Source organism: Macaca mulatta, chromosome 1, assembly GCF_049350105.2.
Source record: "Macaca mulatta isolate MMU2019108-1 chromosome 1, T2T-MMU8v2.0, whole genome shotgun sequence".
NCBI lineage: Eukaryota > Metazoa > Chordata > Mammalia > Primates > Cercopithecidae > Macaca > Macaca mulatta.
Genome location: NC_133406.1, coordinates 124180754 through 124324932, shown reverse-complemented (window position 1 = coordinate 124324932; position 144179 = coordinate 124180754). Strand labels below are relative to the sequence as shown.

Below are 144179 nucleotides of genomic sequence, written 5' to 3'. Positions count from 1 at the left end.
TCCCAACTAGCTAGTAAAGCCAGATTTCCAGAATCCCATCCCAGTTCAAGACTATTTCTTCATGCAGAGACTGAGCTGTCCCGATCTCATGTTGACAGGTGTTGCTGCTATCTTGGGAGGCATTTGGGTTTTGCTAGAGCAGTTGAAGTATAGTTTCATCACCTGTTCCCATGTGCTGTTTTTCAGGCCAAGGCCACATTCTGGAACTTGGAGGATATCTTTTTGAAGGGCTCAGAGGGCATCTGTGATGCTAACTAGGGGAATAAAAATCATTTTATCTCATTTTTATTACATGGGTTACCCTCCAACTTCCACCCCTTAACAGAAAGGGGTGTTCTCTTCTCTTAAGGGGTGGAACTTCCTGTTTCAACTTCCTGTTTCCCAATGAGGAAAATAAAAATATCTAAAAAGAAACCTAATAAGCAAAAAATACAACAAAACCAGAAAGTATATACAGGAGTAAAAGAGTTTATTTATGATGGCAGAATAACTAATGACCAAATATAATTTTATTAATCAACCATAAAGGCTGTAACTGCACTGTCTGATATGGTAGCCACTACCCACTTGGGACTACTGCACACACGAAAGATGGGTGGTCCAAATTGATATGTCATAGAAGCATACAATGCACACCAGAATTACGACTTAATATGAAAAAATAAAATAATATAAACGCTCTCAATAATTATTCTTTTTTGTTTGTTTGAGATGGAATCTTGCTCTTGTTGCCCAGGCTTGAGTACAATGGCACCATCTCGGCTCTCTGCAACCTCTGCCTCCTGAGTTCAAGTGATTCTTCTGCCTCAGTCTCCTGAGTAGCTGGGATTACAGGAACCTGCCACCACGCCTGGCTAATTTTTTGTATTTTTAGTAGAGATGGGGTTTCACCATGTTGGCTAGGCTGGTCTTGAACTCCTAACCTCAGGTGATCCACCCGCCTCAGCCTCCCAAAGTGCTGGGATTATAGGTGTGAGCCACTGCGCCCACCCTCAATAATTATTCATTTTATTGATTCATGTTGAAATGACAGTATTTTGAACATACAGAATTAAACAAGCCATATTACTAAAATTAATTTCACTTGCTTTTTTGTTTTTACTAGAAAAATTTCAATTACATGCTTAAATATAATGCTTATATTATATTTCTGTTGGACAGCACTGGTCTGAGAGTAACTAATATATGTCCATAACAACTGAGCTGAGAAGGCCGGGGCTCATTACAGAAACAGCTTCCTACCTGCCTGGCCACAGACTAAGGTCTCCTTCAAAGAGCAGCTCCAGGCTCCGCACTCAGGCTTTCAATGAAGGCCAGACACTTATGTACCTTCAGGGAGTGGTCATTACAGTTATTTCCTTAAGCGTAACTTGACTTTTACCTGGGGTTATGCAGTTTGGCTGGTTTTCAGGGTTATTAAATAACAGCTTAATGAGAAAACACCATTCAAATTGATTTTCAAGTTCCAGTTCTGTGGAGTGGAAGTAGAAAAACACAACACTCCCTGCAGTGAATTTCTACTGCCTCTAGACAAACAGAACTAGATCTTATAAGACCCAAAACAAATTAAAGGGTGTTGCTCAGAACTTTGCCAAATAGAAATCTCTGGAAGTTTTATTTTCTGACATCTCTAAAACAGATTTTTAATCAGGTAAAGACTTAATTTATGTTTAGTTTCACTGGAGACCCCTTTCGAAAGAGATGCTGCTATGGTTTGTTCTGTGTCCCCACCCAAGTCTCATGTCGAATTGTGATCTCTACATGTTGAAGGTGGGGCGTGGGAGGTGACTGGATCATGGGGATGGTTTTTAACAGTTCAGTACCATCCCCCTAGTGCTGTCTCATGATAGAATTCTCATGAGATCTGGTGGCATTTAACAGTGTGTGGACCCTCCCCATTTGCTCCTTCTCTCTCTCCTGCTCCACCATGGGAAAATGTGCCTCATTCCCCTCTGTCTTCCTGATTGTTTGTTTCCTGAGGCCTCCCAGTTATATTTCCTGTTAAGCCTGCAGAACTGTGAGTCAATTAAACCTGTTTTCTTTATAAATTACCCAGTCTCAGGTAGTTCTTTACAGGTGCCTGAGAGGAAACAAAGTTGAAGTTGGCTTACGATATACTTTCTCTCCCTTCTAAAAATCAAGTTTTGGATCTAGGAGAAATATGAGGCATTATACCGACAGTTGAAGTTTGATTAGCATTGAAAATTGCTAGAGCTCTGAAGGCAAAAAAAAAAAAAAAAAAAAGTAGTTATTAGAATTCTAAAAAACAAACAAAGCCAATACCCCAAACAAACAAACACATGTTGGTTTGAGGAGGCAGTGAGATAGAAATTCACATTTGAAATAGACCAGCAGTAGGCTCAGTAATGGGCCTCGAAGCCATACATAACTTAATCCCTGGAACCTGTGAGTACACAGCCACACAAGGGGCCTTGCGGATGTGTTAAATTAAGGATCCTGATAGCAGGAGATGAGCATGGCTTATTCAGGTGGGCCCTAAATGTAATTGCATAATCAAAAGGAAGCAGAAAGAGATTTGACCACACAAGTGGAGAAAGCACACACAGAGAAGGTAATGGGACCGCAGAAGCAGAGAGCGGAGTGAAGTAACATAAGCCAAGAAATGCTGGCAGCCCCAGAAGCTGGAAGAGGCAGGGAAGAATTCTCCCCTGGAGCTTCCAGGAGGAATCATTCCTGCAGACCCCTTGATTTTTGCCCTGTAAGACTCATTTCAAACCTCTGACTTCTAGAACTGTAAGAAGAGTAAACGTCTGTTGTTTTTAGCCACAACATTTGTGGCGACTTGTTACATATAGCAGCAATAGGAAATGAATACAGGAGCCCAATGACTTACTTGGCAAAATTAATCTACAGGCTGAATACTTTTTTCCTTCACGTTAATTTGTATAGACTTAAAGCATAGAAAAAAGAAATCTCTAAGACAAAGTTCTTGGGAGAACACGTCAGAGAAAATGTTCCAATCTGCATTTGCTCCTTTACTTTTGCTTATTTTTTATCCCATTCTCTAGCTTTCCCATTCCTTTCTTTCCTCTTTCCTTCCCTTTCCCTCCACCTTCAGCTAAGTAATCTTTCAGATGCAACTTTAGATTTACTTTTATGTCTGGCTTGCCAAACCTCCGTAATGTTAACACAAACATTCCAGTTTCCCTTTAAGATACATATGGTGTGACAGTCAATAAATTTATCAGCTCTGCTTTATTGTAAATATTCATTTATTCAATAAATAGGATTTACCAACTATGTCCTAGGCCCTGTGCTAGATTCTGGGCAAACAATAGTGAACAAAGTAGATGTTGTCCCTGCCTTTATTTACAGATTAGTAAAGGAGATAGACTACAGTAAGTAAATAAATAAATGCATGAAATTACCAACTGTGGTTAAATGCTCTGACAGGCACAAAGAGAGTGCAACAACAGGGAATAACAGAGCTGGCCTCTCTTGGGCAGTGGCATTTGTGTTGTAAAGATGCTCTCCTTGTAAAGAGCAAGATGGGGGTGGAGAGAGCATCCCACATGGAGGGACCAGAGACCGGCAGGGAAAGAACTTACCAGTCAAGGAACTGCAACAAATCCCATCTGGGCAGAGCACAGGAGACGGGAGGAGCTGTGGGACAAGATGAAGTGAGAGAGGCAGGCAGGGGACAGATGACACAGGGATTTAAGGAATATCTCTGTTCCCTTCTCTCTTGGTGAACAGACTGAAATGTCAGGAACTAGGAAGCCTCTAGCAAGAAATATGCTAATAATTGAATCTTTGCCGGTAGAGGTGCACTCCTTAAAGTTTGCAAAGTTTACCTCGATATCCTCTACCCTTTAAGAAGTCCTTTAAACCACTATCAATTAACATTTTGGTGAGAATTAGTTTTCTGGACTCTTTTTATGTATTCAACATTCATTGCATGCCCTCTTTGTGCCAGACAACCGTTTGGGGTGCTATATGTGTTCTGGGTGTTGAGGATTGGCACGCCCCATCTCTCCTCTCATGGAGCCCAGGTATGGTAAAGTGCTATGAGGTAAAATGACAGGGAGCCAATAAAAGTGTGTCACAGGTTCTGGCCTGACCTGAGCAAAGGAAGAAGGCTTCAAGGCAGAAGTAGCACTTACGCAGGGAAGTGAATGATGCCAGGCTGGTTAACAGGTTGGTGTGGGTATAGAGGGAGAAGGAAGAGGGGTATTCCAGGAAGAAAGGGTCCTATAGGTTCAGCATACTAGAGAAGCTTCAAGAAGTCCAATGCACTACCCCTGGAGTGGGGAGAGTGAAGGAGAGAATGGAGGAAAGGGAACCTGAGGGGTAACTGCAGTGGAGTGCAGGATTTTGGAGGTGCTGGTAAATGCATTTGGACTCTAGGAACAGAGAAAGTGTTAACAGGTTATAAGCAGATGAGTGATAGGATCAAGTCTGCATTAAAAAAAACAAAAACAAAAAAACAAAAAAACAATCACAGGCCGGGCGCAGTGGCTCACACCTGTAATCCTAGCACTTTGGGAGGCCAGGGTGGGTGGATCATGTGATCAGGTGATCAAGACCATCCTGGCTAACATGGTGAAACGCGATCTCTACTAAAAATACAAAAAATTACCCAGACGTGGCACGTGCCTGTAGTCCCAGCAACTTGGGAGGCTGAAACAGGAGAACTGCTTGAACCTGGGAGGTGGAGGTTGCAGTGAGCTGAGACCATGCCACTGCACTCCAGACTGGGCGACAGAGTGAGTCTCCGTCTCAAAAAAAAAATCATTACATATTGGTGTGGAGAAGGGGACTGGAGGTAAAGAAGAATGAACTCGAGAGAACATTCAGGAGATGATTACTGACATCTAGGCAAGAGACGATGGTGGCTTAGAAGAGAATGATGGCAGTGGAGATTCCTAATTGCAGAACCTACTTGATCTTTGCATCTATGCTTATTCACAATTCAGGTTAAATATAAAGTATTTAGCAATGGTATTTGGTATTATTCACATATTGGGTATGATTTTCATTCCTTTTCAAGAAGCAGAATTTTATTTTTTATATAAGTGAAGCTAATTTCAACTTCAAGCCCCCATTCTTCTGGAAGCTGAACATTTGCTTTTAGTCAATTTGAGGTCTCTCCATTCCTTCCTCAGTATTACAGCTTAATTAGAAGAGGGAAGTCTGTTTGGATCTTGTACAAGGTGGGTGTGGGTGGATACTCTGGTCTCCTTGCTCGTGCATCTACTCTGGAATCCACTGACACACCCTTGGTCCCATGGAGCCTATGATTTACTCAGACTTCTGCTGTACCCTTTTTGTACCATCTTGATACTTTTTCAGGTCCACTGATCCCTACACCGTGTCTCGACTATTCTCTAAATGCTTAGAAAATGTCCTAATTCTTCTAAAACAATCTGGCTGTGGGTAACATCTGAGGCTGTCTCAGCCCTGCTACATCAACATGCCAAGTATACCTGTTCTTCTCTAGAACCCGGCTGGTGTGCAGGACCAATAGTTTCTTACTGGATCTTGGGAACAGATTCAAGAGATATTTAGAAGGAAAAAAAGGATTATCTTTGATGATTCATATATATCAGAGGTGAAGTTTCAGGAATGAGTCCCCCCCCCCCCGCCTTTTTTTTGTATGGGGAACAGGATGCTATCTTTTAATGAGACAGGAACCTTGGAAGAGGAGCAGGTGTAGTGCATGGGCTGGAGTCATAAGGTCACTTTTGAACACAATATGTGTGAGATATCCAAAAAGAGAGACTGAGGAAGTAGTTGGCATTGAGGACAGGGATCTGAAGCTTGGACGAGAGGTCTGGGGTTGAGAATACACAGGTTTTTTTTTGGTTTGTTTGTTTGTTTTGTTTTGTTTTGTGTTGTTTTCAGTGTAAAATCGGGGGTAATGGAAGCCATGGGACAGACATCATGGGATTCCCTGGAGAAAGAGAATATAGAACAAAATGAGAAAAGGGATTGAGGAAATATCTCTGAGTAATATTTAAGGATTGGCTAGGAGATGGAAAACCTGCAAAATAATCATGGAGGTAAGAGGAAAACAAGGAGAATGTCATGAAACAAAAGCTACAGAAGTGAGTGCTTCCAGAGCGTAGGGGTAGTTAACAGTGTTAAATGCCACCGCCAAGAAGTCAAGTAAGATGAAAACTGAAAAGTATCCTTTGGATTTAGAAGTTACTGGTTATCTCAGAAAAAGCAGTTCCAAGGTATGAAAGAGGCAAAAGCCAAGTCGAAGAGTCTACTTTGAACATGTGGGGCATTCACAGAAACTTCAGAAATCATGCCTTTCTAGGAGAAGTAAACTGGCCCTGTAGTAAAGGTTACTCTAAATTCACTCCAACAAAGCTTAAGAACAAGTTTCCAAAGACTCAAGCTAATGCACAAGTAAATTAGTTGCCTGCTAGAAAAAACTCTACCACCCCTTAAGACAACAAATTCCAATGCTCAATAAAAAAATTTCAGTATCCAATAAGAAACTTACAGTATCCAATAAGAAATTACTATATATGAGAAGAAGTAGGAAATTGAGACCTATAACCAGGAGAAAAATTAGTCAATAGAAACAAATCCAGAAATGAAGAGATGATAGAACAGCAGATGAGGGGACAAGGACTTAAAGTTAGTTATTGTAAATATGTTCATGTATTTAAAGGAAAATGAATATAATGAGCAGTGGAAGCTATTAAAAAAATACTACAAGCAATCATATCAAAGTTCTTTTTTCATAAGACTCCCCCTCCAACCAATGCTATAACCAGCCCTCTCGCCTCTTTTCTGTAAAGTATTTTGTTTCATGTAACTTTGTACTTTTGGTTCTCTGTATGCAAGTATTTTAAAATTTTCTTGGGGAACATATCATATATATTCCTAAAGAAAGAATATATATTCTCTTGAAAGGTGCCAGAGAAGTAGGGAGGTGGGTATGATTGTGATTGAACTCCAGATGCCCCTCTGTCCTAAACAGCCACTGTTTGTAGGAAGTTTGAGACTTCCTGGTCTCCTACAGAGCAGCTGGCTGGGGCTCAAGGGACACACCTTGGTGTTTCAGGTCCATCTGTCTGATTGGCCCATCTGACCCTGAGGTGTAATAATCCTGAGCCTCACTGAAGCAGGTTGTCATAACTCCTTTTTTCCTCTTTTAAACCCTTCCTTGGGAGCTTTAAGGGCACCTTTTAAGGTACCCTTAAAATTAAAAGAGAAATATATATATATATATTTTAAAAGAGAAATATTAATGAAAAGGAAAACATTAAACTTCAAGAACTCATATGAAATATTTGTGAAAATCTTTATCACAGCTAAGTTGGGCTTAAGTCAAATCAAACAATTTAGGATTAAAGGAGAAGGGCTGAGTCTTCTCTCCTTGCTGTGTATCTGCATCAAGGAGGTATAAGTTTTTCCTAAAGATATTCATCCCATTAACATCGATCTCAAAGATGAATTTGCAAATTTGAAATCTCTCATATTGTCAGCTTTTCTAAATATGTTCATATGGTGGAGAACTCATGAGGCTTATATTACTTTAGTCCATGGATCACTTTATAAACACTACTAAGCTTAAACTTTAAAATTATAAATTATTGGACACATTTTTACTTAGAATTGTTAACTGGAAATTCATTTATTTCTGCCCTGTTCCATGCCAGTAGGGGAATTAGAGATCATGTTTTTAGCTACTCCCTGGATGAAGGAAAATAGAAACGTGGGTCTCAGTTGAGTGCACCAAGCTGTCATGCTCATATTTGGTGCCAGCTGGTCACCTGTTGGCAGTGCCAGTAGAGAGCCCTGGGACTAAATTCATCCTGCCTTCTACATCCAACATCAATAGACCAGCTCTGTCAGAACGTCTATTCCCCGTGCAAACCACTTCATTAAATAGAAAACCTCTCTTTTTAAGTGATGTCTAGTTATCAGCTTGCATTTTAATATCTAACAAATTAAAAACTACGTTAACTTTGAGGCAATATTTTTCCATTCTATGCTGTTTTAAGAGACACCCATCTTCTTGCCACAGAGCACAATTTTGTCTCACAAACACACAGCTGAAAAGGGCAGTGACAAAAATAAGAATACAAAAATGAAACAAGTCACTTCAAATATCTTTATTAGTTATTACTTCTATTAGTGCATTTTATGTCATAGATATTTTGTTCCTAAAATCTCATCTTCTTTATTTTTCCTTCACCTACCTTAGTTCTTATTTTATCCTCGATGGGCATGTCTCCACCATGGAAGGAAGATGAAGAAATAGAAAACTGGTCACCAGGACACTGTAAAAAGCAAATGACACATCATTAGAAACACAGTCATTTAACAGATCAGGCTGAGGATATATCATTAACAACCCAGACAGAAGATCATCATCTTCCATCATCATTTGAAATTAAAAAGTACCTCCAAAGGAATTGTTTACTGCTTCGCCTGCAAAAAGTGCTACAAACAGTAAACCAAAGAGACAAAACAGCCTTTAGTGGATTGTTAGAGCACTTAAGGAGGTGTAAATTGTAATTAGCCATATGCTAGACTTTCACAGTCCAATAAGAAATATGCCTGATGGTACAGCATCTCCCTGGCCCAGTTTTTCAGGTCAAAAGCAGAATGGCTGTTCAGTAAGGAATAAGCCACAAAGGAGAGCTACAAAACTATTCCATTCTCTGGCATCCAACACAACAGGTCAGAACTCTTTCTGCACATGTTTGTGATGGCAGTCATGTTGCTGAGTTGCTCTGGATGCCCACCCAGAGTTTCTGCGTTCGAAGGTGGGAGGGAAGGCCCTGTTCAGCTCAAGTGGCAACCCTAAAATCATTGTGGGTCACAGGACACATTAACCCTGTTCACAAAGGAATCAGAGTGCAAATGTGTTACAAAGATAATGCTGTTCTATGTTAATATTGACAAAGTGGTTCAGAGCTGGGGACCTATATATCTGAGAGTGGTCTCAGGTACTGGCAGAACAAAACACAAACTTTTGAGAACTTGGTTTCATGTACTTCTCTGTTGACTGTGTGACTTTCAGTATGTCTCTTAACCATCTTTAGCATATTTTTTAACTTCCCATAGCCTTAATTTATCATTTTTATCATATGGGGGTTGGACTTGGTGATTTTTTTAAAAAGTGGCATTCAAAATATATTTGTGTATGAGTGCACATTTTCCTGTACCCTCATATTTCTGAGAAATCCCATCACTTTCATTGGCTTTGCAAAAGGTTCAGGGACTAAGAAAAGATGAAGGAATAATCTTGGCTCTGGCAGATTAACTGTAGGAGTAGAAAATGAAACAGAATATTCAAAGTCTTGTGCTGGAACAAATAACTTTCAGGATTTGATTTGCATTGTTTGGCTGAGAATAAGATGCTTCTTATGCAAATGAAGACTGATAAAGGATGAGTTTATATTGTTTAAAATGCAATATGATCTTTTGGCTCAAAGAGCTGTATGCCAGTAAATTAGGGATTAATTTGGTTCTGAAAATCATGCAAATTCTCTTTGTGAATTTGTGCATTAATGTAACTTTCTACTAAGTGATTTTCACTAGAGGGAGATAAGATTTGGCTACATTCTTAAGGCAGCTAAACACAGGGACAAGAGCCATGAGAATGAAGAAGACTTAATGGATATCATCCTTATAAAAATCTATTTGGTTCACATTGCTATCAGTTTTTTTGGTTTATTATTTTATTATTAATTTTGAGACAGAGTCTTGCTTTGTGACTCAGGCTGGAGTGCAGTGGTATGGTCAGGGCTCACTGCAATGTTGACCTCCCTGGCTCAAGAGATCCTCCCACCTCAGCTTTCCAAGTAGCTGGGATTACAGGTGCATGCCACCATGCCCGGCTAATTTTTAAAAATATTTTGTACAGATGAGGTCTCATTATGTTGCCCAGGCTAGTCTTGAATGCCTGGACTCAAATGATCCTTCCACCTTAGCCTCCAAAGGGTTGAGATTACAGGCATGAGTCATAAGGCCTGGATATCACATTGCTTATGTTTTTATTTCATGATCAGATAATAGAGCAAGTGTGCAATTTCCACAATCTACAACTTCATTCTCTTTCTCCTTGCCATCACCCCACCCATCCCACCTAGAACTGCTGCCAAGAAGGAAAAGTCTTCACTGGAATGCAAGCTCCACAAGCGAGAATTTTTGTCAGGTTTAACACTGTATTATCTCTAGAACAGTGCTCAGTACAGAGTAGGTCCTCAGCAACCATGTGTTGAATGCATTCCAATACTGATGATTTTCAGAATGGTTTAGGATTTGTGACCTCTCCTTTCTGAGCCTGAGTAGATTAAGTGTATCAAACTTGATTCTCTGTAATCTACTTAGGTTTCCTATTTTCTAAAAGCAATGGAGAGGGAGAGAGATCATTATGGCAGACGGGAGGCAGAACTAGATTATTCAGATGGACAGAGCAGTGTGCGGAGGCTTGCATTGTGAATTTCAGCTCCAGATCGACTGCTAGCACAAGCCAGCAATCCCGAAAGGACCCACAGACCCTCTGAAGGAAGCTGACTGCTCCTGCAGGACCCAGGAGATACCCCAAATACTCAGCCACAGCAAGACCCCCACAAGGAGAGTCTGAACTCAGACAGGCCTAGCCCTGACTCCACCTGATGGTCCTTCCCTACCCACCCTGGTAGCTGAAGACAAAGGTCATATAATCTTGGGAGTTCTAGGGCCCCACCCACCATCCATTCCTCTCCATACTACCATAGCTGATGCTCTCTGGAGGAGGCCAACCAGCACAAAAATAGAGCATTAAACCACCAAAGTTAAGAACCTTCATGGAGTTCATTGCACCCTCACTGGAACAGGCTCTGGTATCCACGGCTAAGAGACCCAGAGACAGTTTACATCACAGGACTCTGTGCAGACAACCCCCAGTACCAGCCCGGAGCCAGGTCTCCCTGGGTGGCTAGACACAGAAGAGAGACAACTATCACTGCAGTTTGGCTCACAGGAAGCTACATCCATAGGAAAAGGGGGAGAGTACTACATCAAGGGAACACATCGTGGGACAAAAGAATCTGAACAACAGCCTTCAGCCCTAGACATTCCCTCTGACAGAGCCTACCCAAATGAGAAGGAACCAGAAAATCAACTCTAGTTACAAGGCTCTTTCACACCCCCCAGAAATCACACCAGTTCACCAGCAATGAATCCAAACCAAGAAGAAATCCTTGATTTACCTGAAAAAGAATTCAGAAGGTTAATTATTAACCTAATTAGGGAGGCAACAGGGAAAGACAAAGCCCAATGCAAGGAAATCCAAAAAATGATACAAGAATTGAAGGGAAAAATATTCAAGGAAAATAGCTTAAAGAAAAAAACAATAAAAAATTCAGGGAACACTGGAGACACTCATAGAAATGCAAAATGCTCTAGGAAGTCTCAGCAACAGAATTGAACAAGTAGAAGAAGGAAATTCAGAGTTCGAAGACCAGGTCTTCGAATTAACCCAATCCAACAAAGGCAAATAAAAAAGAATAAGAAAATATGAACAAAGCCTCCAAAAAAAGTCTGGGATTATGTTAAGTAACCAAACCTAAGAATAATTGGTGTTCCTGAGGAAGAAGAGAATTCTAGAAGCTTGGAAAACATTTTGGGGGAATAATCGAGGAAAACTTCCCCCACCTTGCTAGAGACCTAGACAACCAAATGCAAGAAGCACAAAGAACACCAGGGAAATTCGTCACAAAAAGCTCATTGCCTAGGCACATTGTCATCAGGTTATCTAAAGTTAAGACGAAGAAAAGAATCTTAAGAGCGGTGAAAGAAGCACCAGGTAACTTACAAAGGAAAATCTATCAGATTAACAGCAGATTTCTCAGCAGAAACCCTATAAGCTAGAAGGGATTGGGGCCCTATCTTCAGCCTCCTCAAACAAAACAATTATCAGCCAAGAATTTTGTATCCAGTGAAACTAAGCATCATATATGAAGGAAAGATACGGTCTTTTTCAGACAAACAATCAGTGAGAGAATTTGATACTACCAAGCCACCACTACAAGAACTGCTAAAAGAAGCTCAAAATCTTTAAACAAATCCTGGAAACACATCAAAACGGAAACTCTTTAAAGCATAAATCACACAGGACCTATAAAACAAAAAAACAAGTTAAAAGGCAAAAACATCAAAAAATCCAAGGTACACAGGCAAAAAATAGCACAATGAATGCAATAGTAGCTCACATCTCAATACTAACATTGAATGTAAATGGCCTAAATGCTCCATGTAAAAGATACAGAACCTCAGAATGGATAAGAACTCACCAGCCAACTACCTGCTGCCTTCGGGAGACTAAACTAACACATAAGGACTCATATTAACTTAAAGTAAAGAGCAGGGGGAAAGGCATTTCATGCAAATAGACACCAAATGTGAGTGGGGTAGCTATTCTTATATCTAACAAAACAAACTTTAAAGCAACAGCAGTTAAAAGAGACAAAGAGGGACATTATATAACAGTAAAAGGCCTTGTCCAAGAGGAAATTATCACAATCCTAAACATATATGTGCCTAACACTGGAGCTACCAAATTTATAAAACAATTACTAATAGGCTTAAGAAATGAGATAGACAGCAACATAATAATAGTGTGGGACTTCAGTACTCCACTGACAGCACTTGACAGGTCATCAAGAAAGAAAATCAACAAAGAAACAATGGATTTAAATGACACCTTGGAACGAATGGACTTAATAGATATATACAGAACATTTCATCCAACAACCACAGAATACACATTCTATTCAACAACTCATGGAACTTTCTCCAGGATAGACCATACGATAGGCCATAAGAGTCTCAAAACATTTAAGAAAATTGAAATTATATCAAGCACTCTCTCAGACCACAGTGGAATAAAAAGGGAAATCAACTCCAAAAGGAACCTTCAAAACCATGCAAATACATAGAAATTAAATAACCTGCTTCTGAATGAGCATTGGGTCAAAAACAAAATCAACGTGGAAATTAAAAAAATTCTTCAAACTGAATGACAGTAATGACACAACCTATCAAAATCTCTGGGATACAGCAAAGGCGGTGCTAAGAGGAAAGTTCGTAACACCAAATGCCTATATCAAAAAGACTGAAAGAGCACTAACTGACATTCTAAGCTCACACCTCAAGGAACTAAAGAAACAAGAACAAACCAAACCCAAACCCAACAGCAGAAAAAAAAAAAAACAAAAAAAAAACATGATCAGACCAGAACTAAATGAAACTGAAACACACAAAAAAATACAAAAGGTAAATGAAACGAAAAGCTGGTTCTTTGAAAAGATAAATAAAATTGATAGACCGTTAGCAAGATTAACCAAGAAAAGAAGAAAATCCAAATAACCTCATTAAGAAATGATGCAGGAGATATTATAATGGACACCACTGAAATACAAAAGATCATTCAAGGATACTATAAACACCTTCACACACATAAACTAGAAAACCTAGAAGAGATGGATAAATTCCTGGAAAAATATAACCCTCCTAGCTTAAATTAGGAAAAATTAGATACTCTGAACAGACCAATAACAAGCAGTGAGACTGATATGGTAATTAAAAAATTACTGTTTGTGACCAGCCTGACCAATATGGTGAAACCCCATCTCTACTAAAAATGCAAATTCAGCTGGGTGTGGTGGTGCATGCCTGTAATCCCAGCTACTTGGGAGGCTGAGGCAGGAGAATCGCTTGAACCCGGGAGATGGAGGTTGCAGTGAGCTGAGTTCGCACCATTGCACTCCAGCCTGGGCAACAAGAGCGAAACTGTCTCAAAAAAAAAAAAAAAAAAAGGTTACCAACAAAAAGTGTCTGGGACCAGACGGATTCACAGCAGAATTCTAGCAGATATTCAAGGAAGAATCGGTACCAATCCTTTTGACACTATTCCACAAGACAGAGAAAGAACGAACCCTCCCTAATTCATTCTATGAAGCTTGCATTACCCTAATACCAAAACCAGAAAGGACAAAACCAAAAAAGAAAACTACAGACCAATATCCTTGATGAACATAGATGCTAAAATCCTTAACAAAATATCCATCCTGGCTAAGACGGTGAAACCCCGTCTCTACTAAAAATACAAAAAATTAGCTGGGCGTGGTGGCGGGCGCCTGTAGACCCAGCTACTCTGGAGCCTGAGACTGGGAATGGCATGAACCCAGGAGGTGGAGCTTGCAATGAGCTGAGAGGGTGCCACTGCACTCCTGGCCTGGGCGACAGAGCAAGACTCCAAAAAACAAAACAAAACAAAACAAAACAAAAAACAAAAAACTAGCTAAGCAAATCCAACAACATATCAAAAAGATAATCCACCACAATCAAGTGGGTCTCATACCAGGGATGCGGTGATGGTTTAACATATGCAAGTCAATAAATGTGATACACAACATAAACAGAATTAAAAACAAAAATCACACTATCATCTCAATAGATGCAGAAAAAGCATTTAACAAAATCCAGCATCCCTTTATGATTAAAGCTCTTGGCAAAATTGGCATATGAGGGACATAATCTCAATGTAATAAAAGCCACCTACAACAAACCCACAGCCAACATAATACCGAATGGGGAAAAGTTGAAAGCATTCTCTCTGAGAACCGGAACAAGGTAAGAATGCCCACTTTCACCACTCCTCTTCAACATAGTACTGGAAGTCCTAGCCAGAGCAGTCAGACAAGAGAAGGAAATAAAGGACATCCAAATCAGTAAAGAGGAAGTCAAACTGTCAGTGTTTGTTGACCATGTGATCATTTACCTCGAAAACCCTAAAGACTCCTCCAGAAAGCTCCTAGAAATGATAAAAGAATTCAGCAAAGTTTCTGGATACAAGATTAATGTACACAAATCAGCAGCTTTTCGATACAACAACAGCGACCAAGCAGAGAATCAAATCAAGAACTCAGCCCCTTTTCCAATAGCTGCCAAAAAATTAAAATATTTAGGAATATACCTAACGAAGGAGTCAAAAAATCTCTACAAGGAAAACTACAAAACACTGCTGAAAGAGATCATAGACGATACAACTGGAAACACATCCCATGCTCATGGATAAGTAGAATCAATATTGTGAAAATGACCATACTGCCAAAAGCAATCTACACATTCAGTGCAATCCCCATCAAAATACCACCATCATTCTTCACAAAATTAGAAAAAACAATTCTAAAATTCATATGGAACCAAAAAAGAGCCCGCATACCCAAAGCAAGTCTAAGCAAAAAGAATAAATCTGGAGGCATCACACCACCTGATTACAAACTATACTATAGGGCCATAGTCAACAAGACAGCATGGTACTGGTATAAAAATAGGTACATAGACCAATGGAACAGAATAGAGAACCCAGAAATAAACCCAAATACTTACAGCAAACTGATCTCCAAGAAAGCAAACAAAAACATAAAGTGGGGAAAGGACACCCTTTTCAACAAATGGGGCTGGGATAATTGGCTAGCCACCTGTAGGGGAATGAAACTGGATCCTCATCTCTCACCTTACACAAAAATCAACTCAAGATGGATTAAGGACTTAAATCTAATACCTGAAACTATAAAAATTCTAGAAGACAATACTGGAAAAACCCTTCTAGACAGTAGCTTAGGCAAGGATTTCATGACCAAGAATCCAAAAGCAAATGCAATAAAAACAAAGATAAATAGTTGAAACTTAATTAAACTAAGGATCTTTTGCACAGCAAAAGGAACAGTCAGCAGAGTAAACAGACAATCCACAAAGTGGGAGAAAATCTTCACAATCTGTACATCTGACAAAGGACTAATATCCAGAGTCTACAATGAACTCAAATGAATCAGTAGGAAAAAGCAAACAATCCCATCAAAAAGTGGGCTAAGGACATGAATAGACAATTCTCAAAAGAAGATATACAAATGGCCAACAAACATGAAAAAATGCTCCCCAGCACTTTGGGAGGCTGAGGCGGGTGGATCATGAGGTCAGGAGATCGAGACCATCCTGGCTAACATGGTGAAACCCCATTTCTACTAAAAACACAAAAAAATTAGCTGGGTGTGTTGGTGGGCACCTGTAGTCCCAGTTACTAGGGAGGCTGAGGCAGGAGAATGGGGTGAACCCGGGAGGCAGAGCTTGCAGTGAGCTGAGATTACGCCACCGCACTCCAGTCTGGGCAACAGAGCAACAGAGCAAGACTCCGTCTCCAAAAAAAAAAAAAGAAAAAAAGAAAAAAAAAATGTTCAACATCACTAATGATCAGGGAAATGCAAATCAAGACCGCAATGTGATACCACCTTACTCCTGCAAGAATGGCCATAATCAAAAAATCAAAAAACAGTAGATGTTGGCGTGGGTGCAGCGATCAGCGAACACTTCTACATTGCTGGTGGGGATGTAAACTAGTACATCCCCACCTACATATGGAAAACAGTGTGGAGACTCCTTAAAGAACTAAAAGTAGAACTACCATTTGATCCAGCAATACCACTACTGGGTATCTACCCAGTGGAAAAGGAGTCATTACATGAAAAAGATATTTGCACCCTCAGGTTTATAGCAGCACAATTGCAAAATCATGGAACCAGCGCAAATGCCCATCAATCAATGAGTGAATAAAGAAACTGTGGTGTATATATATATATGATGTAATACTACTGAGCCATAAAAAGAAATGAATTAACTGCATTTGCAGCAACCTGGATGAGATTGGAGACTATTATTCTAAGTGAAGTAACTCAGGAATGGAAAACCAAACATCGTATGTTCTCACTGATATGTGGGAGCTAAGCTATGAGGACGCAAAGGCATAAAAATGATACAATGGACTTTGGGGACTTGGGGTAAAAGAGTGGGAGGGGGTCGAGGGATAGAAGACTACAAATGGGGTGCAATGTATACTGCTTGGGTGATGGGTGCACCAAAATCTCACAAATTACGACTAAAGAACTTATGTAACCAAATATCACCTGTACCCCAATAACTTATGGGAAAAAAACCCAGAAATAAGAATAAATAAAAATGGAAAAAAATAAAAGCAATGCAAATTGCTGGTTTTAATTTAAAAAGCCCAGTTGGCTTTGAGATTTTTGATATAGGTCATTGTCATCCTTGTGTAATACTCAACCAATAGAAGTGGTTCTGGAAGTTCCAATAAGCATCTATATTTTAATCCTGGGAAACTGTGAGGCATTTGTCCCTGCATAGGCCAAGTTTTTCATCCATTCTACTGAATCACTCTATTTATTGACTCCATGAATATAGCAAATTCATCATGTCATTCAGTATTCCCTAGTTATATAACTCTTCCCGTGTAAGAAATAGCATCGGTAACAGCAACAAAAACAGTAACAACACTGACGTTTTCATTACATATGGGCACTCAGAAACGAATCTGCTGAATTAAATGAATGGACTATTATCTAAGCTTAGTGCCTCTTGGAAAACATGTAAAATTGGACTCTTAGCAAGCAGTATCTAAATTCAAATATAATTAATGGTTAATTTTCCTTATATTTCATATCTCTCTACCTTAACCTCCTGAATTTTATACCTAACTCTATTTATACTCTTTTGTTTTATTGCTAAGGTTTGAGACATGGAAATGGCCAATTTCTCCATATTAAATGTAGATCTATTTTAATATGTTTTTTACCCACTTAACAATCTTTTTGAATGACCATTGTGGGTTTGGAAGACCAGATGACGTTCACCTCACTGCTAACTCCATTTTCTTTTTGCTTCTCTTCCCTTTGTCTTTTGCTCCTTCTCCCCAGGCATCTACCCACAAAATCTCCTGACTCCCTAGTGATTTGTTTCTTCTCATCATATTTGCTATGTTTATATCAACTTAGTGTTGACAGAGGTATATGTACTTTAGCTATCTTTATTAAGGTATGGTGCTGTGACATTCTAACTGTAAAGTGTTATCTTAGCATGAAAGAAGGCTTATGAAGAGGGAGGAATGTTCTTCAGGTTTTTTTTTTTTAAAAAAAGGCAGTGCATTTAGGCTGGGATAGAACACTGATTTCCAAGGATTTCTCACAATATGTGACATCTAGAAAGTCTATTATCTTACACATGAAATTTCAGTAGCCATCTGGGACACCAAATTACCAATGAAACAACAGACATGACACAGTAGTAAGGTGCACAGGTTTTGTAATTAAAAAAAAGAACATGATCATGATTGATTATATTTGCTCCCAAGATTTATGTAACTGATCAAATTAAGTTAGTCTTTTTTTCTCTCATGGATCAAACAGTATCTTTGATAGATGCTATATTGCAAACATTATTTTAATTTATTATTATTAAAAAAAAAAACCCAGATGTTAATTATTCTTCAGTGATACAAAAAAAAAAAAAAGATACAGATACTATAAAGTTGTGGAAGAAAAAGATTTAAAAAGAAAAATGAGAAAAAATGGCTAGCTGGAGAAAATATGCTCTCAAAAATGGAACTCTTTGCTAAGAGGCACAGATGCAATACCTTGAACCTCAGGAGAGCTTTAATTAGTCCAGCTCTTCCTTGGGCGCATGCTCAGAAGCTTTGGTGCTGTCTGTAAATTAGGGCAAGGAAATCCAGCAGGGGCCTGGGTGGGTTAAGGGGGAAGGGCAGAATCTTAAAGGGGCAATGACCATTTAAAGGAGCAATGCCTGTCAGTCTCACTGTTCTTATTGTAGGCTCCTGAACCTGTCACCACAAACTAATCCACCTTCTGTGTTCCCTGTCTCAGTTAATAGCACCTCCACTCTCCAAGTATGGCTACAATGACTAAACATGGGAGTTGTTCATGATTTCTCCCTTTTTTTGCACCTGCAAAATGTCAATTTTGCTGATTTTTACCTTAAATTTGACTTCACTTTTCCATTCCTGTTATCATTGTTCTGTTTTAAGCCCTCATTGGGTCCTGTTTGGGCCATTACAATAATGTCTTAACTGGTGTTATATGCATTTTCCACTGCTGTCAAATCATCTTTTAAAACTCACATCACTCCAACTTAAAACACTTCAGTGGTTCCCATCACCTGTAGGAAAAAGTTCCAGCCCCTTCCTGGTCTCTGTCAATGCATCCGACATCATTTCAGACACTCCCCAGATTGTACTTTCTGTTCTCACAATCATCAATTACTTCTGGCATGTAGATCCCAATACAAGGTAAATAAACACTGAATATATAGAAGAGTTTTTGATGCACTTAAAATATATACTTTTAGGGAGTAAGATGAACTAATCTAACATCTAATTAATAATTTATTAATTGTATGTCATATAAAATATTAATTTATATATATTTTTCACTCAAACACATCATGGTGTCAAAAAAAAAAAACCCCTCAAAAGTTAAAAACATGACTCTCTTACCAATATAGAATGAATCTATGTCAAAGCTTTTATTCCATTCAATAATTGATGAGGGAACCAGCAGGATAAGCTGGTTCTAAGAGCATTTGAAGAAATTATTATTTACACACAAAAAAGAATGCTAGAGTAGGATTGCTAGATTAGATACAAAACCCGTTAATGTCCTACAGGGTGATGAAATCATAGATTATCCTTCTTATTGAACATAATCACATCTCTACCACATACTAAAAAAATCTATAAGTTGACAACTCACTGCACAGTGCCTGAGCTCTTATTAATATAGTAAATAGTAAAGTCAAATGCAGGAACATTCTCCTATAGAATTAAATAATCCTGGGGCCAACTGGTTAAACAATGCTCCAGTACTACATTAAAAAACACACCCACGGCTGGGCGCAGTGGCTCATGCCTGTAATCCCAGCACTTTGGGAGGCCGAGGCAGGTAGATCACCTGAGGTCAGGAGTTCGAGACCAGCCTGGTCAACACGGTCTCTACTAAAAATAAAAAATTAGCCAGGCATGGTGGTGGGTGCCTGTAATCCCAGCTACTTGGGAGGTTGAGGCATGAGAATCGCTTGAACCTGGGAGGCGGAGGTTGCAGTGAGCTGAGATCGCACCACTGCACTCCAGCCTGGGTGACAGAGTGAGGCTCCATCTCAAGAAAACAAACAAACAAACAAACAAACAAAAAACCCACACCCACCTCTTCTTGCTTTCTTATTATTTCCAAGTTTAGGATAATTTTTCTTAACAATGAAAGTAAAACTTCACATGAATCTTCTACGTCAGTGTTTTTGGCTTCCTGATCGTCTCTTCTTGGGTCAACAAAGTTTTCCAGAACACAACATCTTTAGGTCCTTCTAAGTTTTCTCAGATACAGTAGTACCCTTGGAATCTTATGTAGGTTTTTATCCAGTTTGAAAAGGAGAGAGATATATTAGATAATTACAAACACTGGAAAAGTGCATAGTTCTGTGGATGTTAAAAATGTAGGAATAACTATCAAAATAATAATAATCTGTAGCTCTTAAAAAGAGCAAAAGAGAGAGAGGCAGTATAAAAATAACTTTAACAATCTAACAGATGGCCAGAAAGGAAAAAGAAGATGATAAACAGAAAACAAAATAAGTTGGTAGAAAGAATTTCTGATATAACGCTCCCAATAAATATAAATGGATTTAATTCATCTATTAAAAGACAGAGATGGCCGGGTGCAGTGGCTCGTACTTGTAATCCCAGTGCTTTGGGAGGCCAAGGCAGGTGGATCATAAGGTCAGGAGATCAAGACCATCCTGGCCAACATGGTGAAACCCCGTCTTTATTAAAAACACAAAAATTAGCTGAGCGTGGTGGCATGTGCCTGTAATCCCAGCTACTCAGGAGGTTGAGGCAGGAGAATTGCTTGAACCAGGGAGTCGGAGGTTGCAGTAAGCCGAGATCATGCCACTGCACTTCAGCCTGGTAACAGAGTGAGACTCCGTCTCAAAACAATAAATAAATAAAAAATAAAAATAAAAATAAAATAAAAGACAGACACTATCAAATTGGATGGAAAAAAGAAGTCCTCCTTTCATAAACATGCTGCTATGGTCTGAACGTTAGTGTCTGTCTTAGTCTGTTTGTGCTACTCTGACCGAGTATCACTGACTTGGTAATTTACAAAGAAAATAAATTTATTTATCACAGTTCTAGAGGCTGGGAAGCCTAAGACTAAGGTGCTAGCAGGTTTTTTGTCTGGTGGGGGCTGCACTGTCCAAAGAGGAGGAATATTATATCCTCACATGGCAGAAGGTGGAAGGGCAAACGCGACAAATTCCCTTGTCATGCCATTTTATACAGGCACCTAATCCCATTTATGAGGGCAGAACCCTCATGAGTAATTTACTTCCCAAAGGCCACACTTCCCAATACTGTTGCATTGGAAACATCTGAATTCTGGAGAGGAACATATTCAAACGATAGCATTCTACCCCTGCCCCCCTCACCCAAATGTATGTCACATAAAAATATTTCATGTCAATAGCGCCCAAAATCTGAACTCATTCCAGCACCAACTTTATAAAGTATAAAGTTAAGAGATATGGGAACCAATGCATGGTTCATCCTGAGACAAATTCCTCCCCAGCTGTAAACCTATGAAATCAAACAAGTTATGTGCTTCCAAAACACAATAGTGTACAGGCATAGGATAGACACTGCTATTCCAAAAGGGAGAAATAGGAAAGAAGAAAGGGGTAACAGGTCCTCAGTAAGTCTAAAACCCAACAGGACAACCCTGCCTGGTTGCTTTGCTAGGAGCAGTCCCCACTTCAATTCTCACTGGCGAGGGTCACTACACACCTCCCAATACTCGTGCATTGAGAGCATCTGAATTTTGGCGGGGAAACATTCAAATGACAGCAGTGTCCCCCTAAATTACTGTTGGAACCTAATATCAAATGTGATAGTATTAAGAGGTAGGGCCCTTGAGAAGTGATTAAATCATGAGGGCTCCATCCTCATGAATGGGATTAGTGCCCTCATAAAAGACTCCGGAGAGCTCTCTTGTCCTCCTGCTGTAAGGATGTGACAAGAAGGTGACATCTTTGAAGCAGAGAGCAGTCCTTCATTAGATACCAAATCTACTGGTGCCTTGATTTTAGACTGCCCAGCCCCCAGAAATGTGAGCAATCAATTTATACTGTTTATGAATTACCCAATCTAAGGTATTTTGTTATAGGAGCCAAAATAGGCTAAGACACATGCCTTAAGCAGAGAGAAACTTAAAGGATGAACGTAAAAAGACGATATAAGAATAAAAAGATTACAAGGAAAACACAAACAACAGAAAAGGTGATGCAACAATATTGATATGAGACAAAATTAAAAAGGCCAAAAGCACTAAAAAGAGCTATTTCATCATGATAAAAAAAGATTCAATTAGTACCTTTATGAGCACACAGAGACAGAAAACTTGATACACTCAAAAATGATATTAATTTTGGAAAATTTTGATATATTTATTAAAAATTGATATATTCAGCAGAGAAAAATTAAGTAATAATATAACTACTTGAATAAAATTAGATCAACAAGTTTGATTAATAGAGAACCTTGCACACAACAAGTGGAGAATATATGTTATTTTCAATATGCGTGGAACATTTAAAAAAAAAAAAAAAAAGGCCAGGGCTTGGCATGGTGACTTACACCTGTAATCCCAGCACCCTAAGAGGCTGAGGCAGGTGGATCACTTGAGGTCAGGAGTTTGAGATCAACTTGGACAATATGGCAAAAACCCATCTCTACAAAAAGTAAAAATTAGCCTTGGTGGTGTGTGCCTATAGTTCTGTCTACCTGGGAGGCTGAGGTGGAAGGATCATCTGAGCAGGGGAGGTTAAGGCTGCAGTGAGATGTAATCAAGTCACTGCACTCCAGCCTGGGCGACAGAGAAAGACACTGCAAAAAAAAAAAAAAAAAAGAAAAAACATATACTAGGTCACACGAAAATTACAACAATTTCCAAGATTTAATATAATCTCTATCTACAAAGCATATAAATTACAAACAACACTAAAAAGATGGTAAAAAAAAAAATAGCAACTTTAATTGGAAACAAAAAATGCACTAAAAATAGCTCATTGGTTAAAGAGGAAATTACAATGTCATTAAATATTTTAAAGTAAAGACAACAAAAGTACCACATGACAAAACTTGTCAGATGGAGCAAAGTCCTATAGAAAGGTAAGTACAGCCTTAAATATAATTACTTTATTTATTTATTTATTTTTGAGATGGAGTCTTGCTCTGTTGCCCAGGCTGGAGTGCAATGGCACAATCTCGGCTCACTGCAACCTCTGCCTCCCAGGTTCAAGCGATTCTCCTGCCTCAGTCTCCTGAGTACCTGGGACTATAGGCCTGTGCCACCATGTCCCACTAATTTTTGTATTTGTAGTAGAGACAGAGTTTCACCATGTTTGCCAGGCTGGACTTGAACTCCTAACCTCAGGTGATCCGCCTGCCTTGGCCTCCCAAAGTGGTAGGATTACAGGCGTGAGCCACTGCGCCCAGCCCCATATAATTATTCTTAAAAAAAAAGAAACATTAGAAGCAAAGAAGCTAAACTTTCAAGTCATGTGGCTAGTGAAAGAATTACAGAGTAACAAAAGTAAAAAAAAAAAAAGGAAAGAATTCATATAATCTATGAAACAAAAAAGAAATAAAATAATTCACAAAACTAATTCTTTAAAAAAATAATAAAGTAGACAAACCTCTGGCAAGACTGATAAGATTGGAACAATAAAGATGAACACTATTCAGAATGAAAAATGGGACCTAAACACAGTTAGACCCTTATTTTTAAAAACCCCAAGAGAACAATGTGAACAAGTTTATTCCAAAAACAATTTCTAAACTAGATAAAAAAGAATAATTTCTAGAAAAAAAGGTTCAAGAAGCAACACAAAGCCATAAAAATATATCTAGTTATACACATCTATCTTGACCCATATGTATACATCTGTAATAAACAGGCTCCCCCTGCAAAACAAGCTAAGTCTAGATGGTTGCTGGAGAGTTTTACCAAACACTCACACTCATGTTATGAAAGCGCTATAAAATCTTACTGCCAAATCCAGACATGAGCATCAGGAAGAAAAGAAAATTATAGGCCTAGTTCGCTAGTCACAGATGTAAAGTCCCTAGACAAAATACTAGCAAATTAAATTTGGCAATAAATAGCAATATCATGAGCAAGTATTAATAGGATTTATTCCAGTAAAGTTCAATATCAAAAAAACTATTACCATAATGTACCCATTATCAGATTCAAGAAGAAAAACAATAGGATCATGTCAATAAATGCAAAAAGCACTTGTCAAACTTCAGCATTTGTTAACAATGAGGATTCGTAGGAAACAGCCAAAGAAGGAAACTTTTTAACTATTAGTAGTACCTACACAGAAAACGTTTCCTTAAGAGAGGAAAAAATCTTTGAGTTTATAGTTTACAGTTTCCAACCCACTGATAAATTCAGTTACAGTGAGCATTCATTTAATTGCTAAAATAAGAAAGCAGTTGACCAGTAAAGCCTAGCTACCAATACGCTGCAACAGACATCACAATTAACGGAAATTTTTGGAAGCATAAGAAGGATGCCGGCAGGTCAAGGACATTAGTTGGTCGCCATTTCTATTCAATGTTAAACTAGGAGTCATGGTCTAGACAATGGAATACTATGCAGCTGTTAAAAAAGACAACACATAATAAACAAAAAAGAAAATGAGGTTAGGGAGTGTGGGCATGAGGGGACTAACGCGTCCCCCATGAGGGGACACCAGCGTCCCTTGGCCCTGCCACCCTTTTTTTTTTTTTAACTTCCACCTGACAAACTGCCATTTATCCTTTAAATACCTTGGCAGGCATCACCTGCTGCCCCACAGATTAATCTTTCGTCTTTTGCACTTCCTTTGTGCCTCGTGCGTACTTCTATAAGCAAATGTATCCGGCGGTTTTACAAGAATTTGCTTACCTACCAGTGTACTTAACCCATGGCTAGCACAGAGTAGGACTGGAAAGAAATGCTGCACAGACAGCACTTTTCCCTGAAGGCTCTAGGGCTCCCCGAGCCCCTGCATTAAACTGGTTTGGGCAAAAGGACAGGCATCGCTGAGGGCCGCAAGGCCGCCGGCCAGCTGCGGGGTCCCCTGTAGGCAGAGCCCTGAGTCACACGAGGACGCGGTCCGGGCGTTTCTTCTCAGGCCCTCAGCCCGGCCCACTTCCTCTTTCCTCACTTTAGAGGGAATACAGCGATCCCTCTCAAAACAAAACACACACCAAAACACCATTTTTTTTTTTTAAACAGGAAGTCCAGAGGCCCGGGTCCAGGGCATCCAGTCCCGGATCTCGAACGCCCTCCTCGCCCCTCGCCCCGCGTCGCCCGGCTCCGCTCCCGGCTCCGCTCCCCACCCCGCGTCCACCGCTGGAGCCTGACAGCCCCGCCATCCGCGCAGGCGCCCCGCCCCGGCCCGCCCCGGCCCCGCCGCCCGCGCTCCCGTCCCCGCCCCGGCGGGTCAGAGCCGGTGCCGGGCGCCCAGGGGTTGCCGCGCCGGGCGGGAGGGCCGCGCCTGAGCGGGCGGCGGGGTGGCGGGGTTCCTGCGCGCGGCCCGCCATGGAGGTGGAGGAGGCGTTCCAGGCGGTGGGGGAGATGGGCATCTACCAGATGTACTTGTGCTTCCTGCTGGCCGTGCTGCTGCAGGTAAGTCCCCGCGGCCCCGCAGCCGCACTTCCCTCTTCAGGGCCGCCCGGCCCAGGGCTAGGCGTCCGCTCCCGGACCGCCGGGGCCGAAGCCGAGGCTCTGCAAACACCGAGGTGTGGCGAGCGTCGGGGTGGGGCAGGGGCGAGGCGCCGCGCGGTGGCCTGGGCCCGGCCCGCAGCGTCAAGGTCGCCGGCCGGCCTCAGAGTCTCTTGGGTTCAGCCGGGCCCTCCACCCCGCCGCCTTGAGTGCTGGAAGGAGCGTGTTGGGGGAGGTTCCTCAGCTGCTATGCTGGTTAAAGAGGGATGCAAAATTGTGTTACCTGCCCTACGCTGTTGCCTGTAACATGCTGCAAATATGAAGGGAATTGTTACCCTACCTGTGGCACTGTCACCTTGGAATCTAAGACACAGTCTTGATAACCTGCGGACAAAAGGTTGTGTCTAGGATCGCCTCCCTCTGCGCTGGGTATCCTCTTCCTCTTTTCCTGGGCTTGAGGGGACTTACTCTTCCAGGGGCTTTCAAAGCCTAGAATTTATTTCCCTCTGATTTAAGTTCTGCTGGCTCGTTCGGCCCTGCGCCAGCCTTGGGCTGAGACTCCTGTAAGCCGAATAGTGCCATCTACCATGTGTGGTTATCAAATGGAATCACTTCTTCATTATAAAGAATTCTGAGAACCTGCTGTACACCCCAGCCTGAAAATATCGATTCCATATGCGAAAGGTCACTACAGATTAACTGCGCCAGGCAAGGGTTAGTCCTTCACCAACTTAAATGGCTCATTTGACATTAGTCCGCTTCTCTCAATATGCCAAAGGCATTTCATTCACAAATCCTTTCTTAGTATTTGCTGTGAGCCAGCCATTTTACTCTTTCCTTCAGTCAACACGTTTAATACGGGCTAGGATGTGCTGAACATAGGGATGCCATGGTGGACAAATCATTCACTGCCTTCCGGAGCTTGCATTCCAGTGGCTGCGGGTAGGGCAGGCAGACAGTTAAGTAATTTAGTTAACATGTGATGATAGTTATTCTGCAGGAAGTGCAGAGTGGTCATGGAGATAGCCACCAGTCCACAAGTTGCTTAAAGCTTGCATATGGCAGTGGTTCAACAGGAAGATGGGGGAAGGAAGGGGTTGACTTCTTGATTAAAATGTTTGGAAGTTCAGTTGATTTCATCATCAGCCAGAAACGAACGGTTCAAATGATGGAGTCAGTTCTTTGTCTAGCAGAACAGTTCCCAGCTGACGAATATGCAGTATTCTGAACTTCTTTTAAGCTCGTTGTTCTAGCTTTAAACAAGCTTTCCCCAGGGAGAAAAAACGTTCAAGCTAGATAAGAGTATTTAATACAGAGAAAGTAGAATTGCAACCATGATGCCTGATCTTTATTTATAACTTTCTTTGAGAAAACCCATTTTCTGTTCCGGCCATGAATTCCAGGAACCTAATTCCTTTCTTGAACAATCCCAGTTCCCCAATTCTCTATCCCTACCCTTCACTTCCTGTTATCATTTTCTTATTTGCCTAGCCAAGTATCCACTAACTTGGAGTAAGTTTGTCTTCAGTGGAGTGAGGTTCTAAAAAGGCCAGTGTTCTGGGTTTAGGACATGTTAAGTTTCTCTGACTTATTTATGGTTGACCCAGTTACAGTTTGCTATCAAAAAGTTCCAAACCCATGTCCATGACTGTTCACTAGACCTTGGCTGATTTATGGTCAGTATTTGCTGTACAAGGACCAGGTCTCAGAGTGTTGGGGATGAGTGACTGGTTGTTTGTCTCGTAGCTGTGGGTGGGGAGATGCCCTGTAGCTGTGCCTATACCGGTGGAGGAGATGCCAGCCTAGGCAAAAGTGAATCCTTCACATGCTACATGTTTTTAAGGACTCAGTTACCCCGTTGAGATACACGATCCAGGTGGTTGTAGAGCCACGCAGGGCTATCCTGGGTATGAGAGTGGATATCCCTAAAGACCTCTCTACCAGGTCTGTTGTTGGAGATGTTTTGGGTTAGGGCAGCTGGTCTGTGGGGTAGGAGTACTGTGGAGTCCCATTGCTCAGTTGTATCACAGGTGATTTCATCATTCTTGGGGGTGAGGTTTTGCTTCCCCCAGCAGAGTAAGAAGCCCTTTTTACACAGTTACCTTAAATGAAAGGGGGTTTGTCTGCTTTTAAAATCAAAGGAGTTTTTGTACCATTGCCCAAGCAAGGGGCAGACCAACAACACAGCAAGAAGACCAGAGAGAGGGAGCCTCTGCTCCAGTGGGAGCCTTCTCCCTATCTGCTATTTGGTAATGATTAACGCCAGTTGAGAGGCACAAAACCAGAAGGACAGAGGTGGAAACTTTACAGGCCTTTTAACATTTTCCTTCTTCTGGGACCATTATTATTATTTTTAAAAATGATTTTCCGTTTACTCCAAACACATCCATGTTCAAACTAGGAGGACAAAACCACATGGCAATGCCAATTCTAAAGGGTTTTTGGTTAACTGTTTTCTTGAATTATTGGTACCATCATGTACATCATTAAAAGTTACCTCACTATCCAGTTTCCTTTGACTAGGAGACTTGCCTTCATACTCCTCGCAAACATAATTTTTGGAATCTCAATAGCGTTCAACTAGGAGATAACTAAAGAACAGATGCAGATTTTGCAGATTTTTCCTCAGCATAAGATGCAAATGCCCTGAAAATGGTGATATGTGGTATTAATGTACGTAAACAAAAAGTGAAGGGAAAAAGATTGCCTATGTAAAAATGGTTGATTTATGAATAAGCAATAAGCTTTACAGTTAGAAACATTCTTACTATCAAAATGTACTTGCTGTTCCTAGGATCAGAGCTAGCCGTGATATTTAAATAGGAATAATTCTATTTAGTGTATTACTGTTTCTCTTCTGATGGTCATTCCGAGTTGCTGCCATCATCACTATTTTGTGTTTGTGTATGTGTTTGCTTGTTGTCTAGGCTCTCTGGAGGAGGAAGGTTGAAATACAATTCATTGTTTCTTGATTTCTTTAGACGTGAAATGAAAATGGACCTTACTTCTTTGTTCTAAGCCAGAGGCTCCTGCTTTGTCATTTTCCTCAAAATCATGAATCATACATTGTAGTATAATTTGTGCAGAATTTAAAACCCCCATTTACTATCAGGAACATGTAATCTATAACAAGCATTCGCCAGCAAAATTGTGATGCTGTGCTATGAATCTCATCTTAGATTCTGGTGTTCAAGAATGCATTATTTTTATATAAACTCTTAATAACCTTATTTTTTAGATCCTGGAATGACCAGTACATTAACATTATCCATGCAATAAATAGCTTTTCACGGCATTTTAGAAAGTGGAATGATTGCAGAAGAGGAAACTGTAATGGTTAACACATGAAAAGATGTTTTAAGTTCAGTGGTCATCTGGGCCAGGCATATTAAAATGGCTATGAAATACCATTTCACACTTACCATATTAGCAAACATTAAACAATCTAACAGTACGAGTGTGATGAAATGAGAAACAGAAACTCTACCCCATTTAGAGAACAAGTTGGCACCATCTAGTAGAATTAAAACCTAGCATTGAACTCGTAGGTACATATACTACATCGTCCCTTGAGCATGTGCATAGGGAGATATGTGTAAGATGTTTACTGCAACACTGTCTATTATAACAAAAGTTAGAACCACCTGACTTTCAAAACAGGACTGGATAAGATGTGGTATAAATCTAATAGAATACAACATCTGAAATAAATGAACTAGATCTGTATACGACTGTATGGAGGAATTTCTAAAACACAATGTTAAGTGAAAAAAAGCAGAACAGTACATACCATGTGACACATATTCTTAATACAAATTTTAAAAACACACAAACCAATACTATATTTGTTTCATAAATATATATAAACAGTGTAGAAATATAAGAACATGGAGTAGAAAGATCCACACCCAATTCATGAGATTGGTTGCCTCTTGGGAAGGAAGGGAAGGGGTGGGCTTAGGGGAGGGTACAAAGGAGATTGCATCTGTTATCATTTGTTGATTGTGATAGTAGTTTCACGAATCTTGGTTTTTGCTTTTCCATATTAAATATTTTTAAGTGAAAAGATGGTAAAGGGAAGAAGATATGCATATCTAGGAGAGAATACTATAGTTTGCTGTATGAGAATAACGGTTCATTCTTTTTTTAAAATCAATATTCCTTTGATCAATTATGGCTGTGAATTGTGGTCCTTTAAGCACAGGAGGGTGGGGTAGAGTGAGTTTTATTCAGCCTGTTTTGTTAAACTTCATGTAGAATGCTATCACAACTTACCTCCCCTGTCTGCTTATACGTGGCACCATGTCCCTCCCTCCACGAGAAATTCTTAGGTTTGGTGAGATATGACTGAGATCATAGCTGGTTCTTCTAACCTCCCTGGCATAAGCAAGTGATGAAGTTCACACCGTAAGCATTAGTGAAGCCCTTGTTCAGTTATAAAGACCAGCTGTCATCCCCAGGGTGTTCTCACCATCACTGAGGTTTCAGCCATGGTGAGAACCTATGGTCTTAGTAAGACCCTCTCATGACTCCAAAACATGTGGCCATTTACCAGGGCTCTCTGCCAGTTTGAGCAAGTTTTATGCTGCTCCTACTGTCAAATTTTATTTCTATCAGCCCTCACACAGTGGCCTGGAGGTTGGGTCTCCTGAGGGTTTATGGTGATCTGGGAACTTTTGCCTTTCACCAGTTTAGGTGGGTGGGGCAAAGAGACAAACAGTAGTTTGATCAAAGAAACCAAAGCCACACTGGCCCCCACACCCTCAGGAAAACTGTTGTTGTCCATAGACAGACACTGCCCCCTAGTGTAAAGCAGATAAAGTTGCTGATCTGTCAGACAGATTTTCATCCAGGGAGGTTGTAGAGATACAGGGGCCTCCAGAAGGGTTAAGGAGCTCCTTTGGGCCTGGATGTCTCAAGAATTAGGACATTCCATGGGAAGCAACTAGCCTGATGCCTCTGCAGCACCCAACCCCCCCGCCGAATGCCTTCCAAGGCCATCCATGGCTGTTTGACTTGTGCCTTGACAGTGAAGGTATTATTTCCCAAGATAGCACAAAAAAAGTCATTAAAGTCACGAAGACGGGCAATGTGAATATGGCAGAAAGAACACTAGGCTTGAATGCTGTGCTACTCTGCTGCAAGATGGCATTATTAGGCAATTGTTATTAGACAAATGACCCCTCAGTCTCTACTGTGCGCTTGGAAATGACTGGATCACGAAAGTTTAATTTGTTTTGCAAGTTTAGGATTTCTCAGAGTTTCCCAATGCCCGGCAATTAATTGGCCTTGTGGCAGTGTTGACCCTAGGTTTCAGAATACTGGCTTAGTTCATCACCACAGGTAGAAGTTGCCTTAGAAGAAAAAGACTCTCAAATCCAAAGATGCTCACAGCTCAGGACTCTCCTCTCTGACTTCTTTGACCAAACACTCATATGAACTGATATCTGCCTTCATCGGACATGATACAGTACTCAACAAATGGCATATGGTGATTGTAGAAAAAAGAGAAAATATAGAAATTAATACAAAGCACTAGTGATTCTAACACCCTAAAGTAAAGCATGCTCACATTTTGGTGTATAGCCTTCCTGACTCTTTATTATATAAATACTGTATATCCATCTTTTTTGCAGAAATGTGTATTGTAAGTGGATTTTTGTCTCTCAGCAATGTTGTGAATGCCTTGTTATGCACATAAAGGAATAGCTATGTATTTTTTAGTGGCTGTAACATGGTATTTCAATATATGGCCATACTGTAATTTGCTATTCCGTTCTCTTGTGTTGCATATGTTATGCTTCCTCTTTTTCAAGTTCACAAACCCACACAGCCCATGGTATTGGTTCTTTCTTCTGTTCTGACCTTTACTTCTCGCCAGATGATTGTTTATCACTCTTCTCAAGACCAGACTTCTCCTGACTCCATTCGTCTAGTTCTACCTAGATGCTTTTTGTCCCAACTTCATGGATAAAATAGAGGTTAGTTGGTGTAAATTTTCTAAACATCGTTTCCTTTTACTTCAAAAATTGTTTTCATCCTCACCTATCTTAAATACCTTCTCTGTTAGGGAACATGTCCAAGAGGAAGACATGTTTCTGCCCTCTTTCTAGGGATATCTTTTCACTTTTATTTTTGATTCTGTGTAATCCATCAGTTATTTCTCATCCTCTCTTTCTGCATTCTCTGCAGAATACCCTGCATGGTAGATATATGGAAATTGTATTAAATACCATTAACTATTAATAAAGTGAGAGAGTTATGCCCTTCTCAAGCCTTCTTTAGTCCTGTTTATCTAAGGAGAAAGTCTCATTTGCTGTTAGCACTTCTAAAAACATTTCCATATATTTCTGTTTTAACAAAGGGAATGAGCTAGAATGAAAGAATTAGAGGAGCTTCAAACATTATCTAGTTGGAACTTAACATTATTCTGTTTTATTGTATTTATTCATTTTCTTTTAAAACTTCTTTTAAAATTATGAGACATTTCTGATGGAAAAATACAGAGTAATAGCACAAACACACATGTACTTACTTCCAGATTTAATAAATGCAGATATTTTGCCATATTTGTTTAATGTTGTGTCAGTCATAGTTCTACTGGAGAAGCAGGATCCCTAGGATGGAGATGTGTGTGTGTGTGCATGTGTGTGTATGTGTGTTTATGTAGGGTTATATATGTATAATCGATGCATCATTCATTATGGAGATTTGACTGTATACTGTTGCGGGAGCTGGTACAGCAGTCTCTGTAAGGCTGTTGTCTTTGTGTGTGATGTTGGAGCTTGAAGTCTGCAGGGCAGGCGGTCAAGAAAGGAAGATATGATCTGGAGCCCATCAGAAGTGACTGGAATCTGTGTCATTCTCCCTGCCTCCAACCTTGATGAAGTGGCTGCCTTTCCTCATAGAATTAAACATGTACCTGGGCAAGGAGTCAGAGCAGCTGAAGGAGGATCCACGGGAAGGTGGAGCGGTTGCAGCTTCGTGACTGTGCCACGCCAATGAGGTGGACGAGCACATAAGTGGTAAGCTGTGTGAGGCACGAAGGCACCTGCCCCAGCCTGGGCATAAAATGCAAAAACAGCTGCTCCTTCACTTTCACCCCTCTCCTAAATCTAGCCTGAAAATATCTCTTGTGGCCCACCTTAAATAAAAACATACTAGCTAACACTTGACGTTCTAACATTGTGCATATTTTTGTAGTTCCACCTGCCAAGTGATGTCTGTATTGATATAAAATTCTATTTTATGTTAATTTACTGAAATTAAAACATTTGAATTGATTTTAAAGAAGACTATTGAGTAAATAGTAGCAGACAGAAAATGGGCATGTGAAAACTTGCAAGGGGTACTCAGATGACTGAAGTTAGGGAAAAGCTGAGCTAGCCATATAATTCTTCCCAGTTATGTAAAGATATATTCTTTACTTTCCTGACTCTGATCAGGCTATTGCTTTTACCAAATAATTTCTTTTCCTGAGTTCTGTTTTCATTAACTCCTTAGCAGCCTTTACTACCTGCTCAAGTATCACATTAACAACCTTTTCCTGATTCTCCTAGGTGGAATTCACATCTCCATTCTTTGTGCTCTCATGAACTTCATTTCCACTATGGCTAATACAGCATTCCTCACAGTCCTCCTTGCATTCATAGCTTTGGATATACAGTCATGCACCACATAACGATGTTTCTGTCAATGACAGCGTATGCAACACTGGGCCCATAAAAGCATAATGGAGCTGAAAAATTCCTATCGCCTAGTATTTCCTATGCTATGTTTTTAATTGTTATTTTAGAGTGTACTCCTCCTACCTATTTAAAAAAAAAAAAAGTTAACTGTAAACCAGCGTCAGGCAGATTCTTCGGGAGACAGTCCAGAAGAAGGCATGGTGTGATAGGCGATGAGGGTTCCATGTCTTCAGATGTTGTTTTCCTGAAGACCTTCCATTGGGACAAGATGTGGAGGTAGAGACAGTGGTATTGATCTTGACTCTGCGTAGGTCTAGGCTAATGTGTGTGTGTCTTAGGTTTTAACAAATAAGTTCAAAAAATTTAAAAAAAATAGAAATAAGCTTATAGAATAAGGATATAAAGAAAAAATATTTTTGTACAGCTATATAATGTGTTTGTGTTTTTAGCTGTGTTACTACAAGAGTCAAAAGTTAAAAAAATTTTAAGTTTAAAATGTAGAAAAGCTACAGTAAGTTTAATTATTATTGAAGAAATAATTTAAAAAATGAATGTAGCCTAATTGTACATTGTTTATAAAGTCTACAGTAGTGTCCTAGGCCTTCACATCCATTCACTCCTCATTCACTGATTCACACAGGGCAACTTCCAGTCCTGCAGGCTCCATTCATGGTAAGTGTCCCATACAGGTGTACCATTTTGAAAATCTTTAATTGTGTATTTTCTATGTTAGGTATGTTTAGAAATACAAATATTCACCACTGTGTTGTAGTTGCCAACAATATTCAGTACAGTAACATGCCTTACAGATTTGTAGCCTAGGAGGAATAGGCTATGCCATATAGCCTAGGTGTGTGGGAGGTTATAGATAGGTTTGGGTAAGTGCACTCTGATGTTTGCACAATGATGGACTTGCCTAACGACACATTTCTCAGAACGTATCCCAGTTGTTGAGTGATGTATTGACACATGACTGTTTGTTGTCCTCACTTGAATGTATGTGCCTTGAAGGAAAGGACTACTTTTTATCCATTTTATCATCTGAGGTGTATAACATACTGTGTTGCAAAGTTCTGGTGCTTGTTACAAGTTTGTTTTTTAAAAATTAAACCATTGAAGAAGAAGGGATGGTTAGCTGGTAGTGTTACCATTTTACTTGAAAAAGAGAGAGAAGGCTGGGCGATGGCTCGCGCCTGTAATCCCAGCACTTTGGGAGGCTGAGGCAGGTGGATCACGAGGTCAGGAGTTCAAGACTAGTCTGGCCAAGATGGTGAAACCCTGTCTCTACTAAAAATACAAAAATTAGCTGGCTGTGGTGATGGGCGTCTGTAATCCCAACTGCTTGGGAGGCTGAGGCAGAGAATTGCTTGAACTTGGGAGGCAGAGGTTGTAGTGAGCCAAGATTGCACCACTGTACTCCAGTCTGGGTGACAGAGTGAGACTCCATCTGAAAAAAAAAAAAATAAAAAAAAAAAAAGAGAGCGAGAGAGAAACAGATGCAGATTAAATAATTTGTCCAGAATTTTTTTTTTAATTTATTTTTAAATCGAGGTGGAGTCTTACTATGTTGCCCAGGGTGGTCTTGAACTCCTGGACTCAAGTGATCCTCCTGCCTTGGCTCTCTAAAGTGCTGGGATTATAGGCATGAGCCACTGCACCTGGCCTAGTCTTAATTAGTGATTGGAACAAAAATTAGGTAACAGAGTTACTAGTTGTTTTTCATCTTTTTTTTTTTTTTGGTTATACCATTATGCAAGGAGTTAGTTAAAAAAATGTATTTGATAGACTATATATGTTATATATATGAGATAGACTTTTATGTATATAGCAGTGTGTTGGGTTCTTTAGAGGGAAATAGCAGTATAAGTTAGAGTTTCTTTCCTTCAGGAGATGACACATCATTGAAAGTTAGAGTTGAACTATATCTACACATTATATAATGATACAAAGCAGTATTTCCCCAGTAAATAGTACAGCCAACTAATGCTTTAGGAATTAAGAGAGGAGATGGTGTAGTCTAGAGTGATTTGTTGAAGCCGTCAGAGAGATATCTGAACTTGAGCTGAACTTTGAAGCTTGGATTTAGGGAGAAATGGGAAGGTCATTTCAGGTAGAAAAACATAAAATTGGAATAAGTGTGGAAGAGGGAATAACTTATGCCCTTGCTACACAGAGTGTGGTTGTTGGTTGTTGCAGCTTGTTGGAAATGCAGACTCTTAGCCCCACCCAGACTTAGGGAGTCACATTAAATTTAGGAAGCACTATTGTATACTATTTGTACAGTGCTGTGCCATTCACTGTTGACTATGGAAGAATCGCACTTGACACTGAAGATAGGTTAATTCGATATTAATTACTTGGATAAAGATGTACCATTAGTGTCTGGTCTTAACTGGAAGAAAACGAAACTTAGAGAGGTTTGGATTTGCTCAAGGTTTAATTAGAGCTGGGATTCAGACTCGGGATAACAGATTCTACTGCCTTCACACCACACAATGAATAAGTCATGTTGGGGGAATTGAATAGGCTGGTAGAGGAAGCTTGAATGCAGATTAGTTAGCACCTGGACCATGTGGTGGAGGATCTGGAATGCTAGAAAACTTATTATTTATCCATTAATATGTTTTGACTGGAAGAGTTTCAGGAGGAGTTTCAGGGAGATTGATCTGGTGTCATAATGTAGACAGATTAAAATGGGGAAAAAACAGTATTTAGAGGCACCAGTTACTCCGGGTGTGTTAGTGTGTCTCAAATTTTACACACAAAAAATAGCTAGTATTAGTAAGTCAGCCAACAAATATTGATTGAATACCCACTCTGTGCTGGACAATGGGCATATAATCCTGTCTTCATGATTAAGGTCTGGCTTATGTAATGCTTTGGATTGAGTTGGTTAGGTAACTGAGTACTAAATGCATTAAAAAAAACTAAAGGTGGCCGGGCGCGGTGGCTCAAGCCTGTAATCCCAGCACTTTGGGAGGCCGAGATGGGCGGATCACGAGGTCAGGAGATCGAGACCATCCTGGCTAACACGGTGAAACCCCGTCTCTACTAAAAAAATACAAAAAAAAAAAAAAAATAGCCGGGCGAGGTGGCGGGCGCCTGTAGTCCCAGCTACTCGGGAGGCTGAGGCAGGAGAATGGCGTAAACCTGGTAGGCGGAGATCCGGCCACTGCACTCCAGCCTCAGCGACAGAGTGAGACTCTGTCTCAAAAAAAAAAAAAAAAAAAAAGGTAATGGCAACAATAAAATAATCTTTGATTTCCCTCCTCCCTCTATTTTCTCCGAAAAAAGCTCTTGCCCCAAAGTTAAGTGGTTCTTGTTCTCATCCTGCTTTTGCAATTAGTGTTATATATAAATTGAACAGTTTACTTAATCGTTCTGTGTCTCATTTTTCCTACTTAAAAAATAAACATCATACTGAACCATGACTTCATAGCACAAGGTATTGTGATGAGACAATTTATAGGAGACTTTTTTGGTTTCCTGAGAAGTATTGTAAGAGCTCATAATGGTGTTAATATAAAATTACTTTTAAAACCTTCACTTCTTGAAACTTTAAAAATTTCAATACCCTAGTGCATTTTAGTCATTTTTCTAATTATAATTACATTGAAAGGGGGGAAAAAATCCAGCCATCTGTGGCACTTGTTCTCCTTCCCTAGAGGTAGAGCTAGAGAAGATAATGATTTATTTGAGATGTTGTTATTCTCACTCTGGTAGACAATGGATGGTGGTTGCTCTTTGTGGCTTTAAGGCCCATCTGCTGATGGGTGCAATTTTATTAGGCAAAACTATGTGGGTGAATGTGTCCATGGTAGTTGTAGATAATAGTAGAGAGAAGAATGAGAGAATATTTTTGTTTTTTTAGGGGAAAGGAATAGGATGTGAGCTGTGTGAATTTGTTATAGCCAAAGATAGCAAACCAAAGAGAACCACCCCCATATTCTGTGTGTAGGTGATGCATCCCCATGGCTAGTTAATGCTAAGCCATCTTTGACTTTCTATGACCGTATGACCCTGTAAGTGACTGTAGAATAGAGGACCTAGTTGTTTTTTGTTTGTTTGTTTGTTTTTTGTGGGGGGGCTCGCTCTGTCACCCAGGCTGGAGTGCACTGGTGCAATCTCAGCTCACTGCAACCTCCACCTCCCGGGTTCAAGCAGTTCTTCTGCCTTAGCCTCCCAAGTAGCTGGGACTACAGGCATGTGCCACCATGCCCAGCTACTTTTTTTTTTTTTTTTTTTTGTATTTTTGGTAGAGACAGGGTTTCATCATGTTGGTTAGGCTGGTCTCAAACTCCTGACCTCAAATGATCCACCCACCTTGACCTCCAACAGTCCTGGGATTACAGGTATGAGTCACCGCACCTGGCCGAGGACCAGTATTAATCTGAATGCAGTGTTTAAGCATTGCCTCTCTGACATAATTTCTCACAGTACCCCTTTCATAGCATTTATGAAACAGTATCATTACTGCCTGCTTCTTCTGTCTCCCTTATGGTTAGCAAAAGTAAGCATGACCATGGGTACTGGAGGAGACAAAAAGGCTAACACCGTTTTATTGAGGCTGGCACTGCATAGAAGAGTTGCAAGTTTCTGACTCTTCTGGTGGCATAAAGCTGTGGACATGTGTGTTCTGTGAGGGCCTTGGATGTATGTGTGTGTGTGTGTGTTTGTGTGGGTGTGTGTGCATGCATAGGAGGTGGATGAGGAAGACATTGTGAAGAGTGGGAGGAGAACAGAGAAGATGAGAGAAGTGGAAAGTGCTTATTCTGCCTGCAGGTTGCTAGAAAGAAAACTGGTTAATACTGATGAATACAGATAATACTGCTTAGGTAGATTTCACTATTCCCTATATTATGAATAAGGGTATATAGCAACATCACTTTGTTTTTGAGTTGTTTTCTCCAAACTGGCTTTATTGAGAATGGTATCCTTCATAATGGACGATGCCTCAGATTAGAGGACCCTTTGGAGCATTTCTTCTTCTACCTAGAAGATTGCTTATCCTAGAACAATCCAGATAAAAATATATGTTGGCCAGGCATGGTGGCTCACGCCTGTAATCCCAGCACTTTGGTAGGCTGAGGCGGGTGGATCACTGGAGGTCAGGAGTTCAAGAACAACCTGGCCAACATGGTGAAACCCCATCTCTACTAAAAATACAAAAATTAGCTGGGCGTGTTGGCAGGTACCTGTAATCCCAGCTACTCAGGAGGCTGAGGCAGGAGAATCGCTTGAATCTGGGAGGCAGAGATTGCAGTGAGCCAAGATCGCACCATTACACTCTAGCCTGGGTGACAAGAGCGAAACTCAGTCTCAAAAAAAAAAAAAAAATGATATGTTAACATATATTCAAAAGAAACTTTGAATAGTGCCTGGCACATAATTAGCATTATAAAGGCATGTGCTGTTATTGGTATTCCATCCTGGTCATTTATTCATTCACCTGTTGAGTGTGTAGGCCCTGGGTTATTTGCTTTGGAAGACCAAAGGTGAATCAGACATAGATCCTGCCTTTAAGGAGAGTATATTTCAATCAGACAAAATAAGACAAGCAAATACATAAATATAATACAGTGAAGGAAATGGTTCATGCTCTCAAAAGTCTAGATGGAGCTTTAGGAGTGAGCAGCAAGAAACAGGAGAGGACTTCTGGAGGGGTTGGAGATACAAGCAAGACAGTAAGGAAGGCTTCATGGAGGAGGTGATATCTGTGTTGCATCTTGGAGGATGGGGAAAGTTCAAACATTTGCAGCAGGAGAAAGTGCCTTCCAGGTGAAGCGAATGGTGTGAACAAAGGTAGGAAAGAGTACATTTAGAAAACATAACTAGTTTGCTTTCCTAATTGAAGGCTGTACATTCACTAGAATGTGTGTTTTGAGTCCTCTCCTCCCGAGTTCCCTTGCCCCATGTTTTTCATTGCTTTATACCCATCAATTAAATTTCAGCAGATTATAATAATCAGGGGCAGTTCCTAAATGGGTGTAAGTGGCTTTGTAATTATAGCTGCTGCTAAATGTGTAATCTGTCTGTTCATATAATTATTAAGGTTTTTATATTTATAAGCTGATTACCTCCTATTTGAAAACTTCTGTAATAGTATGCAAATAGGAGCCGGTCTAGGAACTTACTTTCCCTTGCAGTGTATAAGAAATCACCCAGCATCCTGACCCATGGCAGCTTTGTACCTCTCCAGAGAGTGCCATCGTCGATGGACTCAAAGTAGATTGAGAATGCCTTAGATCCTCTCAGCCTTACCCAGAATGGAAACATCACATCTGTTTTTTTGTTTTTTGTTTTTTGTCTCACTCTGTCACCCAGACTGGAGTGCAGTGGTGTGATCTCAGCTCACTGCAACTTCCACCTCCTGGGTTCAAGCGATTCTCCTGCCTGAGCCTCCCGAGTAGCTGGAATTACAGGTGCCCGCCACCACACCTGGAAAATTTATGTATTTTTAGTAGAGATGGGGTTTCACCATGTTGGCCAGGCTGGTCTCTAACTCCTGACCTCAAGTGATCCACCTGCCTCAGCCTCCCAAAATGCTGGGACTGCAGCAGTGATGATTAAAGGTATCTTAAGACATCAAGTTCTAAGTTAATAGGGATAGTTTCTTTAGATTGTCTTGCTCTGGAGCAGACTGATTATGTGTTTTCTTAATAAATGTTAAACTTGAAATAATCATCCAACAATGGGAGTTAATACTGAAAATCCATAGCACAAAAAGGTTGCAATAGGGCTTGACATAAACCCAATTGCAAGTAGCTGTAAAGCCCAGAACAATTAGTGACAATGGCATATGTGTTTAATAAATATTTCTTGAATGAACGTGTGAAGTATATTTCTTGAATGAATGCGTGAAATATATTTTCTTTGCAGGAGGACAACTATGGCTAGATCAAACCAAGACTAAGTACAACTCAACATTACAAAATGAGTATCTATAGCTGGGACTTTGAATTTCTTAAAATCTTATTATGAGCTGTATATCATATTTTAAAATAGTGCCTACTCTAGTGCATACTATGCTTACCTGCTTTAGTAAAACAATATAATATATATTGTTTTCTGAGACAATTATACTACAGAAAGTCTCTTGTTTAGATCATGAATCCAAGGCCAAGATACTCCTAGCCCCCTAGTGAATGCTTATCTGATCTGAAGATATGGTGTTGAAGAGATAATAGCTGGAATGTTACTCTTTTAAATCAGAGCAAATAATGTTTTCCCTGCCCTTCTGCTTTTGAACCATATAAGCATATAAACAGTGTCTTTAGCATCAGAAATATCTCAAAAGAAAGAAAACCCTCTGAAAAAGTATAAAGCATTTTACAAGTGGGATTGCCAATGATTCTGTTTGTGGTAGATCATAAAGGTTCTTTTTTATGTTTTTCTCCTTTGTTTCTGATGTGGCTTATATCTGTAGCTCATAAAAATACAAAAGCAAGAAACTGATCTTTCAAGGTTTGCAAGCCTGCTAAGTGTCTTCAACATTGATGGCAAATGTCTGCAGTGTTTGGTTCTGTGTGTTTGCTCTTTCAGCTCTACGTTGCCACGGAGGCCATCCTCATTGCACTGGTTGGGGCCACGCCATCATACCACTGGGACCTGGCAGAGCTCCTGCCAAATCAGAGCCACGGTAACCAGTCAGCTGGTGAAGACCAGGCCTTTGGGGACTGGCTCCTGACAGCCAACGGCAGTGAGATCCATAAGCATGTGCATTTCAGCAGCAGCTTCACCTCCATTGCCTCAGAGGTAACAACAGGCTGTTCCAATCACTAAATAAATGTCTCTTTTTGTCCAGATGGAGCTACTCTTTTTGTCTTGCTGATTTAAATATCAGCCATATTTTCAAATAACTTTCCAGTAAATTGAAAAGTTAAAGGTTTTAATGTATCAAAGGAGAATATTCTATGAGAACACATTCCTTTCCTCTTACTACACATGGGAGAAGTGTGAATCTTTCCAAACTAGTTAGATGAAAAGATACAAGCTCCAAAAGAACAATATATTGATTATGTTGTCCTTTTAAAAAGTGAATTAAATCTTTAATCTCTCTTTATTAAATGTGCAAAAATTAACACAGAGAAATGTAACAATTCATATATAGCATCCATAGTTCTTTTTTTTTTTTTTGAGACAGAGTCTTGTTTTGTGGCCCAGGCTGGAGTGCAGTGGCACAATCTCGGTTTACTGCAACCTCTGCCTTCTGGGTTCAAGCAATTCTTCTGCCTCAGCTCCCAAGTAGCTGGGATTACAGGCGCCCACCACCATGCCTGGCTAATTATTTTTTTGGAATTTTAGTAGAGAAGGTGTTTCACTGTGTTGACCAGGCTGCTCTTGAACTCTTGGCCTCAGGTGATCCACCCACCTTGGCCTCCCAGAGTGCTGGGATTACAGGCATGAACCACCGTGCCTGACCCATAGCTCATTTTTAAGTCCAGTCCTGTGTGTAGACCATATGGAGCACCTTGCCTGTACAATGTAAAACACAGATAGTACCGCCTAGTGTGGTCAGGAAGCCTTACTTTCAAGGGGGCTTTGCTGGCCAGAGAGACGTTTCTGGTCCTTCTGAGCCAGCCAGAGTTAAAGGATCTGAGGGTAGATGGTCTGGTGAAGAGAAACCCTGGGTGGGGGCAGATCTCATGGTCAGCTGGAAGGCACTGGTGTTGGTTGTTAAAATGTAGAAATACTCCCCTTTCCTTTGCCTGGTCCCCTTGAGCTACCCATGTGTCTGTTGGCATCCTGGCCCCATCCTTGGACCCTATGATCCAGTTAATGGGGTAAATGCCTGGTACAACAGGGGGCCTCTGGGACCCTTGCCAGCTCTCAGTTCTGGTTGCCATGCTAGTTAGCTCTCCCAAAATCCCTTGACCACTCCTTCCTGGAAGCCACTCTCCTGTGTGTCTGAGTGTGTGAGAGTATGTGTGTGTGTGTCCGCCTGTGTGTATGTCTGCACCATGGCCTAGCCAGCCTTACCTGTTGTTGACTATTTTGATAATCCTGCTTTGGATGCGGCATACTAAAAAAAGGGGAGACATGCCAAGGATGATGTTTTCTTGGCCTTTTTTTAGGAGTCCCCAGTGGAGTGCCCCACTCCTAAAAGTTACGAGACTAACTTTTTGAGTGACCACCAAAGCAGCATTTCTGACTGCAATTCCTGATGTTACTCTTCACTTAGAAACCTCCAGTGATGCTCCCACAGCACACAGAACACATTAGAGACCCTATGAGTTACATTCAGGACCCCTCACACTTCATAGCTTGGTCTAGGTGTACTTTTCCAGCCCCACTCTGCACTTTCCCCCGCTCTCACCCCAGTGGAAATATTTACTATTTCCCACACGTGCCCCGAGCTCTCAGCATAACCTGTTACTGTCAGAAAAACCCTCACCACTTGCCCTGACTTCCACCTGGTGAAATCCTTACCTACCCTCTAAGGCTCACTTTCAGTGTCACCTTCCCTGTGAGTCTTCCCAGCCAACTCCCCAGGAGTAAATATGCTTTTGTTTCTGTTCCAGTACCAATTTATTTTCACTTATGTTACAGACTGTTGTTTGTGGTTCAGCTCTAAGAGTTCTTTGAGGTCAGAAACCATGTTTTGGTCATCTTTGTATCTCCATGGCCTATAGCAGCCACCAGCACCACCACCACCACCACCACCATTGCCACCACTCCTAACCTGTTAAAATAACAAGCAGCTTTGTTTAATGATTATGATATGCCAGAGATTGTGATATACGTAAAATTTAATTATCAAAGTAATTCTTTGAGATAGGAATCATTTCCCCCATTTTACAGATTAAAAAAATGGAGATCCCTTGAGGTCAGTGTTAGCTAATAATGGCAGAGCTGAGATTTGAAGCTAAATTTGTCTTCACTCAGAAGCCTGTGCTCTTAATTATTGTGCTTTTTAGGAGTGTATCTTATCCAAATTGGCATGTACATTTCTTAGGTTCTTTTTGGTGAGTAATTATAGCCAAATAATTTTTAAAACATTTTTTATTTGGCAATAATTTCAAATGAAAGAAATTGTGAGAATAGTGCAAAGAATCCCCTTATCTCTTTTAGTTTAATCTATTGTTACTAGTTTGCCTCATTAGCATTATTATTGTCTGTTTTTTCCTAAGCCATTTGAAAGTTGCATATATTAGTGTTCTTTTATGCCCAGATACTTCAGCGTGTATTTCCTAAAAATAGGATGTTCTCTTCATAACCACACTACAGTTATCAATGTCAAGAAATTCAACATTGATACTATAGTTTTATTTAAACTATACCTAGTTGTATGCCATCCGTACCTAATTTGTCAGTTAACCCAATGACATCCTTGATAGCATTGTATTTTCCTCTCATGTATTGAATCCGATTCAGAATCACATATGACATTTAGTCTTATAGTTCTTTAGTATCTTTTGACCTTCAGCCTTTTTTTTCTTTTATAACACTCATATTATTAAAGCATCTATACCTCTTCTCTTTTTCAAAATAAGAATGTTCTTCATTTTGGATCTGTCTGATGATTCCTCATTTGGGTTGGTTTTGCATCCCAAGTCAGAATAGTACATAAATAATGTATCCCTCTCAGGGTATCACATCAAAAGACACACTATATCCATCTGCCCTTAGTGGTGATGTTAATTTTGATTAGCCATTCCAGGTATTGTCTGATATTCTCCCCGTCCCTGCCAGTTACTATCTTTTTTTCATTTCCAGGAATAGAGAACTATGGGGAATCACTTTCAGGTTATATAAATTTGCTGTTTCTTATTGCTGCAACCTCTGTCTCCTATGTTCAAGCAATTCTCCTGCCTCACCCTCCCAAGTAGCTGGGATTACAGGCACCTGCCACCGTGCCCTGCTAATTTTTGTCTTTTAATAGAGACAGGGTTTCACCATATTGGCCAGGCTGGTCTCGAACTCCTGACCTCAGGTGATCTCCCCTCCTTAGCCTCCCAAAGTGCTGGGATTATAGGTGTGAGCTACTGTACCTGGCCCAAAATGGTTATTTCTTAACTCCAGCACTTTCATCACATTTACTAGCTTTCGTACTTTCTACTGTAAGCAAGAGCCCTTTCTTCTCCCTTGTCTGTCTCTGTGCCTATTTGCCTATATATTTATCAACCATATGTATATACTCTTGGATTCCTATTCTTTTCAATGATTTGTAATTTATTACAGCTCTGAATTGTTTTGGAACTAAAATTTTTCCTAGTTTACCCATGGGAACCTCTTCAAGCTGCCTCTTGTGTCCTTTTATTTTTAATAAAAATTTTCATTTTGAAATAATTGTGGGTTTACATGCAGTTGCAAGAAATAATACAGAGAAATTTTGTGTACCCTTTACCTAGTTTCCCCCAATGGGGAAAACCATAGTATAATATCATAACTGAAATATTGACACTGACACTGCTAAGACACAAAACATTTCCATCACCACAAGGATCCTTCATGGCCTTTTAGAGCCACACCCACTTTCCTCCCATCCCTTACCCTTTTCTTAATCACTAGTAACCACTAATCTGCCCTCTTATACTATGAGTTTTTCATTTTAAGGATGTTGTAAAAATGGAATCATGTTGTAGAAGCCTTTTGAAATTGGCTTTTTTTATTCAGCATAATTATCTGCAGATTCATCTAGGCTTAGTTTTATTACTGTGGTTATATAAGCAGATTTAGGGATAAAGGGATAGATTACCGCTTTATCTTGTTCAAAAAGTATTTTCATTATTTCAGTTCCTTTGCCTTTCCATATAAATTTTAGAATAATTTTGTCTATATCTACCAACAAATATTTTTGAGATTTCGATAGAAGTTGTGTTAAACCTGCATATAAATTTGGGGAGAATCAATGTCTTTACTATGCTGAGTCTTCCAATACATCAATACTATGTGTTATTTTAAGTGTCTTTGATTTCTTTCATCAATGTTTCATATCTTTAGTATGCAAACCGTGAACATGTTTTATTAGATTCCCATCTAAATATTTCTTTTTCTTTTTTTTGAGGGATTGTAAATGGTATTGTATTTTAAATTTCTGTTTCTACATGTTTATTGCTAGTATAGATAAATATTATACAAGTAATTTTTGTATGTTAATCTTGTATCCTTTGATCTTAATCTTGTGTTATTTCTTTTTGGGAAATTTTTAAATTATGAATTTAATTTCTTTAATAGTTATAGAGTGATTCAAATGATATATTTTGTATTGTATGAGTTGTGTACTTTGTGCTTTTCAAGGAGTTAGTCCATTTCATCTAAGTTGTTACTTATTAATTCTAGGTGCTTTTTGAAGATTCTTTGGGATTTTCTTGACAGTCATATAAAAAGTAAGGACAGTTTTATTTTTTTTTCTATTTCCAATCTGTATGCCTTTTGTTTCCTTATTGCTCTGGCTAGAATGTCTAGCACTGTGTTGAATAAAATGGTAGGAGTGCTAGAATGTCTAGCACTGTGTTAAAATGGTAGGAGTGGACATCCTTGCCTTGATTCTGGTCTTAGGAGGGATGTACTCAATCTTTCACCATTAAGTGCAGTGTTAGCTGTAGGTTTTTATAGATGCTCTTTATCAAATCAAGGAAGCCTCCCATAATTCCAATATTTTTTATGCCAATACCATGCTGTTTTGGTTACTATAGCTCTGTAGCAGAATTTGAATTCAAATAATGTGATTACTCCAGGTTTTTTGTTGTTGTTGTTGTTGCTCAGGATGGCTTTGGCTATTCTGGGTCTTTGGTGATTCCATATAAATTTTAGAATGATTTTTTTTCTCTTTCTATGGAGATGTCATTGGTATTTTGATAGAAATAGCATTGAATCTGTAGATTGTTTTGGGTAGTATGAACATTTTAACAATATTGATTCTTCCAGTCCATTAACATGAAATATCTATCCATTTTTTTGTGTCCTCTTCAATTTCTTGCATCAATATTTTGTAGTTTTCACTGTAGAGATCTTTCACTTCTTTGGCGAGGTTTATTTTTAAGTATTTTATTTTATTTGTAGCTTTTGAAGATGGGATTACTTTCTTGATTTCTTTTTCAGATTGTTCACTGTTAGCATATAGAAATGCCCCTGATTTTATATGTTCACTTTGTATCCTGCAAGTTTACTGAATTTGTTTCTATTCTAATAATTCTTTGGTGGAGTCTTTAGATTTTTTCAGATCATATCATCTGCAAACAAGGGTAGTTTGACTTCTTCCTTTCCAATTTGGATGCCCTTTATTTCTTTCTCTTGTCTGATTGCTCTAGCTAGGACTAACAGTACTAAGTTGAATAATAGGGGTGAAAATGCACATCCTTGTCTTGTTCTAGATCTTAGAGGAAAGACTTTCAGTTTTTCTCTGTCCAGTATGATACTAGCTGTGGGTCTGTCATATATGGCTTTTATTATTTTGAGGCATGTTCCTTCTATACCTAGATTTTTGCAGATTTTTATGAAGGATGTTGAATTTTATCAAATGCTTTTTCAGCATCAATTGAAATGATTGTATGTTTTTTGTTCTTCATTCTGTTGATATGATGTATCACATTGATTTGCATATGTTGAACCATCCTTGCATTCCTGGGATGAATCCCACTTGGTCATGATGGATGTTTTAATGTGTTGCTGAATTTGGTTTTCTAGTATTTTGTTGAGAATTTTTGCATCAAAATTCATCAGAGATATTGGCCTGTAGGTTTTCTTTTTTTGATGTGTCTTTGTCTGGTTTTGGTATCAGGGTAATACTGGCCTCGAAGAATCATTTTGGAAGTAGAATCAGCTCTCCTCCTCTATTTTTTGGAGTAGTTTGAGTAGGATTGGTATTAGTTCTTCTTTAAATATTTGGTAGAATTCAACAGTAAAGCCAATGGGTCTCTGGCATTTCTTTTCTGGGAGACTTTTTATTATGACTTTGATCTTGTTACTTGTTGATCTATTTAGGTTTTGGATTTCTTCATGGCTCAATCTTGAAAGGTTGTATATGTCTAGGAATTTATCCATTTCTTCTAGATTTTCCAACATATTGGCATATAGTTGGTCATAGTAGCCTGTAATGATCCTTTGAATTTCTGTCATATCAGTTGTAATGTCCCCTTTTTCATCTCTGATTTTATTTATTTGGGTCTTCTCTCTTTTTTTCTTAGTTTAGCTAAAGGTTTATTGATTTTATCTTTTCAAAAAAACAATTTTTCATTTTGTTGATCTTCTGTACTTTTTAAAAAATTTCAAGTTCATTTATTTCTTCTCTGATCTTTATTATTTCTTTTCTTCTACTAATTTTGGGTTTGGTTTGCTCTTGCTTTCTAATTCTTTAATCTGCGTCATTAGGTTATTTATTTGAAGTTTTTCTACTGTTTTGATGTAGATGCTTATTGCAATAAACTTTCCTCTTAGTACTGCTATATTCCATGGGTTTTGGTATATTGTATTTCCATTTTCATTTGTTTCAAGAAATTTTTAAATTTTCTTCTTAATTTCTTCTTTGACCCACTGGTCAATTCAGAAGCATATTGTTTCATTTCCTTATGTTTGTATCGTTTTCAAAGTCCCACCTGTTATTGATTTCTAGTTTTGTTCCATTGTGGTTGGATAAGATATTTGAAATGATTTTAATATTTTTGAAATTTTTTTTTCCTTTCTTTTTTGAGATGGAGTCTCGCTCCATTGCCCAGGCTGGAGGGCAGTGGTGCAATCTCGGCTCATTGCAACTTCCGCCTCCTGGGTCCAAGCAATTCTCCTGCCTCAGCCTCCTGAGTAGCTGGGACTACAGGCGCGTGCCACCATGCCCAGCTAATTTTTTCTATTTTTTAGTAGAGACAGGGTTTCACCATGTTAGCCAGGATGGTCTTGATCTCCTGACCTTGTGATCCACCCGCCTTGGCCTCCCAAAGTGTTGGGATTACAGGCATGAGCCACCGCACCCGGCTATTTTTGAAATTTTTAAGACTTGTTTTGTGGCTAACATATGGCCTATCTTTGAACATGATCCATTTGCTGAGGAGAAGAACGGAAGAATGTATATTCTGCAGCTATTGGATGAAATATTTTGTGAATATTTATTTGGTCTGTAATGCAGGTCCATTTGGTCTATAGTGCAGATTAAGTCTAATGTTTGTTGATTTTTCTCTCTGGATGACCTGTCCAGTGCTGAAAGTGACATGCTGAAGCCTCCAGCAACTATTGTATTGGGGTTTATCTCTCTTTTTAGCCCTAATAATATTTGTTTCATATATTTGGGTGCTCCAGTGTTGGGTGCATTACATTTTTAGTTCTTTTTTTTTTTTTCTCCTGGAGACAGAGTCATGCTCTGTCACCCAGGCTGGAGTACAGTGGCATGATCTCATCTTACTGCATCCTCTACTTCCTTGGTTCAATTCATTCTCACGCCTCAGCCTTCCGAGTAGCTGGGACTACAGGTGTGTGCTACCATGCCCAGCTCATTTTTTGTATTTTAGTAGAAGTGGTGTTTCACGGGGTTGCTCAGGCTAGTCTTGAACTCTTGAGTTCAGGCAGTCTGCCCGCCTCCACTCCCCAAAGTGCTAGGATTACAGGCATGTACCATTGCATGTGGCCTATATTATTAATTCATATATCCACCTGCTGAATTGACCCCTTTGTTATTATATAATTATCTTCTTTGTTTCTTTTTATAATTTTTGTCTTGAAACCTATTTTGTCTGACATACATATAGCTACTCCTGCCCTTTTTTGGTTTTCATTGGCATGGAATATCTTTTTCCATCACTTTATTTTCAGTCTATGTGTATCTTTATAGGTGAAGTGTTTTTCTTATAGGCAACAGATCATTGGGTCTTGGTTTTTTAGTCCATTCATCCATTCTGTATCTTTTGATTGGAGTTTAGTCAATTTACATTCAATGTTATTGTTGATAATTAAGGACTTACTACTGCCCTTTTGTTATTTGTTTTCTGGTTGTATTGTGGTTTTCTCTTCCTTCCCTTTTTCTTTTTTGTGAAAGTGATTTTCTCTGGTGGTATATTTTAATTTCTTGCTGAAATTTTTCGTGTATCTGTTGTAGGCTTTTTTATTTTAGGTTACTATGAAGCTTACAAATGACATCTTATAACCCATTATCCTAAATCGATGACAACTTAACTCTGCAAAAACAAGCAAACAAAGAGAAAACTAATAAAAAGTCAACACTTCAGCTTCATCCCCTTGCTTTTTGACTTTTTGTTGATTCTATTTATAACTTCTTATACTTTCTATCTCTTACAAAGTTGTTGTAGTTATTATTTTTGATTGGTTCATCTCTTAGTATTCCTACTCAAGGTATGCAAGTTTATACACCACAATTACAATGTTATAATATTCTGTATCTGTCTGTGTATTACCAGTGAGTTTTGTACCTTCATGTAATTTCTTATTGCTCATTAATGTCCTTTTTTTTCAGACTGAAGAACTCCCTTTAGCATTTCTTGTAGGACAGGTCTGGTGTTGACAAAATCCCTCAGCTTTTGTCTGGGAATGTCATTATTTGTCTTTTATGTTTCAAGGATACTTTTACTGGATATACTAGTCTAGGATAAAAGTCTTTTTCCCTCAGCAGTTTAAATATATCATATCTTTCTCTCCTGGTCTGTTAGGTTTCTACTGAGAAATTTGCTGCCAGACATATTGGAGCTCCTTTGTATGTAATTTTTTTTCTTTTCTCTTGCTGCTTTTAGAATCATTTCTTTATCCTTGACCTTTGAGAGTTTGATTATTAAATGTCTTGAAGTAGTCTTATTTGAGTTAAATGTGTTTGGTGTTCTGTAACCTTCTCGTACTTGACTATAGATATCCTTCTCTCTAGGTTTGGAAAGTTCTGTTATTATCTCTTTGAATAAACTTTCTATCCTGAGGTCTTTCTCTTCTTCTTCTTTAAGGGCAATAACTCTTTATATTTGCCCTTTTGAAGCTATTTTCTAGATCCTGTAGGCATGCTTTATTATTTTTTAATTCTTTTTTCTTTTGACTCCTCTGACTATGTATTTTCAATGGCCTGTCTTTAAGCTCATTAATTCTTTCTTCTGCTCGATCAGTTCTGCTCTTGAGAGATTCTGGTGCATTCTTCATTTTGTCAGTAAAAATTTTCAGTTCCAGAATTTCTGCTTGATTCTTTTTATTTCAATCTCTTTGTTCGATTAATCTGATAGGATTCTGAATTCTTTTTCTGAGTTATCTTGGATTTCATTGAGCTTTCTCAAAACAGCTATTTTTGAATTCTTTCTGAAAGGTCACGTATCTCTGTCACTCCAGAATTGGTCACTGGTGCCTTATTTAGTTTGTTTGATGAGGTCATGTCTTCCTGGATGGTCTTGATGCCTGTGGATGTTTGTTGATGCCTGAACATTGAAGAGTTAGGTACTTATTCTAATCTTCATAGTCTGGGCTTGTTTGTACTCATCTTTCTTGAGAAGGCTTTGAAAATCTAAGTTTTTGGTCACTGCAGCCATAAGTGCATTTAGACAGCACCTCAAGCCTAGTAGCACTGTTACTCTTACAAACTCGTAGAAATACCACCTTGGTGGTCTTGGTTAAGATCTGGGAGAATTTCCTGGATTACCAGGCAGAGCCTCTTGTTCTTTTCCCTTACTGTTTTCCAAACAGACAGCCTCTCTCCATGCTGAGCTCCCTGGAGTTAGGGGAGGGGTGACATAAGCACTCTTTTGGCCACTACCACTGGGACTGTACTGGGTCACACATGAAGTCAGCATAGTACTAGTTCCCACCCAAGGCCTGTGACAACTATTTCCTGGCTACTGCTGATGTTTATTCAAGGCCCAAGGGCTCTTTAGTCGGTGGGTGATTACTCCTACTAGGACTTGATCTTATCCCTTAAGAGCAGCAGGTTCCCTTCTGGACCAGGGTGGATCTGGAAATGCCGCCCAGGCGGTAGGGACTGAGATCAGGGCCTTTAAAAATCTACTTCACGCTTTGTTTTACTGGGGCTGAGCTGGTGCCCAGGTTGCAAGACAAAGTCCCCTTTACTTTTTCCTCTCCTTTCCTCAAGCAGAAGGAGCCTTTGCCCATGGCCAACATTGCCCCAGGCCTGTGGCAACTATTGCCTGGCTACCACTGATGTTTATTCAAGGCCCAGGGGCTCTTTACTTAGCAAGTGGTGAGCTAACAGGCATGGGTCTTTTCTTTCAGGGGAGTGGGTTCCCTTCTGTCCCAGGATGGGTCTAGAAATGCCATGTAGGAGCCAAGGCCTGTAGTCAGGGACTTTAAGAGTTGGCTTGGTTCTTTATTTTACTGTGGCTGAGCTTTTGAATATTTTATATCTTATAACCCCAAGTTATAAGATAAAGTCCTTTGCCTCTCCTTTCTTCTAGCAAAGGAGTCTCTCCCCATGGCAACCACAGCTGGGAATGTGCTGGATCACACCTGAAGCCAACATAAAACTGGGTTTTGTCCAAGGCTCATGGTGACTGCTGCCTGCCTACCACTGATATTTATTCTATTCAAGGCCTAAGGGCTGTTTAATCAGCAGGTAGTAAATTCTGCCAGGATTGGGTCCTTCCTTTCAGGGCAGCAGGTTCCCTTCTGGCGCAGGATTGGTCTAGAAATGTCATCCAGGAGTTATGGCCTGGAACGGGGACATCAGGGCTCTGCTTGATGCTTTATTTTACTGTGGCTGAGCTGGTATGCAAGACAAAGCCCTCTTTACTCACTCTTCCCTCTCTTCCTGGAGCTGTGAGCTGTGCTGCCTGGGATTGAAGAAGGGGCAGTACAGGCACTCCCTTGGCTACCCAACCTGGTGTCTCACTGGATCATGTGCATCCCAAGTCCACTGACTCTGAGCCCATCCTAGCACTAGGACTTGCCCAGGAAGTACAGTCTAGGCCACAAGGACTAGTTCATTGAAGACCCCAGAGCTCTTTAGCTTGCAGTGGTGAGGCTAGCCAGAACTCAGGTTCTGGCCACTGGGATGGGCAATTCTTCTCTGGCTAGGGCTCATCTAAATGCTTCTTCTGTGGGCACCAGCTGAATTCTGCCCTGTGTTGCTTTGGGTGCGAAGGGCCTCACTGAGTTCTAAGGCAAAGTTCCATTATCACTGTGCTGTCTGCTTCCCAAGCACACAGATTCTCTCTTCCTGTGCCATGTGGTATTTCTGTGGGATGGGGGAAGGGTAGTGTCAGCAATTCAAGATTGTCTTTCCTACCTTCTTCGGTGCCTCTTTCCTTGATGCGATGTTAAAACCAGGTACTGTGATCAGTCCTGATTTTTGTTTCTTAAGAAGGTCCTTTTGAAACTCACCCAATTGTCCCAAAGAGCTGATGTCTATGGTTTCTTTTGAATAAACATAGAAATTGACCCTTCTATTCTTAAAACTTGAGAAAGTTATGTCTGTCTTATTGGAGTTCCTTCCTCGGGTAACTGAACTTTAGGCCTCCCAGATATTATTAAGGAACTGAGACTCAGCAGGTCACTGCATCTGGACAGTGAAAGGCCAGGACCCTCAATTACCTCTCCCTAATTTCTGTTTTCCTGCATGTAGCTACATTACTTCCTTGTTATATAAGTCACCAGTTTCAGTTGGTCAGGGAGACAGATTCGAGACTGATCTCCCGTCTCTTTGGCTGCAGCACCCAAATAAAGCCTTCTTCCCTGGCAATGCTTGTTGTCTCAGTGATTGGCTTTCTGTGTGGTAACCAGCAGGACCTAGAGAAAGACCCTGGTGTTTCGGTAACACTTTCTTGTGTGGATAGTTGTTCAATTTGGTGTTCCTGTGGGGAGGATGATTGCTGGAGGGTTCTAGTTGGCCATCTTGCTCTTCTTCCTCCCCATTCCAATATTTTTGAGAATTTTTATTATGAATGTATATTGAATTTTGTCAAATACTTTTTCAAATTGATACTTTGTCAAATATCAGTTGCAATGACTGTGTAATTTTTCTTCTTTTTCTTGTAATATGATGGATTGCAGAGATTTTTTTCAAATATTGAACCAGCCTTGCATCTCTGGGTAGTACATGGTTCTTTTTATATATTGCTGATTTCTATTTGCTAATGTTTTGATAAGGATTATTGCTTCTGTATTTGTGAGGAGTATTGCTCTGTAGTTTTCTCTTTTGGGACTATCTTTGGTTTTGGTATCAGAGTAATACTAGCTTTATAAAATGAATTGAAAAGTGTTCCCTTCTTTTATATTTCATGGAAGAGATTGTGTAGAGTTAGTATTAATTCCTTAAGCCTTTGGTAGAATTCTCCAGTGAAATTATCTGGGTCTGTAGATTTCCTTTTGGGGAGTTTTAAAATTATGAATTCAATTTTCTTAATAGTTATAGGGCTATTTTGTCAAATGGTCTATTTTGTATTGAATAAGTTGTGGTAGTTTGTACTTTTCCAGGAATTGGTCCATTTTATCTAAGTTGTCAAATCTATGTGTGTAGAATTGTTCATAGTATTACCTTATCATTGTTTTGATATTTTCAGGGTCTGAAATGATATACCTTCTTTTATTACCTGATATTGGACACTTGTGTCTTTTTTTCTTGTTTAATTACTTCTCAGTCATTACAGAGATTTGTCAATATTATTGATCTTTTAAAAGAACCAGTATTTTGTTTCATTGATTTTTCTCTATTGTTTTTCAGTTTTAAATTTTATTGGTTTCTGTTCTTATCTTTAGTGGGAGGAATAAGGAAAAACATGCCTCCTTAGTCTTCTTGGAAATGGGAGTCCTCTTGTATCCTTTTGATATGCCTATCATTTCTGATACGCCTATCATTTCTGATATGCCTATCAGAAATTTTTGGCATAACAAGATATTCCAAGTTCATCTTGTACCTCGCACCCCTGAAACATGAAATTAGTCATTTCTGCAAAAAGCCCTAGTTTTACTTAGAATCTCCATAGGATTTTGAAATGGGTGAGAACTATAGGTCTGCTCTCCAATAAATCTATTACTACATTATAATGAAAGCAAATCCCAGACCAAATTCTGCATATACAATATATACATTTATTAACTAAATTCTTATAATCAAAGTATCACATAAAAAACTGTCTTGCAGGCTTGAGAAGTCCTAGCTCTTTAGTCTCCTAGATGTTTTGAACACTGCTTCCATGATAGGTCACTATAGGTAACCTATAGTTACCTGTAGTGTAATTTTCCATAGGCATGGTACTGATACCACCACTCCTACTCCCAACCTCCACTCCTCAGCCAGCATTGGGGAGAAAGAAGCTTCCAGAGTTCATATTGGCTCAGGACCAAGGAGGGGTTTTAACTGAGAGCATGGCCCTGTAGGTAGAGTACCTACACATTGGATTATCTCACAAATTCCTGCAAGGGTGGGGAGTACCCTTAATATATTGACATAATCCAGGTATCTTGAATGCCTTTAATTTCACCAGTGTTAGCGCACTTTTGGTATTCGTTATTTCTAGTCAATAGGCTGCTATTTTCATCAAGAATAAGCAGAGCACCCATTTTTGACAACCCCTTTTAGTAGCTGCTTCTGGAGAATGGGCTTTCTGAAGAGGACAGCTGACCACCACTGGACAATGCAATCTTGATGAGAATGCTTGTGGTACCAGGGTGAGAGCTTGACCTAAGCAACATTTATGCAGAATATCACACTGTATGTATCCTAATCTATAATTAGGAACCCTTTTAGATATTTCCAGAGGGATACCATTATTAACAAGTGTTAACTGAGCAAGTACTACCTGCCTTATGTTAGAGAAGGCTTGCTATCCTCAGCTACGACAAGATCATTCCATACTTTGTACTGAGTTTGTGGGTGAGAAGATAAGTTTATACAAGGTCTGGTAGGTATAGGAGAGAGGGAAGAGGCAGCTATCCACTTTTTAAAAATGCACTCTGGGATGGGAGTCTCTCTGCCAGAGGCCTTCCATAGATGCTGTGTATTTAGTCCTACCAACAACCCCACTCTGTTAGTGAAATAACAGATGAAGAGAATTTAAAGAATGTTCCTTAAATCATACACCTAATAAGCTGCTAGTCTGGAATTTGATGAGCTCATATTCTTTCCACTTCAGTGATTTTCAAGCTTTCTTAATAAACAAAAAAGAATAGAAGCCTTTAGTTTTAAATGGTATCTTAGTTGGCATTTCAGTATTTAGAAGACCTAGATACTTTGCTGTTGTCATTCCTGAGGAGTAGGGTCCAGGGCCTCAGCACCTCTGCCACCACCAGCCATTTGTGGCAGCCCCAGAAACATGTCCATGAGAACAGGGTGAAGATCGACTCTGCCTGGGCCATGTGGCTCACTGGCAGTGAAAGGACAGGAAGAGCCAATAGGAGTATGCCTTGGCAGATTTGAGAACAGTTAGCACAGTGACCCTGGGGAGATAGTGTATGGGGCATGAAATAGGATTTGAGGTTAGCACAGTGACCATGGGGAGATAGTGTATGGGGCACGAAATGTCAACCTAAAGGAAGAAACTGAGGCACAAAATATAATTTTAAAGAGTTTCTTTGAGCCAAGGTGGGGACAGCTGCCCAGGAAACACTTCCCGCTTATGGTCGGAAGTACCCTTTTCGATCTTTGTTGCAAGTAATCTTTTAAAGGCAAAAAGAGGAAAAAGGAGTGGGTGGATACAAGGTTGTTTGTCAGGAGTTTTCATTAGTTTGCATAAATAACATTGATCAGCAATTGGCTGTATATTGTTGAACTATGGAGTAGGGGTTATGGTGTCCAGTGTGCAGCATTGTGAGGTTAGTGTATAGCTACCGGTGCCGTCAATCTAGAGTCCACATAGCAAGCAGCTTCAAGAGATGATACTTGGCTCAAGGGGAGATGGGGACATGACTGCTGCTTCATTCCAGTGCCTCTCTGGGCCCGATAATTTAGGGAGGGCTCACATTCCTCATATAAAAAGTTTCATTTCTTTCCCAACACATTGGACTGAAAGCTAAATAAGATGCTCGCAGTCACTGCTTGAGAGTGCTTTGGACAGAGTGAATTCTAGGGGAGAAGGGAAAGCAATATTAGCCTGCTAATTAAAAAGGGAAGAAGACATGGGCTCAGAGTAGCTGGGTGACGTCCTCAGTGCCCCACAGTTAGTAAACAAGCCTGGCCACTGTGGCATGGGCCAGCAGCAGGAAGGAGGCCAGGCAGGCAGCCCATCTGTGAGTGGTGTCGGCATCTGCCTTCTACAAGGCGATGTGACCTGAGGCATGTGTGTCAGACTCATGAGGAGCCTGACCAGTGTTCCACCCCCACAAAACCCGCTCAAGTACAGTAGAAGTAGTAATGATTACATTAAGCTTTATTGCTGGTCAAGCTCAAAGGTACATGTTTCCTAATAGAACAAAAAATAACAAAGGAGAATTAAATAGAATGGACAATAGTTAAGTCTCATGCTCTCAGCAGTTCACTGTATTCTCAGAGCCCCGCAACCACCTGCCCCAGTGACATTCATCATGTCTCTCCTCTCTGAATAGATTCAGGGAGACCTAACAAAGGCCTCTTCTGTTTCACATGTTTAACACAGAATCTCTTGTTTTTCCTGAAGTCCTTTATATTGAGGTACCAATGAAGTGTCTGTGCTGTGTGCCCCCATCCCACCGTTCAGAGTGTGAATTATTTGTGAGTTCACGCACTGTACTTCTGCTTTGTGCTTTAGAGCCTGGTCTGGGTGCTGTTCTGAATGCTGGTGTGGTATAGGTGGCTTGAAAGTTTCCTGCTGCTGCTTTCAAACAAAATGATAAGAGTCAATGGAGAGACAGCAGCAGAATGGAGAATAACGTGAATGGTGATCAAGGGGCAGCCAAGGCCAGCAGCACCAGGCAGCATGTTGGCATCAGTCACTCTTTAGCTGGTGTCCTTGAGGAGCCACTAGGCTCTGCACTGCGTTGAGTTCATCCTTATTATGGTGAAGTGCAGTGCCAAACTAAACCTTCCACTTAATTTCTTAGCATTAAATCAATTTCAATGACCCCACTAGACTCTCACTTGCCCCTGCAAATCTCTAAAGTAGAGTACTGAAACTGGCACCTAAACATGTCACTAAGTTGGTGAATATCCTTAATATATAATCTGTCGTGTATAGGTAATATTTGGTTCATATTGAAATACTCTTGTCTGAAATCAAAGTTAAAGAACAAATAAGAAGTCCTGTTGACCCATCACATAAAATTTTGGAAGATAATTATTAAGAGAGATTCTACGAAACTCTATAGTTTAAAGATACTGTGTTAAAAACACACATTTTTTAACGTCCACCCTGCACCTTATTACACTTGCATCAGGCCTTGCAGAAGTTTCTTTAGAAGGGTTTTTGGGAAGGGCAAATAAAAGGTTAGGTAGATGTGATTAACTTGGTATTTAATGCAAAACTCTAATCTAGGAGTCTTGACTATTCTAAAATGAGCTAATAGCTATTGGAGCAAATTTATGTAGCAATTTGCTGTCTGCTGTATTCAGATTATTCCCTGAGCTCTGACTCATTCAGAAAGCACCAAATATCACGGAGCCACACAATTATCATGCTTAATTAATGTTTGCAACCAAAAAGTGTAAGGCTGGAATTCTTAATATCACTGTGGATATTGAAGAGCTGAAATTGACTGGCTATTATCTTGAGATTAATATATTTTCCCCAAGCCATACCCTGGGGTCAAAAGACAGAGTATTAAAACTATTTGAAAAATTCACTGCAATTAATTGCTTTAGGGGCTAATTTTTTTTAATGTCTTGCTTCCTTACACCTGTACTACTGATTGTTATAGCCTGCACACTTCACCCATTAAGTGGTAATTCAGAGTGACAACTACATTGAGATGAAGCAAGTTAGTTAATCACCATGAAACTGTTCCTGAAATACCCTGTCCAAGTACTCCCTAGTCACAGGAGGCCTCTGATTACCTGATTTTCTCCTGAAGTTAGATTTTCATGTACAGAGTTGTAATTATTTTTATTTTAAATATGGGCCAGGGAAGGGCCGAAGTTTGGTTGGAATTGTTATCAGAGCCATTCAGAATTTTTCACAGGAGACCATAGCAGTTCTCTGATTGTGTAGAGCCTTCATGGATTTGCTGCAGGGGTCCTAGGAAGCTGCTGTTGGCTTCGTCCCTGCAGCCTTGAAATACTGACAAGCTGGGAGTCTGGGTAGGGCCGTGGCAGTTACAATATGACTTGGTTTTCATCAAAGCACGACCTCCAGCAACAAGAGGCTCAATCAAGAGGCACGTGCCCAGTCTTGTTTGCCCATTTTGGTTGACCTGCCTGGACAGCCAGGGTGACCTGCCCTTTGTCTTCCTTTTCTTTATGATTAGGTGGGCTATGCCCCGAACAGTCATGTGGTGTGTCCTCCTTTCAGAGAAGGCTGTGTTGGGACTAGTGAATTATGTGGGGCCCTGAACAAGTCTGCCTTTTAAAAGGGATACAGCAGCCAGCTGAGGGGCTAGGTACCGCTCTCTAACCTACCACAGCCCCTGCCTGTCTTGCAGGTTCCTTGATAGGCTGTGAATCATCCATGGCACATTTCTTATCCTTGCATGATCATATATGCTCCTCTCAGTGGGGATATTTGTGGACCAAATAAAGTGCTTTCAGGGACTAAAGATAAAACCAAAGTATTCTAGCTCCTCTCAGATTGGCTATAAGAAGAAGGGAAACCCCTCAAGTTCTAAATCTGTCTACACTTCTTTTCAAGAGAATGGCATTCGGTGACTCCAAGGAAATGATTACCAATTATGTAGTTTCCTGTATGCCCATAAACTCACAACCTAATGCTTGAAGTCATGACCTGGAGATATTGTGTGTGAAGATGCCTATAAGACGATGGCACTTACTCTTCTTACATAAATAATTCAGCAAATATTTAATTAGTGCTGACAGACACTGTAAGGTTACCACGGGGGATACAAATGTACCCTTAAGAAGCTCACAGCATCATAGGGGAGAGACAAATGGACACACTTCACCATGCATTATCGTAAAGCAAAAATAGGGTGATGTGGCAGAAAGGAGAGAGTGGTAAGCTCCGCTAGGGTAAGTCAGATGAGACTTAAGATGTGTCATGGAGAATGAATAGTTCACGGGGGAGGAGGTAGAGGTGCAAGTGGGGAGTGGGGAGAGGAGGGCACAGTGCGTACTGAGAGTGATCTTTTTGGCAGGTGTCATGCTTCATGGCAAAAGTGGAATGAAAAATCTGTTTGCTTTTCTTTGGGTAACCATACCCTTACCTAGACTTATGCAAGACAGTGGTCCTACATTATTCATCTGTGGGTGATGCAGAGTCAGTCACCCGCCCTGAGCCAAAACAAGGAGGGCAAGAAAGGGCAAAGCCAACTTGGGGGAGGGAAATGACCCACTGCTTGTAAAAGCTTGGTGTAAATGATTTTTTATTTACCATTCACTTCTCCCTTCATTAGAGTGATTTGTGATTATAGCATGTTTTTCAACTATTATTCCATGAAATGTCACTATAAATTAGAAGAAGAAATAAAAAACCTACAATGGGCTATTTAGGTCACAGGAGAAAACTGAAGCAGACAAATGTATCACATTTGTAGAGCCTAGGAGAAGTTGCTCAGAGTAGAAGCTGCATATGTGTCTCAGTTCTCGGAGTCAGTATGATAGAGGTCCTTCTTGCTCTTTGGTCTTCCTAATATTCATGATCAACTTAAGAAACATCTCCTAGTTCATGGATTAGCCTGGGCAACAAAACAAGACCCTGTCTCTTAAAAAGAAAAAAAAAGAAACATCTCCTGATCGCTGTGCTCTAATACAGTAGGGAAGGATAATAATAACAGCACGGGACTATTCAGTGGAGGAAGGAAAAGAAAGAAATCTGGAGATGGCTTGTTTGTGTCATATGGGTATACCAGGATGCCAGGCAGTAAGTGTAAATGATACAAGTCAATTGAAAAATGGAAACCTATTAGGTATTTATATTTAAAACGCACACTGTGGAGTAAGATGCACCCTGAAACAACAGATCAGCCAAATGTGAAAATACCACTTTGGCAGTTGATTTTAAAACACATTATAGGTGGTCCTCAACTTAGGGTGGCTCGACCTGTGATTTTTTGACTTTATGATAGTGCAAAAGTGATAAGTGTTCAGTGGAAACTGTACTTCCGGTTTTAAATTTTGATCATTTCCTGGGCTAGTAACAAGTGTGGGAGGATCCTCTTTCATGATGCTGGGCAGCGCCCCATCAGCAGCAGCTCCCAGTCAGCCACGTGACCTTGAGGGCAAACAAGATATTATTCTCTGCAGTGCTCTCCTGTATTCAATAAATTACGTGAGGTAGTCAGCACTTTATTATAAAGTCAGCTTTGTGTTAGATGACTTGGTCCAACTGTAGGATAATGTGTTTGGAGCACATTTAATGTAGGCTATGAGTATGATGTTCAGTAGGTTAGATGCATTAAATGCATTTTCAACTTACAGTATTTTCAACTTACCATGGGGGCTGGGCAGCCCTATCTTAAGTCAAGGGGCATCTATATTCTCTTCTTCCTCACCCCCAGCCTTCTCCCTGTTGTTACCCAAGCACACAGGGCATAACCCTCACTTCATGCTCAACATGCAACCTTCCTTTTCTTCCTTTCCCCTCCTTTCTAGTGACATCTGATTCTGTTACCCTGTCTAAGTCAAAAGGACCCCTTATTTCTAGTATTCCGTCTAGTACTCAGTTGAATTTTTCCATAGCTTCCTGAATGGAACACATGCTGAGGGTGAAAAAATAGAAAGTCTTTAGCCAATATATTGTAATTTACATACCACAGGCTGGCTGTTGAGGATGAGGAGAGAGTATTATGTGAAAGTTGGTTGGTTATTAATTATGTGGTTATAAGGTATGGCAGCCTTCCTCTTTGACATAGCTTTGATATACATTGTTTCATTACACAGATGTTAATTTTGTTTTGGGGATTACATAAGCATATGGTCCATTTTAAAGCAATATTTTATTTTTTCAGATTATATTTGCATTTCAGGAAAATGATTTATTTGATTTGTGACATGTCCATAAAGCTTAAGGTTTTACGATTTTAAGAGAAGTGCTAAAGATACATTTGATTGCTTCCTTTGAAATTTATCTTTAAGCTTCACTCAGTCTGTGGTTGACCTAATACATCCTAGTGGCTTCAATAATACCTGTTCATGGATGACTCACACCAGATCTTACCTCTGAATTCCAGGCATCTATATCCTGCATGAATCCTTTCTCTTCTGGAAGTCTGCCGTTCCGGCCTGCATGGTTATAATGGCCTTTGATGGATCTTCCCACTCCCATGCTTGCTACCTCCATTCCATTCTCTGTGTTGCAGCTAAAGCAACTTTTCTTGATGTATGCCAGTACTTTATCCCTTTTCAGGACATGCCATTTATTCTCAGCATCTAAGCAGTAAGAATATAAATACCAAAAAAAGAAACCTCCAAATGTTTCATTAGTACCCAGCCAAGAGTGTCTCTGTCTCAACCCCCTTCACTTCTGTTCACCTAGCTTTTTTCCTCTTTAGGAACTGGAAGGCACCCCATAGCCCTGGCTCTGTGCTCATGCCTGTATTTGCCATATTTATGTTCCTTTCATCTTTTATATTAGAGGCACCTACTATTGGTTCTGCCCTCAGTTGTGCCTGATTTTCTCTCAGGTCCTCTTTCTTTAGATGAGTGAATGATTATACGAGTGCCTGTAGTGCTGTGCCCCTCAAATCCTTTTTGAAAATAGAGTATATTGAATGCTCAACTCAATTTAGTGCATAAGAACAAAAATACAGATGCTGGTTATAAAACAGAAGTAGATGTAAGTCAACTTGAGAGACTGAAAATATTTTGTCTTTATAGTCTTCCTTTTCTGTTAATGTATGGGAAAAGAAAAGTAGATTTCCTGCTTTTTTCAATTTGCAAATGATTTTTCAATTTGAAGTACCTTAACATAAAAAAAAAATTCTTTCTTTGGCTTTAGAATGTAGCTTGTTATTAACAAAAAATAATAGGAAATTCATCACCTTAATAATCTCTAGTCAACAGGGTTTGAATGACTTATAAATCAGTGATTTTTAAAATCTAAAGACTCATAAAAACACATTTCTTGAGATTCACACTTATCATATTTAGGTTTATTACAGTTTAGTTTAAAATGGCCTGGTAATATCCTGGTTTGGGTTTTACCGTAGTACTAAGTATTGACCAAAGGGGGAAGAAAATGAGCTAGCAATTGAGTCTAGTCTGGTGAGTGAGCTCCTTCGAAAACTTTAAGTATAGATTACGCCAATACATTTTCTAAATACTGTAGGGATCCATATCCTAGTTTATCTTGTCTGGGCTTTGACAAAATAAAACTCCTTAGATCACACAGTAGGCATGTGATCAATATATCAACAATACTTGAAAAGTTTTTAAAATTGGGCAAAACAAAACATTTAAACCAAGATCTCACATGTTGGGAGATGAAGGATGTGGAGGGCTGGTTGTCAACCCATTGTTCTGAATCTGTGAGTTGGCATCCCTGTGTCAGCCATCCCCAGTTCACCAGGATCTGTCAGGGAGATCTGGGTTCCAGCTTCATATTCTCTAATTTGCTTTTGAAAAATCTGTCTTTCTATTTTTCTGTCAGTTCCTGCATGTATTTCAAGAGTAATAGAGAGATGCATGAGCCCAACTAGCATTGACATGAAGAAAAATTACTAGCAGTTACTTTGACACTTGGAAATGGCAGCCTGAGAATCAGAATTTGGAATTTGCTGCTCAAACATCCCTTGGGCTACTTCCTCCTAAACTTCCACAAAAGTTGACAGCTATCCACTTATAAGAATAGTATTGTACCCTTTTCCATGGATTTGAGAAGTTCAGCAAATGAGGCAACAGAATAGTTGATTATGGAGTTTTCAAATTGGCCATTTTTTAGTGATTAAACACAAAACAGATCAGTTTTGTGTTTAATCAATAAAATAGGCCAAGATCAATATCTTGGCCATGTAAACAGACTAGCAAAACTTGAGGTGCAGGTTAATGAAGACTAAAGTTGCAGGCCAGATTTTAAAAGCATGAAAACACCAAAACAAACACTAAGAACATAAAAAAAAAAAAGCTAGTGTTTGAATTTCAAAGTATTAAGAACAAGTACAATTAAGCTGTGTATATTGGCCATTGTAAAAGAAGGAATCTCCCTGTGACAGATACAGTCCTGTCTTTTCTAGGACAACCTGATATCTCATACTGATCTGTTTTTAGACCTGGTGAAATGTTACTGTAGGCATTCCTCATGAGTCGAAAATTCTACCACAGAACTATCCATGTTACAAAATAAATTCTTTTTTTTTTACAAAACAAAATTTTTTCTTCAAATACTGCAGCTCTTGTAATCTTTTATATGAAACTTTCTTTCTCTTTTCTTTTTCTTCTTTTTCTTTTCTTTCTCTCTCTCTCTCCTTCTTTCTCTCTTTTCTTCTCTCTTTGCTTCTTTCCTTTTCTTCTCTCCTCTTCTCTTCCATCCCTCCCCTCCCCTCCCCTCCCCTCCCCTCCCCTCCCCTCTTCTCTCATCTCTTTTGACAGGGTCTCACTCTGTTGTCCAGGCTGGAGTGCAGTGCCACGATAATGGCTCACTGTAGCCTCAACCTCCCAGGCTCAATCAGTTCTCCCACCTCAGCCTCCAGAGTAGCTGGGACTACAGGTGTGCACCACCACACCCAGCTAATTTTTGTGTGTTTTGTATAGACCTGGTTTCACCATGTTGCCCAGGCTGCTCTTGAACCCCTGGGCTCAAGCAATCCACCGGCCTCAGCTTCCCAAAGTGCTGGGATACAGGCATAGCCTCTGCACCCAGCCTGTATCTGTAATTTCATAAACCTTCATAACCTCTCCCATGAGCTCCACTCCCAGCCAGATGCCTGCTTGACATCTCTACTTAGATGTTTTATAGGCATGTTCTGTCTGAGCTTGTTCACACAGAACTCTTGAATTCCTACCATGTACCTAACACCTCTTGCACCCTTCTCTATCTCGATAAATGTCACAACCACCCAGAGAGTGGCTAAAATGAACAACTTAGGTGACTCTTCCTTTCCTTTCTACTCCTACTACAACACATCATCACAACATCTGACAGTCCTGCCTTCAAAATACATCCCAAGTCCATTCAGTTCTCTCCATCACTAGTTTCCACCTTCATCCAAGCCATCATTATCTCCTAAACGATTACTGTAACTCCCCTGCTTCCACTCTTTCCTATCATATTGCATTCTCATAAAGTGGCCAGAGTGATCTTTAGAAACATAAACCCGGTAATTCAATATTCGTTCTTTGCACTAGAATAAAATCTCTCAGCTCCTTGCCTTGGCCTGACCCTGCATGACCTGATGCCCACCTGCTTCGCTGGCCTAATTTCATGCCACCTCCACTAGAGATACACTGGTGTGTTTTCACCTGGGGCCACTGCAATTATTATCATATTCCCCAAAGAGTTTTTTTGTAGTTGGTTACTTGTCATCATCCAGGTCGCAAATGTCACCTCCCGCAAGAATCCTCCCCTGAACCACCTATTTAAAGTGACTCCCTCCAGTCCCAGCTACTTGGGAGGCTGAGGCAAGAAGATTGCTTGAGGCTGGGGGGTCAAGGCTGCAATGAGCTGTGATGGCACCACAGCACTCCAGCCTGAGCAACAGAGTGAAACCCTGCCAAAAAAGAAAAGAAAAGAAAAAAAAGAAAGAAAAAGTAAATCCAAGAAGGGCTAGGAAAGCTAGCTAATCTACCTTGTTAAGAATTGCACGTGAAGAATGGAATTCAGAAGTAAAGCACACATTAGTGAGGGGACATTATTCTCATCGGTTTTTCCCAATTCCTGAGTCTTTTTGGTGGGTGGTTTTGAATAGAGATGTCCAGAAGTTGTCTTGTCAAGACCTTTATCAATCTAGTCTTACAAGACTAGGAGGAAGGAGAGAAGTTAGATGTACTTTGAGCCATGAGGACTGGTTGTGGAAGCATCAGAAGGGAGTGATCTGAAAAGTGGAGAGAGCAACTGAGGATTCTTTCTTGCAAGTTCTTGAGGAGGAGGGGCCCTTCACACACCTATCATCACTGACTGTAGCGAAGGGGACTGGGAAGAGGAAGGATGAGTGGTCTCGGTTCTCTGAGGTTATTCTGTGACATGGGTTCACTTTTATTCTTATAACCAAATATCATCTTTAACACATCACAAGACAAGACTTGAGATAGTGGTGTTTTAAGCAGAGAATGGTCACTTTCTCTTTAAGTTCCTAGGTTTCCCTAAAGTAGAAGACACTAAAGGAGTTTCTTTTGTCATAAATATATGTGATATAAAATTTACCATTTTAATCACATTTAAGTGTATAGTTTCAGATGCCTTACATACATTCATATAGTTGTGTAACCATTACCACTATTCATCTGCAGGATGTTTTCAACATTCCAAACTGAAACTCTGTTCCATTACACAATAATTCCCTGTTCCTCGCTCCTTCTGGCCCCTGGTAACCACCATTCTGTTTTCTGTCTGTATGAAGTTGACTATTCCAGGTACCTCATGTAAATAGAATCATACTATATTTGTGTTTCTGTGTCTGCCTTATTTCATACAGCATAATGTCTTCAGAGTTTAGGTTGTAGCATGAATCAGAATTTTGTTCCTTTTTATTTTTTAAATTTTATTGACATAATTATATTTATGAGCTACATGGTGATGTTTTAATACATACAATGTATAGTGATCAAATCAGGGTAATTAGCATTTCTATCATCTCAAATATTTATCATTTGTTTGTATTGGGAACATTTGATATCCTCCTTCTAGCTATTTGAAGCTATATATTGTTGTTAGCTATAGTCATCCTACAGTGATATGGACACTAGAACCTATTCCTTCTATCTAGCTGTAATTTTGTATCCTTTAACAAATCTCTGCCTGTTCTCTCATTCCTTCTTAAAGCTGAGGAATATTCCACTGTACGTGTATACCACATTTTGTTTATTCATTCATCCGTCAATAGACACAGGTTATTTCCACCTTTAGCTATTGCAAATACAGCTGCTATGAACATGGGTGTACAAATATCTCTTCATGTCCCTGCTTTTAGTTCTTGTGGGAATATGCCTGGAAATGGAAATGCCAGATCATATGGTAATTCTGTGTTTAATCTTTTTGAGGAAAAATACTCAAGGGATTTTAAACTCACAAGCCTATTGGACAAAAAGTTCATGTATTTATTGCTTCATATATGTCATATAGTGTATTAGGCATCAGAGAATGGAAATAAATGGGACAAGGCTCCTCTCAAGAAACACAGAGCCTTGGGATGAGGGACATAGTCAATAGATGCATAAGTAATTAGCTATTATACACTGTGTTCAATTCTGTAATAAGGTATGTATAGAGTACTATGGGAGTGCATCATAATAATAGTGATTTCTAGTGTTTCTGAAGATAAAATCTCTTTGGATGTTATCTGAGATAGACAAATTCTGCCGGATTCTGGTTAATAGTGGATCATGCAGTATAGAAATTCTGGTGCACAAGTTTTTGTTGCACATTTGGTTTTTTAATAGCTAACTCAATCCTACATGTCTCTCTTTTGTTTTATCTTCCTCTAGTGGTTTTTAATTGCCAACAGATCCTACAAAGTCAGTGCAGCAAGCTCTTTTTTCTTCAGTGGTGTATTTGTTGGAGTTATCTCTTTTGGTCAGCTTTCAGATCGCTTCGGAAGGAAAAAAGTCTATCTCACAGGTAATTTATTAGAGTATTCGTAAACTGGATGAGAGGGTTTATTTCTCTAAGATTCTTAGGGAAATAATAAGGGGACTATTTCCTTAAGGTTCTCCAGGAATTGGGATATGGACACAGAACTGATCTTTATTTCCCTGGCAAGAGGCCAAACTGCAGCTCGAGTTGCTTCTGGCCAGGCACTTTTAAGTTACTAGCCCACCTAGTTAAAGTCAGATATTTGTGTTATAAATCTTTCATAGGTGATGGTGCTTTCTGCAAACCCCCAATTTTAGTTTATGCCATGTTGCTAAGGAGAGAAGTAAGAGACTGTGACAGTGTACTAGGCCCATTTCCTTATATCTCTCTGTGTTGATTAATTTCAAATGAGCCCTACAGAACTTGGCCTAGTGCTCTTGACAAGCTGAGTATGAGCAAGGATTTTTCATTTTCCAGCATTATTGTGAATAATTGAAAACTGTCTGTGATTGACAGAAATCATGTAATAAGGTAAACCTTATGTTTTTTTAAAAAAATAGTTTCCAAGAGAAGCTATTAAAAAAAAACAAAACAAACAAAAAAAAACCAGCTGGCCAGGTATGGTGGCTCATGCCTGTAATCCCAGTACTTTGGGAGACCGAGGTGGTTAGATCACGAGGTCAGGAGATCGAGACCATCCTGGCTAACACGGTGAAACCCCATCTCTACTAAAAAATACAAAAAAAAAAAAAATTAACCAGGCGTGGTGGCGGATGCCTGTAGTCCCAGCTACTCGGGAGGCTGAGGCAGGAGAATGGTGTGAATCCATGAGGCGGACCTTGCAGTGAGCCAAGATCGCACCACTGCACGCCAGCCTGGGCGACAGAGTGAGTCTCCATCTCAAACAAAACAAAACAAAACAAAAACCAGCTCAGAAAATTTAAGTTTACAAATGTTTATTTTATAAGCTAATGAATATAATTTATTACTTTGATCAAATGCTATTTTGCCTCTGGATTATTGAATATTGTTCTCTCTTTCTAGGTTTTGCTCTTGACATCTTATTTGCAATTGCAAATGGATTTTCCCCCTCATATGAGTTCTTTGCAATAACTCGCTTCCTGGTGGGCATGATGAATGGAGGGATGTCGCTGGTGGCCTTTGTCTTGCTTAATGAATGTGTGGGCACCGCCTACTGGGCACTTGCAGGTACTGCTTAAATCATGCAGCTCTGGACTGGGTGAGCAGCTCCAGAAAATCTTATAGGGACCCAGTTTAATCCTAGAGTCTGGAAATGCATTTGGACTTCAGGTACTTTGTCCAACTATTAGATTTGCTTTTCAGAGTTTGTTCTGTATGACCCTGAACAAGTCACTTTATTAATATTCCTCTGCAGACACTCTCCCTGGGGGCCTGCTTCACATGTGAGCTTGCCACCCGCCTCATGGACTGCATACAGATTACTGTGGAGAGTATTGATTTCCTCAGAAGGACACTAGCAGCTTTTTACAACTTAAACTGAAAAATAGTTCAGACATAGGAAATACTAGAAACTCCTTTCTTACAGCCTTCTTATTCTAGTTTATTAAATCTTTGTTTCACCACCCTTTTTTGTTTTTACTGCTCTCAAGTCAACATAGTACTGTTGTAGCATTTCTTTATTGATACTTAATTTCCAAAATTGAGACTGTATTCTGAATTAGTTTTGACCATCCCATTATTTTCTCAAGAACTACATAGATAATAAAATAAATGATTTTAATTAAAAGGTTGTTTGACTTCAAATATTGTGTCTAAGACTTTATAGACTTAGGTTTGCAATGATAACTTTTTGTTTCTTTTACTTTCATTCACTTGACAATGATTGAATGTTTCCCATGGATGTTCTTATATGGATATGGGAAACAGGTTGACTGTGTGACTGATAGAAATGTGTCTGCAGGAGGATCTATATGAGAATGCCATTCCTTAGAAGCTGATGCACAGTGCCAGCCATCTCTTATGTACCAGCTACCATGCTAGGTATTTGACATCTATCTGTAATATTCCCAGAGTTTACAAGTTAAGGATTCCTACCTTCATTTTATGGATGTGGAAATTGAGCCTTTGAGAGGTGAGGTGACATGCCCGTTTTCAGCAGCTGATAACTGACAGGGCCAGAACCACATCCTGGGTCTTGATGACACCCAGGTCATCTTCTGCTGTTTCCCAAAGACTCTCCTCTTGGAACTTCAGCATGTCACCTCATGTGAGTGCTGGCCTGGTCAACCTGTTATTTCTAATTGGTATTGTTTTTGAAGTTGTATGGGCTATTTTATCGAACTGGAAGACACAGGCTAAATAAAGTAGACTTGTGCTCTGTTTGCATCTCCACTAAACTGCTGTCGAGTGGAAGGATCCATAGGGTAGGACCAGTTAGAACTAGGCTGGGGAGGAAGAGACACAAGCTTCCTTCACACGCCTCTCCAGACAGGCTTCCTTCTGGTCTTACAGTGTTGCCTTAGGATTCACCTTGTCTGTAGCAACTTCTAAAGCCTTTTTGGAACTGGTTGTAACCTAGGATGAGTGAAAGAGCTTCCTCTGAGTCTTCAATTTGCATTGAGACTTTAGGGTCATTTTTCTAAATAGTATGGCCAATTTCCTGGGACTTTCTAAAAAGTTGGTAATGATGGTGATCATGCCTGCTCCCTGTATCCGGGGAAGGGATAAAGGCACTCTCTCCTTTGATTTCAGTTTTTCTGAGGTCCAAAGTTGTGCTCATGTAGAGCACCATGAATACATATTTTTCTTGTACCTCTTACATTTCTCTATTAAAGTATTTATATTTGATTTTAGTTGTTCATGAAGATGCTGTTTTATAAAAGATGTATACACTCCCATCCTGCCAGATTATCTAAGTATTTTTCCTGTCCTGTTGCATGTGTTAGGCGAAAGGACCAACCCTGGTCTCCTGCTCTTTTGCTAGTTGCCTAAAGCCACTGAAAAGAGTCCCCTTGAAGTGTTTTGACCTCTCATTCTTATCCTTGATGCTGGGTTAAGATGAGACTATCAAAATTTCTGTAGCAAAGTGAAAAGGGAGAGAGGAAGAAAAACTGTAACAGTGAAACCAGATGGTTGCCAAATTCAATGTGAAATTCAGAGCAAGTGTGAGAGTTCCCTGAAGACCAGTACACAGCCCTGCACCCAGGGCAAAAGTAAGGCTCTGATAGCTCCTGGAACTCTTTTTGAGTAGCTTCCTTCCCTCTCTCATGAACCCGAGGTCTTCCCCAGGGTTTTGTCCTTGGTCTTTCTTTGCAAGCTGGTTTCTTTCCAGAATGATTTTATCTACACCTGTGGCTTCAAATATGCTTATGAATTGCAAGAAGTCAGAGAAAAGCATAAATGTTCAGCAATAGGGGATTTGCTGGAAATAGCCTGATTATTTGGCAATGAAAATTAGTTTGAAAAATTATGCTTATTACAAAATAATATTTGCAATGTGTAAAAAACAATATGTAAACATATACAAAAAAGCACAAGTACAAACTGCAAGCATCCATTTTTGACCTGTTTGCAGTGTAGTACTTAACAAAAAGGATTTTCAGCTAATTGACTAAAAATGATTAAGAAGTGAAAAAAAATACTGAAGCTGTGAAAAATTCCATATTAATATATTTATTATTTGTTTTCTTATATTAATGTCTTCCTATAACAATGCTCATGGTAAAAAATAAGAAATATATGCACACTTCATCAAACTAAAGAATACATATAGTCCTATTCCCCTAGAGACAACTGTGGTTAACATATTGCTGTGTATGCTTCCAGAGCTTTTCCTTTGCATGTCTGTTCCACAGCATTCATTTATTAAATGGATTCTGCCATGTGCCAAACACTGCTTTTTTTAGATAAAAAGGTGGAAAAGATAAGGATGGTTTGAGGGAGGTTCTTGCTCTCATGGAGCTTATGCTGTACTTAGGAAAGGTGGAACAAATTGATAATTTCTGGAAGTTAGAAGTACAATGAAGAAAATGAAGGAGGGTAATGGGCTAGATAGTAATTATAGGGAGTAGCTACATTAAATAGGATAGTTAGAGAAAACCTCAGTGTGGGCATTTGATCTAAGATATGAATGATTAGGAAGACCTGTGAAATTCTGGGAGAAGAATATTCTAGCTAGATGGAATGGCAAAAACCCAGGACTTGAAGCAGGAAGGAACTTCTTTGAAAAGGTTCTCATGACTACAGGGTAGAGAGTTAGGGAAAGAGTGAAGTAAGAGGTTGGGAGGGACCAGATGATGCAGGGCCTGTGATGGGCCAAATGAGGAATTTGTTTTTTTACTTGAAGTACAGTGGGAAGCCAGTGGGGCATATTAAATACAGGAGTGATAGGGTCTCATATACAGAAAGATTACTCTGGTAGGTACAGAAATTGAGGGATCATTTAGTAGGCTGCTATAGTTGGCCACGTGAAACCAGTGGTGACTTAGACAAGATGGAAGCAGTGGAGAAGAAAGAGGATGTGTTTGAGCTGGATTTTGGTGGGAAAGTGACTTGCTAAAGGACAAGCAGCAATGGGGAGAGCAAAAGAACTCAAGGAGACTTTATGGTCTTTATTTGAAAACCAGATGGATTACTGGTACCATTTACAAAAATGAAGTCATAACTATATACTCTTTTCTAGCCTGCTGAAATTTAGCTTTTACTAGTGCAAACTGAGCAGGAATAGCAGAATTGAAATTAATTAAAAATAAGCAGGGAATAAATTTTAAAATAGGCCTAGTACGTAAAGGCATGTACATGGTTATAAAGCCACCTATGATACTCCAGAAGAGATGACTTGAAATGTTTATTTTTTATTAATTTTTTTAAACCAAATAGCATAGAGCCTTATTATATTCATCTCTACGCCTTCTCCCTGTTGTCATTTACAGGCGTATATGTGCAGCTTCTTGCTAGACATTAGATGTGAATATTATTGACTCCTTAAATAAAAAATTATTACTTTCTTTCCACCTAAAAGCTACATTATTTTCTGAGACCTCTGCCTATGTCATCACAGAATTTAAGGTCACCAAACTAGATAACTTTGAATCATTTCTTCTTGTCCATCATGTCCAGTTGATGCCAGATCTTACTGATTGTGAGAGAGACTCAACTCTAATGAGCTCATATATAAGGGGAAATCATTTGGTTAAGATAACTAGACCATGAAGAGCCAGGCATTGAAGATGCCCAGAACCAGAAGTCAGATGCTTCTCATTTCAGCTCCCTATCCTCTCTGAGAAGCTTCCTCTGTGTAGTCAGAGGCAGGGCCCAGCAGCTCCAAGTCTAGTATTTAAAATCTTGGGTAAGGCCTCTGATCAGCTCAGCTGATTAAAGTCACCCTGCAGTTAAAGGAACTATAATTGGCAGGCCCCATTTGAACCACAGAGATGAAGTCAGGGAAGTCAGTTCTCCCACAGCAGGTGGGGCATTCTTGGAATTAGGAATGAGAACCAGGTAGAAAATATTCTGTGATAGATTCAACAGGGGGGTTTAGATGGCCTTTTTTTTTTTTTTTTTTGAGGTTAATAAATAGAAGGGCTAAATCCAGATTACATTAGGACAATATAACCAACATTTGTATAACATGCATTATTTCATCTGAAACTAATAAAAACTACCCTTTGAGGTAGGCACTATTATTTCTATTTCACCAATAAGAAAACTGAGGCTCAAGGACATTTAGTGATTTGCCCAAGGTCAGAGTAGTATGTAGCAGAACTGGCATCTGAACTTGGTCCCTCTGAAACCATCCCATCCTCTGGGCTTTCTTGTTTTTGCCTACATTGTTGTCAAGGGATACTGAGTGCTCAGGACTATTCTGAGCAACGACAGACAAGAAGTCTTATTCTTGGAAGCCAGGTGCTGTTTGATCTACAGCAGTGAACACGTAGTAGCTATTGACTGTCTTAAATTTCCAGGAAACTCGCACTGTCCTCATCCCACGACTCATTGGACCACATATTCTGAATATGCTGTCACATCAGCTTCCCTTTCTAGCTCTCCCTTTCCTCACTAGGTCAAACAGTATACAAGCCATTACTTATTTGTTATAAAGTAATAAGCTATGGATAGGAATCAAAGGAAACACATGTATTACAAGATTATTATTTTGTAACAAGATCAACAAAGTTTTGTCACTGCGGAATGCCCACAGAAATTGCCTTCCCATAGAGGGGAGATAGAAGAGAGGAATGGTATAGAATACAGGCCTCCCCCTCAGACAGGCCTGGGCACAAATCCTGGCCCTGCTGCTTACAGCTCTGTGTCCTTAAGCAGCTTCACTTAAGCACTCTGAGCTATTTTTCACTTTAGTATATGGTTGATAATGGTACCTACTTCATAGGACAATGTATGTGAAACCAATATGCTTAATAAATAATAGCTATTACTACCACTAATAGCAATAGTGGCAGTTATGGAAAGTGGGTTAGAGGTACAGAATTTGCAAGAATATTGGGCAAGCCTGTGGGTTTAATACCCATCTCAATATTTATTTCAAAAAGTGTAAAAGGTTCTTTATAATTCCATGGTTGATATTTTTCCATCATCACGCTGACAAAAATCCATGCTTAAGGGAGCTTATTTTCTACTTGGGAAAGACAGACAGGAAACAGATAAATACAAAATGTCATGTATCCTATAGTAATACATTAAGTAGAGAAAGCAGTAGGGAGAATTGGGAGAGTGAGTTGTGATTTAAGAAACTTCGGCTGGGCAAGGTGTCTCACACCTGTAATCCCAGCACTTTGGGAGGCTGAGGCGGGTAGATCACAAGGTCAGGAGTTAAAGGCTAGCTTGGCCAAGATGGTGAAACCCCATCTCTAATAAAAATACAAAAAGAAAAAAAAAATAGACAGGTGTGGTGGTGGGTGCCCATAAACCCAGCTACTCGGGAGGTTGAGGCAGAGAATTGCTTGAACCCGGGAGCCCGGGAGATGGAGGTTGCAGTGAGCAGAGATCTCACCACTGCACTCCAGCCTGGGTGACAGAGCGAGATTCTGTCTCAAAAAAACAAAAAAAACCCAAAAAACAAAAGAAAAAGAAAGAAAGTTAAAGGACAGCCTGTGTGATAAAGATTAAGTTTTGGTATTGCAATAACCTCATGACCTAAAAACTGTATTACCCCTATGGCAAAAGTATTTCCAAGCCTTACCCACAGGTTCAGGCAAATGTCAGTACAACAGGCAATGCAGAAAGCATTTTGGACAAATTCTTAAAATGTGTATGTCCCCATATAGTTTGTATTTTTCGTCTGTCCTCTCTTTATTTCCACTAATTTTCTGACCTCTATAATACTTTCATTCACTGATGTTCAACTTAGTGTAGACTTTTCTTCTTTTCTGGTGTGCCTCTTACACTTGCCAGCATAGGGCTGACATCTCACCAGGAAGAAATTGGCTCTGTGACTTGGGGTTGGAAATGGTGCCGCAGATGGTGCTTTCTCCAGTGACAGTTCTCTTTTCCCTGAATTAGGATCGATTGGCGGCCTCTTCTTTGCAGTTGGCATTGCCCAATATGCCCTGTTAGGATACTTCATCCGCTCCTGGAGGACGCTAGCCGTTCTGGTTAACCTGCAGGGAACAGTGGTCTTTCTCTTATCTTTGTAAGTAGTTTTTCCTCTTGGCGTTTTAATTTAAAAAGCCAAAGCAATGTCTTAAGAAGATGTGGGTCAATGAGCAGCATTATTCCCTTTCAGGAGCTTGCCTGCACTGACTTTGGTGAAGAACTAAATTCTGCAAGTGCTCCAATTCTTGGCAGCTCCTGGGAAGAGAGATGCTTAATTAATTCAGAATGCAGGTATCCCTTGTTTAAAATAACCTCTCAATAGACTGCATTGTAACCTTCACCTTGTTGGCATAGGTAACCAATTGCTTTTTTAACCTAACACCTCAACCTTAAAGGTCTTCAGGCTGGATCACATTATGTACTAGGTGTGTGACTGAGGTATGATTTTGTAGAACAGTGTACTCATATTGGATATGTAGTGACAACTGTTCATCTTACAGATTAGTGTCATTTCAGGGGCTCTAAATTTTGACTCTGGAAGAGTCTTAGATACAGAAGAAATCCTTAGAGTGCAGGACCTCATAACAGTGGCAGGATGATTCCCTGGTCAGGGAAGGACTCTGTAAATGACTGCCCAAGGTGTCATACCATGGCCCTCTAAGACGCCCAGATGTTACAGGCAAGCCACCAACTTAGTAAGCCCATTTCACCAGAAGTTTTTTTTTTTGTTTTTTTTTTTTTTGAGCTGGAGTTTCACCCTTGTTGCCCAGGCTGGAGTGCGATGGCGCAATCTCGGCTCACCGCAACCTCCGCCTCCCGGGTTCAAGCGAATCTCCTGCCTCCCGAGTAGCTGGGATTACAGGCATGCGCCACCATACCCGGCTGATTTTGTATTTTTAGTAGAGACGGGGTTTCTCCATGTTGGTCAGCAGACTGGTCTTGAACTCCTGATCTCAGGTGATCTGCCTGCCTCAGCCTCCCAAAGTGCTGGGATTACAGGCATGAGCCACTGCGCCCAGCAGAAGTTTTTATGTGGTATATGAAAGGCTTTTCTTCCCTGAGATATCAGATCTCTGATGGTGATCATCAAAATCTTTAACATAAACAAAATTTTCAGCCAGTGTTTCCTTCCTTCATCTATTCCATAAAGTGAAGGAGACCTGTAGTAGTGTTTTAATTCAGACAACTCTTTAATTTATTTGCTCTTTATCCGAGTTCTAAATTGAGATTTGGTGGGGACTAAATTGAAATTTTTCATACATTTTTGAAAGCAAGAGAATGTCAAGTGCAAAAATGAGTAAAGTAGAAGTACCCTGTATTTTAAAAATAAAAATTATTAAATGTATTTTAGTTACATAAATTCGAGTGAGATAATTTTATTAGAAGAAACTAATTGATTTTATTAACTTATATATTGTCAATTTTTGAAAGTAATAAATGGATGCCTACTATAGTACTTTGAATTAATAAACATTTATGTAAATATTGATGAATAAATAAATTTTTTTTAAAACGTTTAGTAAATTTCCTACTTCTCCATCTTGTCGGGCTCTCATCTCCCCTTTAACAGTAGCACCACTTCACTAGATGTTCTGAGCTGCTCTTTTTTTGAATATATAGTCTGAATTAGTTACTGCTTAGTGCTAGGGGGAGACATCTCCTCACTGGGAAGTGAGTTCTGGTCATGAAAAATAGAAAGCAGAGAGAAAAGAACTCATGAGACTAAAATATTTGCTTACTCCACTGAGCCTGGAACGTAAGGCTTCCCACAGCCAGCCTCCAATTTATCTTTCCTAATTTATTCCCATCCCATGTTCAGGCACACTGCACTACTTGTTCCTGATGCTTTTCTGCTCCATGCTGCTACTCAGTGCTGTGCCTGCTTTTTCAACAATCTGCCCAGATCCTCTTATTTGATAAGTACGCCACTGTCCTGATTTGCTCAAATGCCGTCCACCCCATCTTTTCCTGCTCATAGCCTCAGCTACAAGTCATTCTCTTTCTTTTCTGAATTCCACGGCATTCACCCATACCCTCTGAGTGGTCCTTGTGTTTCTGCCTCATACTGGAGCGACATTCTCTCTAAACTGAGAGCTCTCCAATAGTAGCAGGCTCTTTACTCCATGATTACATTTTCCCCAGTACCAAAGCCAGGGGTTTCCACACAGTAGATCCTCGGACATTGCTCAAATGTTGGTACAAAAACATCTGGAATCACCTTCAGAATTTTTCATCAGCAACATAAGAAGCCACATTATATACCTTATTTGTTTATCAGAAACATTTTTACCTAGCTGAAAAATTCCTTATTTTCACAATACTTCAATATCAGTAGATTTACTTTTTTTTCCTGAAAACCAGGATCCCCTTAATTTACAAAGGTTTGCCACCTTTAATATTCAAGGAGCATTTTTGAGTGGGGCAACATCGTTAAATTAGCATTTTAGCTTTCAGAGGAGCCCACGGCACAGATGACCCTGCTGCTCTGTAGAGGACGGCATGTTCAAAGGCCTGCTCGCTCTTTTAAAAATGTGTTTTACTGTTCTGCATGTATAGTCTCTATGTGTTGGAACTCTGTTTCCAAATCTGTCCACTGGCAACTAGGTGACCCTCTTTATAAGCAAGCTTATTGGCCTCGCAAAATGCAGAGAAATATAAGGTCCTAAGATTTTCATGATCAAGATAAACGCTTTGCCAAGTAGAAATAGTTTTATTAACTCAGAGCCAAATTTCTAAAGCCTTCGTGTCTCTCAAATACCATCTTTAAAATGATTTATAAAGTTTTAAAAGTAATTTTTATTGCTTATAAGCAATTTTGAAAACACAGAGAGGCTAAGGGTAGGGGAAAATGACATATAACCCAAAGATAATGACTGTGAATATTTTGGCATATTTTCTGTTCTTTTTTATTCCTCACAATCCTCCCCCAAATAATTAACTTTTATTGTCGTATATTTTCTCTCAATATTTATCATAGTAGTCCTCTTTCATTTAGGCATAATCAAGTGGTTTTACATAATAGCTCCTATCTGGCCCTATAGATAGGGCCAATAAATCTCATTCATAACCTGCACACCTAACTTCAACAGAACAATGTTACTTGATTATTTATTTGTTTGTCAGTAATAACAATCAAATGACAATGAAGAAGTAAATGGAAGGATTTTTCAGGATATTGTAGATGACCTTTGTTCCTGCTTTTTTATCGTGCATGAATATTCTTTTCCCCAGTAGCAAAGCTCCTGGTAAAACTCCTGCCTTTTGGTTTCCAGCGTCTTTCCTTTCAGCACCATTACATTGCTCTGTACAAAATTGAAATGCTCAATAAATGGTTGTTGACAGACTGGCTGTCCATTAAGTTTCCAAATCCTGTAGAGTTTGTTGCTAATTCACTATCTTTATTAGAAGGCGCAGTGAATTCTATAAAGCACCTTAAATAGCCAGTTTTATTCATCGAAGTTTCATTTTAGGCAGATAATGTCAAATTAGATTTAAAAAAAACCCTTGATTTGTGTCTTGTAAACAAGGCTTCCATATTCCTGCCTTGGTTTTGTCTTTGGAAAGACCTCTAAAAGTGTAGGCAAAATGGGGAAGAGGAAAAAGATACGTAACATTTAAGTTTTGAAACTCTTCGAATATATCAGTGGCAATGTAATTGTCCAACACTTTGTAGTTACATTAGAAAATAACTGTTGTGTTGTAACTAGAAGTTGATCAGGAAATAACTTTTATTCTTTAAGGTCTTGGGGGATCAGGAAATATCCTCAGGACGTTTTAAAGCCAGTGTGTCAGGTGATTTGAGTATTTTGAAGCAGTAAACACTCAAAAGTAGCTTTGCTAAACTTGGTTTCATCTTTATGTGTAGTCTTAAGATAATCTCTACCTCCTACATGTCACTATGTTAAAAACATTTTAGTTTAAATTTTTTTTTCTGATGAGATAATAAAGATTTCCATCTTCTTTGTGAGGCTTTTTTAGAACTTAAAAAAACCCTTTGTCTCTACAGTATTATTCAAACAACACTTGGCTAGGATTTAGAGCCATATCTTTGACCTGTGCTTTATGAAGAATTTTCATTATTCAGTCCTATAGACTGAATAATGTTAATATTTAACATATTAAAATTCACATATTAAAATTTATTTAAAAATAAATACATACTGTTTGCTTTTTAAACTGCAATTGTAAAAGCATGTTCTTGGTTTTCAGCGGTAGACTACCATTTAACATTACCATGCTGTTGAAAGTAGCCCTTTCATATGTCATTGGGAGAGTCAAACTTTAAGTCTAACACGGAATCCATTTGTGGTGCAGGAATCCACGTACTGAGTAGGTGATTTGTCTCCTTCCTGTGCACGTGTGCCTATATGAATATACAGCCTTTAATGACATCTCTTTCAGATTCATTCCTGAATCACCTCGTTGGTTATACTCCCAGGGTCGACTGAGTGAGGCTGAAGAGGCTCTGTACCTCATTGCCAAGAGGAACCGCAAGCTCAAGTGCACATTCTCACTAACACACCCCGCCAACAGGAGCTGCAGGGAGACTGGAAGTTTCCTGGATCTGTTTCGTTACCGGGTCCTCTTAGGACACACTTTGATCCTGATGTTCATCTGGTAATTATACTAAGGCGTATTCTGTTGCTCTTTAACTAAGGTTGCTCAAGGTTCTCTTGATATCCTGCTCCTTCTTCAGGGTACAGAGAATTTTACCTCTTTTGTTAGCTTGAGGTTGTTTCTTAAAAGCAAGGCCCCTAATTCTTAGTGCCTGGTTTTCTTCTTGCGCAGCCCTGTCTTTCTCAAGCAGCAGATGATGGTGCCTGATGGGCAGGTCCACTGAGCTTAAGTAAGTAGACATCAGAAGCATGTCTTTGCTGTTGAGGTATTTATCATAAATATTTAAGCCTTCCTGCCCCTTCCGCTGCAAAAAAGGAAAGAAGGCAAATAAGCATGCTAGAAATAGAAGAGTTTTTAAATAGGACTTTAAAAATACTTACCTTTGGCGTTGGCATCACGCAGTTTGCTAGCACATTCTGATTGTGGTGCTTCATGCTGCATGTTCTGTGGCACTCCCACTCACTAACTCACTGAGGTGGGCTAAATATGATCCCTTGTACAGATGGGACCCCAGGAGTTTGAAGTGAGGAACCCTAAGCCACATATGTAAATCAGTGATTGAACTGATGAGCACTTTCTGAACCTGATTTTTCTGGTCGTTTAGCTTATTCCCACCTGCCTCTCAAAATGCTCGCAGCATGAGTGTAAGTTGCATTCAGTGGTTCAAGATGGGTTCATTTAAAGAATGAAGTTGTAGAAAGAGGAGAAATGGATGGGTGCATACAATTTGTGGATTGCACATGTGTTTTGATATTGTACATACTGCTAACGTGCCATAAGTGTTATCTGGGCAAAATCATACCTACTAGCCTAAAGGACAGTTGTGCTGTGGCTTATATGTATTTGCCACGAAGCCTGCGTGGAACCCTACATTTCATGCAGGGATAAAGGAAAGTGATTTTATATGAAAGTGATCTTATGTATAAAGTTACAAAGAATAGTAGCTTTAGAATAAGAAGCTGCAAAGATGTTTTTCTATATCATATTCTCTTTTTCTACCCAAGCAGTGGCTGCCACCTGTATGGTTGGGGGCCATGTTAACCAGCTGCTACTTCCCCCCACAAAACCATCACAGTGCTAGGAATATCACAGATGCATAATAAATGTTGAGGCTTGGAGGCATGGAGATTAAGAAAACCGCTGAAAGCCAAACCTGAGAACACAGCATAGGAGCTGCTGATTTGAGGTTCTACTATTCAAAAACAAATACAAAGTATGTTCAGGTACTTAGGGCTCCATAAAACTTTACGTTTGCGTATCACATAGACAGTTAGTCAATCTCTGCCTTGGAGGAACCACTTACTTGTTACAGATTATTCACTATTTTTATCTTTTTCCCCATGTATATTAACTTCTGGGTTCTGGCCTTCAATGGATAAACAAACAAACCCTAGACTTAGGGCTGGGGAGACTGTCCCTGTTCATTTTATTTCTTACACAGCCAAATAAACTTCTTCCCTGAGGCTGAGAATGTTAAAACATGTGATAATAGAGACAGTCACTCCACATATTGCCATTCTTTTTGAAGATGCTATAAAATTCTAAAATCTTCTCTGTGGATCTGTCATTCAAGAAAGCCTTAACTGGGGATTCAAGTTATATCTCTGTGTTAAACATCTGTTTCTTTGGTTATTTTCCACAATAGTGCCTTTTTAAGTAGTTCTTTGATGCTCTAAATATACTGTTAAATATTACACAAGCATTTTAAATTTTGTTTGGGGGACATAAAGAGGATTGAAATGATTTTAATAGTTGTAATTATGGATCCCAATGACCAACTCTGTGATGAAGGCAACTTGCAGAGCAGAGGCCCAGCCCTGGGGACAATGGGCCTTCCATGCTTCATGCTCTCCCCATTCTCTCTCATCACCAGCTGGGAACTAAATTCCACTATTGTCCTGAACTGGCTTGTCTATTCTTGCCTTGACTTGATACTGTCACAGCTTGATTTAAATAGGGGTGTGTGTGTGTGTGTGTGTGTGTGTGTGTCTGTGTCTGGAATTTCTATTGTAAATGCAGAACAGACACACAGAAAACTAACTGGGAAACAGCATTATGTAAGAGGAAAGTCTCTTCTGCAGGTATAAAGGATTTTAAAAACATTTTAGAAAACTACATGGATTTAAATTTATTTTGCCCTCTGCTTTCATGCAAGATACCTGGAAGACAGTGAGAATAGACAATGCAGTGTCACCTTGCATCCTTACATGTGATGTCCTGGCTACGATCCTGCCTGTTGCCCTTGGTATATGAATAACACTTCATCTCAGCAAGAAGTCATGCATAATACTTCTGGCTCATTTGCTCAGGAGGGCTGGACTACTAACCACTCCAGCTTGGGGGTCCCACTTCCTTACATCTCTCTCTCCTTACATTACCACAGTCTGGAGTACTTGGCCCACTTCTGAGATTAAGCAGAGATGGAAATAAAACTCACTTTCCTGATTGATCTCATTATAGCCACAGCTCATTAGACTTTCTCTAAGGAAAGCTAAAGGGAAGCAAATGAGAACGTCCCCCTAATAAACACTGATCAAACTGCATTGCAAAAGCATAAAAACTGATGAACTTAACAAAGCTTCGGTATTTTACTGCTTGTATAGAAATTTGTGGTTTACCAAACATATTCATATTCTTGTAAAGCCCAGTTTCAGGGTTTTGTTTTTGTTCATTCTATTCTATTTTGTTTTGTTTTATTTTAATAATGCAGTTTCCTAGGCATAGAAGTTCCTACTACCACCATTACTGTATTTGAGGAAGCCCTGATTTGGATCTTTAGGTTGGCACTTGGCTTCCTCAGCTCTTTAGTTCCTGGATTGTAGGAGAGAGGCTTGGTGCCCTGCACAATGCCTGCCACCCAAGAGGAGCTCCCTGTTTGTTTCAGGAATGGTGTACATAAATAAATTAATGGCTTTTTAAGTGACCCTTCCTCAGTTGTTCCTCCTAGAAGATCCTGCCTTTGCTGTGACCTTTAATTTTTCTTTCCTGTTCTGGGAGTCTGTGTCATATACACCTACTGAGTGCAGGATGGGGTTAAAACCTGCAATGGGAAGTGTCTGGATCATTGGGGATTGGAGTGCCAGTCATTTCGGGCCTTCAGGTGACCCACTGAAGATCCAGTCACTTCTCAGCTCATGTTCTTAAGACCATAGTTGGCTTTCTCAATGGGAGTTCTTTTCTGGAATCATTTCAATAATATTACAACAATAATATTATAACAAGTGTTCCATAAATTGTTGCCTTAAATAAAGAATAGGGTCATTGTGTTCTATTAATTGCAAAAATGCTTGCTGAAAGCACATGCAATGTCTTTCCTCTTTAAGGGGCTGGCCATCCATTTGATTTATATAACATGTAGACATAGCTCAAATTATTTCCAAGCCCCCATAATTTTTTGTTTTTAACTAGTGTTGAAATTTAGATTATAATAGAAAAATTAGTAGGAGAGACAAGCTTATTGCTTGCAGCAGATCAAGCCACCATATTGAACCACTATTTGAATCTTCTCTGGCAAATTCTTATGTAGTTCTGTTGTCCTTCTTGTCTTTTACCTCCTGGTCCTTTGACTCCCAATTGCAGGTTTGTGTGCAGCTTGGTGTATTATGGCCTAACTCTGAGTGCGGGTGATCTAGGTGGAAGTATTTATGCCAACCTGGCCCTGTCTGGCCTCATAGAGATTCCATCTTACCCTCTCTGTATCTACTTGATTAACCAAAAATGGTGAGTAAGTGTGGATGAATATGAAGTGCACCACAGAGAACACACACACACACATATGCCCTCTGATACACATGCATATCTACATGGTGTTGTCTTTGTATGCAGTATCAGCTGATTGCTCTGTGGTGATTAGTTTCTTTCCATCTAAAAACAGTTAGAATTCATTTCTTAGTGCAGGATTTCTTGAGTTTCATGTTTACGAGTTTTTATATAGGTTTCAATTCAATATTGAATATCAAAATCCAAGATAGTATTGAATATTACCATCAGAGGGTTTGTGAGTAGTCTGTATGTAATTTGTTAGTCGCCAGAGATGAGATTATTAGCTCTATGTAGATGAAACTCTATAAACCCAATTAACAATAAATATTTAGAAGTTCTTACAAGAAGACAAATAATTGAAGGAACTAGAAAGACTTTTCTTATCTTCTATGGCCCACCTTACTTTGTTGAGGAGGCAGAAGATATACTGTTTTACTCATTGTCAGTGGGCACAGTTTTGAGATAGATTTTAAACATTATTTTATAGAGCCCCCTTTCCTCAATTTTTGAGATTGCTTCTGTTACTTAGCCCCTGACCAGGCCACCTAAAAATCCCATTCTGCATGAGCTGGGAATCAGTTGAATTATGCCATTTCTTTTTCTCCAGAAATAATCATTCCAACCAAACTCAGAATTCCTTTGGCATTGTGCTTAATGCTATTGTCATGATGTTTTAGCCGAGAGTGTTTTGAAGGGCAGGTTTGGATTCTGTTAAATTGAAGGCTTGTCTCCCAGGCAGTGTTCCCAGTTGCCTCTGCTGATCCCTATGGTAGAGGCTACAGCTTCCTCTCATCATGATACAAGAGCTGGATCATGTATTATATTCAGAAGTCTTTCCCAGTACCCCCAGTTGTGCCAGATGCCTCTCCTTTGTGCTGCTCTAGCACCCTGTGCATACCTCTGGGGCCATTTAAAAGTGTTACAAGGAAGCCGTCCATGGGGTATTTTATGTGTCTTTGCATCCCTGGTACTTGCCTAGCATGGTGTGTGTTACTTGAAAGGCCTTCCATATTGACTGTTAAATTAAGCAAAATGACCTGGAAAAGAAGACTTAAGACCTTCTTAGCACCACCCAGAGTTAGGATTGAAATCTGAAGCAGAGGGAAGGAAGGCTACCTTTGTGATCTGGCAGACCTGAATTCAGATCTAGTCTTTGCCATGTATTCGTTGTATGACTTTGACAAGTTTCTTCACTAAGCCTCCCTTCGTACTTACTCTCAAACCAGGGATTGTAAAATTCACTGGCAAAATTATCAAAATCATTGAGGTTCCTAGTAAAAGTGCCTGGCATGTTGTAAGCCCCTAGAAAAGGGAGACTTATTAATGTTAATATATTTCTTCCAAGACTAGGGCTTTTATTTCAAAATCGCTTCTCTCAATAAGTATGAAATAACATTTCACTTATTTGTAACCCACTAACAAATTTTTTTTTCTGTGTGTATTTTTAAGAGAGATTGACTTTAAAAAAATGCCAAAACTTTAAACTGCATAAAACCAGAAAAGGTAACCAGAAAATAAAGGAAGTTGTAAGACTATTCTCCTTGTTTCAGTTTCATTCTCTAAAAGATGGAGAATATAATAGTACATGCCTACCGGATTTTTATTAGCATTAAATAAGGTAATAGATGGTAAACATTTAAAACAGTGTCTGAAACTTAGCACTCATGGAAATAGATAGAATGATACTATGTATGCTCTTTTCCCACACAAATCACTTAATCCTGCCATCCGGCAACTTTCCCTTTGTTTTGTAGTGGTTATTTATTTTGAGTCCTGGTCAGTTTCCTATCAGTCACATTTGCCACTTATGCCTTAAAAGGAGATGAACATATATAATGAAACTGAAGATTTTTAAATAAGAAGGTTGGGAAGAAACAGATGAATTTATAAGGTTCTTAAGAGAACTGTGTAATTTCTTTCTATTGTTTAGGTTTGGTCGGAAGCGAACATTATCAGCATTTCTATGCCTAGGAGGACTGGCTTGTCTTATTGTAATGTTTCTTCCAGAAAAGAAAGGTATGCCTTTCAAATTTCTACAAGGGTTTTGAACAGTACTTTTATTACAATGAATCATAATATAGTGGAGAGATGACCATATGGCATGCTTCATTTCTGTGATTGCTTATTGTTTAGCAATTGTGTGGGATATAATGGGCCAGATTCCTTCCATTGCTTCAGCTATTCTCTGGGTGAATAATGTGCTTAGAGGTGCACTATTAATTCTTTCAGGCTATTAAGCTACCATCTGGGGTAACTGAGATGTAGTATTGGTGATGTTAGAGTTGTTTATTTGATGATGAGGAAGACAGATTAGTTCTTCACAGAAAGAAACTTCATCCAAGGTTGTAAATTGCACTCGTCATTACAGCCAACCACAAGATTGGAGAGCAGAGCCCCTGGTTCTCAAAGGTGGCTTTGGTGCCCCTCAACATCTCCAGCATGACTCTCAAGGAACTCCAACAACAACAAGAACAATGGTATTCACTCTTGGCTCTTGGTGACAATGGATAGTCTCTTAGTCCTATATAAATGTGAAAACACCTAGTTAGGAAACTGGCATTTTTATATATGTGTAGCTTTGCTATGCAAACACAGCTTCAAGAAGGATCCCTTTAGCATTCTAATGTAACCTGATTGCTGCCCCTGTGTAGACATTCTGTAGCTATTGCTGGTTTTCAATCTCTTTTTTCACTAGCACACCTGAGGTATGTCAGCGATTGCTTTGGGAACTGTGTTTTTGGTCGTGATTTTCTAGAAGGAGGAGTGAGTCACAACAACTCTCTGAAGCTGGAGCATGTGATATAACAAGAGCCCTGTCTTAGGGGCTTTTGGATTTTGATAGGGTTCTGTTATGAAGCTTGCATTCCAGGTGGCAATCCTTATGAGACGATTTGACGTAAAGTTTTGATAACTACTGGAAATGCATGAAGAATTCATTTTATGTCAGAGTATATCAGGTATTAAATACTCCTTTGGTAAATTGCTTCTCCTTGTGATTCATTTGTGCATGTTGCATTAAAGACCCCAAGGCCGTGTGTTCTCCCTGTTTTATAACCCTCCAGTATGTCTACTTTGCTATTGATTGCCACGTGAGGTTCTATACCTTGAGTCTCTAGTGTAAATTGCTCACTACTTAGAGTTTACCCAATACTTAGAACAGCTTTAAAGTGATTTTCATAGAATCATGGAAACTAGAGAACTGAGTAAATTTGCCCATTTTTTATTCTCTAAGCAAATGGGTGCCCCTGCTAATGCGAAGTAGAGGAGGAGCTCCCCAGCTATTGCCCTACCATAGACTTGTAGAACCAGGTGCTCAGTTTTGTTTGTCTTCTGGTAAGACAGTGATGGACTTCAAATTGTTGTAGTTTTATATTCAGCAGATTTTGTTTTGCAGAGGCACCTTGAGAATTCGTTGTTTTTTTTTTCTTTTTTTTTTTTTACCTGCAATAGTCCAACATTCTGTTTATTGCCTCATAGAGAAAAACTTTTCACTAGTCGTGTAAACACACCTGTAACCTGTCACACCTTCATAAGCCAGGCCAATTAATGTGTTTCCTCCCCTCCCACTTATTTGCACACTCCAGGTAACCCATCCCCTAGGACTCTACATGTGGCCCTTTCTTGAAATGATCTCTTCTTATAAATAACAAGACAAAAATCTATGGTAAAGGCAGATGTATGGTCTCCCCTCCAGACCAGCAAGTACCACTCTATTTGATTATAATCCGTTTTAAGAGAGCAGCTTGGACCCTTTGTTGATTGTTCCCTTGGTGGACACTGGATAAGAAACAGCATAGCAGAGTGTCTTTGACACTCCACGAATGTGCCTCAGGAGTATGTTACCTCTGTTATACTTAGAAAACATAGATGTATTGTCTGTTTGTAATGATTTCTTAGCTGGGCATGGTGGCTCATGCCTGTAATTCCAGCACTTTGGAGGCTGAGGGGGGCAGATCACCTAAGGTCAGGAGTTCGAGACTAGCCTGGCCAACATGGTGAAACCCCATCTCTACTAAAAATACAAAAATTAGTCAGGCATGGTGGCGGGTGCCTGTAATCCTAGCTACTAGGGAGGCTGAGGCAGGAGAATGGCTACAACCCAGGAGGTGGAGGTTGCAGTGAGCCCAGATGGTGCCATTGGTTTCCAGCCTGAGCAACAAGAGCAAAATTCTGTCTCAATTAAAAAAAAAAAAAAAAAAAAAAGACTTCCAGGGAAATTATTTCTGTTTTTAATATTTCTACTACTTAATTTTAATAAATAATTTCTATATTTAATAACCATTACTATTAAATTTATCGTCTTCCACTACCATTGAGCCCATTGTCTTTCATTTAATTCATCACTAGAGAGAGAATATATGGTCACCTTTTTTGTATAATCCTTTCTATGCTTGCAAAGACTTCCAGCTATGCCTGAATTTTCTCTTCTTTCAGATAAATAGTATTTGTTCTTTAAACTTTCTTTAAACCTTTTGCATTTACTCTTTAAAATATTTTGATGACTTTTTTTTAATCTCAAGTTTTTCAAAGGTTTAGGCTACATTTGTAAAAGTTCTAATAAGTACATATAAAGAAAATGACCTAGCAGTTTGAAAAATTCTGTAGCATCTTGTGTTAGTTTGGAGAGTACTCATTTTCTGTTTGCATTTTGTGTTCCTTTGTCCTCACTTTTCCTTACCAAACATGCCTTCAGTCTTGCCTTTCTGCTAACGCAGGTGACCCTCTACCCATCATTATTTTTTAGCACCTCTACTTGATGTGGGTCTCTGTGTCAGAAGCATTTGTGGAGACTGTGATAATGTATCTCTAGAAGAGATAGCCAGGAAGCCAGAAAATAAATTGTTTGGCATTCCTCAGCCTTTGGTTTATAATTATTAGACATAAGTGTCCTGCCCAGTACATATTTGCATGCTGGTTGGCCTTGAAGTAAATGTTCTCCTCTGGGAGTAATATTAGCAGGTGGCCACTAATGTTTTTCCCAGATTAGTAATCAGACATTTTACCTGAATTCTGTGCTTGTGTGGAGGGTTCTAATTAACCTTAGAACACTTGCTACCATTTATTAAGTGTTAATCAAGTGTTAGATTCTCTTTATATACAGAAGGTATTACATATTATCCCCATTTTTATAAAGAAACAAAAGCCCAGATTGGTCAAGCAACACATCCAAGGTTGCATAGCAAGTAAGTAGCACATCTGGGATTCAGATTCCTTCTAACTCTAAAGTCAGTCCTCTTTTGGGAATGCTGTTTTCTCCTCTTAGATAAGAGAGGTTTTTTTGTATGGTTTGTTTTGAGACAGGGTGTCGCTTTGTTTCCCAGGCTGGACTGCAATAGTGTGGTCATAGCTCACTGCAGCCTTGACCTCTTGGGCTCAAGCAGTCCTACCACCTCAGTCTCCTGAGTAGCTGGGACTACAGGCATGTGCCAGCCATGTCAGGCTAATTTTTAAAATTAAAAAAACCATTTTTTTGTAGGCTAGTCTGGAACTCCTAGTCTCAAGTGATTCCCCTGCCTTAGCCTCCCAAAGTGCTGGGATTATAGGCATAACCATCGCACCTGGCCAGATAAGAGTTTTAGAACCAAGGTATTCATTGTAAATAATGAAGCTAAAGTCAGAGGATTAATGCTGCCTGATTAAAGCCAGTTCTTAACTCTTTGGTGTGCAGGGCTGATGGGAATTGGCCAGTGTTGAAGAACCTGGGTTGTCAGAGTGGCACTGGGCTCTCATTGATGAGGTTTATGGCAGTTGTGGTCCTGCCAGAGAATCTGAACAGTAGGAGGTCATGGCGTGATAAACACGGTTCTTAGTGAGGCAGTGTTCTTAGACTCAGCCCTAGTGGCACCTTCGTATCTCATTTCTTTTTCTAACGTTGGTCTGCACATTTCTTTATTTGACTTCTCTAGTGTCTATGATACAAAGGATACTATTCATAAACAAAATTTAGTTCCTAGTCTCAAAGAGTTTACAATCTAATGAGAGTAATTAGGGATTCAAAAATAATAATAAAAGTACTATATGAGAATTGACAGCAAAATGCTGTGGGAACTTTAAACTCAGGCCATGATAGTGATGGAGACCAGCTGACTTGCTTTAAACAACAATAGAACCAGAAAAAATATATACATAAGAAATGTTGATTTGCAGACATTGGACAACAGACTGCATAGGACAGGCAGTGATCCCTGAGAGGAGAAAATAAACAAAGTAGGCTCTGAAAATGCCCTAGCTCATGGTTGCCAAACCACAGTGCAGGGAAGGGAAGCCCAATAAATCATAGCATTCTTACTAAATTGAAGAAACAGAAATTGAAGCCTGGGGAAGCCAAGATGTCTGGAATTTGCTGAGCAAAATACTGGAGAGTAGTAAGATACACAGAGGAAGAACTCCAGAGGTCTGCAGAAGAAACCTCCTAGTCTTTGGCTGCTTACTGATTTGAGCATGCATTTGAAGAAACTACTGAGGCCAAGGGGAGATCACCAGAAAGTGGCAGGCAGAACAATTCTTGGATTGTTGAGTACAGGAATGGTTTGTGTTCTCTTCAGTCGGTCGCAGAGCATTGGATAGAGACCTCCTAGGTCAGAGTCATTTTAGGAAAAGGCTTTTTTTTTTTTTTTTTTTTTGCCATAAATGTGCTTAAAAACGAAACTCAGAAAGATCAACTGATTCCAAGTAACTTAACTGCATCACAGAACAAAGACCAAAAAGACTTAAAGGAACAATAAAGTTCAGCACCCCAAAAAATAACATTAACCAAAAAAAAAAAAAATTGACTATATAGCCTCCAGTCAAAATCACCAGGCATGCAAATAAGCAGGAAAATACCTCCCACAAGTAGAAGAAAAATCAATAGAAACAAAACCAAAAATGCACAGATGATAGAATTAAGAGACAAGAATATTAAAACAGCTATTATAAATGTACTCCATGTGCTTAAGAATACAAGCAGAATACAAGCAGAGAAGTCAAAGGAAAGAAAAGACACACTTTCATCTAGAGATGAAACATATAATGTATGAAAAAAATACGGAAGATGAGATTAACAACAGGTTAAACACTAAACAGAAAAGATCAGTTAAAGACATTAAAAAACTATACAACATGAAACAAAAAAATTGAATAAAAAACTAACAAAACATCAGTGAGTTGTGGGACAATATTAAGTGGCCTACATACATGTAATATTAGTCTTAGAAGGATGGGATAAAGAAAAAGTATTTACAGAAATGCTCAAATACTTTGCAAATTTGATGAAAACTATAAACACATAATAAGAAAGTGGTAAGTTCATCAAGAGGATACAACAGTCTTAACTGTATACTTGTAATAAATTTATAGTACACAAAGCAAAAACATATAGAATTGAAAGGCAAAATAGACAAATCTAAGAAACACAGATACTTCAGTATCACTTTCTCAATGATAGAAAGGTAAACAGAAAATATAGACTTGAACAACCAATATGACCTAATCTATAGGTCACTCTACCCTAAACCAATAGAATATGTATTCCATTTGAAGTGCACACAGAGCGTTTGCCAAGAAAGACCTTATTCTAGGCCGTAAAACAAGTTTCAATAAGTTTAGAAGAATTGAAAATTTACAAAAACAAGTTAGTTGACCCGAGTAGAATTAAACTAAAAATCACCAGCAGAAAGGTATCTGGAAGATCCTCAAATACATGGATATGGAACAACACCCTTCTAAAAACATGTGGATTGAAGAAAAAAATCATAAGGAGAACTGGAAAATATTTTTAACTGAACAATAAAATATACTGTATCGGCCCGGCACAGTGGCTCATGCCTATAATCTCAGCACTTTGGGAGGCCGAGGTGGGTGGGTCACTTGAGGTCAGGAGTTCAAGATCAACCTGGCCAACATGATGAAACCCTGTCTCTACTAAAAGTACAAAAATATTAGCCAGTCATGGTGGTGCACACCTGTAATCCCAGCTACTCAGGAGGCTGAGGCAGGAGAATGGCTTGAACCCGGGAAGCAGAGGTTGCAGTGAGCCGAGATTGCGCCACTGCACTCTAGCCTGGGTGACGGAGTGAGACTGTGTCTCAAAAAAATATAAAGTATACTGTATCAGAGTTTATGGGAGGCAGATAAAGTAATGCTTAATGGGAAATTTATATAATTCTTTTAAGTATCAGAAAAAAAGGAAGTTTTCAAATTAATGATCTGAGCTTCCAACTTAGGAAAGTAGATAACAAATTTTTAAAAAGAAGAGCTAATTAAGCACAATGCAAGGACAGGAAGAAAATAATAAATATAAAAGCAAAAAAATCAATGGAATGAAAAGCAAAACAATGGAGAAAAGTCAATGAAACCAAAAGCTGGTTGTTTAAGACCAATACAATGCTTAAACCTCTAACCAGGACAATAAAGAAGAAAGAAAGAAGACACACATTACCAATATGTGGAATGAAAGAGGGGACAACATTATAGAACCTATAGGCATTAATAAGGGAATATTACGAACATTTTTATGTCAATAAATTCAGCTTAGGTAAAATGGGCAAATTTCTTGAAAGATTGCAAACTACCAAAGCTTACTTACAAACATATAGATAACCTGAATAGCACCACTAAAAAAAAATTGAATTTGTAGTTAAAAACATTTCCACAAAGAGAATTCTAGGCCCAGATGGCTTTACTGGTAAATTCTATGAAACACAGAAGAAAGAGCATCAATTGTACACACTTTTCCAGAAAAGAAAGAGGAGAGAATAACTCTCCCAACTTAGCCTCTAAGGGCCAGCAATTACTTTGGTACCTAAACCAAACAAAATAAAGGCATTATAAGAAGAGAAAACTACAGATCAATATCTCTCATTAATATAAATGTAAAAATCTTAAACAAAGTATTAGCAAATTGAGTCCAGCACTGCATAAAAAAGGCAGTACCCAATGACTATAGCAAGTTTTATCCCACAAATACAAGGTTGGTTTAACATTCAAAAGCCAATTAGTGGCCAGGCATGGTGGCTCATGCTTGTAATCCTAGCACTTTGGGAGGCCGAGGGGGGTGGATCACGAGGTCAGGAACTTTCTTAACTTGATAAAAAGTATTAAGGGAATACCTACAGTAAACATCACATTTACTGGTGAAAGACTGAATACTTATCTAAGATCAGGAAAAAGTCCAGGATGTCCATTCTTAGCACTTCTATGGAACATTGTACAAAAAGTACTAGTGAATATAATAAAGCAATAAAAAGAAATTAAAGGGATTTCAACTGGAACAGAAGCAAAACTGTCTTTATTCACCAGACTACATCATGATCACCTTCATAGAAAATCCATACAAAAAAAAAATCTGGGAACTGGGTGGAGCTCACAGCAGCTCAAGGAAACCTGCCTGTCTCTGTAGACTCCACCTCTGGGGACAGGGCAATAGCAAACACAGCCGAAACCTCTGCAGACGCAAACGACTCTGTCTGACAGCTTTGAAGAGAGCAGTGGATCTCCCAACACGAAGGTTGAGATCTGAGAAGGGACAGACTCCCTGCTCAAGTGGGTCCCTGACCCCTGAGTAGCCTAACTGGGAGACATCCCCCACTAGGGGCAGTCTGACACCCCACACCTCACAGGGTGGAGTACACCCCTGAGAGGAAGCTTCCAAAGCAAGAATCAGACAGGTACACTCGCTGTTCAGAAATATTCTATCTTCTGCAGCCTCTGCTGCTGATACCCAGGCAAACAGGGTCCGGAGTGGACCTCAAGCAATCTCCAACAGACCTACAGCTGAGGGTCCTGACTGTTAGAAGGAAAACTATCAAACAGGAAGGACACCTACACCAAAACCCCATCAGTACATCACCATCATCAAAGACCAGAGGCAGATAAAACCACAAAGATGGGGAAAAAGCAGGGCAGAAAAGCTGGAAATTCAAAAAATAAGAGCGCATCCCCCCCGGCAAAGGAGCGCAGCTCATCGCCAGCAACGGATCAAAGCTGGACGGAGAATGACTTTGATGAGATGAGAGAAGAAGGCTTCAGTCCATCAAATTTCTCAGAGCTAAAGGAGGAATTACGTACCCAGCGCAAAGAAACTAAAAATCTTGAAAAAAAAGTGGAAGAATTGATGGCTAGAGTAATTAATGCAGAGAAGGTCATAAACGAAATGAAAGAGATGAAAACCATGACACGAGAAATACGTGACAAATGCACAAGCTTCAGTAACCGACTCGATCAACTGGAAGAAAGAGTATCTGCGATTGAGGATCAAATGAATGAAATGAAGCGAGAAGAGAAACCAAAAGAAAAAAGAAGAAAAAGAAATGAACAAAGCCTGCAAGAAGTATGGGATTATGTAAAAAGACCAAATCTACATCTGATTGGGGTGCCTGAAAGTGAGGGGGAAAATGGAACCAAGTTGGAAAACACTCTTCAGGATATCATCCAGGAGAACTTCCCCAACCTAGTAGGGCAGGCCAACATTCAAATCCAGGAAATAGAGAGAACGCCACAAAGATACTCCTCGAGAAGAGCAACTCCAAGACACATAATTGCCAGATTCACCAAAGTTGAAATGAAGGAAAAAATCTTAAGGGCAGCCAGAGAGAAAGGTCGGGTTACCCACAAAGGGAAGCCCATCAGACTAACAGCAGATCTCTCGGCAGAAACTCTCCAAGCCAGAAGAGAGTGGGGGCCAATATTCAACATTCTTTTTTTTTTTTTTTTTTTTTTTTTTTTTTGTTTGAGGCGGAGTTTCGCTCTGTCTCCCAGGCTGGAGTGCAGTGGCCGGATCTCAGCTCACTGCAAGCTCCGCCTCCCGGGTTTACGCCATTCTCCTGCCTCAGCCTCCCGAGTAGCTGGGACTACAGGCGCCCGCCACCTCGCCCGGCTAGTTTTTTTTGTATTTTTTAGTAGAGACGGGGTTTCACCATGTTAGCCAGGATGGTCTCGATCTCCTGACCTCGTGATCCGCCCGTCTTGGCCTCCCAAAGTGCTGGGATTACAGGCTTGAGCCACCGCGCCCGGCCATCAACATTCTTAAAGAAAAGAATTTTAAACCCAGAATTTCATATCCAGCCAAACTAAGTTTCATAAGTGAAGGAGAAATAAAATCCTTTACAGATAAGCAAATGCTTAGAGATTTTGTCACCACCAGGCCTGCCTTACAAGAGACCCTGAAGGAAGCACTAAACATGGAAAGGAACAACCGGTACCAGCCATTGCAAAAACATGCCAAAATGTAAAGACCATCGAGGCTAGGAAGAAACTGCATCAACTAACGAGCAAAATAACCAGTTAATATCATAATGGCAGGATCAAGTTCACACATAACAATCTTAACCTTAAATGTAAATGGACTAAATGCTCCAATTAAGAGACACAGACTGGCAAACTGGATAAAGAGTCAAGACCCATCAGTCTGCTGTATTCAGGAGACCCATCTCACACGCAGAGACATACATAGGCTCAAAATAAAGGGATGGAGGAAGATTTACCAAGCAAATGGAGAACAAAAAAAAGCGGGGGTTGCAATACTAGTCTCTGATAAAACAGACTTTAAACCATCAAAGATCAAAAGAGACAAAGAAGGCCATTACATAATGGTAAAGGGATCAATTCAACAGGAAGAGCTAACTATCCTAAATATATATGCACCCAACACAGGAGCACCCAGATTCATAAAGCAAGTCCTTAGAGACTTACAAAGAGACTTAGACTCCCATACAATAATAATGGGAGACTTCAACACTCCACTGTCAACATTAGACAGATCAACGAGACAGAAAGTTAACAAGGATATCCAGGAATTGAACTCATCTCTGCAGCAAGCAGACCTAATAGACATCTACAGAACTCTCCACCCCAAATCAACAGAATATACATTCTTCTCAGCACCACATCGTACTTACTCCAAAATCGACCACGTAATTGGAAGTAAAGCACTCCTCAGCAAATATACAAGAACAGAAATTATAACAAACTGTCTCTCAGACCACAGTGCAATCAAACTAGAACTCAGGACTAAGAAACTCAATCAAAACCGCTCAACTACATGGAAACTGAACAACCTGCTCCTGAATGACTACTGGGTACATAACGAAATGAAGGCAGAAATAAAGATGTTCTTTGAAACCAATGAGAACAAAGATACAACATACCAGAATCTCTGGGACACATTTAAAGCAGTGTGTAGAGGGAAATTTATAGCACTAAATGCCCACAAGAGAAAGCAGGAAAGATCTAAAATTGACACTCTAACATCGCAATTAAAAGAACTAGAGAAGCAAGAGCAAACACATTCGAAAGCTAGCAGAAGGCAAGAAATAACTAAGATCAGAGCAGAACTGAAGGAGATAGAGACACAAAAAACTCTCCAAAAAATCAATGAATCCAGGAGTTGGTTTTTTGAAAAGATCAACAAAATTGACAGACCACTAGCAAGACTAATAAAGAAGAAAAGAGAGAAGAATCAAATCGACGCAATTAAAAATGATAAAGGGGATATCACCACCGACCCCACAGAAATACAAAGTACCATCAGAGAATACTATAAACACCTCTATGCAAATAAACTGGAAAATCTAGAAGAAATGGATAATTTCCTGGACACTTACACTCTTCCAAGACTAAACCAGGAAGAAGTTGAATCCCTGAATAGACCAATAGCAGGCTCTGAAATTGAGGCAATAATTAATAGCCTACCAACCAAAAAAAGTCCAGGACCAGATGGATTCACAGCTGAATTCTACCAGAGGTATAAGGAGGAGTTGGTACCATTCCTTCTGAAACTATTCCAATCGATAGAAAAAGAGGGAATCCTCCCTAACTCATTTATGAGGCCAACATCATCCTGATACCAAAGCCTGGCAGAGACACAACAAAAAAAGAGAATTTTAGACCAATATCCCTCATGAACATCAATGCAAAAATCCTCAATAAAATACTGGCAAACCGGATTCAGCAACACATCAAAAAGCTTATCCACCATGATCAAGTGGGCTTCATCCCTGAGATGCAAGGCTGGTTCAACATTCGCAAATCAATAAACATAATCCAGCATATAAACAGAACCAAAGACAAGAACCACATGATTATCTCAATAGATGCAGAAAAGGCTTTTGACAAAATTCAACAGCCCTTCATGCTAAAAACGCTCAATAAATTCGGTATTGATGGAACGTACCTCAAAATAATAAGAGCTATTTATGACAAACCCACAGCCAATATCATACTGAATGGGCAAAAACTGGAAAAATTCCCTTTGAAAACTAGCACAAGACAGAGATGCCCTCTCTCACCACTCCTATTCAACATAGTGTTGGAAGTTCTGGCTAGGGCAATTAGGCAAGAGAAAGAAATCAAGGGTATTCAGTTAGGAAAAGAAGAAGTCAAATTGTCCCTGTTTACAGATGACATGATTGTATATTTAGAAAACCCCATTGTCTCAGCCCAAAATCTCCTTAAGCTGATAAGCAACTTCAGCAAAGTCTCAGGATACAAAATTAATGTGCAAAAATCACAAGCATTCTTATACACCAGTAACAGACAAACAGAGAGCCAAATCAGGAATGAACTTCCATTCACAATTGCTTCAAAGAGAATAAAATACCTAGGAATCCAACTTACAAGGGATGTAAAGGACCTCTTCAAGGAGAACTACAAACCACTGCTCAGTGAAATAAAAGAGGACACAAACAAATGGAAGAACATACCATGCTCATGGATAGGAAGAATCAATATAGTGAAAATGGCCATACTGCCCAAGGTAATTTATAGATTCAATGCCATCCCCATCAAGCTACCAATGAGTTTCTTCACAGAATTGGAAAAAACTGCTTTAAAGTTCATATGGAACCAAAAAAGAGCCCGCATCTCCAAGACAATCCTAAGTCAAAAGCACAAAGCTGGAGGCATCACGCTACCTGACTTCAAACTATACTACAAGGCTACAGTAACCAAAACAGCATGGTACTGGTACCAAAACAGAGATATAGACCAATGGAACAGAACAGAGTCCTCAGAAATAATACCACACATCTACAGCCATCTGATCTTTGACAAACCTGAGAGAAACAAGAAATGGGGAAAGGATTCCCTATTTAATAAATGGTGCTGGGAAAATTGGCTAGCCATAAGTAGAAAGCTGAAACTGGATCCTTTCCTTACTCCTTATACGAAAATTAATTCAAGATGGATTAGAGACTTAAATGTTAGACCTAATACCATAAAAATCCTAGAGGAAAACCTAGGTAGTACCATTCAGGACATAGGCATGGGCAAAGACTTCATGTCTAAAACACCAAAAGCAACGGCAGCAAAAGCCAAAATTGACAAATGGGATCTCATTAAACTAAAGAGCTTCTGCACAGCAAAAGAAACTACCATCAGAGTGAACAGGCAACCTACAGAATGGGAGAAAATTTTTGCAATCTACTCATCTGACAAAGGATTAATATCCAGAACCTATAAAGAACTCAAACAAATTTACAAGAAAAAAACAAACAACCCCATCAAAAAGTGGGCAAAGGATATGAACAGACATTTCTCAAAAGAAGACATTCATACAGCCAACAGACACATGAAAAAATGCTCATCATCACTGGCCATCAGAGAAATGCAAATCAAAACCACAATGAGATACCATCTCACACCAGTTAGAATGGCGATCATTAAAAAGTCAGGAAACAACAGGTGCTGGAGAGGATGTGGAGAAATAGGAACACTTTTACACTGTTGGTGGGATTGTAAACTAGTTCAACCATTATGGAAAACAGTATGGCGATTCCTCAAGGATCTAGAACTAGATGTACCATATGACCCAGCCATCCCATTACTGGGTATATACCCAAAGGATTATAAATTATGCTGCTACAAAGACACATGCACACGTATGTTTATTGCAGCACTATTCACAATAGCAAAGACTTGGAATCAACCCAAATGTCCATCAGTGACAGATTGGATTAAGAAAATGTGGCACATATACACCAAGGAATACTATGCAGCCATCAAAAAGGATGAGTTTGTGTCCTTTGTAGGGACGTGGATGCAGCTGGAAACCATCATTCTTAGCAAACTATCACAAGAACAGAAAACCAAATACCGCATGTTCTCACTCATAGGTGGGAACTGAACAATGAGATCACTTGGACTCAGGAAGGGGAACATCACACACCGGGGCCTATCATGGGGAGGGGGGCGGGGGGAGGGATTGCATTGGGAGTTATACCTGATGTAAATGACGAGTTGATGGGTGCAGCACACCAACATGGCACAAGTATACATATGTAACAAACCTGCACGTTATGCACATGTACCCTACAACTTAAAGTATAATAATAATAAATAAATTAAAAAAAAAAACTGTAAGAATTAATTGATGAGCTTAGCAGAGTCATGTGATAAACACTTTTCTTTCTACATATTAGCAACAAATAGTTAAAAACTGAAATAAACCGATGCCATTTATAATAAAATTAAAATATGAAAAATGTAGGGATAAATTTTATGAAATATGTATATGACTACAAAAAACTTTAAAATGCTGATGAGAAAAATTAAAGAAGATGAACTAACTGAATTGGTAATCGTAATAATAAATAAATAGATTACCATGCTCATGGACCAGAAGCCATTAAGATATCAGCTCTCCCCAAATTGATTTATCTTCATTCAGTGTGATATCAATAAAATTTCCAGCAGTCTTCTTTTGGTGATATAAATTGACAAGTTAATACTAATTTTTTTTTTTTTTAGACGGAGTCTTGCTCTGTCACGGCCAGGCTGGAGCGCAGTGGCGTGATCTCGGCTCACTGCAACCTCTGCCTTCTGGGTTCAAGGGGTTCTCATGTCTCAGCCTCCCGAGTAGCTGGGATTACAGGCGCCCGCCATCACGCCCGGCTAATTTTTTGTATTTTTTAGTAGAGACAGAGTTCCACCATGTTGGTCAGGCTAGTCTTGAACTCCTGACCTCAGGTGATCCGCCTGCCTCAGCTTCCCAAAGTGCTGGGATTACAGGTGTGAGCCACTGCATCTGGCCAATACTAAAATTTATATGGAAATTCAAAGGATCTGGATTATCCAGAATAATTTTATCATGGAAAAACAAAGTTGAAGAACTTAACTACCTGATTATAAGAGTTACAACAGGCCGGGCGTGGTGGCTTATGCCTATAATCCCAGTACTTTGGGAGGCTGAGGCGGGTGGATCACCTGAGGTCAGGAGTTCGAGACCAGCTTGGCCAACATGATGTAACCCCATCTCTACTAAAAATACAAAAATTATCTGGGCGTGGTAGTGCACATCTGTAATCCCAGCTACTCTGGAGGCTGAGGCAGGAGAATTGCTTGAACCCGGGAAGTGGAGGTTGCAGTGAGCTGAGATCATGCCACTGCACTCTAGCCTGGGCTACAGAGTAAGATTCTATCTCAAAAAAAAAAAAAGACTTATAATAAAGTTACATTAATCAAGACAGTACAGTATTGGTATAGGAATGTCTGTACAGATAATGGAACAGAACTGAGTGTGAAATAGAACCACATATATGGTCAGTTGATTTTTTTTTTTTTGACAGAGCTGAGATTTCGTTTACTTTTTAAAAATAAAAATATTTTGCTCAGTCATAATGTACATACAGAAAAGTGCTCATGGTCAATTAATTTTTGATGAAAATGACATGTTAATTCAATGAGGAAAAGATAACCTTTTTAAAAAATGGTGCTGAAATAATTGGATCTCCATATACAAAAAATATAACTTCAACTTATAAATCACATTATATGCAGCAATAAACTTGAAATGGTTGTTAAACTGAAATGTAAATGCTAAAACTGTATTATACAACTAGTAGAAGAGAACATTGGAGAAAAACCTTAGTGACTTTGAGTTAGGCAAAGATTTCTTAACTAGGACACAAAAAGCATGAAAAGAAAAAAAATTCATGAACTAGACTTCATAAAATTAAAAACTTTTGATTTTTAAAAGGCACTATTACAGAAATGAAAAGTAAGACACAAACTGGGAGAAAATATATGTAAAACATATATCTGATAAAAGACTTGTATCCAGAATATAGAAAGGACTTTAATAATAAGGAAAAAATGAGCAAAAGATTTGAATGGATGCTTCTCCAAAAAGATATAAAAATGACAAATAAATATGGGGAAAGTTGTTCAACATCTTCAGACATTAGGGTAATAGAAATTGAAACCACAATATCAGGATCATCATGGCAGACGGAAGGCAGGACTAGATTGCAGCTCTGACTCAGATGGACAGAGCACTGTGTAGAGGCTCGCATCATGAACTTTAGCTCCAGATTGACAACGAGAAGAAACCAGCAATCCCAAGAGGACCCACAGTCCCTCTGAAGGAATGCTCCTGCAGGACCTGGAGACATTCCAAATAATGAGTGCCCCAATTGCAGAAGTGGGAAAAGGAGATCCTCTTCTCCTGAACACACACCCCCACTGGAGAAACTGAAGGCCTGTTTGCAGGAGAAGTTTCACACTTTACCTGGAGCTGAGTCAATTAAGACAGCCAGAAAAATATAGGGGTAGAGGAAGCAGCGGGAAAGGCCCTGGGAGCTCGCTGGGTCCCTAAGGAGGCCACAGGGATCCCTTGTGAGGGTGGCCTAGCCCTGCCCCCACCTGACAGCCTTCCCTCCCCACCCTGGTAGCTGAAGACAAAAGGCAAATAATCTTGGGAGTTCTAGGGCCCCACCCACCACTGGTTCCTCTCCATACTACCATAGCTGATGCTTTCTGGAAAAGTGCCACCTCCCAGCAGGAAGCCAACTAGCACAAAAATAGAGCATTAAGCCACAAAAACTGACTGGGTACGGTGGCTCACGCCTGTAATCCTGGCATTATGGGAGGCCAAGGTGGGCAGATCACGAGGTCAGGAGTTCGAGACCAGCCTGGCCAAGATGGTGAAACACCGTCTATACTAAAAATATAAAAATCAGCTGAGTATGGTGGCATGTGGCTGTACCTCCCAGCTACTCGGGAGGCTGAGGCAGAAGAATCGCTTGAACCCGGGAGGCGGAGATTGCCGTGAGCCAAGATTGTGCCACTGCACTCCAGCCTCCAGCCTGGGCGACAGAGCAAGACTCCATCTCAAAAAACAAACAAACAAAAACCCCACAAAAGCTAAGAATCCTCATAGAGTCCATTGCACCCTCCTGGCACCTGCACTGGAACAGACACTGTTATCCACTGCTGAGAGATCCGTAGACAGTTCACATCACAGGACTCTGTGCAGACAACCCCCAGTACCAGCCCGGAGCCAGGTAGACTTGCTGGGTGGCTACACCCAAAAGAGAGACAGCAATCACTGCAGTTTGGTTCACATGAAGCCACATCCATAGGAAAAGGGGGAGAGTACTACATCAAGGGAATACCCCATGAGACAAAAGAATCTAAACAGCAGCCTTCAGCCTAGATCTTCCCTCTGACAGAGAAAAGGTTATTTATTAAACTGAGGCACCAGAGAAAGGCAAAGTCCAATGCGAGGAACTCCAAAAAATGATACAGGAAATGAAGGGAGAAATATTCAAGGAAATAGACAGCTTAAATAAAAAACAATGCAAACCTCAGGAAACATTGGACATACTTATAGAAATGCAAAAGGCTCTGGAAAGTCTCAGCTATAGAATTGAACAAGTAGAAGAAAGAAATTCAAAGCTCTAAGACAAGGTTTTTGAATTAACCCAATGCAACAAAGACAAAGAAAAAAGAATGAGAAAATATGAAGAAAGCCTCCAAGAAGTCTGGGATTATGTTAAATGACCAAACCAAAGAATAATTGGTATTCCTGAGTAAGAAGAGAAATGTAAAAGTTTGGAAAACATATATGGGGGATTAATCGAGGAAAACTTCCCTGGCCTTGCTAGAGACCTAGATGTTCCAAATACAAGAAGCACAAAGAACACCTGGGAAATTCATCGCAAAAAGGTCATCGCTTAGGCCCATTGTCATCAGGTTATGTAAAGTTAAGACGAAGGAAACAATCTTAAGAAACTGTGAGACAGAAGCAGCAGGTAACCCATGAAGGAAAACTTCTCAGATTAACAGCAGATTTCTTAGCAGAACCCTACAAGCCAGAAGGGATTGGGGCCCTATCTTCAGCCTCCTCAAACAGAACAATTATCAACCAGGAATTTTGTATCCAGTGAAATTAAGCATCATTTTTGAAGGAAATATAGTATTTTTCAGACAAACAAATGCTGAGAGAATTCACCACTAACAAGCCACCACTACAAGAACTGCTAAAAGGAACTCTAAATCTTGAAACAAATCCTGGAAACACATCAAAACAGAAACTCTTTAAAGCATAAATCACAGGACCTATAAAACAAAATACAAGTTAAAAAGCAAAAACAACAAAAAACCCAAGGTACACAGGCAAAACATAGCACAATGAATGCAAGGGTACTTCAGGTCTCAATACTAACATTGAATATAAATGGCCTAACTGCCCCACTTAAAACTTACAGAACTGCAAAATGGATAAGAACTCACCAAGCAACTATCTGCTGCCTTAGGAGACTCACCTAACACATTAAGGACTCACATAAACTTAAGGTAAAGGGGTGGAAAAGGCATTTCATACAAATGGACACAAAAAGTGAGCAGGGGTAGCTATTCTTATATCAGATAAAACAAAGCAACAGCGGTTAAAAGAGACAAAGAGGGACATTATGTAACTGTGAAAGACCTTGTCCAACAGGAAAATATCACAATCCTAAACATATATGCACCTAACACTAGAGCTCTCAAATTTATAAAACAAATAATAATATACCTAGAATAATAATATACCTAGGAAATGAGATAGACAGCAACATATTAATAATGGGGGACTTCATTACTCCACTGACAGCACTAGACAGGTCATCAAGACAAAGTCAACAAAGAAACAATGGATTTAAACTGTACCTTGGAACAAATGGACTTAACAGATATATACAGAGTATTTCATGTGACAGCCACAGAATACACATTCTATTCAACAGCACATGGAACTTTCTCCAAGATAGACCATATGATAAGCCCTAAAACGAGCCTCAATAAATTTAAGAAATTTGAAATTGTATCAAGCACTCTCTTAGACCACAGTGGAATAAAACTGGAAATCAACTCCAAAAGGAACCTTCAAAACCACGCAAATACATGGAAATTAAATAACCTGCTCCTGAATGAGCAATGGGTCAAAACCAAAATCAAGATGGAAATTAAAAAATTCTTCGAACTGAATGACAGTAATGACACAACCTATCAAAACCTCTGGGATATAGCAAAGGCAGTGCTAAGAGGAAAGTTCATACCCCTAAACGCCTACATCAAAAAGACCCAAAGAGTACAAAGTGACATTCTAAGGTCATACCTCAAGGAACTAGAGAAACAAGAACAAACCAAATCCAAACCCAGCAGGAGAAAGGAAATAACCAAGATCAGAGCAGAACTAAATGAAATAGAACAAACAAATACAAAAGATAAATGAAATGAAAAGGTGGTTCTTTGAAAAGATAAATATAATTGATAGATCATTAGCAAGATTAACTAAGAAAAGAAGAGAGAAAATCCAAATAACCTCATTAAGAAATGATACAGGAGATATTACAACTGACACCACTGAAATACAAAAGATCATTCAAGGCTACTGTGAACACCTTCACACACATAAACTAGAAAACCTAGGAAGAGATGGATAAGTTCATGGAAAAATAACAACCCTCCTAGCTTAAATCAGGAATAATTCGATACCCTGAACAGACCAATAACAAGCAGCGAGATTGAAAAGGTAATTTAAAAATTACCAACAAAAAAATGTCCAGGACCAGACGAATTTACAGCAGAACTCTACCAGACATTTAACGAATTGGTACCAATCCTTTTGACACTATTCCACAAGATAGAGAAAGAAGGAACCTTCCCTAATTCATTCTTTGAAGCCAGCATCACCCTAATACCAAAACCAGGAAAGGACATAACCAAAAAAGAAAACTACACACTGATATCCTTGATGAACATAGTTGCTAAAATCCTTAACAGAATACCAGCTAACCGAATCCAACAACATATCAAAAAGATAACCCACTACGATCAAGTGGGTTTCATACCAGGTAAGCAAGGATGGTTTAACATATGCACGTCAATGTGATACACCATATAGTTAAAAACAAAAATCACATGATCATCTCAATAGATACAGAAAAAGCATTAGACAAAACCCAGCATCTTTTTATGATTATAACTCGGCATACGAGGGACATACCTCAATGTAATAAAAGCCATCTATAACAAACCCACAAACAACATAATACTGAAAAGTTGAAAACATTCCCTCTGAGAACTGGAACAAGATAAGAATGCCCACTCTCACCACTTCTCTTCAACATAGTACTGGAAGTCCTAGCCAGAGCAATCAGACAAGAGAAAGAAATAAAGGGCAACCAAATCAGTAAAGAGGAAGTCAAACTGTCACTGTTTGCTGATGATATAATTGTTTACCTCAGAAACCCTAAAGACTCCTCCAGAAAGCTCCTGGAACTGATAAAAGAATTCAGCATAGTTTCTGGATACAAGATTAATGTACACAAATCAGTAGCTCTTCTATACACCAATGGCAACCAAGCAGCGAATCAAATCAAGAACTCAACCCCTTTATAGTAGCTGCCAAAAAATGAAATACTTAGAAATATACCTAACCAAAGAGTCGAAAGACCTCTACAAGGAAAACTACAAAACTCTGCTGAAAGAAATCACAGATCTCACAAGTAAATGGAAAAACATTCCATGCTCATGGATGGGTAGAATCAATGTTGTGAAAATTGCCAAAAGCAATCTACAAGTTCAGTGCAATCCTTATTAAAATACCACCATCATTCTTCACAGAATTAGAAAAAAAAATTCTAAAATTCATATGGAACCAAAAAGGAACCCACATAGGCAAAGCAAGACTAAGCAAAACAAAACGAATCTGGAGTCATCACACTACCTGATTTCAAATTATACTATAGGGCCATAGTCACCATAACAGCATGGTACTGGTATAAAAATAGGCACATAGACCAATGGAATGGAATAGAGAACCCAGAAATAAAGCCAAATACTTACAGCCAACTGATCTTCAAGAAAGCAAAACAAAAACAAAAACAAAAACAAAAACATAGTGGGGAAAGGACAACCTTTTCAACAAATGGTGTTGGGATAATTGGCTAGCCACATGTAGAAGAATGAAATTGGATCCTCATTCCTCACCTTATACAGAAATCAACTCAAGATGGATTAAGGACTTAAATCTAAGATCTGAAACTATAAAAATACTAGAAGATAACCCTGGAAAAACCCTTCTAGATATTGGCTTAAGCAAGGATTTCATGACCAAGAACTCAAAAACAAATGCAATTAAAACAAAGATAAATAGTTGGGACTTAATTAAAATAAAGAGCTTTTGCATAGCAAAAGGAACAGTCAGCAGAGTAAACAGACAACACACAGAGTGGGAAAAAATCTTCACAATCTATACATCTGACAAAGGACTAATATTCAGAATTTACAACAAACTCAAACAAATCAGTAAGAAAAAACAAACAATCCCATCAAAAAGTGGGCCAAGAAGAAGAATAGACAATTCTCAAAAGAAGGTATACAAATGGCCAAAAAACATATGAAAAAATGCTCAACATCACTAATGATCAGGGAAATGCAAATCAAGGCCACAATGCAATACCATCTTACTCCTGCAAGACTGGCCATAATCAAAAAATCAAAAAACAGTAGATGTTGGCATGGATGTGGGTGATCAGGGAACACTTCTACACTGCTGGTGGAAATGTAAACTAGTACAGCCACTATGGAAAACAGTGTGAAGATTCCTTAAAGAACTAAAAGTAGAACTACCATTTGATCCAGCAGTCCTACTACTGAATATCTGCCCAGAGGAAAAGAAGTCATTATTCAAAAAATATACTTGCACATGCATGTTTATAGCAGCACAATTCCCAATTGCAAAATCATGGAACCAACCCAAATGCTTATTAGTCAATGAGTAGATAAAGAAACTGTGGTATATATTCAATGGAATACTACTCAGCCATAAAAAGGAATGAATTAATGGCATTTGCAGCAACCTGGATGAGACTGGAGACTATTATTCTAAGTGAATTAACTCAGGAATGGAAAACCAAACATCATATGTTCTCACTGATATGTGGGAGCTAAGCTGTGAGGACACATAGGCATAAGAATGATACAATGGACTTTGGGGACTTGGAAGGAAGTGTGGGAAGGGGCAAGGGATAAAAGACTACAAAAAGGATAAAAGACTACAAAAACTGTATATTGCTCAGGTGATGGGTGCAACAGAATCTCATAAATCACCATTAAAGAACTTACACATGTAACCAAATACCACCTGTACCTCAATAACTTATGGAAACTAAAGCAAAAATAAAAATGAAACCACAGTGAGATACCACAGCACACTGATTAAAATGACAAAAATTACAGAGATCACAAGTGTTGGTGATAAAGAGGAACTGTAACTCATATACACTACTAGTAAAAATACAAAATGGTAAAGACACTCTGGAAAATATTTAGCAGCTTATTTTAAAGTGCTTACTATATGACCCAGTTTTATTCATGAGAAGTGGAAACCTAGATCCACACAAAGACTTTGATGCAAATGTTCATAGTGAATTTGTTAATAATAGCTCCAAACCGGAAGGAACTCAAATGCCCTTCAGCTGATGAATGGATAAACAAATTGTGGTATATCAATACAATGGAATATTAGTCAACAAAAAAAAGGAATGAACTATGTCCTGCTATGCTAAGTGAAAGAAACCACACACAAAAGTCTACAAACAGTATTATATTACTGTGAAATTCTAGAAAAGGTGAAACTATGGTGACAGAAGTTTGTGTGTATATGCTTTTTATAAAAAGTCAAAGGGAAGCAAAATGAATTGTAATTCTTACCCCATTTATGTATCATAGTAGAGGACCTGTACCTGTCTTAAAGATTTTTAACATGTGAACGATCAAAATGAACAATTTGCTTGCAATCACACAGTGAATGAAGTGGATGACAAAGTTGAATTTTTGCTATTTTGGGTCGGTGAAGTGTGACTGTGTCATACTAAGACATTTTTTTCTGGTGATCCCAAATGGTCTCTGAAAAACCTTCCAGAAAAATAGTTCTGAAAATTGTGTCCTTAGTAGTTTCTTCATTGGAATAAATTTATAGCCTCCTTGAGTTCAGAATTTGAAGAATACAAGTGTTTTGAGATTTCCTTTTTTAAAAAGATAGTTTAGTTTTGCTTATGTCTTTTAAATCGCTCTTTTTTTAGACCATCACTTTGGACATTCGTTGGTAACAGCCAATAATATCTGATTTTCAGATAAAGAATCCAGGGAGCCAGTCTAATGGCTGCAAAGCCTTCCTGAGCATTTGTCAGGACCAGCAGCTCAGCAGCCGCACAGGCAGAAGTCCCAAAAAGAATAAGAAATAATTTTCTCATAATCAAACGTGTCTGAAATGGACATGGGCTATCTTGAGGAAAAAGTGAATTTCCCTGGTTTAAGTGGCAACTGCAGACCCCGTTGGCAGGCACATATGAGAGAAGTTTTAAGCATCAGATGGGGCATTGGACTAATGCACGCATTCTGTGGACATGTACCTGGAGCCAGGCTTCCCAAATGGACTACAGCTAGAGCTATCCTGACCCTGTCATGGAAAACTTCATCTAGCTTTGGATCTTGTGGATATTAAGAAGATAGACTTTCTGTGACACACCCTTGGAATCCAGATTTCAAGGATGGCAGTTCTTTAGCCTGTTGTTAAAGATGTGTAGTGCCTCCATACAGTTCTGAAAGATGCCATTCTGTATGGGTTGAAAACAGTCCCAGAGATCATTTACAATCAAGCAAATGTGCATATTTCTGTTTGGTTCAATGCTATCCAATAGGTTTTCCCAACTCATTCTGTTTTCTGGAAAATAATTGATGAATTTAATTTGCCCTTATTATTGGTTTAAGTGAAAATGTTGTTAGATCTCAAAAGTTGAGAAACGTATATCAGGGTAAATGCTGAAAGACATGATTCTTTATCAGAAGCACCTTGTGGCTTAAAAATACATATCCAGGACTTAGAAGAGCTAACATCTTCTTCCAAATAACCTGGTAGAAGAGTTCGAGAAAGCTGCCCCAGAAGGTGGAGTTTGGCAGAGTCTGGACTACTCTGTTGAGGGCATACTCTTTAAAGAAGATGATTTTATAGTTAAGCAGGGAAGGTGAAACTTATTTTTTGGACTGGGGCATATCTATGCCTCCCTCCTTTCAAGTTGAGAGACCATGAACACAGGTTCTATTCACTAAATTAATCCCTCTTGTAGTCCTTCCATGTATTAATTCAGCAGATATTTAGTGAGCACCAGTGTACATAGTGCTATGGGAGGTGCAGTTAGGAACACAAATATAAGGAAGATACCAACCTGGGTCTGAAAGAACTCAAAATCCCAATATGGACAGGCAAGATGGAAAAGTAAGCAGCCACAAGGCAGTGTCTGAGGCACACCAGTTGAATGAATTGGAAAGTAGGGGCAGTGGAGGTCAAATGAAAGAAAGCATATTTCATTTCAGCTGTTTAGGGGTAGAGTGGTTTCTGTGAGCCATACATTCCTAAGGAAGGAGCGAGAGTGTTCTCTCTGGCAGAAATGTCAAGGAGAATGAGACACAATTACATTTGGTGATGAGGACATTGCTGCTGACCTTCAAGAGTAGGAATTTCAGGAGAGGATGGTATTGGAAGCCACATTGTAAGTTGCCAGGGCAGGTGCATTGGAGGAAGTGGAGTGGTAGTCACTCACTGGGACGTTTGATAGGGAACGATAGGAAGTACAACAGAGTCAATGAGAACTTTTTTGCCTCATAAGGAGTAAATTGTTATTTTGAAGGTAGAGGCAAATGATTATTGAAGGGGAGAGGTTAAACTTTTATTAAAAAAAATCATTAAACTGTAGAATCCCAGAAAGTATAATGTTAATAAAGGAAAAAAAATAAGATAATTGTTAGCATTTTTGGTAAAGAAATGAACTGACATAAAATACATTTTTTGCATTTTAAATAAAAGCATTACATTAAGAAACTAAAATATTACTATTGATTAGTAATTCAAGTGAGAAGTTGAGTAAAAGTAATTTCATATTTAGATTCTTGTTATTTACAGAACATTGGTCGGGCGTAGTGGCTCACACCTGTAATCCTAGCACTTTAGAAGACCGAGGCAGGTGGATCACCTGAGGTCAAGACCAGCCTGGCCAACATGGTGAAACACTGTCTCTACTAAAAATACAAAAATTAGCTGTGTGTAGTGGCAGTTGCCTGTAATTCCAGCTACTCAGGAGGCTGAGGCAGGAGAATCGCTTGAGCCTAGGAGGTGGAGGTTGCAGTGAGCAGAGATGGCGCCATGGCACTCCAGCCTGGGAGACAAGAGCAAGACTCTGTCTCAAAAAAAAGAAAGAAAGAACATTAATGTCTTTGATCTTCTGATAGTAATTGAAAGGCATTGTTCCTTACCTTCTCAGTGAAACACTAGGGGATACAAACTGCATGTAAGAGCTTTTCTGTAGCTTACCTCTGTCTCATGTATTTATCAGGGCTTGTTGTGCAGACCACTGTTTTACATCATTGATTATGTGAGTAAGAGGGAAGAAAGGAGAGTCAAGTTATACCCTTGGAAGATGAAACTTATAATTTCCATGAAGCTTACTTTATGACAGTACAGAAGTTTTCAGGGTACTCTGTCATTCAGGAGTGAGTGAAAGTTTATCACACTTAATGACACCAGTATGTAAGTTTTCAAGGGTAGAGCCAAAACACTGAAAAAATAGTTGTGTGTGTTTGTGTGATTACTAAACCTTCTGAATGTGTATGTGGTTACACTACCTCTTTGCTCTTTGAGATCAACATGAATGCCGCCCGCTCCATCAAAAGGAAATGTGCCATTTAGAGGAATTATTTTAACTGTGGGTCTCACAGGCATTTCTCTTGTCCTCCTCAGACACAGGTGTGTTTGCAGTGGTGAACAGCCATTCCTTGTCCTTGCTGGGGAAGCTGACCATCAGTGCTGCCTTTAACATTGTTTATATCTACACCTCTGAACTTTACCCTACAGTCATCAGGTATGTGTCTCACATAGCCTCATTCTTCACACATTCTACACTTTGTCATCCATTCTTGCACCAACAGAGGTGTGGTACTTATTTCATCTGCTTCTGGAGTTAGTGTGGGGCAGCAGTAATTCAGCAAGCAGTTTAGGCTAAGAGCCTGCCTTTGCAGACTGCTCTCTGCCTGCTCTGCTAGGAAAATGTCACTTTATGGTAGACTGAATTCCTTCGTGTAAGTTGTAAGAGAAGTACTCTATGCTAGGCATATTCTATCACCCAAACAGTGCGCAGATGCTGTTATTCTTTTGGTGAATTTTATTTATTCAGTCACTCATCCTGTATCACACATCACAGACAAGGGGACAAGCTCCCTATTCTCACAGAGCCTCCATTTTAACACAAAATAGACACATTTTAAAATGATAATTTCATATAGTAACAAGTGAATATCAGAGTTAAACAGCAATTGTTAAAGCTGGGTTCTTAATGAATAGGATGCGTTTATATTGAAAAGGATAAATATCCAGCCTAAATTTTCCTTTATAAAATAAGTCTGAAAGCAAGAAACACACCCAAATTTGAAGGATGGGGGTGCAGCTGAGGCTTTGCAGAACTGCTTCTGTGGTCTGGGCAGGTATTCTCTCAGCTGGCTCTTTCTCAGTCTTTTAGAGGATCTTTCCAAACAATCCTTCTCCTTCCCTTATCTGTGCAAGAAGCCTCATGGTTGTTTCTGCCTGTTAATTTAAAATTATTTTTCCCAGTAAGAGATCAGAGTGTCTGCATTGGCTAGTAATTTCCTAGTTGGTCCTGTAACCTACTTTACGTGGCTACTGGCTATAAAACTAGCATGATGATTTTGTCCAAACTGGGACAATTTTGAGAGCAAATGTGAGTATGAACTTTTCAGCTGGGATTACAGAGTGCTGTATCCCTCTACCCAAAACCATTAATTATCATTCTCTCTCCTTCCGTCTCTCCTTCCTACCTTTTTTATGCCTGCACTCACTATAAAGGTGTTCTTGGTTTCCTGACAGTACACACTTAGTCAATTTCTGTTTATATGCTTGACCCGTTAATTGTTAATTAGTTGAGTTTAAATAAATGAGCAGCCTTTTCAGATCATAAAACCCTGGCTCTTTGTAAGAGACCTAAGGCGTAAAAACCCATGAGAACTTTTAATTTAAAAATATTCAAATGCTCTTTTCTATATCATCCTTTGTGGATCCACTGTCCCATATGGTAGTTACTAGCTTTGTGTAACTGTTTAAGTGTAAATTAATTAAAATTAAATAAACATTCAGTTCTTCATCCTTCCTGGCCGCATTTCAAGCACACAGTAGTGCATGTGTCTAGTGGCTTCCACATTGAACCGGGTAATTACAGAACATTCGTAACATCTCAGGAATGTCTAGTAGGCAGCTCTAGAACCCACTGTTCTCTATGATCCTGTGCTTCCACTTCAGGACATGTTATTCCATGCCCACTGCTGCCCCCCAAGGGTCTCTTAATTCCCCCGCTAGAACTTACTGATGTATTTTTCCTTATGCTTTTCAGGAATGTTGGGCTTGGAACTTGTTCCATGTTCTCCCGAGTTGGTGGGATTATTGCTCCCTTCATCCCCTCACTGGTTGGTTTGTACCTTCTAGTTTTGTTTTTCTTGATTCTCTGCTTTGGAAATGCTTATGCTTTTGAGTAGAAAGAGGTGATGAACAGATGTCATTTAAGATCTGCTGACACAAATGTGAACCTTGTCCCTTTTAGATAGTACTCCGTCAGGGCAGACGGACTCTTATCGAGGATTCATTTGCCTCCAGTGGGTCTGATTTTTTGTTCATCTGAATTCATTGGAGGGCCTGCTATTGCCAGTGTACCCCATTCCTGTCCCCATGAAAAAGTTAGTCAACTAATAAGTATGTATGACACTTCTGCTGTGTGCTGGGCTCTATGCTGAGCACTTTCTACATATCATCACATGCAGTCCTCATAGTAACCATAAAAGGTAGGCATTGTTGTTACCCTTGTATTAAATATGAGAAATGCTACAGAAAGAGGTTAAATACCTTCCCCCAAGAACACACCTCTTGGAAAATATTAGAGGAGAAATATGTCTCGCACTGTGTCTGTTAATATGTTTTTTGAAACTTTCCAACTGTTATAGTCAAAGAAAGGGAATCAGATTAAATGACAGCCCTAAAATCCTTCATCTTAAAATGCTCAGATTCTGTGAAAGAACCCAGAGGACCCTTATGCAAGTCTCTCCTTGGTTTGATTTGTGACTTTCCCCAGCTGAGACATTTTGAAAGCAACTAGATTTGATGTGGGACTTGTTGACCTGTTCTGTAGACAACTGTTCATTACTTAGGCAGGTCTCTGAAATGCCATTGTAACCTTTTCATTTTCTGAGGTGCAGTACATTTCCCTTCTCTGAGTATCTCCATGTCTCATGGTTAATTTTAGGTCACAAGACCCTTCTTGAAGGAGTCATGTTAGGTCTGTGTTTTATTCTGCAAAATATAGGTACTGTTAAAGATATCTGACTTTGGATAGCTATGCTAGAACATTATAATACCCAGCACTGTGTCTCTGTTGCTTCCTATAAGGTTAGAAGAAGGGAAAGTGTGTGTTCCCCTTGTTTCAAAAACAGGCCCACAGTGCTGGACATATGTTTGCATGTAGATGGCTAGAGATGAAAGATTCTCCTCCTCCCTCTTCCTCCTCATCCCCATCTTCTGCTTGGTTCTCTCCATCTCTCCCTTCTCCTCCACCTTCTCCCTTTTCTACCTCCTCCATTATCTCTTCACTTTATTTTTTTTTTATTTATTTATTTTTTTTTTTGAGACGGAGTCTCGCTCTGTCGCCCAGGCTGGAGTGCAGTGGCCGGATCTCAGCTCACTGCAAGCTCCGCCTCCCGGGTTCACGCCATTCTCCTGCCTCAGCCTCCCGAGTAGCTGGGACAACAGGCGCCCGCCACGGCGCCCGTCTAGTTTTTTGTATTTTTTAGTAGAGACGGGGTTTCACCGTGTTCGCCAGGATGGTCTCGATCTCCTGACCTCGTGATCCGCCCGTCTCGGCCTCCCAAAGTGCTGGGATTACAGGCTTGAGCCACCGCGCCCGGCCCTCTTCACTTTAAAAAATCAGGAAAAAATTGCCTGAGGGGAAATCCTAATTAGTAGTGAACCTACCCACAGAATTTGGAAGCCTAAACCAGAAGATCATAAAGCTTAGCTGGAATTCTAGAATGTTGATCAGCTCTGAAAAGCCCCAGAGAAGCACCCTGGAAGCAATTGTTTTTCATGTTTTCTTTGAACCTGTTTGTGATGAAATGCTTCTGTTTTCCTGAGAATATGTTTTGGATCTCTGAAACAATTGCTTGTTTCACCAGCCCTCTACCATGCTCAATTTAGAAGCTTATAAGCCATATGTATATGGTAGGGTTGGGTTTTTAAAAGAGTTTTTACACCTTTAATCCCTGGAACTCTCAGTTATGGTGTTAAGGTATATGGGATGGTTTGGCCAATTCCAGGATTGAGAACTTTAAAGTTCATCATCAGCAAGTATTTTGGGGTGCCTCTGTGCAAAGTGGGCTCACCTGGAATGGAAGCTGAACTACGAGATGTCCTGTCAACTCTGGCCATATAGGCCTGCCTGCTCAGAGGCAGCCTGGCCTCTTCTCCTGCAGTACCCACCCCAGGCATGAAATTACTGCTTCTGATCTGCAAACCAGTACTGTTCTTTTATTTACTCACTCCCATATCTATATGCCTGAGGAATCATTCTCTGATTTCCCAGGATAATTCTTCATGTGGAAAGAAGTGGTTTATAGTGTAGTCTACTGGGAGGTCATGAACTGGGTGGTAAACATGACAGTTTTTCAGTCATGAGACTGCTTGCGTTACTTGCAAAGGAAACTAATGCTCTGGTTTGTTTTCATTCCACTACCCACCTCTGCAGAAATATGTGCAATGGTCTTTACCATTCATTGTCTTCGGAGCCACTGGCCTGATCTCCGGCCTCCTGAGTTTGTTATTGCCAGAAACCGTTAACAGTCCGCTGCTCGAAACATTCTCCGACCTTCAGGTGTATTCGTATCGCAGGCTGGGAGAAGAAGCATTATCTTTACAGGCCTTGGACCCCCCACAGGTGTGATATTTTTCTTAATTATTATACCACTCGGATGGTGGCAGTTATTGAAAAAAGGAAGGTTTGCGTTAAATAGAACTGAGCAAAACTGCTGGAAAACAAAGGTGGGATCTAACAGCAGCTGATTTTCAGAGAAATAAAGATGATCGATGATTCATGAGCTTTCCTAGAATATTTTAGGGGCTATTTATTGGGGAAATAGATGTCATATAAATACATTTGTCAGTTGAATAGCTAGATGGTAGTTTCCGTTTCAGAAATGTCATGACATCATTTCCCTGCCCTTTTCTTCTCTCCTGTTTCAGTGTGTGGACAAGGAGAGTTCTTTAGGGAGCGAGAGTGAGGAAGAGGAAGAATTTTACGATGCAGATGAAGAGACTCAGATGATCAAGTGAAGAGCCCCAGATTCCCCCTAAGAAGCAAAGGATCATCTTTTATGCCTCTGGCTAAGGCAGGTTCTTCCATGAATATTAAGAGAGTTGTAAAAAGAGAGGCTTGGCTTGAACGTACATAGATGGTACCCGGCGTGGACTGATGTTTTTAGGCACAGAAGTTGGAGAAGAGATTTCATGAGAGACAACATCACTGCATTGAGAGAATAGTTGTTAATTTGTTTAGAATTTAAGTTCTGCTCAGAATCATAACATCTGGCCGAACAGCCCAAACCCACATGCCAGAGTGGTAGGCTCATTTGTTTCTAGAGGTTTCATAATGTCGCTTTTCCTTCATCATGATCTAAATAAAGGCAGATATGTAAAACTTCTCACTATTTTGATGGGGTAAGATAAGCTATCCTTAAGATTTAATCTTTACACCACGTTGAACATTTGCCCCTATCAGTTGCTACTCAGGAATCTTCTGGTACAGGTTAACATCAGCATTTTAATTTTGTGTCCAGGAAAAAGCACCCAGAGGTCATCTATGTGTCCCGAGACCCTCCAGCTTTTTCTCAGCTGATGAAATAAGAGTCCTCAGCTTGGTTCCCAGCCTGCTGGTTGACTTGGGCTCCTCATGCCTTGAGTCCCACTGATGATTCATTAGGAAAAGCCAGATGTACCAAAGCGGTTTACTCAGAGTCAGGAGTGTAGCTCTGGCTGCCTATCAGCTCCCTTGGATACTACAGTGTGTGATTTCTTCCTTTCCCACTAATATGCACATCCAGAAAAATTTCCATCTGAGATTCTAGTACTTCAAAATCATGCATAGTAAATGAGAAAGCCTTAAGTAGAGGGCAGTTAAACAGTGACATGTTGAGCACCTGGAGGGAAAAAAAAGGTGCAGTTTTTAATAATGGAGAAAATGAAATTATCTTTGATAAGTTTTTATTTGTTTTGCTTTCAGTATTGTACCATGAGGGATTTGGACAATATTTAAGAACTTGTCCTAGATCAGCCCCTACCTGTTTAATCAGAATGGAAGGTTCAGTAATTTCACAGGAAATGTTGGTTTTTCATTAAGTGCTACCAACTTTCAAGTGAATGTTACATTTGATTTCCTAAAATCATGTCTTGAAAACATGTTTTCCCATGAAACGTGAATACTATCTCAAATAGGAATATAAACCTAGAGTCAACAAGCTTAGGTAGCACTGATTTAGGTCACTTTCCCAATGAGGAAAATTTCTGTGTTTTCAGAATTTCCATTTCTACTAACCTCTTGGAGAAAAAGAAATTGAATTAGAGGTAAATAGAAGACGTCACTGTGGCTGCTTCTGGAAGTGCTGGAAGCATCACCCCAATTGACTCCAAATACTGTCATGTTTTCTTGCACATTGACTTCTGGTTTCCACTGTATCAGTATGTACCTTTGTAATTGTTATTTTTATGTCTTTTATGCCCTTGATTATTAATTGGGCTCTTCATAAACAGAGGCCATCTCTACTACTGTTTATTTTTCTCTGCTGTGCCCAGAACATTGGCCTAGACACAGTAAGACCTAGTAAATATTACTGTTTCTAGCCATCAGGGAGATTGCGGAACTCCTCCCAGTATAACTTTTGCAAACTCCAGGCAAATCTGACCCAAACTCCCAAATTGTCATATCCTGCTTCACTTTCTCTGGAAAATAGACACCTTCTCAACATCAGAATAGGAAGAGAGGAAGAACTTACAAGGACATTTAAACGTTCTTCTTAAATGGTGGTTGGGCATTTAAAACACTGAACTAACATATACATAATTTTTGATTAGTTGGTGCTTTCTTTGTATTATAAGAGTAATATATCTCATTACAGAAAATTTGGAAACTAGAAATTAAAAAATGTATCACCCATACGTCCAGCATTGAGAGAAAACCAGTGTTACGGCTTTGTTCCATTTGAAGATCAATTGGAAGTGCATCTCTCTATTGGCACTGGGTTCGATTGCCTCTGGCTAATAGAGTTCAATTAGTTCTATCCCTGGGTTTCCTTTCTTAGCTGTGGGGTGAAAGGTAGGAGGGAGAGATCTACAATTTGAATACGTGTTACTTAATAAGGCTCAGCTGGCCATCAGTTCCTTATGTCAGATGTGTCATTAAATTTTTTTTCTAGATGGTCCTTGAGCAAAACTTAGTAATTACTTTTTTTTATTTCCACTGCCTTTATAAAATCAAAATTTCCTCCTTTTGATAATAACTGTTGAATACTATTGATGTAGAGAATGTGTACATGTGTATATTTGCATTGATTAAATTATTGGAAAACTTTTCATTGATAGGTAATGTATTTTGATTGTGCAGATGGTTTGTAGAAAGTATCCTTTTTTTATTCTATTCAAAATTAAATTTTTTTTCTCCTAAAATAAAGCAAGAAAAGTAAATGTAAGATATATAAGAAACCCCAGAGTTTCCAGGGTGAAAGTTCTCATTAGCAGCTTGTTCAAAACATTTACATCACACAGATATTTGAAAGGAACCATGTTGAAATTTTCTGAGTTTATGAGTTATAACCACAGCCCAGTAAAACCAATACTTGTTATTTGGCTACTTCCAAGCAATGCAGATATTCTTTAGTATTTAAAAATGAGCAAATAAACAAAATGAGGCAAATAAATGAAGAAAATGAGTTTCTGAGGCACTGCTTAAGTGACCATAAATCAGACACATATTTTTATGGTGGGCAAATTGATGAAGATACTTTTAGTAGGCGATTTATATTCATAACAAATACATATTGAAATAATGTCACTACTGTATCAGAATTAAGAAACAGCCTCGCATTAGGACTTCTCCATACAAATTCTTTATCATTGGTTCTTAAATTGGAAAAGTACCTATAAATGATTACATTTTTTAACTAAATAAAATGCAGATATTTTGGCTTCTTGTGAATTTAATAAAGAATCATAAAACATAGGCCTTTTTTTTGTTCTCCCAGAATGTCTCAAAATCTACAGTAGTAGCTTTGACAAGTTGGGCAAATGCAGAACCTGCTAATGAGTTAAGTAATATGTGGGCAGGGGTTGTAGCAAAGTTGTAGACTGATGGACACAAAAGTTAACTATCCAAATACTTCTAGAATGAGGAAAATGCAAAGACAGTGCATTGTGGAAAATCCATCAATGTAGAATATCAAAGGAGAAAGAGCTTATGATTGCCTCAATAGAAAAATAAACATTATTTGACAACATTCAACATACATTCAAAATAAAAGCTATTAGTAGAGTAGGAATAAAAGGATGCTTCCTTAATAAAATAAGAGATACTATAGTAGATATGGTAAATTGGCACACAGCATCTCTTCACCTTCCTGGTACCTTGGCCTTTAGCCTTTTTTTTTTTTTATCATAACCCACAGTAAGAAATGTGTTTTATATATTCATCCTGTCATACTTCCCCACTTATAAATATATATGTACATATAAAATATCTATGAATCATAAAAATGTATATATTTTATGCAATAATACTTAATCTTGCTAGGCACACTAATAACTTATGTTCTATTTCACTTTTTAAAATGCCATTTATGACTCAATAAATGGATATCATGACCCGCTAATAGGTTCCAACCCATAGTTTGAAATCCACTGTTCTACTCTATCTTCTTGTACTTCAGAAGCTTTGAAGCTAAAATGTACATTTTCTGAATTTCTTGCAGATAAGTTTACCCCTTGCAGCCAGGTGAAGTTTGGTTTCCTTCAATCAGATACAAATGGAACTTGGAAGGTAGAAATAAGGTGGAGGCCATACTTTTGATGAGTCTGCTTTTTTCTTCACAGTGGTGGAGCCATTTGGTTTTTTTGAGGCAGTATCAGCCAGAGATGTTGTCAGTTGAGCAATAAGATCTTAAGATGTTTTGATAAACCTGGAGTAATACTTCTAGTATTCAAATGGAAAAACAAAGATCCAAAAATATTCAAGACAACTCTGATAAAGAAGAGCACACAGAAGGTACTTGACTTTCTAGATATAAAAACTTACAAATCTGTATTGTTGGTCAGCAGTAGACAAATAGATCAATAGAACATAACAGAGATTTGTTAAAGATAGCATGACACATTAGAGGAAAAAGTGAACAATTATTGATACTAAGTCTTCTCACCATAACAAAAATAAATTCCAAATAGATTGAAGGCCTCAATGAAAAACAGCAAAACTTTAAAACTATTTGAAAGTTATAGAATATTCTTATGACCTTGGAAAATGGATAGATGTATCAGACAAGAACTAAAAATCATAAATTATTTTTTAATCGATATATGTGACTTGATCTAAATTTAAAACTTGTTTCTATATGACTGAACATTCTACAGAGTTAATAGGAAAGCAGCCTGGGTGCAGTGGCGCACGCCTGTAATCCCAGCACTTTGGGAGGCCAAAGTGGGCGAATCACCTGAGGCCAGGAGTTCAAGACCAGCCTGGCTAACGTGGTGAAACCCCATCTCCACTAAAATACAAAAAAAAAAGTTAGCCAGGCATGGTGGCATGTACCTATAATCCCAGCTACTCAAGAGGCTGAGGCCAGAGAATCGCTTCAACCCAGAACGGGGAGGTTGCAGTGAGCCAAGATCACGCCGCTGCACTATAGCCTGGGCAACAAAGCAAGACTCCGACTTAAAAAAAAAAAAAGAAAGCAATAGATTAGGGCAACATTTATAAGCAATAAGGATTAATATCCAGACTATATGAAGAGTTACTGCAAATCAGAGATAAAAGCAATAAAGTTTACAAAAACTATGATTAGGCAATTTATAATTCATAGGTGAAAAGATGCTCAACCTCACTACAGGATCAGGGAAGTGCAAACTGAAACTACATGAAGATATCTTTAAAAATCCATTAGATTGGGAAAATAAGAGTCAGAATATCAAATGTTGAAGCTATGAAGAAAAGGAATTTAGTGACATCCTGATAGAAGCATAAATTTATTCATCAACTAGGTTGTCAGCGAGTGGGGATGAAAATGTACATAGTCTAAGATTCAGAAATTCTGCTTCTATGTATATCTCATGGAAGAGTGTTTTCAGAAATTTTTACTATAACCCACTGTAAAAAGTTTTATACTGTGACACACAGTACACACACCTGCACACATACCCATATATGTGTGTGTGTGTGTATATATATATATACACACATAGATATATAATTGAAATGGTGTTATAAAACAATACCTACTACCCTTAATATCTGCACTGCATTATATTTTGTTTTATTTCATTTCATAAAGAACACTAGTGAAGACACACTAAAATGATTTCACAGTTTTGAATGGATCAAAACATGCAGTTGGAAAAAGTGAAACATACTACCCTTAATATTTGCCTTGGTACTTGCCTGATATACATGTGTACAAGAGATTCGTATAGAATGTTCATTGCAGCATTGTTAGTTGTAATAAAACAATGGAGGTAAATACCTTCAGTAGGGAAATGTATATATATAATTTCATATGCATAGGACGAAGTAAAAACATAGTTCTATGATTGAGGTGATTGGATCTCAATAATGTTGAACAAAATGTTGGCAAATTTTTACTGGATCAAAGTCCTTTCATGTTTAAATTTTCCAGTGAATGATTGGAGTACTTGCTAATTAAAGGGATTTAAATGCTTTTCATGTCATACTTTAAAGTGAAGACTATTGATATTCTGTTACAAAAATATAGAAATCTCTTAATCCCACCCAGATGAAGAATTATCCCTTTTCCCCATGGAGAAAGTCTATAAACTTGCCCACCTGCAAGTCTCAATTTATCTTCAAAAAGAGCTTTGCATTTGTGGAAACATTTAGACAACTTTTCAGCCAAGACTCTTGAGCTATCTTATGAAGCTTAGAAAAGATTACATATTTATTAAAAAATGTGAAGGGCAGATGTAGCTAAATTAGTATTAAAAGAACTTCAGTCTAGACCCTGAAGAACAATTGATTTTGAATAGAATTGATTGATACAGTTGCTTTGCTTCAAAATATAACTTTAAGAAATGGAATGAAATGATGGTGTATGAATGTAAAAGCACACAGTCAACTTGGAGGACTTTAATTAATGAGTGATTTACCAGTATGTGTGCAGAGCTTCTAGAAACCATGTAAGATAAAGCATTATGCAAAAGGAAGCCATTAATAGAGTATGTAAAGGTGAGCCTTGTGGAGCACAGCACCACAGGAGGAGTGGATCCAGAGGGGCAGAGGCAAACAAGATATTCGCTCACCACTGGGAGACCCATAAAAACTGGTGAATATCTGTCACATCCGATGATTACGGCTTTAGAAGCATTCAAGCTAAGCAGTTCTTGGTGGTGATAATACAACAGATTAATTTGCTTCCTGGAGTCACTTTTATTCTTATAGTTGTATGTCACCACATCAATGTAAAAGAAGAAGGACTTGGCCAGGCACGGTGGCTCACGCCTATAATCCCAGCACTTTGGGAGGCTGAGGCGGTTGGATCACAAGGTCAGGAGATTGAGACTATCCTGGCTAACACGGTGAAACCCCGTCTCCATTAAAAATACAAAAAAAAAAAAATTAGCCAGGCATGGTGGCGGGCGCCTATAGTCCCAGCTACTCGGGAGGCTGAGGCAGGAGAATGGCTTGAACCTGGGAGGCAGAGCTTGCAGTGAGCTGAGATCGCATCACTGCACTCCAGCCTGGGCGATAGAGCAAGACTCCGTCTCAAAAAAAAAAAAAAAAAAAAAAAAAAAGGAAGGACTACAACATGCCTTACACTGTCTACAACTAGGATGTGATTTGCCAAACAACTCCCTTTGCCCTCTAATGCTTTCAGTGGGTACTGAATGACCTGAGGACTACATCAAATACTACATCTCACCACACTGGTGATTCTTTTTGAGGAAAACAAAGATCAACTATGATCAGCAGATGCCTTAAGGCCTCACACTTACACACACACCACCCCATTTCCTTGATAATATAAAATAGCAAAACAGTGACCTGAAATGAATTGTAATATCTATAATATGCCTGTCTCTGATGCAGCATGGTTAGACTGGAAAACTTAATTCTGAAGTTGACAGGGAAGAAAATTGGCAAAGGCAGCAATTTACTTCCAAATAATATTCTTTCCAAATTATTTGTTGTAATTAATTTTTTCTTGATAGTTTCCTCTGAGCGGATACTATAACCAAGGAAGAGCAAGAAAATGAAGAGTATTTTGCTTTTACAGGAAGAATGGCAGCCAGAAAGACCAGTGGTTAGGAAATGCCAATCAAACCAACTTTTCTTTAAAAAATACTCCCAAAGGCCTTCTTAGTTTTCATAAGTAATGGGGTCTTGCATTGGTTTTCTATTGATGCTATAACAAATTACCACAAACTTAGTGGCTTTAGACAAGATGAATTTATTTTATGACAGCTCTGAAGTCAGACTACAAAATGAGTCCTAAGGGGCCTGAATGAAGATGTCAGCAGTGCTGGTTTCTGGATTCCTTTTCTGCAATAAAAGGTAACATCCACAGGTTCTGGGGATTTAAATATGGATAGCTTTGGGGGAGAACATTATTCAGCCTGTCACAGGTGTCTTAAAGTGTGTGTCAAAAGATCCTAGGTAGACAAGATCTGGTAGAGTCATCAGTGTATGTTATTAATTTAATGAATAATTCAGTCATCACCTGGAGAAGCCAGACAGAAATGGGTAGCAGCTCCAAATCTCCATTTATCGTTGATCTTTTCTAACTATTTAACTAAGCCTGAGGTCTCCCACTGAGACATTTTGTCACTTGTTGTTTGAAAGAATACCCTGCTTACAAAATAATTTAAAACTCACAAGTCTTTGTTTTTGAGTTTCATTTGTTGCTGTATCTTAACAGTTTTTTTAGCAATTATCAAAATCAGCCAGTCACTTCTGTTATTACTTATACTTTTGTTATGTTCTCTGTAATCAACCTATACTTTTCCATCAAACTCTTTGTTTTGTTTGTTTTGAGACAGGGTCTCGCTCTGTTGCCCAGGCTGGAGAACAGTGGCGTGACCCTGGCTGACTGCAACCTCCGCCTCCCAGGCTCAAGTGATCCTTCTGCCTCAACCTCCCAAGCAGCTGGAACTGAAAGCATGCATCACCATGCAGGGCTAATTTTTTTGTAGAGGTGAGGTTTTGCCATGTTGCCCAGGCTGGTCTTGAACTCCTGAGCTCAAGAGATCTTCCAGCCTCAGCCTCCCAAAGTACTGAGATTACAGGTGTGAGCTATCACCCCCAGCCTTCTGTGAAAGTCTTATTGTGTCATTTAATAAATGATGATGTCTTCCCTACTAGGCCATAAGCTCTACAACAACAGAGTACATGTCTTTCTTTTTTCCAATCCATAGCACTGGGCCTAGTGTGTCATGGGCATTCAGATTACTCTTTCATATGAGCTCTATTGTTACACTGAACTCAAAGGCAAGCAGGGACCATATCTTATTCATCTTATTTACCCTAAAAACTAGCATGGTATCTGGGACACAGTAGTCACTTACTACATTTCTGAATGAATGGATGCCCAGACACAAGGCAGTCATGATTAGTTTAGTCTATTCAGTAATGTACTCAAGAGGGATACTCTTCCCCAAAATCAATTTGAGAAAAGGACTTTTGATTATTTATGTCTGAGAAAGCTGTGTATAGATACTAGAAAAACCTTCATTTCACCTTAACCTTCTCATTATCTAATCTCACCATTTTGTGTAAAGTTGTAGTTAGGATGAGAATATATTTAAGAGAGCACTGATCCCTTTTTTATAGGGTTAAAGATGTCTACCTTGAGAAAGGAGGTAGGCAAAGAAAGATTAATTAAATAATAATCTTGTCCATGTACCTATAGACTTATTACTATGGTACTGTTCAGCCTACTGATTTGTAGAATGAATGAATTTGGTGATTTTAAAAAATTGAGATATCTCCCTGTCTCAATAGAGAGGCAGTCTATCCTATGATGGTATTCTTTGGACAAATTTTTGACATAGTCACCAATATTGTAGTCTTCAGGTCTTTTAAAATAATTCATCTAATGGAAACACCATATAAAAGGTTGAGAAATGATGTCTATTTGGTTCTAGGCATTTGAGGATCATCAAACACATTAAGAAAAAAGATCATTAGGTGTTTGATCAATGTTTAGGTTTTTCTGTTTGCTAGATAACTCAGAAGGTGTCTCTCATATGTTGACTAAATATAGGTTACCTTTGATTTGTCAGAGGAATGCTATGCTGGAGGAATGCATAAATGGCTGAAAACAACAGAGAGTAAAGCCTAAGGGGAAAGTTTGACAGGCTGGTTGTATTTATGTATTCATCCTGCCACATCCTCGAAAAAGGTATTTATTGTTAAGTAGGTTCCAAAACATCTTCAAGACCAGAAAATGCCTTGGATGCCACTGGGCTGTTGAATTCCTTAGTTATTGATTTACTAATGTCATCATGAAACAATTTATGATCTTCCCAATCCAGTACCCAGGAGAGGGAAGGGCTCGATAAGGATTTAGCTGATAAGGAGGAGAAGAATTGCAAGATTGAAGACCCAGAGCAGCAGCAAAGAATTTTGAAAAAGAAATTTCACTAAAGAGTAAAGTTAGTGTTATTTTGGTTATGTGGAATATTAGAGTGAATTAAGTAGAAGAATAAAATCACTAATAAAATTGATTAGCAAAGAGGTAATAAAATCACACCATTGAGAAACAGATGCTAACCTAGACTTTGTATATCTTCAATTTCCTTTCAAGCATTTCAAACCTCCCCAAATAGCTTCAAATTTATCCTTAGGTAGATGTGCACAAAAGGTTTCTTCAGCTACTTTCTAGTATTCAAGAGATTATTTCACGGAAAAATCACATTTATTTATTCATCAGTTATTTTGGTAAGTATTCTAGGTGCTCGATTAAAAGAGATAAATGGCTCACGCCTGTAATCCTAGCACTTTGGGAGGCTGAGGTGGGCAGATCACTTGAGGTCAGAAGTTTGAGACCAGCCTGGCCAATATGGTGAAACCTTGTCTCTACTAAAAATACAAAAATTAGCCGGAAATCACCTGAACCTGGGATGTGGAGAATGCAGTGAGCTGAGATCGTGTCACTGCACTCCAGCCTTGGCGACAGAGTGAGACTCTCTCTCAAAAAAAGTTAAAAGTACAATGATAAAATAGATAGCATGTCTTATTTTTCTTCAGGCTCTGTTTAATGGTGGTGATGATGACATGATGGTCATCACTACCATCCATTGAGTACATGCACCGTGTCACCATGTTAAATGCATTCCATGGTTATTACATCATTTAATTCTCACAACTCTATTAGGTAGTTTTATAATCCCTACTTTATTGATGAAAACAATGAAGCTAAAAGACATTACATAACTTTCTCAAGGTTACAGTAAGTGGCAGTGCTAGGTCTAGACCCTATCTTTCATGTGTCAAAGCCTAGCATTTAATTGCCCCTTCTGCCCTGCTTCCTGTGAGAGTTAATTCAAGAGAAAAAGTGTCACTTCTTTTTCACAGATAGTTAGAAATTGTTCCAACACCTCCCTGGTTTTCAGGACAAGAATGCAAATTGAGAACAGACACTGGTGGAATCCTTAGGAAGCCAAGGCTCAGACATTTTGATTAGGCCCCATCTGGAGGAAGGCCTTTAGAAGGATTCTAATTAATTAAGGATTCTCCCTATATTTTATAAACATTTGAGATTGTTTTCTCCAGAATTAGTGCAGGAATATATTTGCCAGTCAATAATATGAATTGACTGAGAAGTTTGTCAAGATTCATTAATGGGCTCAGTTCAGTTAAGATCTCATAAAGAAGGTGGCAAAATTCTTCTCCATATCTCTAGGGTGCCCTTTGAGATCACTTTATTTGCTTTGGGGAAAGTATTACCCTGACATTCTGCCAAGTACATTCAAGAAATACTCACTGAGGGCCTCCTGTGGCTCAGGCACCATAGTAGGCTTGGGGCTGTCGAAGATCAGTGAGCTGGGTTCCTCAAGCCTGAGCCTTTCCAGAGTCTGGCCTGAATGGGATATAGGTGATGGGAAGTAGGAGGGATTAGGGGAGGGGTTTGAAGTCAAAGGTAAAAGCCCTTAGTGAAATTAGAGAGAACCTCAGATATCCAAGTTTTGGAAACTACCTAGTAACAGAAAATGATTTATTTTATGGAAGAATTTCTTAAGAAATGATAGCTCAGGCTAGGATTTCTGCTAGAGTTTCATGGAAATTCAAGTCACAACTTCTAAACTCTTCTTCACCCCATGCTTTAATTATGCCACTGGCTAAAGCCTGTTACCTGAAGAGAGTAGGCTTGCTGCTGTCAGTAAAGGGATGCATATACATATCCTCTTGCCTGGCACACAGTAGGCCCATATCAGATCAGCCAGGTTTCAAAGCCCAGAGTAAACAACCAGGGCTTCCCAACCACCACCAATTTTCTTTTGCATTCCTCATTAAATTTATTTGATGCTTAATAACTTTTAGCTTTGAAATAGTTCAAAATATTCCCCAAATATATTGTAAGTACCCTCTGAAGTTTTCATAATCAATATCATGTAAATTGTAGTTTTAGAATCAGAAACATTCTCATTTTCCTCATATGTCAGATGAAATGTTAATAATACCATCTTTATTGTAATTGCTGTGATGATTACTAAGTGACATGTATATAAAATGCCAACTGCTATGTAATAGAGCTTCAATAAATTATACCACTTAGGAACTGTCGAAGATTTTAAAATAAGAATTTAATGCACATTTATGTATTTGGAAAAAGCGTAGCATTTATGTATTTTTTAAATAGCAACATGAGAGGTCCCTTTTATTTAAAAAAAATTTTTAAGTGTTTTTTCAAGAGATATCTCATATTGCTATACCTTTTCCAGAAAATGAAATCGATATGAAATGTTTCAAGAAAATATTTTCACTTGATCCAGTTCATTTGCCAACTAATAATATAACTGAAGAAATGTGACTTTTGTAAGATTATTTCCCTTCTTACTGTCCTTGAAGATCTTTCAATCTTTCATTTCCTATAGAGGAATGCCTGTAATCTGCTTTCTCCTCCCACTTTTCTGAAGAATCCCTGGAGCAAAATCGGGGAGGAGGCCGTAGCCTCCTTGTGGGAGGAGTTGGAGAGACTACATGATAAAACGACTTTCTGACCCTAGACAAAAGACCTTCTCTCTTCTGTTTTTGGAATTGTTTTGGAAGGGTGAGTATGGGAGAAAGGTAACTGGGGAGTGTGAGTGTGTGTGTGTGTGTGTGTGTGTGTGTGTGTGTGTGTGTGTGTGTGTGTGTATTCCGTCTGGAGCTCTACAAGGGAACCTAGGAGAGAAACCAGGAGCGCTGGCTGCACCATTCTCTAGGGAGAGAAGGATCCTGAAGATTCTGGCTAAGGGTGCCCTCAGGGAAAGAGTGCGATCTGTCTAGAGTGACATTTGTGTTTAAATTATGGAAACCTAAGGAAGCCTTAGATGAATGACCAGAAAGCAAATTGAATTGCACATTATATACACCACTCTTAAGGTGGATGGAAAAGTCTCATTGTTTTAAGAACAAATAAATATTACCAGACTCAGTTCTACCTAGTTGTTCACATAAAGATTCTATCCTTTGCCCTCTTTCCTTTCTACTTTATATATTTTCCCTGAGCAACTTTAATGCTATCTGCTCTGAATATTGAGCTTTATTGTTTGTATATTATTTATTTTTTATTATAAAAATAATACTGCATCAGTTGTAGGAAAAAAAAAAAAGACAATACATGAAAGACTAACATGGAAAAGAAAACTTAAATGCAATTCTGCCACCCCACGATAACCACGCCTAACCTTTTCACCATCTGTGGGTAATGTTTTGTGACCTGCTTTTTTCCCATTTGTTGATATGTCACAAACATTTTCCTGATATTATTATTTTTCCATATTATTTTAAAAGCTGCAGAGCCTTGTATTATATGGCTGTATTATAATGTATTTACCCAATGTTTACTTATTAGATATTTAGTTTATGTCCAATTATCCCTCTTGTAAATGAGGCATACAGGGAGTTAGCATACTTCCCATGTTTCCCTCAGTTAAATTTTAAGATACAGATTCATGGGGTCAATGAGCATGATTTTGACAATTTTAATGAAAATCTTCGTATCAGTTTAGACTGTCATTGTTAATATATAGGACCAGATCCCCCACACTGTCCTTTTCCTTATCTTTGCCAAATCATCAAAATATGGGGGGTCAGAGGGTTGAACAAGAGGGATATCTCATTATTAGGACTTCATTTGCATGTTTTTGGTAACTAGAGATGTAATAGTTTTATTCTTCTTAGCCATTTGTATTTCTTTTGTGAATTGCCTTTTCAGATTCTCTGCTCATCCTGTTATAAAATTATGTTTTCTAATCTTGAAGTTTAAGGTTTTTACTTAGCTAACATTTTCAGTACCTTCAGCATAAGTTCCTCACGCACACAAGTGGAGAGAAATGTTCACCTCCTTTTACTTCTGGTTTCTTTTATGATTTGTTTTTATATTTAACTTCTTAATTTACATGGAATTTATTTTGGTGCGTGGAATGACATAGGGGCCTGGCTTTACTTTTTTCCGACCAGCAGAGCATTTTCCTTTCCACTATTTGCTTCATCATTTATTTGGTCCCCATCAATTAAAAATGCCATCTTTATCTCAGAACCTTAAGGATTCAGGGATGACCATGATTGTTTAGGCAGGAGAAGGGGAGTGGTTGGAAGGAAATGAGGCAGTAAGGAGACTTCAACTTTATGAGTAGCATTTTATGTGGTTTACTTTAAAAAAAGATCAACAGCAAAAATGACAAAGGTTTTCATTTGTGAAATCTGGCCATATGAACCCAGGAGTCTTTTCTTTTTCCTTTCCCTTTCCCTTTCCTTTCCCTTTCCCTTTCCTTTCCCTTTCCCTTTCCTTTCTTTCTTTCTTTCTCAGGGTTTCACTCTGACAGCTCACTGCAACCTCAAACTCTTTGGGCTCAGGTGATCCTTCTACCTCAGCCTGCCAAGCATCTAGGTATACAAGCATACACCACCACACCCAGCTAATTTTTGTATATCTTGTAGAGATGAGGTTTCATCATGTTGCGCAGGCTGGTCTTGAACTCCTGGGCTCAAGCAACGTGCCTGCCTTGGCCTCCCAAAGTGCTGGGATTCCAGGCCTGAGCCACCCAGGAGTATTTTCTGTGTTTCTCTGGTGCTCCTTAACAATATGTATACATACATGGGAACTGTATTCCCTGGGAACTTAAAAGAATCACCAGTCAACTGAGCCCAGAATCTTCTAAAGAGGTGATACTTTAACAACTTTATAATTTCTTCTGTAGTGGTTTCCCTTAAAATATTCTTATTTCTTTTGAGTCAATTTTCCTAATTAGCTTTCTTCTGGGATATCATTCAGTTTATTCTGATTTTAAATAGATTGGCATAAGGTTTAGCGGAGTAATATCTATCTGTGACTATATCTTTTTGATACCTATTTTGCATATTGTTATTTTCTTTTTACCTGATTAGATCAGCCAAAATGTCTTTGAGTGTCTTTGTTGTTGTTTTTCAATTAATTTTAAAATTTTTCAAGCAGTTGGAATTATTTTATATATAATCATCATTTTTAAAAATTGTTTTGCTTTCTGGCCAAAGGATATGGCGAGTACAGTTTTTTTTAAAAGAATAAAGTTCTCTTTGCTGTGGTTTTTCCACATTACTTATTAGCACTTGACACCATTGTCCACGTCTCTATTTTAATAATTTTTGCCTACTTGATCTGTCAAGGACTGAAAGGGGTGTATTAAAACCTCCTCTGACCATTGTATTCTTGCCAACTTCTTTGACTATTCTTAATGTTAGCAATGGTACATAAAAATTTTTACTTGACTAACATACCTCATAATGTTTATTATAGATAGCAGAAAATTGTAATAATCTTGTTCCATCTTGAAGTCGATGGGGGGTTTAACCCATTGGCCTTTATTGTTATGATTGACATTTTGGGCTTCTATCCTCTTATGTTTTCTGGCTTGTATGTTTCCTTACCATATTATGTACTTTCTTTTTCTGTATGGATTGTGAGATTTTTTTTATTGTGATAAAATATACATAACAAAATTGGTCCTATTAACCATTTTCAAGTGTACAATTCTGTGGCATTAAATACATTCACACTGTCGTGCAACCATCACCACCATCCATTGTCAGAACTTTTTCATTCTCCAGAACTGAAATTCTATGCCTGTTTATTTATTTTTATTTTATTTTTTTTAGATGGAGTCTTGCTCTGTTGCCAGGCTGGAGTGCAGTGGCGCCATCTCGGCTCACTGCAACCTCCACCTCCTGGGTTCAAGCGATTCTCCTGCTTCAGCATCCTGTGTACCTGGAACTACAGGCGTGCGCCACCAGGCCCAGCTAATTCTTTGTATTTTTAGTAGAGACAGGGTTTCACCATGTTGGCCAGGATGGTCTCGATCTCTTGACTTCATGATCCACCTGCCTCGGCCTCCCAAAGTGCTGGGAATACAGGTGTGAGCCACAATGCCCGGCCTCTGTGCCTATATAACACTAAATCCCCGTTCTCCCTCCCCACAGCTCTTGGGAACCACCATTCTATGTTCTGACTCTGAATTTGACTACTCTAAATACCTAATATAAGTGAAATCATACAATATTTGTCCTTTTGTGACTGGCTGATTTCACTTGTATAATGTCTTTCAAGTTTCACTCATATTATAGCATGTGTTAGAATTTCCTTCCTTTTTAAGGCTACGTAATGTTTCATTATATGTATATATCACATTTTATTTCTTCATCTTCAACAGACATGGTCACTCCCACCTTTTGTATATTGTGAATAATGCTGCTATAAACATGGGTGTACAGATATCTAAGTGGAATTGCTGGATCATATGATAATTATGTTTAAATATTTTTGAGGAATTGCCATACCAGTTTCCACGGTGGCGCCACCATTTTACATTCCTCCTAGCAGTGCACAAGTGTTCAAATTTTCCCACATCTTCCCCAACACTTGTTAGTTTCCAATTTTTTAATTATAGCAATCCTAACAGGTGTGAAGTGGTATTTCATTGTGGTTTTGATTTGCATTTCCCTAATGATTAGTTATGTTGAGCATCTTTTCATGTGCTTATTGGCTATTTATAGATCTTCTTTAGAGACATGTCTATTCAAGACCTTTCCCCATTTTTTAATTGGTGAGTTGTAGAGTTCTTTATATATTTTGTATTTTAATGCCCTATCAGTTATATGATTTACGTTTTCTCCCATTCTGTAGATTGTCTTTTTACTTTCTTGATAACGTCTTTTGATACACAAATTTTTAATTTTGATGTAGTCCGGTTTATCTATTTTGACTTTTGTTGCCTGTGCTTTTGATGTCATATCCAAGAAATCATTGCCAAATCCAGTGTCATGAAGCTTTGCCCCTATGTTTTCTGCTAAGAGTTCTGTGGTGTTAGTACATATGTTTAAGTCATTCTTTCATTTTGAGTTAATTTTTGTAGATGGTGTAGGGGTCCAACTTCATTCTTTTACATGTGGAAATCCAGTTGTCTCATCATGAATTTGAGTAAAATTTGGAGGATGGGTATATAGTTATATGCTTTCTGAATTCTTATAGCTGATAATATATTTGCTGTCTTCACAAATGCAAAAGACCAATTTTTCCTAAAATTTTGTCAACTTACATAATTATAGGCTATCGCTTACTGCCATAGAGAAGACTGAGGCCAGCCCAATTTATGTTCCTTTTCAGGTTATTTATTTTTCTCCATCCTGCATATTTGTAAAATTCTTTGCTTATCATTTGAATGTTAAAGAATTGCTTGGACATGTCTAACTAGTATTGTCTCTTCATTTATGTTGTATGGAACATGTAAGTCATCATTCAGTGGATTCAGGTCTTTTTTAACTGAAGAAAGCCTTCTTCTATTACTTATTGAAATAAGTATTGATTCTACTCTGTTTGTTGCAGCAGTTTTCTCTGCTAGGTCTCCATTTGATGTTCTTCATATTCATCATCTCATAATTGTAGTATTTTTGTTCTTTTCTTTTACATTAGAAGAGGTTTCTCAAGTGTGTCTTCCACACGATTTTAGTAATACAGATTCTTCTCTTTCTGTTTTTAATTCTGCTTTAAATTCATTTTTGATTATTGTTACTTTCCTTACACTCGTTTAGTTCAGTTCAGCCAAGTTTCTCTTTGTTACCTTAGAATGTTATCATTCACTGTCAATTTAATCAGTTCCATGTTTTCTTGACTTTTATATACACCATGAAGTGGAAGCTGCCTAAATCTTTCTTAGAGTAAATCTTTCATAAGTATCCTCATGCTCCACCTTTTGAATGAAGTTTTTTCTTCCATGTTTTTAGGGTATATAATATTTTCATAATTTCATGTTAATTGTTAACTAATTTGTGAACCAAAATGACAAACCCAACCCTAATGTTTCCAAGAAAATTTGTCGGATTCTTGTTGAAACCCCTCACCTGGAATATTAAGAGTCTTATTCCCTGGATTTTAACTTGGGTAGATTGTTGATAGAAGTTTACCTGACTAATTCAATGTCCCAGGACTTGAAGGGAGTGGGTGCAGGGCTGGGGCTGCAGGCTGTGTCAGCAGGGGAACTTCATCTCCTCCATGCTCAAAGAAGCTTCTGAACCAGGCTCTGGTTTGCAGAGCAAATAATTTTCTATTTGGCCTGGCTGCCGTACCAATGGTTGATGTGGCTACATATAGGTTCTTACTAATTTCTTCTTCCCAGTTCTAGAAGGATCACTGTCTGTCTGGGCTTTCTCGCATCTAGGAATTTCCAGTGCAACAACTTCTAAGGCTGGTGGCCAACAACTATGAACTATGAATTGAGAGAGGTGAAATGCCTCTCCTCTGGCTGGATCCTACCCTCTCTTTCCAAATTAGGGAATATTAATGGGTTTTGGCAGAACCCATATCTACCTACTATAAAACATATCCCATCTTCACTGTATCATTACAGATAATTGGCTCTCAGTCTTCCAATTTGTATGCACTTGCCATTTGTGACATAAGTATAGTGTTGCACCTTTGGTCCAATGTGAATAGAAAACAGAAACATCTACTGAGAGGATCATGTGAATTTTTGTACTCTGTCATCTAGGCTGGGATGCATTGGTGTGATCATAGCTCACTGCAGCCTCGAACTCCTGGGCTTAAATGATCTCTCTGCCTCAGCCTCCTGAGTAGCTGAGACTACAAGCACATACCACCATACCTGGCTATTTTTTTAAAAAATTTTTTGTAGACATGGGCTCTTGCTTGTACAGTCCTGTCTTGAACTCCTGACCCCAAGCAATCCTACCACCTTGGCCTCCCAAAGTGCAGGGATTACAGGCATGAGCCATTGCACCTGGCTGGTTTTGTTCTTTTCTTAATTGGTTTTTTTTTTTTTTAAACTCCAATAGCTTTTGGGGTACAAGTGATTTTTGGTTACATGGATGAATTATATAGTGATGAATTCTGAAATTTTAGTACACCTGTCACCAAAGTAGTGTACGTTGTACTCCAGTATGGAGTTTTTAAATCCCACACCCCTCTCCCACTGTCCCCCTTCTGAGTCTCCAAAGTTCATTATTTCACGCTGTATATCTTTGTGTACTTTGTGTATTGATAGCTTAGCTCCCACTTATAAGTGAGAACATATGGTATTTGGTTTTCCATTTCTGAGTTACTTCACTTAGAATAATTGCCTCCAGCTCCTTCCAAATTGCTGCAAAAGACATTATTTGCCCCTTTTTATGACAGAGTAGTATCCCGTGGTGTATATATAATACATTTTTGGTTTTATTTTTTTAAGACGGAGTCTCGCTCTGTCGCCCAGGCTGGAGTGCAGTGGTGTGTTCTCGGCTCACTGCAACCTCCGCCTCCTGGGTGCACGCCATTCTCCTGCCTCAGCCTCTCAAGTAAGTAGCTGGGACTACAGTGCCTGCCACCATGCCCGGCTAATTTTTTGTATTTTTAGTAGAGATGAGGTTTCACCATGTTTGTCAGGATGATCTCAATCTCCTGATTTCGTGATCAGCCTGCCTCAGTCTCCCAAAGTGCTGGGATTACAGGCATGAGCCGCCGCGCCTGACCTATACTACATTTTCTTCATCCCCTTATTGGTGTTGGTGCACTTAAGTTGGTCCCCTGTCTTTGCAATTGTGAATTGTGCTGCCATAAACATACATGTGCATGTATAATGACTTCTGTTCCTTTGAGTGGATTTAGTGCAATTGCTGGATTGAATGATAGATCTACTTTTAGTTCTTTATGGCATCTTCATACTGCTTTTCATAGAGGTTATACTAATTTACATTCCCACCAGCAGTGTATAAGCATTCTCCTTTCACCCACATCCACACCAGCATCTATTGTTTTTTGACTTTTTAATAATGGCTATTCTTGGCAGGAGTAAGGTGGCATCTCATTATAGTTTTAATTTACATTTCTCTGGTGATTAGTGATGTTGAGCATTTTTTGTCACATTTTTCTTTCCCATTTGTGTATCTTCTCTTGAGAAATGTCTATTCATATCATTTGCACACTTGCAAATGAGTTTTTTTTTTGATGATTTGAGTTTCTTATAGATTCTGGATAATAGTCCTTTGTTGGATGCATAGTTTTTAAATATTTTCTCCCATTTTGTGAGTTGTCTGTTTACTCTGATGATTATTTCTTTTGCTATGCAGAAACTTTTAAATCAGGTACCATTTATTTATTTTTGTTTTTGTTCCATTTTCTTTTGGGGTGTTAGTCATGAATCTTTGCCTTGGCCAATGGCCAGGAGACTTTTTCCAAGGTTATCTTCTAGATTTTTCATGGTTTCAGTTCTTACAGTTTTTGATCCATCTTAAGTCGATTTTTGTACAGGGTGAGAGATAGAAATCTAGTTTCATTCTTCAGCAGGCGGCTAGCCAGTTTTTCCAGCACCATATATTAAGTAGAGTGTTCCTTTCCCAATTTATGTTTTTGTATGCTTTGCTGAAGATTAGTTGGTTGTAAGTATTTGACTTTCTTTCTGGGTTCTCTATTCTGTTCCATTGGTCTGTGTGCCTACTTTTATACCAGTGCTATGCCATTTGGTAACTATAGCCTTGTGGTGTAACTTGAAGTCCAGCAATGTGATGCCTCCAGATTTTGTTTGTTTGTTTGTCTGTTTTTGTTTTTGTTTTGCTTAGGATTCTTTTTGGCTACTTGAGCTCTTTTTTGGCTCCATATGAATTTTACGATTTTTTTTTCTAGTTCTGTGAAAAACAATGTGAGTATTTTGATGGGAATTGCATTGAATCTGTAGATTGCTTTGGGCAGTATGGTCATTTTCACAATATTGATTCTTCCATTCCATGAGTATGGGATGTGTTTTCGTTTGTTTTTGTCATCTGTGATTTCTTTCAGTGGTGTTTTGTAGTTCTCCTTGTTGCTGTCTTCCACCTCTTTGATTAAATATATTTCTAGACATTTTATTTTATTTTGCAGCTGTTGTAAAAGGGATTAAGTTTTTTATTTGATTCTCAGCTTGGTGGTTGTTGGTGTATAGCAGTGTTACTGATTTGTGTACCTTGATTTTATAACCTGAGACTTTACTGAATTCATTTATCAAATCTAGAAGTCTTTTGGTGGACTCTTTAGGAGTTTCTAGGCATATAATCGTATCACCAGTGAACAGTGAAAATTTGACTTCCTCTTTTCCATTATGGATTCCCTTTCTTTCTCTTGCCTGATTATTCTGGCTAGGACTTCCAGTACCATGTTGGATAGAAGTGGTGAAAGTGGGCATCCTCATCTTGTTCTAGTTCTCACAGGGAATGCTTTCCCCTTTTCTCCATTCAGTATGAAGTTGGCTGTGGGTTTGTCATACATGGTTTTCATTAATTTGAGGTAAGTCCCTTCTATGCCTTGTTTGTTGAGAGACTTTTTGTAATAAAGGCCTGCTGGATTTTATTGAATGCTTTTTCTGCATCTATTGAGATGATCATATGGTTTTTATTTTTATTTCTGTTTATGTGATATATCACATTTATTGACTTGTGTATGTTAAACCATCCCTGAGATGAAACCATTCCTGCATCCCTGGTATGAAACCCACTTAATCATGGTGTATTATCTTTTGTAATATGTTGATGGATTTGGTTAGCTAGTATTTTGTTGAGAATTTTTGCGTCTATGTTCATCAGAAATTGGTCTGTAGTTTTTTTGGTTGTTGTTGTTGTTGCTGTTACATCACTTCCTGGTTTTGGTATCAGGGTGATACTGGCTTCATAGAATGATTTAGGGAGGATTCCCTCTTTCTCAGTCTTTAGGAGTAGTTTAAATAGGATTGGTACCAATTCTTCTTTGAATGTCCAGTAGAATTCAGCTATAAATCTATTTAGTCTGGACTTTTTTTTAAATTTTAGTTGGAATTTATTTTATTATTACTAATTTAATCTCACTGCTTGTTGTCTGTTTGGGGTTTCTGTTTCTTCCTGATTTAATCTAAGAGAGTTGTATGTTTCCAGGAATGAATCCATTTCCTCTGGGTTTTCTAGTTTGTGTGCATAGAGGGGTTCATAGTGCTCTCAAATGATCTTTTGTGTTTCTGTGGTGTCAGTTGTAATGTATCCAGTTTCATTTCTAATTGAGCTTATTTGAACTTTCCCTCTTCTTGGTTAATCTAGCTCATGGTCTATCAGTTTTGCTAATCTCTTCAAAGAACCACTTTTTGTTTCATTGATCTTTTGTATTTTGTGTTTCAATTTCATTTAGTTCTGCTCTGATCTTTGCTATTTCTTTTCTTCTGCTAGCTTTGGGTTCAGTTTGTTCTTATTTCTCTAGTTCCTTGAGGTGTGACATTAGATTGTCAATTTGTGATCTTTCAGACTTTTTTATATTGGCATTTAGCTCTATAAACTTTCCTCTTAGCACTACTTTTGCTGTAGTCCAGAGGTTTTGATAACTTGTATCACTATTATCATTCATTTCAAAGAATGTTTTCATTTCCATCTTGATTTCATTGTTAATCTAAACATCATTCAGGAGCAAATTATTTAATTTTCATGTATTTGTATAGTTTTAGGGTTTCCTTTTGGAGTTGACTACTAGTTTTATTCCACTATGTTGGAAGACACTTGATATGACACTGAGAAGACACTTGATATGATTTCAATTTTTAAAAATTTATTGAGACTTGTGGCCTATCTTGGAGAATGTCTCATGTGCTGGTGAGAAGAATGTATATTCTGTAGTTCCTGGGCAGAATGTTCTGGAAATATCTTAGGTCTATTTGTCTTAGCATGTAGTCTAAGCCCATTGTTTCTTTGTTGACTTTCTGTCTCAATGATCTGTCTAGTGCTTGCCAGTGGAGTATAGAAGTCCCCCTCTATTATTTTGTTGCTATCTAACTCATTTCTTAGGTCTACTAGTAATTGGTTTATGAATCTGGCAGCTCAAGGGTTAGGTGCATATATATTTAGGATTGTACTATCTTCTTGCTGAATTGAGCCTTTTATCATTATATAATGACCTTCTTTTACTGTTGTTGCTTTAAAGTCTGTTTTATTTGATGTAAGAATAGCTACTCTTCCTCACTTTTAGTTTCCATTTGCATGGGATATCATTTTCCACACCTTTACCTTGAGTTTATAGGAATCCTTACATGTTAGATAAGTCTCTTGAAGACAGCAGATATTTGGTATGTTATTCTTTATCCATTCTGTCAATCTGTATCTTTTAAGTGAAGTATTTAGGCTATTTTTATTCAATATTAATATTGAGACATAAGGTACTATTCAATTCATCATGTTAATTGTTACCTACTTTGGGTTTTCTTTTTTTTTTTTTTTCGCATTATGTTATTGTTTTATAGGCCCTGTGAATTTTATGTTTTCAAGAGGTTCTACTTTTGTGCATATCAAGCTTTTGCTCCAAGATTTAGAACTCCTTTTATCATTTCTTTATAGGGCTGGTCTGGTAGTAACAAATTCCCTTAGCATTTGTTTATCTGAAAATGACTTTATTTTGCCTTCATTTATGAAACTTATTTTTGCTGGATACAAAATTCTTGGTTGAGTTATTCTGTTTAAGGAGGCCAAAGATAGGACCTCAATCTCTTCTGCCTTGAAAGGTTTCTGATGAGAAGTCTGCTCTTAGCCTGATGGGTTTCCCTTTATAGGTTACCTAATGCTTTTGTCTCATTGATCTTAGAATTCTTTCCTTCATATTGAGTTTAGATAGCCTGATGACTATATGTCTTTGTAATGATCTTTTACAGTGAATCTCCCAGAAGTTCTTTGAGCTACTTGTATTTGGATATCTAAATCTCTAGCAAGGCCAGGAAAGTTTTCCTCAGTTACTCCCTCAAATAGGTTTTCCAAACTTTTTGCTTTCTCTTCTCCCTCAGGAACACCAATTATTCTTAGGTTTAAGTGTTTTACATAATCCCATATTTTTTTGGAGACTGTTCATTTATTTTGATTCTTTTTGCTTTTTTTTTTTTTTTTTTTTTTGTCTAGTTGGATTAATTTGAAAGCCTTGTCTTCAAACTCTGAAATTCTTTCTTCTACTTGTTCTAGTCTATTGTTGAAATGTTCCACTGCATTTTGTAATTCCCTAAGTGTGTCTTTCATTTCCAGAAGTTCTAACTATTTTTTATGATATCCATCTCTTTAGAAATTTTTCATTCATATCCTGAATTGTTTTTTAAATTTCTTTATGTTGGTTTTCACATTTCTCTGGTATCTCCTGGAGTAGCTTAATAATCAATCTTTTGAATTATTTATCTGGTATTTCAAAGATTTCATCTTGGTTTAGATCCATTGCTAGAGGGCTAGTGTGATCTTTTGGGGGTGTTATAGAACTGTGTTATGTCATGTTACTAGAATTATTTTTCTGGTTCCTTCTCATTTAGGTAGTCTATTTCTAATAATTATTTTTGAGTTTAATTTTGATTTGACTTTTTTTTATTTCTTTTTTCCCCTTAAGGATGTGACTTTAATGTTTATAGTTTATTGTAGCCTAATTCAGATCTTGGTGCTTTTAGGGGTGAAGACTCTGTATGAGTTCCTTGGCTATAAAGAGTCTTTGTTCCTTGGTTATGGAGAGTCTTCCTTAGATGCTGGTTGTAGTAGCAATGTGATCAGTGTGTGAGCAAGTTCACTATCTCCTATAGCACTGGAATGGCAGAGGTCACTTGAAGCTTATCTCATTCCCCTGTGGTGTGTACTTTCTTATCTATTTATTTTTCCCCCAGTGTTTTATTTACTGGGTTGAACAGTTCAGGCTTTATGCCAATAGGGGAGGTGTCCATGGATTAAAAACTAGCTGTAGTTAAAGCAGGTGGGTAAATTCAATGGTGGGAAGAGGTCCTAGCCTTGACAGAGATAGCTGGGGGAGCTTTCAGTGAAACAAACTGAAGTCTTATCATAAGGAAGGACTGGATCTACCTCAGCTCCCCTACTAGGCCAGCAGGAATGCCATCCCACACCCAGACACACACCCGACCCAGTATTTCAACTATTCAGATCAGAAAGACACCTTTTTGCATCTGCAGGAATGTTGATGTTTCAGGTAGAAAAGAATTGTGACTCTACCTCTCATGTAAACCTGTACTTGGAGGATGCTCCTCCTGTGGGGATGCAGTTACCCTGAAGTATTCCAGAAGGGCTGCCTCTAGGTACACATACCAGTCTCCTCTGGGAAAAGCCCTAGCTCTGTCTGCAGTGGTGGATGAGGGGGGAAAGAAGTTTCCTTCTCCAAGATCCTTAATGAGCACCAGGGCTGCCTGAGTGTTGGGGTAGACTGTCAGACTTTCCCTGTTAAACCCAGCACTGAAACTGTGCTTCTACTGAAAGAAACTTCCCAGAAGCAGAAAGATCTGGGACATAAGTCCTGCCATCCAGGTTATTTTGTCCCATGGGGTATTTCCTTGATGTGATACCCTCTCCCTTCCCCTAGGTGTGGGAGTCCCTGAGAACCAGATTACTATGAATGTTGTTGCTCTTCTAGGTCCAGCCACCCAGTGGGGCTGCCACATTACAGGCTGGTGCTGGGGAATGTCTGCAAGGGACCCAGAGATGTGACCTGTCCTCAAGTCTCCCAGCAGCAGATACCAGCACCAGCTCTGTTGGGGGTGGCAGGGGAGTGACATAGACTCTGTGAGATTCCTTTGTTATAGATAACCTTGATGTGTTGGCTTTCTCAAATGCCAGTTGTAGATGTGATGAACTGGTCATATGGACAGACTCAGGACCTCCTGGTTAGCCTCCTGGTGCAGGCAAAGGTGATAGCTGAGGTCACACACAAGTTTTCTCCCTCCTGGGTGCTGTATTGTTATACCTGCAGATACTGTAATGGATTGTGTTGGTTGGCTTCCAGCCAGGAGGTGGTACTTGCAATACAGCACCAGCTGTGGTAGTAGTGGTAGGATTTGTGCTTGCCTTATGTTACCCAGAGATGTAAGAGTACCCCGGGAAGATACTCTGGTTTCTCAGGCAGTGGGTGGGGCCATAAAGCTCCCAAAAGTTATTTTTCTTTGTATTAAGCTGCCAGAGCGTGTGGAGGGGCAAAGCCTGGTTGGGGCTAGGTCAGTCAGGTTCATGCTCTGTGACAAGCCGCGGTTCCTGTTGGAGTTGGGGGGCAGTTCTCTGGCTGCTGGGGTAATGTTCCAAGAGCCTAGCTGCTTCTGCTGCACAGAAGAGTTTGCATGGGGAGTTGGGAGTAGCAGGTGTCAGTAAGCCCTACCATGCTACTACACACTTGGCAAGGCAGATCTCACACCCGCAGTTTTCTACTAGTAGCAGTGAGCGAAGTTCCAGGTTGTCTATGCTCAGAACTCACAACTGCCCCAGGCCATAAACTTTCCCCCACAGAGATAGCAACCAAGGCTTTCAGCCCACACCCCTCCCAGACACTCAGCTTCGGCACTTGTGGCTGCAGCACACTTCCCACTTACTCCCTGGTTTTGGCCAAGGGAGTTCTCCACTCAAGATTATTTCGTGAAATTCAGTTGGGAGTTTCTTTTAACCTGCAACCACTGCTTGAGTTAGTTAGTTGGGAGACTTCTATGAAGTTCCCTGTGAGGCAAAATAAGGAATGGCTTCTCTTGGCTAGTGCTGGAGACTGGGAACACATGCAAGATACTTCTCACTGCCACTTCTACTTTTATATTCTTTACCACTCGCTAAATCAGTTCCAGCACTGGGCAGGCTTAAGGCTTTCCCCTGTGGGTTGTATTTCCAGGTTCCCCTGTGGGGCTTTATATCACTCTCTCAAACTCTGGGGACTTAACAATTTTTTGCCTGGCTTACAATGTAGCTGCAGCCTCCTCCTTTCAAAGAGTCTGTGGATTTCAGTTTTCCTGTTAAGTGCCTGTGTTGCTTCTCAGGAAAAAAGTTCACAGTGTAAGTATCTACATACAATTTTGTCTGTCCGAGTCAAGGAAGCCTGCACACATTGCCTCCATTCCTCCATCTTGGAAAAACAGCAACAACAACAACAAGAAAATGGTTTTGCTCTTTATTTTATTCTTCTGCTATTGTTTTTTAATCATTTGGTAGAATTCCCCGTGAAGTCGTCTGATCCTGAGCTTTTCTTTCTAGGAGGTTTTTTTTTTTTTGATTACTAATTCAATCTTTTTAATTGTTATAGATCTATTCTGTTATAGGTCTATTCTTGTTGAGCCAATTTTGATAGTTTTTATCTTTCTAGAAATTGGTCTATTTAATTTAGGTTATCTGATTTGTTGACATACAGTTATTCATCGTATTCCCTTATGATACTTTGTATTTCTGTAATATCAATAGTGATGCCCCTCTTTCATTTTTAAATTTTTGTACCTTGAGTCTTCTCCCTTTTCTTCTTAGTCATTGTAGCTAAAGGTTTGTTGATTTTATTGATCTTTTTAAAACAACCAACCTGATTTACTCTTCTTTTTCTAGTTTTTTTCAAGTGGAAAAAAACTATTGATTTGAGATTTTTCTTTTTGACACAGTCACTTAACAGCTATAAATTTCCCTCTAACCACTGTTTTACCTGCATCTCGTAGGTATTGGTATGTTGTATTTTCATTTCATTTATTTCAAGATATTTTCTAATTCCCCTTGTGATTTCATTTTTGGATGACTTATTATTTGGGATTGTGTTGTTTAATTTTTACATATTTATAAATGTCCCAAATTTCTTTGTTACAAGTTTCTAGTTTCATTCTATTAAAAGTTGAACATAATTTATATGATTTCTACCCTTTTAAATTTAAGTGTTGTTTTATGGTCAAGTATATAGTCTCTCCTGGAGAATGATCAATATGCACTCTGGAAGAAAGTCTATAATGCGGTGGTTAGGTGAACATTATATAGATGTTTCTTAGTCTAGTTGGTTTATAGTATTATTCCAGTCTTCAGTTTCCTTCTTGATCTTCTGCCTAGTGGTTCTATCCATTATTGAAAGTGAGATATTGGAGTTTTCAACTATTATTATTGAATTTTCTGTTTCATTCTTTGATTCTGTCACTTCTTAGACATAGGGTCTTTGTTGTTAGCTGTGTATAAATGTTTGTAATTGTTATATCTTTGTGTGTGTGTGTGTGTGACAGGGCCTTGCTCTGTCACCCAGGCTGGAGTGCAATGGTGTGATCTCAGCTAACTGCAGCCTCCACCTCTCGGGTATAAGAGATTCTACCTCCTCAGCCTCCCAAGTAGCTGGGACTACAGGCTCATGCCACCATGCCTGGCTAATTTTTATATTTTTAGTAGAGATGGGGTTTCACAGTGTTGGCCCGGCTGGTCTCTAACTGGCCTCAAGTGATCCGCCTGCCTTGGCCTCCCAAAGTGCCGGGATTACAGGCATAAGCCTGGCCTTATAATTGTTATGCCTTCTTGATAAATCAACATTTTTATTGTTTTAAAATATCCTTTTTTATTTCAGTAACAATGTTTATCTTAAAGTATATTTTGTCTAATATTAGTATATCCACTCTAGCTCTCTTTTGCTTACTGTTTGTTTTTTAATTCTTTTACTTTCAACCTATTTGTTTCTGACTCTAAAGAGTATGCTCCTTGTAAATAGCATGTAGTTGGTTTACAGTTTTTAAAATCTATTCTGTCAATGTCTGCCTTTTAATTGGCATGCTTAAACCACTTACATTTAATGTAACTGCTGATAAGGTATAATTTACATTTGTCATTTTGCTATTTGGTTTCCATTTGTTTTATTTTCTTTTTGTTCCTATATTCTGCCATTAACTGAATTCTTTGGTATTAAATAGATATTTTCTATTATACCATTTAAAAGTTCTTGTCATTTCCTTCTCTATATAATTTTTACTTATTTTGTTGACATGGGGATTAGAGTTAACATTCTTAACTCATAACAATCTAATTCAGATTAATGTCAACTTAAGTTGAATTGGATATGAAAACTTTTTTCCTAGTTCTGTTCCTTAATCCTGCTTTCAGGCGGTTACTGTCATACAGATTACATCTTTGTACTTTATTTGCCCATCAACAAAGGGTTATAATAATTGCTCTTTACAGTTGTTTTCTTAATCAGATAGAAGGAAAAATATATAACATTTGTACTCTATTCTTATATTTATCTATGTAGCTACCTTTATTGATGCTTTTGATTTTTTTATGTGGATTTATGCTACTGTTTAGTATTCTTCTATTTTAGCTTGAAGATTCATTTTAACATTTCTAGTAGGGCCAGCTTGCTAGTGATAACTTCTCTGTTTTTTTTTTCTGTGAATGTCTTAATTTATTCATTTTTGAAAGATAGCACTGCTTAGTATAGTATTCTTGGTTGACATTCACAACCAAGAATATATAATTGTTAAATATGTTAAATTTTTATATGTATTATTATTAAATTGTTTTACGTGTGTTAAATTGTTACTATATTAAGTATTCTTGGTTTGAATGTTAACCAAGAAAACTATATTAAGTTTACAGATACTGGTTTTTAGGGTTTTTTTTTCTTTTGTTGCAGCACTTTGTGTTTGTCATTCCACTGCCTCTTCAGGCAGCCATGAAGTTAAACAATTGCCCACAATTGTTTAGACAAATGCACTCAGGGGAAGGCTATTTGCACTTGGGGAGCAATGAATCAGGTGAAATAGACTGCAGATGAGGTCTCTCAGGGTACCACTAACCAGGTTAAATGATAATTCTCTGGAATGAGGCTTCAAAGGAATTCTAGCCCTGTTCTTTGTCCTCTGGTGACTGCCAAGTGCTAGTTTTCAACATGAATTTGTGCTGTTAATTTTCAAGGCTACTGTGGAGCTGAAGAGTAAATTATGGGACAAGTTAAAACACTAAAAAGCTCACTCTTCTTACCAAGATTCAGCTGTTTTTCTTGAATAAATGCTCCCAGATTGCTGCAAGTCTTTTGTTAATATCCTGATTTCTGAGAAAGTTGATATTGGCAATCCAATTTTTGCCAGTTTTCTCATTATTTGTATGGATTAGAGAATTTTTGGAGATTTTTACCCTGCCATTTTCACTGACATTACTTGCTCCATGCTTTTTTTTTTTTTTTTCCCAGACAGTGTCTAACTCTGACACCCAGGCTGGAGGTGCAGTGGTGCAATCACAGCTCACTGCAGCTTCAATTTCCAGGGCTCAGGTGATTCTCCCACCTCAGCCTCCTGAGTAGCTGGGACT

General features: G+C 39.0%; 1 protein-coding gene across 3 annotated transcripts; it reads left to right on the top strand.

Moving 5' to 3' along the window:
* Positions 1-25394: 25394 nt before the first annotated feature.
* On the top strand, positions 25395-116923 carry SLC22A15 (solute carrier family 22 member 15). Of its 3 annotated transcripts, none has more exons than XR_001447499.3 (12): positions 25395-25577; positions 40844-41056; positions 66825-66957; positions 67957-68121; positions 74413-74542; positions 78847-79062; positions 82642-82782; positions 84755-84840; positions 109862-109982; positions 111522-111598; positions 113919-114107; positions 114413-116923. XR_001447499.3 is itself a non-coding variant. In XM_001112207.5 (12 exons), the coding sequence occupies exons 1-12, from the start codon at positions 25491-25493 to the stop codon at positions 114500-114502; spliced, it is 1644 nt and encodes a 547-aa protein (XP_001112207.1). In that variant the 5' UTR covers positions 25395-25490; the 3' UTR covers positions 114503-116923. The 3 variants fall into 3 exon arrangements, 2 of the variants coding, with proteins under 2 accessions (XP_001112207.1, XP_077806609.1); XM_001112207.5 differs by having other exon boundaries at positions 111522-111594; XM_077950483.1 differs by lacking the exon at positions 40844-41056 and having other exon boundaries at positions 111522-111594.
* The last annotated feature ends 27256 nt before the right edge of the window (positions 116924-144179 follow it).

What these genes read in the sequence shown, in the direction of transcription:
- SLC22A15 (XM_001112207.5), top strand. Translation starts at nt 25,491, where the DNA reads ATGGAGGTGGAGGAGGCGTTCCAGGCGGTGGGGGAGATGGGCATCTAC. An exon ending in TTGATCCTGATGTTCATCTG is followed by an intron (nt 79,063 to 82,641) that starts GTAATTATACTA and finishes TCCCAATTGCAG; the next exon opens with GTTTGTGTGCAGCTTGGTGT. An exon ending in CTCCCTTCATCCCCTCACTG is followed by an intron (nt 111,595 to 113,918) that starts GTTGGTTTGTAC and finishes CCACCTCTGCAG; the next exon opens with AAATATGTGCAATGGTCTTT.